The sequence below is a fragment of the Phoenix dactylifera genome, chromosome 5 (genome assembly GCF_051530095.1).
Source record: "Phoenix dactylifera cultivar Ajwa chromosome 5, Ajwa_hap1_PhDact_Kaust_v1.1, whole genome shotgun sequence".
Lineage (NCBI taxonomy): Eukaryota > Viridiplantae > Streptophyta > Magnoliopsida > Arecales > Arecaceae > Phoenix > Phoenix dactylifera.
Window position 1 is genome coordinate 11571289 of NC_143194.1, and position 119002 is coordinate 11690290.

At 39.4% G+C, this 119002-nt stretch overlaps 5 protein-coding genes across 9 annotated transcripts; 4 read left to right on the forward strand and 1 right to left on the reverse strand.

Moving 5' to 3' along the window:
• Positions 1-15959: 15959 nt before the first annotated feature.
• On the forward strand, positions 15960-41246 carry LOC103716586 (magnesium transporter MRS2-I). 2 transcript variants are annotated; one of them, XM_039128952.3, is made up of 11 exons: positions 15960-16627; positions 16743-16772; positions 17825-17972; positions 31828-31949; positions 34805-34879; positions 36072-36299; positions 36473-36517; positions 39927-39971; positions 40082-40111; positions 40352-40471; positions 40567-41246. In XM_039128952.3, the coding sequence occupies exons 1-11, from the start codon at positions 16361-16363 to the stop codon at positions 40651-40653; spliced, it is 1197 nt and encodes a 398-aa protein (XP_038984880.2). In that variant the 5' UTR covers positions 15960-16360; the 3' UTR covers positions 40654-41246. The 2 variants fall into 2 exon arrangements, with proteins under 2 accessions (XP_038984880.2, XP_038984881.2); XM_039128953.3 differs by lacking the exon at positions 16743-16772 and having other exon boundaries at positions 16060-16627.
• LOC120111575 (zinc finger BED domain-containing protein RICESLEEPER 2-like) lies at positions 24517-27606 on the reverse strand. Its single transcript, XM_088721640.2, has one exon. The coding sequence runs from the start codon at positions 27155-27157 to the stop codon at positions 25631-25633; it is 1527 nt and encodes a 508-aa protein (XP_088577766.2). The 5' UTR covers positions 27158-27606; the 3' UTR covers positions 24517-25630.
• Positions 41247-46281: 5035 nt separating the features above from the next.
• LOC103716580 (TATA-box-binding protein 2-like) lies at positions 46282-62117 on the forward strand. 4 transcript variants are annotated; one of them, XM_089930679.1, is made up of 10 exons: positions 46282-46774; positions 47822-47917; positions 48779-48866; positions 49140-49211; positions 60998-61048; positions 61164-61208; positions 61364-61456; positions 61566-61667; positions 61751-61826; positions 61926-62117. In XM_089930679.1, the coding sequence occupies exons 2-10, from the start codon at positions 47841-47843 to the stop codon at positions 61973-61975; spliced, it is 654 nt and encodes a 217-aa protein (XP_089786805.1). In that variant the 5' UTR covers positions 46282-46774; positions 47822-47840; the 3' UTR covers positions 61976-62117. The 4 variants fall into 4 exon arrangements, with proteins under 4 accessions (XP_089786805.1, XP_038984882.1, XP_038984883.1 ...); XM_039128954.3 differs by lacking the exon at positions 46282-46774 and adding an exon at positions 46785-47750; XM_039128955.3 differs by lacking the exon at positions 46282-46774 and adding an exon at positions 46785-47750 and having other exon boundaries at positions 47829-47917.
• Positions 62118-65059: 2942 nt separating this feature from the next.
• Positions 65060-69386, forward strand: LOC103716578 (exocyst complex component SEC15A-like). The gene is made up of 2 exons (XM_008804622.5): positions 65060-66014; positions 66715-69386. The coding sequence occupies exon 2, from the start codon at positions 66756-66758 to the stop codon at positions 69096-69098; it is 2343 nt and encodes a 780-aa protein (XP_008802844.3). The 5' UTR covers positions 65060-66014; positions 66715-66755; the 3' UTR covers positions 69099-69386.
• Positions 69387-83251: 13865 nt separating this feature from the next.
• Positions 83252-87753, forward strand: LOC149753459 (secreted RxLR effector protein 161-like). The gene is made up of 2 exons (XM_089923504.1): positions 83252-83774; positions 87668-87753. Exons 1-2 carry the CDS (start codon positions 83252-83254, stop codon positions 87751-87753), a joined length of 609 nt encoding a protein of 202 aa, XP_089779630.1.
• Positions 87754-119002: the final 31249 nt, after the last annotated feature.

The following is a 119002-nucleotide window of genomic DNA, read 5'->3' on the forward strand; positions in this document are numbered from 1 at the left end:
CCTCCCCTTCCTCTGTTTTCACATTCTACCATTACAGCAGTCAACATTGATAGCAGCGTGACAGTCACCACTTCCGGGATTAGTCCTACACTAACTTGGTATCAGAGCAAATCAGTTTTGCTTCTATTGCCAAAGCCCCGATCTAACAACAGTCTTCCTTTCCCTCGGTTCCCACCAACAACAAGAACAGGGCCCCTCCCTCTGTCAGTTCTGCTCACCAAAAAAGGGGTCTCTCGCTCTCTCGGTTCTCACAAGAAGGGACAGAGGGGAACAACCCCTGGCTCACCGGGCCTCTCTCGGTTCCTTCTTCTTTCCCTCTGTCAGCTTCACAAAAAAAAAAAGAAGAACGGAGAGATCTCTACGGCTGGTCTTCCCCGTCCACCTGTCATCATGCCCGACACCACCATCAATCGTGGTACCCTCGCCGTGTTCCACCTCCCCTGCTTCAACGCCGGCGGCCGCTTCGCCTTCCACAGAAAACCCCGCCGGTGTATGGCGGAGCAGCGCCAGATCCCCGAATTTCGGTTGGCGCACGAGCTCTACGGGATACCCCGACCACGGACACCGGAGTGTGCTGACGGGCCACGAGTGAATCCCACTGCCGGAAAGAAGAAGAGCGTTGCCGCTCTATTTTCAGCCCTGTCCCTCGGAACTATCGACGCACCCGCCGACCACTGCACATAGGAGAAATCCGGCCGCCACCACGTTCGGCCGCCGCCTGTCACCGCCGACCACGGAGCTGCAGCCGCGAACTCCATCGCCATGCCGTTCGGCCGTTCCGCAACCACCGCCGAAGCGACCGAATTGTCCTCCCGAATCGGTCGGGAGGTTGAAGAAGAAGCCAGGTAATGGGGAAGTCTTAAACCCGTTACCCACAACCCGGTAACCCGAGTCCAGCGAGTCATTAAAAAAAATATATTTGCACGTGACCTGCACGTGCTCAACTTCACGGTTATCGGAGCGGGTTGCAACCGAAAACCCAAGCCCGTTAACCCAAACCCGTTAAGGTTCAAAAAAAAAAAATCGTAGGATCACGTGACCTGCACGTGTCCCGGGAAAAAAAAAACTGCTTACCTCTGTCTCTGCCGAAGGGAAACCCTAGGGTTTCCACCGCCGCCTCCGCCGTGCCGCCGAGCATTCACCCGAGCTCCGATCGCCTATGTTGCCACCGTGGCCGCCTCCGCCATTTTGCCGAGCAGTCCACTCGAGCTCCGCCATTTCACCACCACCGCCTTGCAGCCCTCGCAATCACCGTTTGAGCGCCGCCGCCGAGCTCCGCCACCCTTCGCAGACCGCACCCTTTGGCCGTGCCCCATTTCACCCTCTTCGCCAAGCCGCGCCAACTGATCCCCTCCATCTGTGCCGCCGCATCCACAGCGCCATCACCGCCTTCGTCCGCCATCCGCCGCTTCGCCACCCGAGAGCACCGCCTAAAGTTCCCACCATCGTTTTCCTCGCCCCACCTCCCTTCGGCTGCCTCCTCCTCACCGCCGCCACCACTTCTCCTCCCATCCAGACCACCCCTCTCATGTATAAGGGAACTGATGATTGAATGAAAAAATCCTCGCCTCTTTCTTATTCTTCTTCTTCCTGCTCCTCCCTTTCTCTTCTTCCTGCGTCCCTATAACCTCTTCTTCCTTTTCCCTCTCTTATTCTTCCTTCTTCTCCTCTTTCTCCGCACTTGTGCTACATCAACTTGGTATCAGAGCCAGGTTGGTTTTGCCCCTGTTGCTAAAGCCACGATCCAGCCTCTTCTTCCCTCATTCACACCACGAACCCGTTTCCCCTCCTCAACCTTGTTCGCACCAGCCCGCACGCCTCCCTTCCCCATCACACCCGCGGCCGCTTTCACCCCCACTCACCGCCAACAGCGCCCAAAGAGCAGCCGCCTGTGACGCGATGCCGGAAGCCGCAGACTGTCGGAGTTGTGACCAGCCGCCGCCCACTACTGCCCTATGACAGCCTCGGACGCCCTCCACCCGATTCGGGACGAGGCCGCCCGCCGCTTGTCGCCGCCGATCACAGAGCCGCGGCCTCGAGCTTTGTCGCCGTCCCCTACGGCCGATCCGCAACCGCCGCCCGTCCCTTCTTTCCATGGCTACCGCAGCGAGGGTCGGGAAACCCTCCCGAAACGGTCGGGAGGTTGGGAACAGATTAACAGGTAAGTACCAAACCCGTTAACCCGAAACTCGGTAACCCGAGTCCACAAAAGGAAAAGTTCCCCGCACGTGACCGCACGTGCATGCAAAAAAAAAGAGTTAAAAAAAAGTACCAGTTTGTCTTCTCCCTCCCCGCGACTGCCCTGCTCCGCCGCCACCTTTGTCGTGCCGCTGAGCTTCCCCCCCCCCCCCCCCGCATCGCACCATCTCCGCTTCGCCACCGCCGCCGCCGTATAGCTCCGATCTCTTTCCGTGGCCTCCCCGTCGTGCACCACCTCCTTCGACCGTTCCCTTCCCGCGGCCGATCGCAGACGACCGAAGCCGATAGCTACCGAGTCCCGACGAGCTCCACCGTCGAGCCGCGCCGCCTCCTCCATCCTCCGCCTGTGCCGCCGCCAGATCTCACTCGAGCTTCAGACTCCACCCGAGCCCTATCAGCCAGGTTCCATCTACCCGTTCCCCTTCTCCCACTCCCGTGCCAGTCCACGGGCTGCGCCCACATCCGCGCACTGCAGGGACCAACAAGCCCACCGCAGCAACCCACTTGCGGCCAGCGCCCTTCAGTCCGCCCACTGCTTCAAAGTTCCATCCACGGACCGCCAAATTTTTGTGATCAAAACTAAGTTGAAGCCAATTGAAGGGTCCATCAGCTGCAACCGCGCACCGATTGTCGTCCCAGCCCACAAGCACACGATTTTGGTCGACTACTTCACAACAGATGATAGGTTTCTACTTTTTCTGGCTTGTTCATTTAATTATGTTCTGGTTCTCTTGCATGATAGCCATATTTTGAAAACTTATATTGCTGTCAAAATTCAGAACATTAAACCTTTTACTTCCAAACCCCTCCTATTACCCATTAAATCTTGATATTAAATTAGCACTCCCTAGCAACAGGACGTTTCTCAACATTATTCGCTCAAATTACTTTAGGATCAGAACAACTGAACTACTTGATTGCAATCTAATTTCTTAAATTGAATAATCTTAATCCTTAATTCTGAATAACCGAAGTAAAAATCAGCAACATTTAAACTTTAAGTTATTCTTGTGAAGACTTGTTGATCTCTGAAATCATAATAGATTGCATTAGTAGGTTGTCCTGCATCAAATCTGATCCTGCATCATACTTATAAGGGTTTCATTAGTGACACTGCATTTCACATCATCACCCAGTGTCATCATTGCAAGCCAACCTGTAGTGATATGGAGCACTATCTCAATCAACTTAAAATCTCTGTAGCTACCATGAATTCCGATATTTTGAGGTCTCTCCTAGAACAGATCATTGCCATGCGGGTTGGATACAAGGAATTCAAACAAGAGATCCGTGAGCTCATTCAAAATTTTAGGACCCCTACGCCGCCAACCCCTATTGCAGCCCAACCTAAAATCGGTTTGGTTGCACCACCTATAATCCTTCCCCATTTTCTTGGGCACCAAACCCAATGCTCAAGGTGTCAACAATTCGACCACATAGCATCCCAATGTTCCATTAGAACCTACCTGATTACTGAACCAGAAGTTAGGAGCTAAGAGGTCGAATATGTCGAAGAAGTCTATGAACCAAATATAGAAGACTATGAAGAAGACTTTGAAGACGAACCTACAAAATTAGACTTTGTCCAAAATGATTTCCAAAGGGAGACTATTGATCTAAGTACAACCAAGCCACTTCACATCACTACTATCGAAGAGGTAGTGAAAGATTTGAGAGCCAGTCACCTGAGTTGGCACTTGTAGCTAAAGATACCCATACAGAGTCCAACCTTGAACATTCCCCGATAGTAGTTTTTCTTCTAGAGGATTTTCATTTTGTAGTCCCTGATGATCTTCTGGATGCTCTTCCTCCGATGCATGATATCCAACACGCAATTGATATAGTTCCCGGGGCATCTTTGCCCAACCTTCGACAACATAAGCTCAACCCGATTGTATATGCTAGGATCTGGGATTTAATATTACCGACAGTTGAATTTGCATATAATAGTTCGGTTAACAAGTCCATAGGTATGAGTCCATTTGAAGTGATGCATGATTACAAACATGCATGATTACAAACCTAGGCAATCCATAGACTTGTTTTTCATGTCTCATAAGTATAGAGTCGTTGAGTCTGCACAATCAATTGCATCACATCCATATTCATTGCATCAAGAAATCAGCAATTGTAGTCACTTTAATAACTTAAAATATAAATTTCTTGCTGATTTACACAGACGTTATAAAGAGTTAAGTGAAAAAGATTACGTCATAATAAGAATTAGGTTTGAACGACTTTCTTCGGAAACGTTTAAAAAATTGCAAATTTGTAGTGCGGAACTGTTCAAAATCTTAAAGAAAATCATTACGAATGCATATGTTGTGAATCCTCCCGATGACTATGGGATTAGTGCGACATTTAATATTGAAGATTTAGTTCCATACAAAAAGACAATATTCATGCCTTCTGATCTCTTTATTGATATACCTGCCCATGTTGAACACCCTGACCTATTACCTGCTGTTGAGCCACCACCTTCCAAATTTCATGCACGTAGAGAACAAATAGAACATATATTGAATGAGCAGGTTATTTCAACCAGGAACAGTGGTTACCAACGTTACCTTGTTCGGTGGAAAGGTCGACCAAAGTCTGACATGACGTGAATTTTCAGAGCCCAGCTGCAGCGCCTTGACCCCGATCTTCTGGAGCAGTACGACAGCCGGCCAGATCTGCACTCGACGGGGTCAAGTTTTTTCCACTCAGAAGGAGTTGATGGGGACATCAGCTAGGCCACCATTTTATTTGCATATTTACTTTATTTTTATTTCTGGGCTTATTTGCATTTAGGGCTTATTTGTGTTATTTGTGGGCTTATTAGGATTTATTTCTGTGTAAGGAAATTTCTGCAAATTGTGTATTTAGGCCCTATATATAGGGAACTATTTTTGATGATTAGGGTTTAATGAAGAATTAAGAATTTCTTTCCCCACGTTTCCCTCTTCTCTCTTCTTCCTTCTCATTCTTCTTCCTCTCCTTTTCTCCCTCTTCTCTCTGCCGCTTTCCCTCCCTTCTTCTCTTCCTACTCTTCCTCCCCTTCCTCTGTTTTCACATTCTACCATTACAGCAGTCAACATTGAAATAGCAGCGTGACAGTCACCACTTCTGGGATTAGTCCTACACCACTCATATACTGTTTGGAGACATAAACGTGTGACTTCCATTGCTGATATCATATTCGAAAAATAGTTGCTGTGGCAGCATTTCCTTCACTTCATTGTTGTAATAGCATTCGGAACTTCAATCAGTTTATCTTTTTTCTTTTTTCCATTGTCATGGCTTCAAAAAAAACTAGTAGCCCTGTTTTCATGGCTATTTGTTCTTATGGTGCCGAAGCTCTTATTATTTCTATCTCCGAGGACACAAATTTCGATCAAATTTACAAGAAAATAGTGAAAAGGTGGAGACATCTGTCTGATACAATGGTAGAACTTAAATATTTTATCCCAAACAAGTCTAGAATACTTATTTCACTCCTGGGCGATAAGGATGTTCGGAATATGCATCAAATATACATCAACTTAAATGCGCCGGTGATTGAGTTGGTTGTTAGTCATATTCCATGCTTGATCAAAGCAGCCGATGTCGTAATTGATATGAGATAATGCAGAAGTTAATTGCATCTGTTTCTATTTTGGTAATCTTAGTTTAAATCTTTGTTGTATTGCATATTTCACTTGTTAGTTTGTTCATGTTAAGCACAAATTTAATAGTTAGTATGCTGATTTTTTGTTAAATTTATTGCAGGGATAGTGGCCCATCCCAAAATGTTGAGTGGAGCTGCCGATCAAAAAAAAATTCAAAGGATAGCTCAAGTAATTTCGGTCAAGTTGTTGAAGAAACAAGAGCTGCAATCGAAAAGCAACCTAGTCAAAGAAATTCTTTGGATGTTTGGAAAACCTCTATTGAGGATGTTGGTCAAGAGTCCAATGATGTGGAAACTCTTCACGATACGATTCTCAACTCCTGAATTGCAAATTGTAGAGATTTTGTATTTGTGAAGAACGATCGCCTACGACTGACCGTGGAATATGCATACGAAGGATGTGAATGGCGTATCCATGCTTCCTGACTTGGAAATCAAAAAAGTTTTGCAATTAAAAAAATGAATAGTCGGCATACATGTGGCAGAGGGTTGCAAATTTGGTCGCATCCTAAGGCTTCGAAACGTTGAGTTTCAAACATTGTTAAAGAAAAACTTCAAGATATGCCGTTATATAGGCCGACTAATATCGTAAAGGATATTCGTCGAGAATATAGTGTTAAATTGCCGTATTATCAAGCTTGGCATGAGAAGAAAGTGGCTATGAAGGACCTTTATGATTATAGATCAAAATCTTATGACCGGATATGCTGGTATTACGATGCCATTCTTGAGACCAACCCCGGCAGCATAGCGGATTATGAAACTATTGAAGGTCGATTCAGACGTCTATTCATTTCATTTCATGCTTCAGTAGTGGGTTTCATAAGAGGATGTAGACCTCTGATTTTTATGGATGGAATATATTTATAAAGCATAAGGATGGAGGAGTAGTACTTAGCGCGACTTCCAAATATACGAACGACGATATATTTCCTATTGCTTACGGTATGGTCGATACAGAGACTTATGACAATTGGGACTGGTTTTGTCAGAATTTGAAAGAAGCATGTTATAGTTGCAGTGAGGGGCGAAGTGAGCAAATCACATTTATGACTGATAGATATCTAGGAATTATTAAATCAGTGCCGAAGTACTTTCCTGGTAGTTATCACTCATATTATTTCCATCATGTGAAAGACAACTTTAAGAATCAGGTATGGATAGTCATATTTTTAATTTTCAACCCATAATTTATTTAACTAATTTAGGATGCTGTTGATCTCATCCTTTTATTATTGTTAATGCAGGTGCTTGTCCATTATTATGCAAGTGAGAGAAGAGGCTGCTCGATCTACTAAATGCTGCTGCCTATACTCCAAGGCCGAATGTTTTTCACAAATTAATTAGCAAGCTTACATTAGAAGCTCTAGGGAGTAGAACTTTTCTCCTGCATGCAAATCCGAAGCATTAGGCAAATGCAGTATTTCCAGATCCACGATGGGGTATTATGACATCTAACATGGCAGAGTGTTTCAACAGTTGGATCTTGGAGGCTCGCCATCCCTCCGTGCCTCAGATGGTTGACCATATCAGGCTTCAAATAATGACATTAATGCATGAACAGCGTAATCGGGATTACAATATTCAAACACATCTATGCCCAGATCCAGAGAAAGTATTGCATAGAAATGCAGAAGCCGGTCAGAGATTATTCGTATTTACGTCAAACATAATGATATATGACGTAAAGGATACCAACTACTCTTGCGAAGTTGACCTCCAAAATAGCAATTGCTCTTGCGGCGAGTGGCGAATATTCCGTATGCCATGTAAGCATGCATGTGTATGCATTGAGAAGGCTGGTAGATCACTGTACCACTTTACTGATAATTGTTTCCAAACTGAAATGTACAGAGCAACATATGCTAAAACTATTAGTCCAATTCTTGATATCGAGGAGCCCTATAGTGCCTCAGATGAGATTCATATTCTACCCCCAATCAGAAAGACTCGTCCAGGTAGGCCAAAAAAGAAGAGAAGACCTTCGCAAGGAGAGTTAGTACGTCATATAAAATATGGACATTGCGGAAAGCTTGGGCACAACAGAAGAACTTGTAATGTGGCCATCGACTAAATATTTTGGAGATTAGGTGTAATGAATGGAGATCTGAATTTTTTATTTTTGTCGTAGTCATGTGCTTCTTATTTTGTTGTGGAAGAATTTTGTACAAATAATTGATGTCAATGAATTGAATGGCATAGTTCTCTGGTTGCACCGACACACTCTTACTGTTGATGTTATTGGAGAAATATAAGACACAAACTTCAAAAAATTCAGATGATTGCGTATCTCTATACCGATTGGTAGTAAGCAACCCTTGGCATACCATGGCACACATTTACAATCCATGGCTCAGTATCAGGTTATGCAACTTGTCAGACATAAGTACTTCTCAGCATACAGTAATCCCTAGCACACCGTTTATTTTTAACTACATTTCTATTGCCTTTTTTATGGTCCTCCTCAAAAAAATGGATGATGAGGTCAGACGTAACCCTCCCCTTCCTATGCAGTTCTACCTCATCGCCCGTCGCACTTAAACCAAGAATTAATGCAAAATCGCTCCCTACAAAAGGAACTAAAACCTTACCAAACCAAAAACCCTCCTCCTCGTCATCCCAGAAGGGGAGCAAAGTGTCCAAGACAGGCCTACTCTGTTTAATATATGGAAGACCTAGCAAATGCCCAAAAGGTGTGCCGGTGATCCTAACCTTCTGCTCATGAGACATTAACGGGACTAGGGTGACAATAAAATTGACAAACTGGCTGAAGTAACACCTACCGTTGACCATATTTTTTGAGCCAACAGCAGGTGCTTTGCGTCTAGTCTGAATTGGAGCCATCAAAAATGTCTACAATACAAATATATTCAAGCACTAATTGTGAATAAAATCAACTCAAATATAGAAACATATAATTGAATAAAACATAGACGGGATAATGAATGATTTTAAAAAACTATAACAACGAACAGAAATGGAACCAAATAATCAGGCTTTTTGTAGACAAAAATCTCCATTTTGATATCACAGCGTCTCTTGTCTGATAATTTCTCAAATCCTAAACATTTGCACATTTTTAAAATAAATGCCCTACAATACTATATAACAGTTTCTTGTTAGGAAAAATAATTTGATAAAGAATGATGAAGGGTTTACAAACCGTCGAAGGACTGGCAATACGCCTCGAAGAGGGTTTGGGAAGCAATGTGGAACGAAGCGCTGTCGACCAACTATTCGGGTGAAGTCGCGAGCGTCAAGGAAGGCTTCTGGAGTGGGACTCGACAAAATGTCGTCGACTCAGAACTCTCAGTCGGAGACTTGCCAGAAAATAGAGTCGAGAGAGGAACGGATTAACAGGACAAGGGAGCAAGAGCGATTTGCCGGTGGAAACTTGTTTACGATCTTAGGGTTTGAAACAGGGGACTAAAAATCAACCAAAATCGGTGAGGAAGATGAAAAATTTCGTGGGGAGATAGGATTACAAAAAGGGAAAAATATGAAACCTTAACGATGAGAGCTATTTTCGTGTGAAGAGAAGAGTGAAAAATGGGAAGAGATGAAGCTGAATTGGTTAGAACTTCAGGGCTATTTTCGTCTAAAATGGAAAGCCAGAAATGGGATGGACCGGCTGTTACAAAAAGAGTCAACAGGGACTAAAACTTATAGTCTGGTCCAACACTGGACCGGCCATTAATTACCCCTATAATTTAAGGATTTATATTGTAAATTGCATCTACAATAACTAGTTTTATCATGAAATCAAACAAGTTATGGTTTATGATATAAAACTTTCTTCCATTTAATTCATAACAAGGACTTAAATTTCCTAATGATAATTCACATTAAGAACTTGCTTGCCTACAATCTTTAAGTTACACCAAATCATGTTGCATAACTTAATCCAAATTAAGCATTCATTGCTTCTCAACCCTTTGACAAAAGTCCACATTAAAGCGGGATCTTCTACTGAATGTACAGATGTCTATTCTATTGCTAAACTTGCAAAAGTAGTAAGCTTTGAAGCTAATTTATTTCAATTTGATCACAATATTAGAAATAATAAGCCAACATCCCTTTCTTTAATTTAATTGATGTGTTTTGTGTTACTACCACATTCAAACATGAAGAACCTTGAGTTTCGACTAGTTAAAATCTTATGAACATTTATTCTAATGATATTGCATCGCTTATCTTCTTTATTTTAATAAGTGTACAATTTTATGCATAATATCTAAAAGTTCTTCTATTTCAAACTTGAATTCTTGTTATATGTAATGATCCAAAAAACTATCCCAAAAGAGCTAGCTGGAAATTGTTATTTGGATTTCTTAGTCATTGATTATTGCACATAGTAATAGAGTAGACCTGGCCTGGCCTATGGCCCATATGGCAAGGGAATACTACAATGCAGGCCTTTTAGGGCTAAGCACAAGCCAATCATGTTGTTTGCAATTAATTTGTATTTAGATTCTATCATGAGTCTAGCAAGGATGTAGAGGCTTAAATGGTGAGACTGCATTAGGATCTGATTGGCCATGTGTTTAGTCCCATAGTTATTGTGCTCCAAAGAAATTTTAGATACTCGTTGTCCCAAAATGGTTGTGCTCTAGAGAAATCTTAGGTACTTGTGAAAGGCCAAGAAACCAAAATAATACTTTTAGCTTATCCTTTTCGCTGAGGTCTTAGGTCATTAATTAAGTCTAAGGATGAAGAACACAAGTTTATAAATTAAGCTCATTAATATGCAAAAGGAGTATCATCTTTCCTATATTCATACTTGTATTCCACAAGAGACTTAAGATATAAAAAAGAAAAAATCATGGATCATGCCATTTTTACATAAGATTCATCAAATTATGTGAGAGTCAGCCTCAAATATTTAAGCATTACCTTAAAAATATAATGAATACATAAAATTAAGCTTTTAATGTTAGATGGTTCACATTTGTATTAACAAAAATTGATCTAGTTTTGTAGTGATTTTATCTAGTATTGTCCTGATTATTTTAGATCCAATCAAATCTTTTTTAAATATTCAAACTTAACATAATAAGAAAATATATAAAACTACATGACCAATCTTGACCCAAAAAATCCAAGTGAAAATAGGTCAAGATTTTTCTTTATACTCTCTTAGATATAAGGTGTGCAAGACATGACTACATATACAAATTAGTCAAGTCATCTAACATAATCTACACACTATGTTAATTGATTTTGGAATGAGGACAAGTTAGATATAATTTTTATTCAAAACAGATTATGTCAGAGCATTTTTTTGGCAGATTGGACTTTTTTATCTTTGTTAACCTCTATGAGATTAAATAGTCCAGATCTAGCATAATTTTAGACCATCGTAAGATTATGTATTGTTTGTTTAGGATGGTTTCATCACATATTGAAATTTTAAAACTAGATATAATAGACCCAGCAACATAATAATGGTGAAGAAACTTGATATTAACCAACCTTTTTACTTATAAATTAAGAAGTATTTTTTTTCTTGTTTTCAAAATTATATAATTTTATTGAATAGAAAAATTTTCTAGTATCTAATATAGGTATTTATATATGGTTACCTATGCATGTTAAACAAAATGTGAAAATCCAAGATAGCTTTAAAGCAAAAAAAAAATTAATTTTCTATCCAAAAAAAGTAAAATAAAAAGTAAAATTATAACTTAATGTTTGCAAATACTAGCTAGCAACACATACCAAGCACATGTGATGTAGTAACACTAGCTAAAATAAACCTTCTTTATCATGAATTAGCATTACAATGACTATACCCTTCGAGTGAAGCATTCGATTATGGCCGCTCATCCTTAAAGGCCGGGTTGAGAAGGAAGAGAGAAGGGTTCCTCATTTTAGAAGGCTATATCAGCGGGAGCCTGTCAATGCCGAGGAGGCCCGCTACCGTGCGAGTGCTGTCGGTGGCTAATTTCTATTTTCCTAAACTTATGAATTAAAAATATTTGAAAATAATTGTACTTGTTGTTTGATCTATAAATAGTATACATAAGTACATTTGTCATGCCTCCGACCCGAGATCGCGAGCCGGGGGTCGTGACAACCGCTGTATACTCGTAGGGAACTCTTCCCACAAGTATATAAGGCATCTTATCGTGATATCAAAATTAGGCAGCCAAAATAATTCAACTAATAATATGCAATCTTTATTTCATTAACTAACACAACTTACAATGTCTTACAAATTTAACATTAGTCTATATGATTTAAATAACTCGGATCTAAGATACTTGCGCGACTGTTCTTCTAATTGCTTTCTCTCATATTGAAAATCTCAGTAGGCTAGTTCTCTAAATCTATAAAAAAAATTAAAAAATCGTATAATGCGCTAAACAGCCTAATAAGTAACGAATACCTTAACTACATAATTTATATAGTAATATAAATACAAATTACAATGAATCGATATAAATACATAATCAATTCTATTTCAAAACACAAATTTATCGAAATCTGTATCTTTCAAATATCCGTTTATATGATCATAAATCTAATTCGAAACAAATCATATTCAACTCAATAGTCTTTAACTACAACTACACTCATATCGTGTGGCTAGGCCAGAAATATAATCACATTTATATCCTGCGGAGTAGGCCAGAATACTACACTTATATCCTATGGAGTGGGCCAGAATACCGCACTTATACTATACGGAGCGGAACAGAATACCGCACTTATATCCTGCGGAGTAAGCCAAAATACGGCACTTACATCCTGCGGAGTGAACCTGAATACCACATTTATACCTTGCAGAGTAGGCCAGAATACCACACTTATACTCTGCCGAGTGGGCCAGAATACCACACTTATACCCTATGGTGGGGCTAGAATTGCCAATGTATAACCTCCAATTGGCAGGGTTCAAAACATAGTCACGCTGAGAGTTTCAAATCTGATGCACATTAAAATTCTTTTTGTAAAATAATAGATGTATCATAATTTAATCAAAATCTGCATATACGATGCAAGAACCGTAAATATAATAATAGTCCGAAAAAATATTACTCCAATTAATTCTAAAAATCCTTCTTAGAGCCTAATAAATACTGGGCTGATCAGAGCTGCATTCTCCTCCCTTGAAACACCCCCTTAGGGATCAGTCCATACCCTCCTCCTGCTGCGCCTCCCTACTGAATCCTCCTAGAATGGAAGAACTACTCCAAAACCCTTATGATGGCGTCCGGCTCCTCAGTCATTTGGCCACTCGCATTTTTGATTCTACTGATCATGTTCCTTTGCCTCCGGATGATGGTCGATTGGTGGAAGAATCTTGTGTTCCGATCCGCTGCTGCAATCCACTGGATCCTGGACTTATGCCTCTACAAAACCTTCTACTGTCTGAGAAGAGAATGGTGACTCGCCAGATGCCTCCTAAGCTCCCCCTGCTCCTCCTCAGTCAGGCCCCCTGCTATTCTTCAAGGGTCTGTAGTTGTGCAATGGTAGTCTCAGCCTCTTTAACTCTTCTGAAGATGTTGCCACCTTCCCTCGACTCCACCTACATAGACTACCTTGGCAATAGCTAGTTTCCGTGACATTCTGTACATGGGATCACCTTGCACATGCCGCTTCCACACCTCCTAAATCATATCCCACGAATGAGGATAGAATAACCATATCTTCTCAAAATAAAAGGACTGTGATGCACAACAGGGGTTGTGGTACTCATCAGGGTGGAGCTGTGGTTCAACGCAATTCAGAGCAGGTGACATATCCGAAACTCCAAGAACCGCTGCACCCAGCTCACTGTAGTGAGGCCCGATCAATTCTCTCCTAGACATGTGCTCCGCTGACTCTGTTGTTGCACCAGGTGAACTACAGACCAGAGAAGCCATAGTCAACCAATCAACTTCCTAGGAGGAAGTTTTGGAACTCCCTAACCTCAATTTTGTTAGAAAAGACCTTCCCACCATGCTTCTTCTTGGGACCGTCGATGTAATTGAAATCCTCTACCACCAAGGTTGGGTACCCTGCTACACCAAACTTGTCACCTCACCCCACAACAACCTCCTCTTCTTGTAATATGTATTGGCATAAACCTCAGACAGGACCCACGAAGGCTCTGCACCTTCAGAAATGACCAGAGTGACCAATTGATGACAATTGTGGAAAGTATTGAGGTTGCATGACCCTACTATCCACATAACTATAATGCCGCCGGACAGCCCCTGGGACTTCACTGCATAGAACCCGCAGGCCTGGACAAACATTAAAAGCAAGGAACATGCCAACTTTGAGAGTACTAAACAAACTAACCATTCTTTTTTTTTTTTTGAAATAATCAACCAAACAGAACTTAGCTTCGCCACTGCAAGTTCAAAGTAGTACGGTTTGTTCCGCTACAGCAATAAACTAATACAAAAATGATATATTTAAAAAAATTACGAAGCTGAAATCCCTCATAACCACATGACAATGGCTGTTGAGGATGAGCTAATGCCATTGCTTAATCATAAGTTAAATGTGGCTGGCGTCTTTTGACCTGGATGAAAGGGTTTAAAAATGTCTTCAGCTTAGACCAAGCAAATGCTAAATGATTTTATTTGCCCAAAGAAAAGACTATTCTAATGCTTGGGGCCATTGTCTTGCATTCATAAGCTGGAGGAAGCTTCCCAGGCTCGTTTCATTTCTACAGTACTTCCGGCTTGCTGCCGTTTATATGGTCCATTATGGGTTTGGAAAAGGCTATTATATATAATATTGATAATATAATGGGAATAATGGCCCTTATTCACCAACTATTTGTTCAACAAGATAATATATTTAGTTTTAAATTCAAAATTTTGTGCCTAGAAAATAGTTCTCCATTTGATCAATATTCATAATATTTTTTTCATTCACTTGATAAAGATCTGGACGTATAGAAGTATTATATATCTTTCCATTTTAACCATTATTTTCCTGGTACAATGACAAATAACAACAATTGTATATATTAAATACTTTCTAAAATTTAGACTTATATCCGATTAAATAATCGTTTAGTTTACATTAAAAATTTAAGTTATTTTTAAATGGAGAGGAGGATGTAGCTATTATGTCATTTAAAATTATTTTAGTTAATTTTAAATTTTTTTATAATATGATACTTGGATCCAATTAAAATTAACGGTTTGACGAACATTCTATTAAGTTATAGATTAAAATATCAAATAAAAATAAATATAATAAAAATTAGCAAAAAGAATTTAAATTATTTAGTAAATATATTTATATATAGTTTGCCTAGGGAAAGGAGGGGGGAGGGGAATTAATCCCACCTGCGTAGTAGTCCCCACTCGGCCTCCTTTCCACTAGAAAATATTCGATGCGAGTAGACAATATACTCATATTTTCTCCGACCCGTGGTTGCTCACATGTGAGTATGTCACCCCAGCGCCACCTTAGTGCCAGCTGGACCAAATAGTGGTCCCATCGAGCATGTCCAAGACAGGAAGCATCCGGTCTCTACATTTAATCGATGTCCGCGCGTTTCGAATCTGGACCGTGCTGGTGAAAACTAAGTTCCATTTTAACCGTGCTATCATCTTGGTGTATATAGTTTATCTCTATCCAACAATTTAAGTTGGGATGATGCAAGCATTTAAGTTAGTTTATTTTTAGCGACCTGCACGCGGTAGGTTTGCTATTTTTTTTTTTTTTTGCTAGCAAAAAAGGGGTAGGGGGGAGGAAGGGACAAGCCCACCCCCGCGTAGCAGCCCCCACTGGGCCCCCGCCCCGCCGGGAGAATGTTCGATGCGGGCAGAAATGGCCGTGTGTTGGGCACCCCGACCGGTTTTACTCATACCCTCCCCACCCGTAGGCCCGGCTCAGCTACTCCTCTGAGCTCTGGCTCGAGTCCCACGTATGAGTACGTCACACCCGGCACCACCCCGGCTACTAGCGGTTCAAGAGCGGTTCTACACCACAAGTCCAAGTAGTGGCCAAAGTAATGAGCTTCGGTCCACAATTTAATCGTCGCCGCAGCGATTCGAACTTGGAACCTTATGGTTAGAATTGCTGCCCAGTACCACTAGGCTACCACCTTGGTGGTAGGTAGGTTTGCTATTTGCTTAACAAAAATTGTCCATCATCTGACGAGATATTCTGATATTACAACATCAGATGATGTCGTGTTTTCACAAATGGATGGCCCGAAATTCTCGCATCAAAACTATCGTATGGTGAGGAGGAATACTGCACAGAATTTGATTCCCCCACAAAAGGTCGATCCCTCCCGCCGTCGCTAGGGACCGCTTCCACCCCACCCTCCATTTCTTTTCCGTAAACAGCAGCAAAAATCCCCATCCACGGCCTTCCGAGCCCCACCGGCCACTCCACACCATCTCATAATCAGCAAATAGAAAAAAGAATCCCCCAAATTTCTCTCCTTTTCGGACGTAGGGTTTCCAGCGATGTGACCCCCCGCCTCCTTCCCCTCCTCTCGGAGCCGCGCCGGCGAGAAGAAACCCTCGAAATTATAGGGCCGGAAGGGCGGATATGTTTGCTCCGGCCGTCGGGGAGATGGCTAGGGACGCGGCGGTCGCTGTGGCGGACGCACAGAGCGCGCTCAAGAAGAAGACGGCGGTGTCGAGGAGCTGGATCCTGTTGGATTGCACCGGGGAAGGGACGATTCTGGATGTCGACAAATATGCCATCATGCACCGGGTTCAGATCCATGCTCGGGATCTGAGGATCTTGGATCCTCTCCTCTCGTACCCTTCCACCATCTTGGGACGGGAGAGGGCCATTGTTCTCAATCTTGAGGTGATTCTTGTACTGAATTACGTTAATTGTTATTTAATTTTATATTTCTGGGGAATTCTTTTAGGTTTTTTGGGGTGCTAATTCGGTTCATTTGCCTTTATATTCGTGGAACCAGCACATCAAGGCAATAATCACAGCAGAAGAGGTATAAATTGAAGCTTATTTTTTTCCATTTATCAATGCAAATTTAATGTTTTGTTGACAAAAGAGCACTTTTCAAAAATCCTTTTTTTTTTTGAAAATTTGCATTTTAGTGGCTATAAATTAACTCTTTTCTTGAGTAAACGTTGCTCTGTAATGTAAAATTCTCTACTTATGGAGAAAAGGAAGTTCTTTAGTTCCAGGAGTCGTTATTTGATACTTACTATGCTAAACTTCACCTTTATAAATACAGAAAAGCATTAACTTGTTGCTACGGGATCCCGAAACCACCAGCCACCCCGACCTAATTCATGATGAGCCTGCCAACTTCTTGGTGAGATGCCTATGGGTAATAACAACCAACATGTCAAGATCCAAATTCGAATGGTTGAACTATTTACTGCACATACCAAGTCTAGACTGAACTACACCCGCCTCTTATGCTCTTGTTGATACCACTATGCTTTCTGAACCCTTTGCTAGTCAATGAGAGCCTATTTTTGTCTTGTTGAACCATGAAAATGGGTCTGTCCTTTTAGCGCTGATGGGATTACCACTATTTCTGGTCCAAAGTGGAGATTTTAGCATCTTTGTTTACTATTCTAGCCTTGTTCGCTTAATTGCTGCATCTTTTCTCGCTGGGCTCAACTGACCAAAGGATAGTAATTAACAGTAAACGGTTGCTTTTTCCAATAAATGTTGGTTATATTTCTTTATGCTATTTGTACAACTAGTTTATGGATGAGTTATCTTGGGGTAGTCAGCCTGGCTCTGAACCTCCGTGCCTATAACTTCGTTTCCCAAAAAATTTGTGCAGTGGAAGATCCTGAATTTGCAACTTTCTACACCAAAAATAGTAAAAATAAAAGAGCAAACAAGCTTAAACGTTAAGTAACAAACTTTATCCATTTAATATGAGGGACATTTTGAACCATATAGCTGGACATAAGAGAAAAGTTGACTTCTTTTTTTTTTCCTTCTTTTGGAAAAATTCAATACTCTTCTGTCTGATGACTTTTTACTGTAGAATTCTAAGTCTGATGTTTTTGGCATTAGGTGTTACTTAGGGATCCTATGGATGAAAATGTTATTCCAATAGTTGAGGAGCTTCGCAGGCGCTTACCTCCTGCAAATGTTCACCAAGTGCTTGGTGATGGGAGAGAGAACTTGAGTGGGCAACATGAGGAAGCTGCGGAGGAAGATGGTATGTTGTTCATGCTTCAATTCCTTGTCAGTTCTGAGTTTGTCAACTTGCATTGATTATAAATATTCCTCCTAGCACTTGCTTATCTGCAAAAATCCTCAACATTTTGCCTCCTCTGTTTCCCTCTCTTTTTTTCACCTCTTCATTAGAAAGCCAGCTAAATAGAAGGTATATGACTCATGATTGTACAGTTTAGTTCACACATGTTCTGTGCCTCATCAAAGACCTCTCCAGAAGATGAACAGGATTGTCAATCTATAGGATGACACAATAAGTTCAATGAATGTCACAATTGAATGTTCCATCACAATGTAATACACTATTTTAACTGCTTTTTGGGAGAACCAAGGCCAAAATATCAAATGTTACCTTGATCAAAGTGCAGCAGCCTATTGATCATTTGTTTTAATACTTTTAGGATAGGACGCAAATGAAAAGAAATGTTGGTACTTGTCATGAGATATAGGAACACACAAGTCTATAAAAGTCTATTTTTAGGTTAATTGTAGCAGGAAGATAGATGCTAGTAGGTGCAAACAAGTCAAGCTAGCTTAGTAGCAGGCTTCTTAGGCTCAGGTTGCCATATAGAATGTCTGATCAAGTTCAGCTTGGATTCAAATGGAGCTTAACAAAGATGTTCAAGCTCAGCTCGCATGAGATCTTTGCTGATCCGATCTTCTTATTTATTTTTGCAAGCCTTTGATGTTCAGGCTTAGCTTGTATCCAAGATTTAGGGTTTTTTTGAGCTAGGCCTGTTTCCTAGCTGAGCGGAGCCCAAACAAGCTGTTACCTAGTTGATCCTATGCTGTTCATGAACAGCTCTGACCATATGTGGTCCTGAGTGCTAGATAGGCAGTTCATATTGCATAAAGATTCGTAGGCTATTGCTGAAGTAAGAATTTTATTAAAAAAATGTGTTTATGTGTTTTTGAGTTTGTCCCTACTGGACTCCACAATGATAGCACCCTTCCTTCTCTTACATTTCATTTCTTCTGTTCCTCTGCCTTAACTATGATCTTGATACTAATTGATGTAACTCTACCTCTTTGTAGTATGCAATTGCATGATCATATTTCATGATTCTCTTCTTGCCTATGGCCTTCTGGGTTTAGTAAAGCACCTATTGAAGTTGCCTCAGCTAGGAATTCAAGGGTTGGTGCTAGTTGAGACTTCATCATTAAAAGTTTCCTTATCTATAAATACTTGATCCATATAGCTGACCCATTACAAGTGAGGATGACTTGTTTGTTCCGATTGTAATTTCCAAAACCAAAAGCCTTTTATGGTTTATTTTAGAAAGTCACAAGAAAGTTTAAGGAAATATATTATGCCTAATATTTTTAAGATCATTTCTATTGGAGATTTATAATTATAAGAAGTATCTGAAGTCATGGTGTTCTAGGTTAAGGGTTAAGTTTTGCCATGGTACAAACTGTAGAAAGGTTATGTATAGGTACCTTTTGGCAGCATTTTTTTTCTACTTTTAGAAATAGAAAACTATATTTTTTTCTTTTTTAAAAAATAAAAATATGCTTGATATGGTCAGTTATTTAAAAACAAACATGACATGGTGGAGACAGTACCATTGCAGCGGAGGCAATGATAGAGACAATGGTGTAGTGGGTGCTACAACGATTATGGTGGTAGTGGCAGCAATGGTTGTGGTGAGGACACGAATGATGTGGCAGAGGTGACGATGATGGTGGTGGTGTGGTGGAGGTGGCGATGGTAGCGATAGTATCCATGATGGTAGTGGTGGCGTGGCTATGGCAGTGGTAGCAGTGGGTAGAAATGGTGGCAATAATGATGGCAGTGGTAGTAGTAGTAGGGGAGGCAATGGTGGTAGTCATGGAGGCGGTATTGGTAGTGGCAGTAAAAACATGAGTATCTTGTTTTGGAAAATATTGAAATAAAAAATTTCTTACTTTCATTTTTTTTAGATATAATGAGAGTGACTTCTAAAAGTAGAAAAATAAAAACAATAGTACCAAACATATTTTTTTCTCAATTTCCATAATTTTATTTTTAAAAATAAAAAATAAGAAATAAAGATGATGCCGAATATGTCCTAAGTTGACTTGGACTCCTTTTATAATTAGGGGTTGTTCATTAAAACATGGTCTATGTAAATGATGAATTTGCAAGTTAATTTTGGGGGAAAAATCAATCAAGTTTTATTTCCTCATGTGTTTTACTCTTGTTCTTCTGTCTTAATATTCCTTGTGCTCATAGGGAAGGTCAAATAGTCATGGTATTGGTCATACTAATCCATTTGTTGACTATTTGTCCATCTCATGTAACCCATACTGTGAGGACCCATGTGCATGTATGTTTAGTCCTGCATAGGGTATGCTCTAGGGAGGTCTTGCCATTATGGATACTTAAGCAAGGCAGAGACCCCTATTAATAACATTTTGGCTGGCATTTTTGAGTGAGGTCCTAGGTTGTTAGAAATTATTTGACCTAGACCATGACCCATATGTAGCTGGGGAGACTGCGGCTTGGGTCCTTCCATGGTAACTACAAGCCAGTCATGATGTTTGTGATTAGGTCTTTCCTAGCAAGGATGCTAAGGCGTAAATGGCCTTGTATAAGGACTCATGCATGCATGTGTTTAATCTCACATTAGGTGTGTGTTGCGGAGGTCTTAGGTACTTGAGCCGGGCCAAGAACCCGAATGAATGACCTTCTAGCTAGCCTTTCCATGTTACATTAGTTGGGGAATTGTATCACTCAATGGTGATGTAGATGAAGAGGTATATCAAGCGTTGAGCTTTTAGGTTAGAAAGAGAAAACTGTTTGCTTTCAAAGGCTATGGTTTGAAAGGCTCATTAGTGCTGCCGCATAAATTGGATACATGCATTGGCAAGCTGGATTTTTGGTACTTATTAAGCATTTTAAGATCATAAATTCTACTTGTATATCCGGACAATATTGTGCTTACAATAGCATAATTTTTTTAAATCTTAAAGCTGCACAGTGGAAGATTTCTTGTCTAGAAGTTTAAAATCAATTGTTTTTGTTCCTTTAGATAATTGCTAACCATAGAAGCTGTCAAATCAAAGAAAAATAACAGTCATCTCCTATAGGAACGATGTGACGCTGGATATTCTATGAAAACATGATATTCATGACTTGACTACATGTGGAAGCTGCTACAACAAAAAAGTCAGTTTCGATGGAAGCGATTTTTCTTTCTATCTAGGGGAGAGCCACTTTAGGTGTTGTGCTTCCATGTTTGGTAAGATTGATACCTCCATGCCCAGGACATCTGATCTTAACATCTATTGTTAATTTTTAGTGAGTACTTGCACAAATTATTCTGGTTATGTTGAGAAATGTCCAAAAGCCTAGAAACTCAACTTGGATTAGATTTCTGTGTCTAATTGAAGACTTGGTTGAGTTTTGATGTAGTTCCCTTGCAATTCAGAGCATTTAAACAATATGAATTTGCTCCAAACCTGGATTAAGAATTGACTTCATCTGGTCAAATTGTTTCTTCTGCTACTTTTTATGATAAATTGCAAAAGAACTTGTGTTAGCTTGATCTATTATTCTTTGAAACAGTCTGTGGAACAGCAGAAATTTGTTGGAAGAAACAGAAAATTAAGTAGAAGAACAGTTTCTGCGGAACAGTACAAATTTGTTGAAAGAAACAGAAAGTTAAGTAGAAGAAGAACAAGGGGCCTGTGGCCTTGTTTTTCTTTTGAAATTCGCATACAACTGAAAAATCACCAGAAAACAGGCCTGAAACAGCTACCTTGCCTTCCTGATTAGATTTCCTCTACTTGGAAACAGATCAGCCAAAAAAAGTCCTAATAAGGCAATACAAATCCTAAATCTACTTCTTTTAAGTAAGATTTGTTATTCATGGTTATTGTAGCATCAGCGAACATTAATACCAGTACTATGGGTCATTGAGTCAACAAATAAAGTTTGAAATCTTCTAATCTGCCTTTGACTCAATAAACCTACTTTATGATTAAACAGTCAGAAATAACAAAAAGAACAATATAAACAAAGAATTAAATCTGAAGATGATTGTAATGATTTGCAGTCCATTAATGCATCAAGTCCCTGGCTAGTCTTGAATTTCAGGACTCAATAAACTAATATAGTAATAACAATACTTCTTAAATAATATATAACCCATTTCTGAAGCCAGTGTTCTGTAGCTCAGTAAAAACTCAGGATTGGACAAAAGTTTCATGGTTCAAATCAACATTTACTTGTCCACAAAGCCATCCGACTTATCTTCTACCATACCCACATTTTCATCCCATTAAAATCTGATACGAATCTACCATTTTACCACTTGTGCACATGTATGCATGTATTTTATGCATGCATGCATGCATCTATGAATATGTATATGTATGTATGCATGTATGCATGCAGAAATTGATTTGGCAGGTTTAGTCACTACCATGGCCAGTGTTGGGATGCAACTCATCATGAAACCTGCTAATTGGGTGCATCTTCTTCCTAATGAGTGGGTTGTGGAGGAATATGAGACGGTTATGCAACATGAATGGCAGGCAGTGATAGGTAACTGTAATGGTGTGGGAGGCAAAGGTGCTTATGAAGGATGGTGGGGATGGACTTATTCATAGTGAATTCATTTGGCAAGTTTAGTCGCCACTATGGCTAGTGTTTGCACACAGTATTGTGGAGCCTGCTGGTTGTGTGCACTTCCCTAGTGAGTAGGTTGTGGATAATGATAGGTAACTGCAATGGTGTGGGTGGCAAAGAAGTTTATGAATGATGATGGGGTGGACCTCTTCATAGTGGATTGCTGACATGGCAAATGGAGGGTGGGAATAAGCCAAGGGAGGTGGCAGCAGTGTCTACAGGGTTGTAATGAATGATAGTGGAGAGGGTGGTTGGGGGGGGTGTGACTGGTGATGTTTGTATGGCTGCCAATAAGAGGGGGCTGAAGATTTTGCATTTTCGAGGTATATAAGTGACTTGGTGGTCAGCATCGTGGTAGTAGTGTATGACAAAACAGGATAGCTAATATAGCAATCAGGATTAATATTCCCTTCCTAATTAGTCTTCAGGGTTGGTGTTATCAACACCTTGTTTCTTTTTTTAATTGATACAGCTATTTTAGATCACTAGAATCAATAATTGATATATTTAATATGTAATTAATTAAAACTTAATCAGCCATTTTATCATAACATGACCTAACTGAGTTGGAGGATTCAGTTTAACCCGAATAAAAATCCAAGTTCTTGATTCAGCCAATGCATAAGTTGGGAATCAGGAAGTGTTAGCCAAACACTGAATCGATTTGAAATTCAATCAATTTGAGTTGACTCAGCCATTCCAAATTCTGATTTGGTAGGAGCTTATTGCATTAAGGTACTAAAGCCATGCTCGCACATGGTGTTCTATTTGCTAAGCATTGTGGTTTTTAAATAGATCCCCATAAAAATGAATATTGTCGTGGACTTTATGATTAAAAAGTCTAGGTTGGGTTACTTCACATCCGCTTCAGGGAATCTTTTCTAGCGGAGGACCTAATCACCTTAATACAGCCAAATCAGGTGTTAAAATGGAGAACCTATGGACTTGCAATCGAAATGTGACTGTGGGCCTACATATTGTCTCCACCACCTTCTTCACCTTGTAGATTATAGTAATGTCCGTTAGTGCAGGTCCGTGTAGCGTGCAGCACATGAACCATAAAATATGTGGCCTCCTGATCATCAACATATCCCCAACAGCCTTGTACTAGGTCCATTATCGGCAACCACGTGCATGACATGCTTCTCCACTATCTGATCAGTTACCTTCTCCATCAAGCTCAGGATGTACAGGGTGTTGTGCACCTTGTCGGAAGTATCAACTAACTTATAAAAGGATGTCTTTTTGCCACAATATATCAAAAAATTAATAATGCTTTGCCTATTGGGTTCTATATGGCCATCATGCATTAATGTCACATTGTGAGAGTCCTACTTGATATGGTACGAGGCGATCCATCTCTCTAGCTCTTCTTTGTTACTATCAAGCATCTCATATAGATATCTTTTGGCCCAAGATGATGAATACTTTGATCGGTTTTCTATATCGAGTTAATAGCATAATAGTAGCAGCTATTGTCTACGGCATTTGTAGGTATTTGGCTATAGTTCTTCACTAAAGCTGATCATGAGCTAGGCTTGGGCACTAAAATTGTCAAATTTTACATTGGCCGGCCCGAAGCTCGATTAAAAATGAATAGAGTTTAGGCCTGAGGCTCGGTCCATGATCAACTCTACTCTTCACTAGTCTTTTTTCCTATCCTTGATGAGTATAGAATCAATCTTTGCTATTTTGAGTCTTTAGTGGGAAAGATACATGAATCTAAGTCATGAATGGTAGTCCTTGCTGGTATATATTTGGGCTTATTTCTCGTCTTGGTAGTAAAAGTCCCAAATATAGATCCTATTTGGTTGCCACCCTTGCTAACTTCCTCTCTCATCGATTGGCTCCTCTTATAGCCTGGATCTGTTTTGACGGATTGGGAATCAGAACCCTCCTCGTACTTAGGGTTGGAAGTGGGCCGGACCGGGCCGGGCCACACCCCTACACAAGCCCGGCCCGAAATTTTTTTCCGGGCTTCGGGCCGGGCCGAGGTCCGAACAATTTTACAGGAACGAGGCCTGAGCCCGGTCCGAGCCCGGCCCAAGCCCAACGGGCCGGCCCGATTGGTTTTTACTTTCTAGTTGATGTTGGTGGAACACTTGAACATGGATATGGGTTATCTAATGTATGTACATTTTCCAAGTTCAGTTAAGGTCTTCAAGAAAGTGTAGACATTGTACATCTCAGCACAAGCATAAATAATGTGTGGAGGCGTGCATACACATGCTTCGACAAATATGTAGTAGTATTGTAGTAAGGAGCCCGTACCTTTGGATTGCATTGCTGACCAGGACAAAAGTATTGATCAATAAGTATGGGGACCTCCACTGAGGTAAAGTTAATACGCTCAAATGACAGATCACCTGCACGGCTGCATAGAGGACAATTTCACAGAGGTGTATGTGCAAATACAAGTACATGAAAACATACAAGCAAAAATGTCGACAAACAAACAACCTACTCAACTTAAATCAAATATGAGATGGACCAAGTAGGCAATCAGACAGATCATTAACAAAATAGCATCTGATGGTTTGAAGACAACTTGAAAAAAATTCATTCCATGCAACCAACTGCAACGATACAACTGCAACCAAACAAAAGGATTCCATCAAAAACAGGAGGATAAAAAAAAATCATCGGCCTGAAGTCGTTGTTCCCTGCACAATAATATATTCATCATATCCATGTAATAGAGAAACCCCCTGAAGTCGGCTTCAGGCCTGCAGTTCAAAAACATACAACTCTCATAAAATTTTGCAACAAATAACCATGATCCACATGAAAATACTCCATCAACAAACATACTTGATACTTGATACTTTAGGTATGAACTAGATCTGATGAGGGTATTGTCATTCAGTTCTCCCAAATTGCCCACTCCAGGAGTCCAGGGTGTCGTCATCTACATTCAACGTTACAGAACTCGAGCAATTTGCAACTGTTAACACACAAATCAATCATAAATGTTTAAATTATAAGTACAATAAGCAAATAAAAAATATTAGATAAATTTAAAAGATTTATATACCTTCATCATATTGTTCACGAAGCCAATCTTGGGTACAAACTAAGGCTTTTACGGTAGAAGGGCTCAAAGAGCTTCGATACTGATCCACAACTCTACCACCAGTGCTGAATGCCGACTCAGATGAAACAGTGGAGACTGGAATAGCTAGAACATCTCGAGCTATTCTTGATAGTATAGGATAGACTGTTGCATTGCTCTTCCACCAAGCCAAGATGTCAAACTCCTTATTCTCCAAATCAGGAAGCACATCATCATCCAAATAACTATCCAACTCGGATCTTTTAGAGCGTTTTGAAGAACTCTGACTTCTAAATTGAGCAAAATTCATACCAATTTTTTTTTTGGAAGAAACTGAACTTATATCACCTTGTCCACCAAAATTAGATGTTCGCTCACTTGAACTCATAGAGGGCTGCATTCTTGTTGCATCTACATACTCATTATACAATTTAAAAAGACAAGCACGAATATCATCAATCTTTTTCTTGCACTCCTCCAACTCAAATGCCTTTTGATAACAAAACTCTACAAATATCAACTTTGATCTGGAATCCAAAATAGAAACAATTACCAACAAATTATTGCACTGAGACCAATATTTGTTAAACTTCTTTAGCATCTCATTTGTTAATTGCTTCACTGTTTCATCAGTATCGATACTTTCATCCATCAACAAAGCCCTAATTCCCCAAACTTCTTTTAGGTATAAATTGGATGTGGGATACTTACAACCAGAAAATACTTTAGTGGAATCAAGAAAGGCTTCTAAAAATTTAAGAATTATAGAAGCCTTTTTCCGTTCATCATTGGTGGGGCATACACATGAATGCTCAGTTGCATATCTAATAAGAGCATCTTTATAACCAAGTGCATCATGCAACATTTCATAAGTAGAATTCCATCTTGTAGGAACATCTAAAGTGAGTCCTTTTCTAGCAGGAAGTCTCATATGTTGTACAATTTCATTAAATGCTTGCATTCGAGATGGAGATGCAGAAACATATCTAGCAATTTCTCTTATACATTCAATAGCTTCATGAATGATTTTCATTTCATCTTGAACCATAATATTTAATATATGTGCACAACATCTAATATGACTGTACTCCTCACTAAACAACATTGAATAACAAAAGTGATCTCGGAGCTTTCTCATTACAGCATCATTTGTGCTGCAATTATCCAAAGTAATAGCACATATTTTACAATCCAATTCCCATTCAACATGACATTTTCTTACAGCATCTTCAATTGCAAAGCTGGTGTGAGGGTATGGGAGTTTCTTGAAACTAATAATCTTCTTATGTAGAACAAAATCAGAATCAATATAATGTGCTGTGAAAGAAATGTAACCAATTTTCTGATTAGATGTCCAAATATCAGTAGTGAAACTAACCCGAGAACTTAGGTTCTTGAATACATCCTGCAATTTTTTCCTCTCTTCCTGATATAAAGCCATACAATCATGTTTTACAATCTTACGACCCATAATTTTGAATAATGGCTGAAGAGATCTCATAAAATCCAGAAAAACAGTGTGCTCAACAATACGAAATGGAAGCTCAGCACATATGATAAATTTTGCAAGAATTTTTCTACTCTCTTCTTGATTGAATTTGAAAGCCTTTATCGGATCTTTTGAACTTGGTAGTAAGAGCAACTGATTAGTCGGATTCTTTTGATACTTCTTGCAAACTTTTTCTAGATGGCGTTTTAGATGACTCGTTCCTCCTTTAGTGCTCCCACTTAAAACTTTTTTACAATATTTGCACTTAGCTATTGACCCTTCAGAATTTTTTTCCTCAATAAAGTGATTCCATACCCAAGATCTTTTTCTAGAATTCTTGTCACAATCATTTTCAACAGTATCTTCATTTCCATCATCCTCATCCTTTAAATCTTCAACAATCTCATTTCACCCATTTTAGAATGAGGCATTAGTAAAAATAATCTGCCCAAATAGAAAAATAAAAATCTTCAATCAGCCAATATAGAGAGGTACTGCAAAATGTAGAGGAAGCCAACTCAAATGTAAAACATACATAAGTGCATTTGTGCAGCCAATATTGAAGATAATACTTTGACAATGCAAGGAATACCAAAACTAACAAACAGCAATAGGAATACCAAAACTAAATAGCCTGGAGCAGTCCAAACATTGTAGGGGCAAGAACTTCAAGGCAGTCTCTGTTTACAAGTTCATCATATCATCATATGTTACATTTCAATGCAGTCAAAACAGAAAAGTATATTAAATTAATTGAATCCAAAACTGAAGAGTTTCAGTTTTGGTTTTGAATTTTTCAGCTGAGTTCATTCTTCAATAGGCAGTAAATCCTGGTGCCCATTACAAATATCAATAGCTAGTTCATAAATCATGATCACTAACATATAAAAAAGTGGAACTCATCTCATCATAACTGTTACTTGTAACACTTGGAATCACTGTTCCATCATAACACATTTTTCTTCCATGCGCTCAGCTTACTCTTCAAAGACTTGTTTTTCCTGAAATTCACCAAGAACCACCACGAAAATCATTACAGAAAGCCAAAAGCTGGACTTTTAATTTTCTTCCCATGAGGAATCAAATGTTTAAAGTTTAAACTTCAAATTGCAATCTAGCCACAATTGCAACTATTGTAACAATTCTCTTCAGCAGGCATCATAATTAAAAGCATGAAAACTTCCAATTGCTATAACATAACAAAGATGATCAACTTGCCAGTTCAACTAAAAATTTACTAACTCATTTGAAAATTGAACCCATAAATAAATAAACAAATAAATAATAACAAAGCACTATAGTCTATAACCACTTATGCAGCAATCTATAGCCATCATATGCATCAACATTCAACAAACAGAGCCGGGTAAGAGGGAGAGAGAGAGAGAAGAGAGAAAGATAGAGAGAGAGAGTGGGGGTGGGGGGAAAGGGGGTGTATGAGGCGTTGGCGGGAGAGAAGAGCGCACGCCGGAGCAGGAGGTGGGAGGTTGGGCATCGGTGACGGTGAGGGGCGAGAAATCCGCTAATCATCCCAGGAAAACATCAAAATCAGAAGTAGGGACCCTAACCTGAGAGCCGCCGACGACGAGCGGAGAAACCCTAGCACTCGACGAGCCGCCGCCGACGAGCCTCCCCCGCTCTCGTCTCGCCTCTGCACTCGACGAGCCGATGACGACGAGCCTCCACGCCTCCACCGGACCCTAGACAATGACGACGACGAGCCTCCACGCCTCCACCGGACCCTAGATGACGACGACGACGGTCGACGAGCCTCTGGCCCTCTGCAAATCGCGATTCGGCAAGACGGCAACCTTGATAAAATCCCCAAATCTCGTAAGCCCTAAACCGGTTACCAACTTTAAGTCTTTAACTTACCCAAATGCAATTCGGGTCGTGATTTTGGGCTTGGTTCGGGCTGGCATTGGGCTCGGGCTTGGTCCGGGCCCGGGCCGGGCCAATGGGAAACCCGAGCCCGGCCCGAAATAAAATTGGGCTTAAGTTTGCAGCCCGAGCCCGGCCCGAAATTCATTGGGTCTAGCCCATAGCCCGGCCCGCACGCGGCCTGACCCGATGGGCTTCGGGCCGGCCCGATCCCACTTCCAGCCCTACTCGTACTATGAGGGCCCAAACTATGCCTTGTGTCTTGCAACCTCCTCCCTTTGCTCTTAATCATTCAAATTGTCCTGTATAGCAACTTGAATCTGGGCTTCCAGCATGCCATTTGGATCTGACACTTTATAGTTTATAGTCTCGCAGATTCTTGGGGTGATGCGATGGTAGTTCAGTTATCCGATGATCAATCTTTGCTTATTTCTTTACCCTTTTCTTGCCCTCCCTAAAGTCATAAAAGCAAGGTCCGCCATCTTGGTACCGGACTCCGTACCGGTGCCACACTAACACAGTGTCGGTACGGTATGGTACGGAATATTTTTGGCGTACCGACACTCGGTACGCCATCTGTATCGAGTATTGGTACCGAACTAGTACGATGCGATACGCCCGCATTGTCCAGTTCGGACCGGTACGATATACCTTGTATAAAAGTATTTCTTTATCAACTGTTTGATCTTTTATAGACATTTTACATATAGTCATATCAAGGTAGGAACCAGTCAAATGCTGTTTCAATCTCGTTACCTCATCTCCCGTCTACTCTATATCATACCACTTGCACCTCCAATACTACTAGGTTAAGATTAAGACCATGCTCCCAATTGATGTTGATATCCTTATCCTTTTTTCTAAATTCATTTTTGCGAGTTTGACAAACACATTATAAACAATCTCATTCATTACCATATTTTCATGATTTATCATTGAATTAATAATTATTTAATTTATTGAATATTTAAAAATTAGATAATTTACATTCTAATTGAAAAAATGGTGGAATACTTCTAAATTATATAGATAGAATACAAATTCTTCATGTTATATAATCCTTAAATATTTTTAGTTATTTTTAAATAAAAATAATTTTAAATTTTAAATAGTTATTAAAAATTAATTTTAATTTGGACTAATAGAGAACCTACCAAGGTTACTATATACATTTTTTATCCCATGGCTAAATCTTAGTCACAACTTATTTTTAAAATTTATTTAAATTTGATTTTAGGTTTGGGAGTCATAACTATGCCCAAATTTAAATAAACTACTATTAAAATAAGATAGCAAGTAACATGCACACCCCCAAATATGCTATCATTTTTAAATTTTTTCAATATTATTTTATTCATTATTATTTTAAAACCTAAATATATTTTTAATTTAAAACACTATATGATGAATAAAAAATTATGATTTTTTGTTTTCTCTTAGATCTACAACATATCATGAAATTATGCCGAGATACAAAATTTTGACATGATTTGCCTTTGCTTGATTTTACCATTTTTGGCTTATTTTAATCATAAAAACGTGAAAAAGGGGAAGAATGAGGATGACGGAGGGGATTATTCCTGATTTGGCTTAGATTTGGGCTCAAAACTCTCTTCCTTAATTTTCTTCGCAAATGCCACCCTTCTCTTCATGATTTTTGAAGAAAAGAGTGGAGAATGGCATCCTAGGGCTCCCTTCTCTTTTGGTAAGGAGATGCCTTGAATTGACTTGAAGCAAGTCATACCGAGGGAACTAGTCAATTCTACTCGATTTAAAGCAGTTTGGGTTGGTTCAAACCGAGTCCTAACTTAACATGCCAAAGCGATCCAATTTCACTCTGATTCAATTAAGTATGCTGCCAACTAGGCTGTTAGAGTCGGTTTGATAGATGTTGGGGTTAATTGAATGCAATCAACTCCATTTGCTTGACCAAACTTGGCGGTTTTCCTCTTGACTTCTGTGGGGACAATGCAAAGCTCGAGGTTGCATTTTTTTACATTTGCCAGAAAGAAGTGGGAAGCAATGCTATTCTTATAGTGAAATCAAAGGTCTATTAATTACATGCTATGTGAAGAAAAGAAACTCCTACATATCTACACATTAGCTTCAAAGTTGCATTTTGTTTTTCTTCTCTATTGATCTTAAATTAGAATATTGTGTCAGACTAAAGTTTTATCATAATAATCTGTAATCATAACTCAAAAACTCATCTATGCCATAAAAGGACCTCATTAGTCCTAACAATTCATTTCTTAATCTAATCCTGTCATTTCTATAAATTCTGCAATTTTATATTGAAAAGGAAATATATTGTAGATCCAACCACCAAAGTCTGATAATTTTCTGAACATTATTGAAATCTCCCTAGTGGAACACTTATAAGCGTTCTGTTAACAATACTTCCTGTTGAGACTTGTGCTTCTAGATTTCCACTTATGTGACCTGATAGCTAAGTTGAGGTTGCATTTGGCTGTTGTCATTCAAAATTAGCCATGATACTTGATAGAATTATGAGTAAGCAAAGAGCCGATGAGTTATTCATAAAATTCTATTAGGATGGATAAGGCTTGTTAATTGTGGCTACTGTTTATGCTTGGAAATTTGTATGAGTGTAAAATCTGATTAATCTGCAGTATGAATTTCTATTCCTGAAATAGTTTTTTACTCTACAGTTTAGGTACATTTTCTAAAGAATTGAATATCTTATAAAATAAAAAATGCTAGTCCACTTCTGATTCCTTTCTCTAGATATACTACTTTTTGCTTAAGCTCTTATTTGTTCTAATTTTAATGCAATATAGGGTCTCCATTTGAATTTCGGGCCCTCGAAGTTGCTTTAGAAGCAATTTGCAGCTTTCTCGATGCACGTACCACGGAACTTGAGAGTGCTGCTTACCCGGCATTAGATGAACTGACTTCCAAGGTGAGCAAAAACTTGCATCTATGTGGTCCATCCTTTTATGTTTTTAAACAAATATATCAGTAAGCTACCAATCCTGATACTCATGAGGGTTCACTTTTTCTAAGCCACATATCCTCATACAGTCTGTTTGTTTGTTTTGGACAATTATGCCATGGAGGCTAAAATGGAGTAGTTTGTTTTGCATATAGTGATATAAGAAATTGCTTTCAGGCAGGGTCGGCGGAACCATTCCGAATTTGGCGAGAAGGCCATCTTGAGCCGTACCGGTGGCTCACGGGTACGGTTCTGGCAACGGAAACGAAATCCATTGCCAGAGCCAGAGCCAGAGAAGGAAAAGAAAAAAGAGAGTGAGCAAGGAAGAGAGGGAGGGGGAAGAGAGCGGGACGCCAACGGAGGGTCAGTGAAGGCATAGTCCCACATATATTATGATTACATGAAAACTATTAAAAGTAATTACATGTTAATGACTGACCTTGTTGATGGCATGTTGCATGAACATGGACATGAGATTTGAAATCATATTAGCCAGAGTGCCTCATTTGACATGAATAAAGGAGAGAAAGGGGGGGGCTGGCAGGGGCAAGAGCGAGCGAGCGGGGCAGAGAGAGAGAGAGAGAGAGAGAGAGATGAGGATAGGGAAAAATGAAGTTTCATTAAAATATGTGATTAATTTAAAAAAAAAATATAGAGTCGAAAAATCGAAAGATCATATGAATGAAGCTGTTTTATCTTTTGTATAATTGGAAATTACTTCTTTTGCTGATAAACACTCTTGTTAATAACTGATTCATATTAGCATAATGTTATCACTCTTGATCTCAATCAACTTAGCAGTAGTGAGCTGTTTGACATGAATGATGCAAGGTGTGACACTTGTTGATTGATAATATTGCATTCTTTTTTTTTTGGTTATGAGCTAACTTATTACCAATCTATTTATAACTGTGTGATGATGTCACTCTCTATTTTTAAAGTTTTAGTATAGTACTTATTTGATTTCTATGTTGAAAGGTGTTAAATCTAGTGGTGCAATCTATAATCGATTACTATAGGTATACATTGATTTCATAATAATCAATTATGGTGCGATTGATTAGACACTTCAGCAAATACTCATCATTCTAAAAGACCATCATAGAGGTATGTGAACGCAAAACAGAACATGATAGATATCTTATTAATGAAGCCTAATAATGAAATACTAGTGCAGCAAACTGAAAATAACTACAACAGAACAATAAAAAAAATATTGCCAGTAATCTCGGATTTCAAGGATGTGATAGATGGCAACGATAGTAATGATGATGGGTGGAGATAATGATTGATGAACGAAGAAACGTGGGTTGGGCAAAAGATGGTGATAGAACTAGTCGGATAATTACCTCTGCGAGTTTGGTCCCTCCAATCCAATGAGAATCTTCAGACCGTGCTCCACCAAGATATCGAGATGAAGGACGACAGGTTAAGAAGGTGGCTCCAAGAAAAAATAGGTCAAGAAGTAGGATGAAAGTGGAAGAAAAAGAGTCTCTCAGGGTTCGCGTGAATAGTGTTTTTTTTCTGTGCTATTTTCTGCAGATTTTTGCGTATTTTTGCAGATTTATGTTGTATATTTTTTTTTTCTTTTCTAACTTTCCTTTTCTCTTTTTTCATACATTCAACATGCACAATTCTATTTTCAAGACTATCATCCATCCTCCTCCGTTCCTAGAGATGAGTGATGGCTGTGGGCATTGAAGAAAGGCCAAGGCTCAAGTCATTAAGTGTGGTGGCTTGGGGTTGGGTTAGGCTTCCTATTACATCTAGGTGGACCTTTTTTGCTTGGCAGTCCTAGTACATGACTCGACTGACAATCCAAGCCTAAACATGGCTTTGGATGAAAAGCACAGAAACAACAAAAAATAAAAATTATATACAAGATAGAGCTTTGAGACTACATCATCTAGTTAATTGATAATGCTTTTTTAGACCTTAAAAAACTGGAGAAACATATCAATCATGAATTATGAAATTGTTGATGTGCTATATATCTTATCATTTTTTGTTAAACTAAGGACATTGGCAGGTTGCATGTCATATATCAAATGCTTTCACAAGAAAAGGAAAAAAAGAGAAATGGTTACTATTATGCCTTTCCAATGATATTGTTGTGAAAATATGTGTCCACACTCCTGAATTTTCTTAACTGTAGATAATTATATCATATTGCACAAAGTTCTTATAATTCCTAGATCCTTAACCAAGTCTTTTGAATAAGAAAAGGCTTCTTCAACGTCATCATGGTGGGTATCATTCAAGAGCTGTATCAGTTGTCTGATACATAAACAAATCCTTGACAATGTTTCTTGTAGTGTTCTTTAGCTGGATGCAAGTCCAGGTAACACTGGTCTATGCAGCATACTTTCCTAATAGGATATCTGAAACCTCCTGAGATATAATAATCGTTTAATGAATTTAGTCCAAAAAGTTTAATTTATGATATCTCAAGCAGCATTTATCACTATGTACCACTGGTTTGCAGTAGCAACCAATAATTATCAAGGAAATTGAGAATCTATGTGGTTTATCAACTGAACATAATGCCTGCAAGTTTTTTATTGTATCTTAATCTGTGTATTCCTATTTATATACTTCCTTTAATATATGACACCTCAGTATAATTTGGGGTCAACCATTTGTTTGTGGGACACTTTGTAATAAAGAAAGAAAAAACATTCTAATTTGCAGACTCAATTTTTCTTCTCTTTGCCTTGTTTGATCCAGATTTTCATTCATTCTCTATCTATTGCTTACTTTCCCAATTAAATGCTATTTCTTCTCTTGGGGAATTGATTATCATTTGCAAACATAATTTGCAGATTAGTAGCCGTAACTTGGACAGAGTTCGGAAGCTGAAGAGTGCAATGACTAGATTGACTGCTCGGGTTCAAAAGGTGTATATTCCACTTTAGCATGTTTGTTCCTCCTGACTTTCACTAGTAACTGCTTCTTGGTATTCTTCTATAGATGAAGAAACAGTTTTTGCTACATCTGTTTGTGGTCGTATAAATATCTACATCATACAACTTTGTTGATGTCTCTAGAGGAGAGGATTTGGGTTGCCTTATCATTGCTTATCTATATTATTACTAGAATAATGCAGCAGTACTCTACCCATCTGTCATTTCTCAGCAGCATTGTCTAATAAACCAATCCCAATGCTCATGAGGTCTTTTGTCTACTGAGGAATGTTGATAAGGCAACATGCATTTCTAGCTCCCATCACTTGGACAAAAAATTTCTGCTAGGTGATTTATCATATCAACAGTGCTAACCAACTATATCTTACTGATTGTTGATCTGCGATTTGTTTTTTTTTCTGGTAAACATGCTTGTCCCACCAATGAATTCATCCAGGAGATCAGAACAAGAAGGTGCAAAACTTATCTAAAATCCCAAGGCTAAAATTTTATTCAAACTAGCAACTACTATCAAAATATAGGAAGTCTTTAAATCTATGCATTTAACACAAGCAATTTTATCAAGTCTCGATCAAAATTCCGCCTAACCAGCATTGACGTCCATAATTCAAGATGAGTTTCAGAGTAGACGAGATATTAAGCCATTTGAAATTCAAATTCAGAAAGGAAAGCTCCAAACTCTTGAACTTGGGCTTCAAAATAATTTTATTCGATTTGACTTTCATGGCCTGTCCTTGAATGGGCTCGTGGCAACTTGTAATTGGTTTAGGATATTCACTTAGAAGTCAATACTGATAGGAGCTATGATAATGAGGATCCATCTATCTAGCTGACTCTAAGAAGGCTTGGATAAGTGTTTAAGTTGTACTCACACATCCACATGTATCTATATGCACCTACATATGTGTATTCTGTTGAGCGGAGCCATACATGTGATTTTCAAAATTTGAGCTATATGAGTTTAGCAACTTGATCTTTGCTTCTTTCCTTGGAAATAAATCTTATGAAGAAGTCCTCAAGCATAATATTTCTTTAATTATATTACACAATGGCTGACCGGTGCTCATTATGATGCTTATGTATATTTTCCTTAGTAAAATTGCATGAGTTCTATCTTCATCGCTTCTTTCTGTTGCTTTATCACCAAGTTTGCTGCCGTTGCCAGGTAAGAGATGAGCTTGAACAATTACTGGATGATGATGATGATATGGCAGATCTTTACCTGTCAAGAAAATTGGCTGGAGCATCCTCCCCTGTCAGTGGTTCTGGTGCTCCCTGCTGGTTTCCTGGTTCACCAACAATAGGGTCAAAGATATCTAGAGCAAGCAGGGCAAGTGCAGCAACAATACATGGAAATGACAATGATGTTGAGGAGCTGGAAATGTTACTAGAGGTCATGAAAACAGTTTTCTAAATCATGCCTGTCCTGAAAACAAAATGAGAGAATGCAAACATGAATGGAAAATCCTGCTTGTCATAAAACAAAACGAGAGAATGCAAACATGAATGGAAATTCCTGCTTGTCATAAGATCTTTTTCTAAATATTACTTCTCTATATTATGCAGGCATACTTCATGCAAATTGATGGCACGTTGAACAGATTGACCACAGTAAGTAATTAATTGAAATATGTGATTTTTATTCAAGTGTTTCTTAATCTGAAATAATTTGTTCCTCAATTGCTTCAAAGTCCATATGGTAAACTCGATATGTATCCACCAATACGTTGTGCTCTCCATGGTAGCACCTCTTCATGATTGATATAATTGGTGTAAATATACATTATGTCTTTCCTGAATGCTGTTGTTGCATTGGTGCTAAACACTAGACTATTGGACTATCAAACAATATACTTAAGGGTTTTTTGCATAGATATCCTTGCAAATATGGATTATTTGTAAGCTCTTATTATGGACCAATTATCTTTTCATGCTTTAGTGGTGCTAATATGAGCAATCCACAGTAAGCTACATGAAGATTTCTCAGGTTGTTTCCGGCCTTTAAATGGTTTAATTGAGTTGGATGATCGCTAAGTTATTAAGATAATGTAACCTATGAACCAATTTTCTGTCATTTAGTGGTGCCAGTATTGATATGCGATCTTGGAAATGAATTGAGTGGGTGTTCAAGGCATTAAGTGAATGTCACTTGATGTGTAACTCTGATGGCAACATTGACATATCATGGACGTAGGCCTTTTTTATTCTGAGAATCATTTTATACAATTGTTGTTTTGGTAGGAGACATATTACACAAAGAAATCATGTGAATTGATGCATCTTTAGCTGAAATTTTATCAATATTTCTTAAAAGAAATAATTCTGTTTCTGTTTTGAATATGCTCGCTACTTTTAGCTTAGATGGTTTACATATAACAGCATGTGATTAAGCTCTGTAATTAATTATGAGCGTGTCATTTCTCATAGTATTTTACTATGAGATGCTGTATATGAAGAAGAAAAGGAGAAGATAAAATACAGAAGAAAATTCTAACAAATGTGATAAGGCTTGGAAGTCGAATATGTGGAGAAGGGGTTGGAGGAGGATAATAAACTACAACAAATGGTAGCTATTAAGGCTGTGTTTGGTTGAGGAATAAAGAAGAGAAAAAGGCTTTGAATCCACTTTTTCAATCTCTTTATAGCCAAACATTCATTTGAGCGTATAGTTTAAACTACATTTTTAGAAGGGCATAATGGGATTTTACAAAAAATGGTACATCATAAATGCTCTTGCTTTTCTTCTCCTAATCCATTTATTGCACTTAAACCAGGAATAACCTATTTCTACGAAATGGTGGAACAATTTTGCCCTCCCTTTTCCCCTCAAAGTTACTCTATTTAACCCAACTACTCCAGATTTTCCATACACCTTCCAAATGCAGCCTAAGATTCTAAAACTGTGGCAAGTGGGAGGATAGTGTTGATCGCTGGAATCATTAAAAAGGCACCTGCAGAACTTTTCTATCAAAGAGGAAGGTACTGGATATTTGATGAGCTCTTAACAAGACATACTAGATTACAGGCTTTGGTAGTAATAATGGAAACTACCACAAACTTATATATATATATATATATATATATATATATATATATATATAAAATACATTTGTATATATGTATATATTATATATATAGATAAATTTATATGTATGTGTCTGTGTGTATATATATTGTGTATATGTATATGTATATTGTATATATGTTATATATGTATATGTGTGTATGTTTGTATATACATACATACATATATATATATATATGTATGTATGTATGTATATATATATATGTATGTATGTATGTGTGTATATATATATATATGTATGTATGTATGTGTGTATATATATATATATGTATGTATGTATGTATGTATGTGTGTATATATATATATATGTATGTATGTATGTGTGTGTATATATATATATATGTATGTATGTATGTATGTATGTATCTATATATGTATGTATGTATGTATTATATTTTCTTCTTGGTACCCACAAAATTACTGGAGGTAATTTGGAAGCGGCTCCTTAACTATGTTAGCATGATGGAGTTCGTGAGTTCTGTAAAGGTGCAAGGTTCTAAACCCTGGTTTCTGCATCTTAGTTTCTGCAGTTCCAGCAGCCTCTGTTTGAGTTACATATTTTCGGCTAGAAATTAAAGTATCTTTTCTGTAAAAGAAAAAAGGATCAGCATGCTAGAATGAAAAGAAAACCTACTTACAGGCACACATATTAGACCCTTGAATTATATTGTGTTATATGAGTTTGTTAAGTATGAAGGATCTTTGGACTGGAATTATAAATTAGTCAAATGACATTAAATCTAAAGATGTTAGATATGCGAGCTTCACATAAGTTTAAGTGCTCATTAACATGACAGTCTAAATGTCAATATAATTATGTGAGTATGTGAGGTATAAATTGTAAGTCATGTTAGAAACAAGGAAAAAAAATTGAAAACTGCACCTTTTCCGTGAAACTTGCCAGTCTTTACCTTTAAACTTTGATAGTTTCGTGATATTTCTGCATGATTTGCACAAAGAGATGGTCTACAAAATCTAGTGGAAAAGAATTAGGGAATATACTTCGTACTTCTTCGATTTTTTAACTAGACTGTTTGAAGAGATCTGAGCTTCCATATTACAGAACCTGGCTCTGCTCTTGCAATCCACTGTTTACAAGTTGCAATCTAGTCCATGGAGCTCTCTTCTCTTTCCACTTAAAAATCTCGCATAAGAGCCAAAAAAAATCTAATTCTAAAACCCTGAAGAAATTTGTTTTTTTCTCGAACTTCTAGCAGTCAAATAACCACATCCCTTCAATTTCCTAGACATCTGCATTCTCTGAGTTTAGAGTGGCATTTTGTTTGAAGTGAAGCTGGAATTGATGAGGGTTGCTTCCATGAAACTTTTTGTTATTCCTTTTACAGGTTCATGTTTGTTCTTTCTCCCTTTGTTCATGCTGTTACGTAATCTTTTTCAGTATATATTTTCCCTCTCGAGTGGTGAAGGCACAAAAGCAGTCTCATGTCGTCTTTTGTCAAAATTCTGTCAAGTATTTTACAAGGAAAAGCATGCCCAACACATCCCAATCATTTCGTTATGTTTACATATCCTTCATCATTTCCGCATGTCAGCACCTTCTATATTCTTCAATTTTTATTTTTCAAGTAATAGGCTGAGCACATATGGGCAGAAGAAATAAACAAGATCACGACTGCATTGATAAGTCTGGTCCATCTAATCAAAGTCGGTTCTAGAGATCTATCTACATAGTTGAAGTCAGTTTTACTGATCTTGAGCCACCAGTTTCCTCTTCCTTTTCTAGGCCAAATTTATAAGTTCACTTCTTTTTTAATTTTAAGATACAGCATCATGGTGCACGCCCTGGTCATAAGCATCTTTCCTAACCCATGGTTAGATCTCCATGAGCTGTTGTTTGAGGAGGGAATAAGCTTCATGCATTTCTTTTTTTTTGACTACAGAATTTCTGGTAATTGCTCTTAATTTTCTTTTCAGCTGCGTGAATATATAGATGACACAGAGGACTACATCAATATCCAGGTACTATCTTATTCCTAGCATGCATGAGATGATATCAATAGTCATTAGGACTTGTGACTTATAAAAATAAATGCATGTTCTGAGTCCGCTATAAATTCTTGTGGTTGCAGCTTGACAACCATCGAAATCAATTGATTCAGGTGATGTTTTGAATTTTTCTTTATTCTCATCTACTATAGATTGCAATAAATAATAGAGCGTCTGAATTATACCAGTCGTCAATTCTTATATTGTTCTACTCTTATGTTTTCTCCCCTCTGATTTCTTTGTTTAGTCTTTAATCAATTGGCTGGTTTTAATTTCTTATAATGTTTTTTTTTCCTATACTGTAATTCTAATTGTTTTAATATTATTAATTCTTCTCTTGTATAATGTGGCAGCTGGAGTTGTTTTTAAGTTCAGGCACCGTTTGCCTCTCACTTTATGCACTTGTTGGCGGGATATTTGGAATGAATATCCCATACTCATGGAATGATAGCCATGGATACTTATTCAAATGGGTAAGCATCTAACGATCAGCGAAAAAGAAGGCATGTTTGATGGTGTACATCTATTGCCAATATCTGGCTCACCTTCCTTTTGGATTGCTCAACAGGTGGTCATCATATCAGGACTAGCATGTGCCATTCTTTTCATCGTAATTGTTGCTTATGCTCGCCACAAGGGTCTTGTTGGATCCTGATCATTGCAGAGTTACACGCAGTTAAAGGAGCTAAAATGTCAACCCTCTTCTCCAAACAATCAAGAAGGTAGACACCTGGTATCTCATGCCAAGGTTTATTTACCATCCATTGTAATGACCTGCTCGCCTTGCTGGACCAATCCATCATTATACCACATTCAGAAACATCACCTTTCTGTTGCCTTCTTCATAATTTTACCCACATTCACTAGCCTGTATAATGAGAGTTCCAAGTTTCTGTTGGATTAGCGGATCCAAAGTTGGGGACGGGATTTAGCACTCTTGACCGAAAGCTCCAATTTCCAGTTTTCATGGTCTCAAATCCCTAAACGCAAACTTTACAACTGTTGTTGTATTATTCATTCATAAACATGTCGATTTATGAATTTTCCTTGTCAGATAATTTATTTCAGGATGCCGGTTAAGGCAGCAAATATATATGTTGTATGAATAATTTCAGATATTTTACAGCTAACTGATCAAAGACATGTTAGCAAAATATTTGTGTTTTTTTTTTCTTTGCTACGGTATATTTTTCATTGCTACTGTAAGACAGAATAAAAGAAAAGCTCATGGAAGTGTTTGCTTCTTAACTGCTTCTGGGTTATGCAATATTTTAGTATCAGGACCATATATTGCATTCTTTCCATCTTAAATTTTTCCAAATACTAGATAGCTGTTTTGATACAATATTACATGTTTATATGAAAACATTCTCATGTGCCCAAGTAAGCACATCTAAGATGTGTTTTTTTTTTTTGGGGGGGGGGGGGGGGGGGGGGGGGGAGGGAATCAAAAAAAAAAAAAAAAACTAAATTGTTGTATCAATAGTTATATATATCTATATTCTGTTGTTTCAATGAAAAAGCCTACTGGTAAATAACGTATATATGTGCATGAGAAGGATAATGTAATGCGCATTAAGTATGGAAGTTAAAAAGAAAAATTAAGATTTATGAATATGACTTCATTTTAAGGTTGTGTGCTGCATGTGCCGAATATGAATGCTTAAGAGTGGTTTTTAATTTGATGTACTTCTATGATATTTTTAGATTTTATTAATGTTTTAAGTTGGCTTATACATTCTGCGAAAGAGATTAGCTAGATAAAATGTAATATTAAAAAGAGAAGTATATAGTAAAGTAAAATAATTATATAACACTAACCTGAGATTTGTATGCAATGTGACTGCAAAAAGATGTTATTAGAATCTCCAGTGCTAAATACATGAGAAATGAGAGAATCTGAGATATTGAAAGGGGATTGAAGAAGTGGTGAGACAGGATTTCTTGAACCGTAATGTTGAACCATGGGTGAGGCGATAACAAAGAAGGGTTGGATAGAGTCCTCTGACTGTAGAGAGAGAAAAAGGGGGGTGGGGAGAGAGGATTCTATAACGGTCATCCCCTGGCATTGGCTCTTGGAATGGAGTATATCTCGTATTATCATTTCGAAAAGAGCCCAGGTTCTCCAAGTAATCCACCCCTTTATTTCAGGAATTTTAGCCAAAGAGTAGGCATCGTTGGATTGATGCTATAGAACTGGGTTTACCATTCCAATATAGAAATTTTCACTTAGCAAATCATATCCATATCATTTTTTAAGCAGAATAGATATCTTTTACATCTCATCTTACTTTTCACTCTTTATATCTCTATTCCAATCTAATTATTTCCGATTTTGAGATAATTCCAAATCTATCTTCAATTTTCAGAACTCAGTGGGATTTTTCCATCGTTGTAGGCATTAAAGAGAAGGAAATTTTTTGGTGGAATCAATCTGCAATTTGTAGAAATTAGTGCTATTTGAAAATATTTTTAATCATGTTGTCTATTAAAATGAAAAAATAAGCCAGGTAGATATCTCTCAATAATGAAAGATTTCAAAAATAGTTTGAAAAGATTTATAAACTAAACTAGATGATTCGGGTTGCTAAAAAGGAAGGAAAATTTTTTCCCACCTTCAGAAGTCTTCTGATAGTTTTCAAATTGGTCTCAAGTTTCCAAAATCAATGATAGCTGTAAATTATTTTTGAAACTAAACAAAATTAATCCAAGCTACATTAAAAAATGGAGAGATACGTTTTCATTCCCTCAATTTTTATTTCTATATATGATCTTAGGAGAGGCAAATTTCTCTAACTATAGATATATGTTGAATATCATAATTTCAAAAGATTCTTCTAAAATATTTTATTTATATAATATTTTATAAATTTATATATATTGTATTTTTTTTTATCAAATGTGCAATGCACATGCTTTATTGCTAGTAATTAATAAGAGCAAGTGCATCAATATTCCCTCCTTAATTTTGAATCATTAGTATCAATTATGCACATCCGTTCTAGCATTTTATTTGTTGATGAGATCACCTATAGAACAATTACTTTATCTCTTAATTACTTCACAAAATTGTGCAAATATCAATATCAAGCAGCGTACTTCTTACTCAGTAATGAAATCAAACTATTCATGGAATATTGTTTTCCCTTGATCTTGAAAGAAATGATGTCTGCTATAGAAAATAAGTTTAAGGGTGACTAAAACATTAGATCTTTAGGCATAGGGTGTTTTGGCAGATTCACCCCCGAAATCTTCTATATTTGCATATTAATACCTTTATTTTTCCTAAAATCTCCTCTCTTAGTGTATCTTTTTTTTTTATATAAACTCTTGTTTTCTCAAAATAAAAATTTTACTGAGGATTGCCCATGCTTAATCCTAGAGTTTTTCTGAATTTAGAAGTTACTACTTAGTAGGTTTTTATACCAAGGCTCAAACCAATCAAGTCCGTAGTGCCTACCAATTTTGCCGCTCTGCAGCTAGTCCATAAGCAAGGGTTGTAGGTCCATTATCATTCGGCTCTAGTTTGAAAAGACCGAATGAAGTCACTTCAACTCTTGGATTAGAGATGCTAATGAGATGGAAGTCAAAGTGGGGGACCTCTCTACCGCACCTGTTTTTTCTAGATTTTCCAGTGACTCAGTGACTCTTTCCCCTTTCCTTTGCTTGGTCCATCACTCATTCCTGCCCTAGACCTTAGAAGCTGTTTACTCCTTTTTTTGATCCATGGATGCACTTGCACCTACCTTAGTTTGCCCAACCCTAGTTAGAGCTAAGTAGAGTTCGAAAAAGTCTAGAGCACCCTTAGAGAAAGACCAAACCCTTGTCTCTAACATCTAAATATTGGATCCTTTTAACACCGACCACTAAATGCTTCCTCTCTTTAAGAATTTTGATTTTCATTGTCACCTACGAATTTTTCGTGCTTTATTTAGCTCCCATTTTTTTTTTTTTTGCTGAAAACGGGTGCTTCATACAGTGCATGCACGAATACACCCAATAAGATCAAAATACAACAACTCGCGGAGTGCCAATGGCAGCTCCCCTTCCCTCGACCAAAGGACGTACCCCGAGTGGTGGGCCACGTAGGCAACCATCCAATCGGTCGCCCCATTAGCCTTCCTAAATACATACTTAGCTTGGATGGCCCCCCCATCTCTCATCGTCATCACTATGTCGCGGATCAAGGGGTGGTCTGTGCTCTCACCCCTCGACCCCCTCTGAATCCATCCGATGATAGTGGCCGAGTCGCCCTCTAGAATAATCGAGCTGGCCCGCAGCACCACCCGCGCCTGTCGAAGATCCGCCCAGGCTGCACGCAGCTCTGCTCCCAGAACCGATGTATCAAACAACTGGCAGCCACCTACGGCCACTACCCTGGAGTGCAAGCCCCGTATGACAAAGCCTGCACAGCCCCGCGTACCGCCATCCAGCACCGACCCATCGAAGTTGACCTTGAGGAAGCTCAGGGGTGGGGGCTCCCAGGTGAAAAACACCATCTGAGGAGCTGCCGGAGCAAGGGGGAATCCCAGGTGTCCCGGGCTGTTAAAGGTCTATCTGAAGAAAGGATGGGCCTGATCTCCGTGGCCTGTGCTCGAGCAAGCTCTGCAGCAAACCTCGGTGACACCCTGCGCTTGCCGAGAGTACGAGCATTCCTTGCCAGCCAGATCTGATGTGTTGTGCAAGTTGCTCTGATGCCCTCCTCACGAGTCCGCGAGCTAGCTAGCCACTGCCATATCACCCTAAGAAACTATAGCCGCGCACTTCAGGCCCCCTGCAGGATTCCTGTCCACTGCTATGTCGACCTCGCCCATATACACTGAAAAAGTACGTGGTCCACCGACTCCTCAGCTCCACACGTCCCGCACTCTGCGGGGACCTCCCAGCCACGCCTACTCAGCACTGCTCTCGTCGGAAGGCGGTCCCATAACACCTTCTGTAACAACCCAGGACCTCACCCAAAATGGCTAGCCGGAAGGTATTGTTTGGGTTCCTTGATCCTGTGTGAGTACCCAAGATCTACCCAGCGAATAACTGATGTGGGACTAAACACACGCCCGCACGGGTCCTCACATACTCCCCCCGTTCAAGCCCTGACGTCCTCGTCAAGCTTAGGGTTCAATCCATTCAAATCTAATCACAAACACCACGATCGGTCCATGGTCAACCCCAATGGATCCGTACTGCAGTGTCCCCTAGTCCACATAAGTTATGGGCCGGATCCGCTATGATATCAATTGTAACAATCCAGGACTCACCCAAAATGGCTAGCCGGAAGGTATTGTTTGGGTTCCTTGATCCTGTATAAGTACCCAAAATCTACCCAGCGAATAATCGATGTGGGACTAAACACACGCCCGCACGGGTCCTCACACATTTCATAAGAAGAGAGCTGCCTTCGGGTGAAGTCCGGACCTCCAGATCCAAGTGCAATCCGGCCCCCACTCGTGCTCCGGCTGAATAACACGGGAAAGATCTCCCAGTCTAACGCTGGCCCGGCTCGAGGTGCCCCATAGCCTGACATTTGGCCCCCCACATCCTGGTAACGGAAGGGACTGAATCCTCACAGCTAAGTGTACCCCGAACAACAGCCGGAGTTTGGCCTCGTCCCACTCTGCCAATGTATATCTTCCCACTAAGACTACAAGAAACTTTGGAATGCTCTAGAAGCTAAGTATGAAATGGATGATATCGGTTTAGACCTGTTCATTGTATCTAAGTTCCAAAAGTATATTATGGTGGATTCTAAACCTATTCCATGTCTTCCAAAATCTTCTTTGCAAAACTGAAATGACTAGATACATATTTTTAAAGAGCTATAAGATTCAACTCTTCACTGACTCTTTCCTCATCCCGGCTGAACATCTCGCGAGAGCTAACACATAATAAACGTGATTTAACCCTGATCGAAGTTATTAGTCCCATTAGCATAAAGAAAGAAGACTGACTTAAGCTAAAGCACAAAATAGGAGTATGGACTTATGATCAACTTGATCAAGCCCTAATGGATATACTTAACTCAATTTTATTCAGGTCTTATGTACCCAAAAATTTTTGGATGGAAAGCCTTCCTATCAACTTATCACATTCCGAATAGGGTACCTCTCAAAGGTAGCCCCAGTACCTGCAAAAATATCCAAACAGGCTTCCATGGTTACATGCACATCATACATGCCCCTAACATTATTGTGGGCCCGCACCATATATTTATGCCGTTTGGAATAATATCATCCGATGCTCCTCTTTTTTTGGTGAAAAATAGGTGGGGAGGGGGAGGGACCAGCCCACCCGCGTAACAGCCTCATTACTGGACCCCCCTTCCACTAGGAAATATTCGATACAGGTCGCAGATTTTGCATACCTTCCCTGACCTGTGGGCTCACCCCACTGGGTTCATCGCCTCACGTGTGGGTACGTCATTCTAGCACCACCTTGATACAAATAGAAGGAAAGCATAACCGCCAACAAGTCGTTCCATGGCCTCTTACTTCGTCCTCCATTTATCTTGGACCGCCTAACTATTTAATTAATAATAAAACATTACCATACGGAGCCCCTTCTCCTCTTCTTATTAATAAAAAACTCATGAATCCGTGCGCTCTAGTTAAGGCGGCAATCCTCCTAATCCTTGTGATACCATGCCTCCTAGGTGTGAATCCCAACTCAATGGTTCTATAAATAACCTTCGGCCCGTCGGTATCAAAACCTCATAAATCTCTCCCATCCGATTCCAGCTCTCTCTCTGTCTTTATCGAAGCTATTGCAAAAAGAAAAAGGTAGTCCTTGGACCCTTCTCACATCGGCTCTCAGGTACCCTATATAATAAGCGAAGAACCCTAGAAGAAAACGAGTTCAAGAACACCCCCCCATACTCAATAAAATCTACCCTACTTCTATATAAAAAGAGGAATTTGGAGGGAAAAGAATCCTTGAAAATCCTGGCACCACGGAACCTATATAAGAGTTTGAGATAGAAAAGTAGATTTTGATGGGTTTTTATCTTTTCATCTTTGTATGCAAACCTTTAGCTGGGGTTTCTTGGATCCGGATTGCGTTTTTTTCCGTGGTTTTCTTCTTATTTTTTAATATGGATTTTGATGGATATCCAAGAAAAAAAAAGGAATGGTTTTGGAAAAGGAGGTGTTTCAATTAAAAGATGATGATAGATATAAATTTCGATCTTGATGGGAGAGTTAATGATGGGTTTTAATTATGTGGATTGCTTTTCTCCGTTGTGTTACTCTTTTCTTGACGTGGATTTCGATGAATATTGGAGCTAAAAAAAGATGGGTTCTGGAAAAAGATTGGATCTTTCATTCTTCCCCTTGCTTTTTGTTAAAAGATAATGATGAATGTTAATTGATTCTTTTCCCTGCTTACAATCTTTAATTGGTTTTATTGATTTTTTCCTCTGTTTTCTTGATATAGATCGGTTGACGGAATTCAAGTTTGTTCCTTACTTTAAAAAAAAATAAGATTGAGCGATTGGATTTGGATTTATTTCTTCTTACGTGTTAGATCTTTAATTGGAATTTGCTCAGTACTTTTTCTTTTTTCTTACCTTGGTTATTTTCTTTCCCTTTTTATCATTGGTTTATAAGTAGAAGATCGATCGATGGGTTTTTTTTTCAAACATATAAAACTTTGGTGTCTGTAGATGGTTTCGGCTGTATTTGTTTTATATCATGGAATCAGCTTTTGTGGTTAGCTTTTCCCGGAGGGAATAATATCAGTTCTCATGCAGATAGGCAGGTGTGGAGTTAGTTCTTGCGTCCTTGCTGTTGAATGATATGAGTTTTGATCTTTGGCTTTGTACTTGCCAGCGAACAGGTGTGGTTACATATGGCACAGTATAATTTGGAAGGATGCCAATCGGTGGATCTTGCAGAGCACCCTTCAGGCATTGTTCCCACCCTTCAGTGAGTCCTTCTGTTAATGCCACAATGTTCTATGAGAACAATAATCCTCAAATTATCAAAGTCACTTGAATTTTTTTCTTGATTTCTTCATTTTCTACCTAAATGATTTTTCACTTATTTTCGGGTAGTCATAATGATCAAGAATTATTCAAAGGCTGATGAATTTGATGATATATTCTCAAATTATACGTGATTGCAGCACCCTCTCTTGAAAGAAAATATACATGACCATGACCTATTCAGTGAACACTGATATAATACAAATTAATGGTTCTAGTTGGTGCTGTTGGTGCTTGTCTTTGTGCTGCTTTTTATGGCTGTCACCTCTATAATTCTTATTATTTTATGAATATATACATACATATCATTTGCATCCTGTCTCTATTATTTTAAAAGAAAGTAATTATCCAAGTATTTTCCAAGCTTTTAGTGAATTTACTGTACTAAATCTTGAAATTGTAATCTTTTTGCTGGGCAAATTGTTTCCAAACATCAACTTCGAGTCATGCTCTGTTTCTTTGAATACCCTTTTTTGAGGGTGGGCTATGTAAATTATGGTTTAATAAACACCTTTAAGAATGTTGGTTCTGTGGAATCATATGCAGAACTTTGTTAAGTTAGGTTCAATATAGTTACTTGGTTTGAAGAAATTTTTTTCTGTAATGTTAATTCTGCTTCAAATTGAAATTTATTTTGTCTACACAGTCTGGAGTGCTGCATGAATTCAACTGAAACTTAAACTGATGTTGAGAGTATACTCAGTTCTGGAAAGCTGGAATTGGAATTTTTGACAAGCATGAAAATACATTATTTTTTATTCATTTTTTGTGGCAATATATGAATCCTGGTTTGTTCTGCTAGGAATATTGTATCAACAGTCAACCTGGGTTGTAAGCTGGACTTGAAGATCATAGCTCTACAAGCCCGTAATGCAGAGTATAATCCTAAGGTATAAAGAAGTAGTCACTTATATTCTTTTTATATATCCTAATATAGTTTTAATCAACCTGTAATCTTTTATATTCCCTTTTGAGAGAAGGGAGGGAGACTCTCTTGCACTATAGTTACCTAGGTCTCAATCCTTTGGTATGTACCACCCAAGAATCAAACCCTCTAGTTGCTAAGAAGAAGGGTATGACCACTGGGTCAAGCCCCAATACCAATTTAATCAACTTGTTGTTTTATATTTAATATACCAGTGAACCCTTTTTTTTTGTTTTAGCGATTTGCTGCTGTTATCATGAGAATAAGAGAGCCGAAAACAACGGCCCTGATATTTGCTTCTGGTAAAATGGTGAGTATAAAGGTGGTTGTCCTTCTATTTCACATTGTACTGTAAATATCACATTACATATTGACACGCAAGAGGACTGTAATCCCATTAAAAGAATTATTCTTTTAGCTAGTTTAGCTTATTCTTGCATTCAAACTATTCTTTTTAATTAGGTATATCATAATGCAATCCCTGTCATATTTGAACTGTCAGAAGAGATGTTTTTAAGATGCATCTTATCATCACCACATTCTTTTCTTTTTTTTGATCAAGTGCATGTCCTTGTGTAATTTATGAAAGCTGCTCTCCATCTTACATATGCATTCTCTCCTTCCATGACGCCTTGCCCATAACTGCCAATGCCTGCATCCCTTTTTCAACCATTCCCTGCCTCCATTGCTTCTCCACAAGTATTGCAAGTAGGCTGGCATTTAACCTTGGCCTGGCCTAGTTTTGCACATGTGGTCTCATAAGTTGAAATAGAGTACCAAACCGTAGCATGCCTCCTCAACCGTAATTTATGTCTGACTAGTGAAAGTAGACCAAATTTGAAGAAAGACTTAGGACAGTTCAAAAATTGGGTGTGATGCAGACCTTACCTTTATGTTGGACCATCCAGATCTTTTGAATAATCAGGTGCAGTGCAGATTTCAGACTTGAAACCAATTTCATTTTTCTTAGCTTTTTTGCTATTTAAAATTGCGATGGAGACACCATCATATGGGTTCAAATTCAGGGTTTTTCCCATGCGGTGAGGGATGCCAACTAGCTGAGCTAAGTGCAGTTGGCTAATCAGTTTGAGTACTTAGCTCGCCCTTGTAATAAAGATGAGGTTGGTGTCTAAGAAAGGGAGGGGGCGATGATGGCTGGGGAGTTGGTATGTGGCAGCTCATCATTGAGATTGGACATCTGATGCATGGTGGCAGATAATGTGCACAATTTGTATAAATTTATGCACGTGATAATTAGCTGCTGTTGTGAGAATATAGAGTTCTAAAGACATTTGACAGAGGATGAGGCTATGGGAAAGTGGACAGATGCAGTTTTGTATATACGTTAGCTGGAGCTGTCTTTTACGTAGGAAATGGAGACCCACTGGGATTACAAGGGAGTAATTATATTACTTAAGCTTGGTGTACTTGTTAAAACAGATGATGTTTTAACTTCTTGTGAATTCCTCCAACCTTTTCAATATTTTGCATACACAATGATTTTATCAATATTTTGTATATGCGAGTAAATATTAACCGGATCATTGTTCACAGGAAAAGCATAATCAGATCGTAAGAAGAATAAGCAATCATGCGACAGTGAAAAACCTTTAAGATCTCAATCTTCTGTCCTCATCGATTTTTAAGCTACATTACATTATCAATTCATTTACTATTAGATAGTACAGTGTCAACAGTATGGATCTTGGTTTGATTAATATTTGAATTATCAAGTATCCTAATCATTTGCTGTTTCCTGAGAGTCTCAGCCCTTTTCTTTTATTTTGGAATTTGATAGGATTACACTGCCTCTTTGTCTGGGGTTGCTGCGCTGTCATTTGAGGATCAAATTATGTTATGTTGCCATTTTGTTCCTCTTGAAGTTCAATAGGCATGGTTCATTTAAATTCACTTCAAAGATGATGGGTAGAAGAGGATATAATTTAAAGGCATTTCTTCCTATCTCCAACTTAGCTTCGTTAGTTTAGTCTATATACTTAAACAATCTCTATATCTCTCTTTTCCCCTACTTATTTTGGACCTTTTAACCTTTTTCAAATTTCTTTTATTACATTTCCACAACCATCACAACTACCACTAATTGCTCCAATGGTAATGGATAGAAGTATTGCCACCACTGCTGCATTATTCTTCATCACCAACCATCATCAACTACCACGATGATGGCCATATGGTTTTGGTGCTTAGATGATGATTGTACTCAAAGTGCAAAGGAACAAAATTTTTGGCTGGGCACTTAACTATTGATCCTCTTCTAGCATTGATGTTAAAAAGAATCATGATATATGTAAGGATGGATTAGAGAAAGAGTACTTAGTTGCAAATTGGCATTTGGGATAGAGGAAAGAAGGATTTCTACCACTTATGATGGCTTCTATGATATATTAGGATCTAAAGAAAGCAAGAGAAAATTTATTGTCAGCGAAGGAAAACCCATGCTGAACCGACCGGTTTAGGGCGTGCCGAATCGGACTACTCAACTATCGTCATGGTTTAGACCATCCATTCAGTTCGATATGCCCTCCCCACAAAATCCTGCTGTTCCAATTGATTCCTCGTCTTCTCCCAGTGCTCATGTCCTCATCTCTCCCCCGCACTTGAGACCTTCGCCTCCCCCATGCTTGGACCTCGATGGTGAAAGGTGTCAAAGGTATGTGTCCTCCCCCCTTCACCTTCTCTCTTTCTCACGCGAGATTAGGGTTATGGTTTCAAGCCCCCCACCCCCGATGATTAGGGCTTTCGAACCCTCTCTCTCCTTCTTCCTCTTCCCCTCCCTTTCCCTCTCTCTCTCTCCCTTCCTTTCCCTCTCCCTCCCCTCGCCTCCCCTCTCTCTCTCTTCCTCTCATTCTCCCTCTCCCTCTCTCTCTCTCTCCCCTGCTCTTCGTTTTGGAATAGGGGAGAGTGGTTTCAAACCTTTTTTTTTTCAAATTTTGAATTGAAGCCGACACTTCTTTGCCATCTTCAGTTCAAAATCTGAAAAAAGGAAATAAATAAACAGGCTGAAATGCCCCTGGCATCGTATGGTACGAGTAACTAGCATGAGCCCTAGTACCGGTTATGGGAACCTTGATTGTCATAGTAGCATGTGGGGAAGATACTAGAAAATATATGTACGATACAATTTTGTTCAATGATGGAGAGTGAATAAAATGTCAACATGATGTATGGAGTTACGAGTCTACCCTATATTTGGAAGAATGTCATTATGGAAGAATTAGGGTGGTTCTTGTTCGATTATTTGGTTCAAGTAAATAATATCCTTAAAGAAGACTCTCCAAGTGTAAGGCATGAGGGCCATGTGAAATTCCGTTTGTGTACTGAAAATTATGGGACAATCTAGCTTAATTGTATTTCGAAATTGTAAACTTGGCTTGGAAATATTGAAACAAAAAGTCCCTTTCCTATTCATCTTCACAACTTATATGATTGTCCTTTGTGATAAGAGCTAATCGCTGACAATAGTCACGTTGATAGGCAGCATTTTTTTCCTCCTTAATGAGCTTGCAGTCTCATAGTTAATGAATAAAAAAGGCTGTACTCTCCTTAATGACAATAGTTATGTAAGTTTGTCATGCCATTATCAGTCATTTCCAAAATCAATGCTTTTGTCTATTTTGAGATCTCACATAATCAGCAAGAAAGGCTGTACACAACGTTTTAGAAGATAATGGATAATATTGTTTTCACACAAAGATTTAGGTATTGGTTTTGTTACATTATCTTGTGGCTGTTCAAGATCATTGGACACTGTTGTTTTAAGCCAAGATAACTTCTTTTTGAAGTAATCAGACTGTATGTTGTAGTACCTACTGATTGGTTGTGATTTGTTAGTTTGTAAAACTGCATCTTTATGCAAAACCTTTGTGGTGGCACTCCCTTGACCATTGCTCCTATTAAATGCTCACTACCAGTTTTAAAACAATTCTTATCATGGAGATCTCATCTTTTTGATTGTTAATCAGTATGGGCAATGATAGTGAAATTGATGATGTTCCATTATTTTGGGACTTTCGGTTCCATACATAAGCTCTTGTAAACATAGCACATGTTGAAATTGACTTGGTAAAAATCTTTATATTATGGTCCAACTCTGTTCACATTTTTCTGATATTTAATAAATAAGCCAAATGTCCGATCAAGAAATGATTTTTGGTTTCTTATAGTAGATGACTAGTTGGTAATAGACAATGTACTGTTCGAGATGTGCTTATGAACTATTATGAGAACTATAACAAAGGCATAACTTATTTGGATTGGAAGAACTAGTGAAGATTATATGTGTATTATATTATTTATTGAGGTATAATCGTGAGAAAGGTGTAATCATACCAGAATCAGGGCACTAGATCCCATGAAGGATATTGTGAAAATAAACTGCTGCATAATGGAATATGCAAGTTAAAGCAAGGGAACAGTATTAATACTTTCACGAATTCTATCCAAAGATACCTTTAAGTGTGGCATGTTTTATTCTGCATATTAATTTCAAGATTTGCTCAGTTTCTATTTGGCCTCAAAACCCTTTATAAACCTTTTTTCCTGAATCATGTATGTCATAATATGAAGAAATGAATGATGTTGTTATAAGGCAAATAATTGTTTCATCACTCAATATTCTGTCCTTGTTAGTATTTTTCTGTTTTATTCACTGTTTTAGGCAATGGTTATATCAGGCTTTGTGATGATTGCTGATATGGAGTTGAGTGTGATTCAGTGGAAGTTCATGGGGACCAAAATGGATTCACTGTACTCTGACTAATCAGAGTAATAAATGTTAAATTGTTGTTTTTAAACTTGCATTTGCTTGATAGGCTTGCTTTTTTTCCAAGGACTTGGTACAGCTATGTTTTTCCTGGTCTTTGCCAATGACTTATGTTGTTGCCTTGAGGGTCTGTTTGGGAAGTTCCACCAGATCTGGTGGGATCAGCAGGGAAGAGAGCAAGGGGGCAGAGAGAAGGAGGGAGCAAAAGCAGGAGAGGGAGAGCCTGGAAGTCGGTAGGGAAGATTTCCGAGGAGCTTTTTTTTATATTAAAAAAAAAGACCTTTTGAGGGTTTTTTTTTTTTTTTATCCGGCAGGTATCAGGCCATGCAAGTTCACTCTCTTTCCTGCTGATCCAGCAGGAACTTTCCAAACAGGCCTTCTATAGCATACTTTTTCCCCAAAAATTATAAACCATTAATCTTGAAGTGTTCTTCTATTATTATTGCTCATATGGGCATGGTGTATGTTGATCTAGTAAATAGTGAGTATCACTCAATCAAGTCAACTGAGTTAGTAACTTCAGAAGGTTGAAGTGCACTTATTTTTGTCTTCATAACATGCTTGTACAAAATAGCCATTTAACATGGGTTGCCTTTTTTTTTTTTGGTGCAACAGCGTCTCACTACATTCGGCCGTGAGTACGCCCAGAATAGTCACAGTACAGAACACGCTTTAGTGCCAATGGCACGTGCTCCAAGACCGCCCATGGGATGGCCTCGGAGTGTTGTGCTGCAAAAGAGGCGACCTAGTCTGCCGCATTGTTCGCCTTCCGAAACACATGCAAAACTTGGAAAGAATCAAACTTCTCCATAAGATGGCAAATAACAAAGACTAGGGGGTGCAAATCTGTCCTGGCATGCCCGCTTCGGATCCAGTCGATCACTATAACCGAATTGCCCTCAAGAAAAACCCACCGTGCACCCAGGTGCACTCTGGCATGGACGAGGCTCTCCTATGCTGCACGCAGCTTCGCCACTACGATAGACTCATCAAAAATGCGCCGTTCTCTAGCTGCAATCAGCCTGGAGTCTTGGTCTCTGATCACAAAATCCATGCCGCATCTGCTGCTGTCCTCTGAGATGCTGTCGTCGAAATTCACCTTGAGAAAACCAAGGGATGGGAGCTACCATCGGTATCATCGCATACCTCGGCGGTGTAGGAGCTAAAGAGGAACCCCAGATGTCCCTGTCATCTCCAGGTGAGCTCTTAGCTGCAGCGCTCACTAGCTCGGCTACATGTGCGGAGGCTCTGTCCACCACTGATTGGGTAGAAACCCCTGCCCTCGAAGATTCTCGCGTTCCTGTCCAGCCATATATGATATGCCACATATGCCCATACCACTCCCCTCTCCGTCATATCAGGCCTCCAAGCTGAGTCTCTCAACTGGTTCAGAAATATCTCCGGAGAAGCAAAGCTCTACTAGTGGGCCAAGGCAAGGCCCCAAACCTGAAGCGCTTGCGGGCAAGTAAACAACATGTGGTTGATGGTCTCCTCCTCCAGGCATCTCTCACAGTCAGTAGGTATGTGGATTCCCCTCCGAGCCAAGAACCCTCTGGTAGGTAGAATACCCCATACCACCCTCCACAGGAAAAGGGCCACCCATGGATGGACTCGTAACCGCCAGATCCAACAGCCCTCCAGCTGACGGGTGGGCTCTAGGTCCACTATAGCCTGGAGATCACTAATTGTAACTCCTGCCCTCTCTGTCGGGCTCCATACTCTCCTATCCGCCGTCCCCTCTAAGGGTAGGGGTGTAGCGAGTATCCTCTCAGCTAGGGCGTTGCCGAGGAGAAGGTGATTCTGATCAGCATCCCATCTGCTCTCTTCCGAAACTAGAAGATCACACACTCTCTACCGACTGTCGCAGCTAGGTTAAACATGGTAGGCCATCCGGATAGCGGCAGTCCGGCCATCCATCTGTCCTCGACAACATCCATGCTGCAACCATCCCCCACTGCCCACGAGATTAAGGGGAGCACCTGTGGGGCTCGTGCACACATCTCGCGCCAAATGTAAGAGCACTGATGCCCTGGTCTAAATGAATCACCGGCACTCTGCTCCCCATACTTGGCTCCATCAGCCTGCTCCATAACCCATCCAGCTCCAGAATGAATCTAACCACATGCCTAGCTGCCAATGCCTCCCGCCTGGTGAGGAAGGAGTGGATGCCCAGACCCCCACTACTCGTCGGCTGACAGAGAACCTCCCAAGCAAGCAAATGGATGCCACCTCCGCATGCTCGCCCACCCCAGATAAATCTCTAAAGCAGTTGCTCCAATGGCCTCAGTAGAGCAATTGAAACAATGGTGTTTGAGAGCAAGTATAAGGGTATAGAACTTAGCACTGACCTGACCAAGGTGACCTTGCCCATCATGGAGAGAGTGCTTGCCTGCCACCCCTCCAAACACTGCCGAAACGTCATCTCCACCCCCGAGCAATGAATTTTGCATAGTTGCTAGCCGATGATGGAAATCTCCAGCTACCGCATGTTGCTATCCTACTCACTAATCCTCAAGATCTCCGAGATGATACCTTTCACCTGAGCTTCGATCTTCGAACTATATCATATGGCTGATTTAGCCAAGTTGACCCGCTGCCGAATGCACTGCAATACTCCATAATTATCCTTCGGAGTGCCTGTGCCGACCTCCTACTCGCACTAGCCATCAGAAAGCAATCGTTAGCAAACAACAAGTGGAAGATCTGGAATGTACCTGCCCTTGGCCTGTAAGGCTCCAACCCATGGGTCTCAGCAGCACTACGGAGAGCTCTGGTTAGAGCGTCTGAACATAGGATGAACAGCAGAGGAGACAGCGGGCATCCCTACCGCAGACCCACTGAGGACTCAAAGAATCGCGTAGGCAAACCATTCACCTAAATGGCATAGGAGGGTGCTCGGATACAACTCATGACCCATCTAGTCCACTGATGATGAAAACCAAAAATCTTTACAGAGAGTGCTAGAAAGTGTCAGTCCATTCTGTCGTATGCTCTCTTATGTCCAACTTGATGCCCATTAGTCTCCGCCTACATGAGGCCTGCCTGAGATCACACAAACTCTTGGGCAATCAGTACATTATCAGAGATGCTCTGTCCTCCGATAAATGCCCTCTGCTCAGGGCTAACCAGCTTAGCCAGTACACCTCCGACTCTCCTCACTAGGATCTTGGCTATGATCTTGTAGAGGATGGTGCAGAGACTAATGGAGCGATAGTGACTCGGCTCCATGGCATCCTGCCTTTTTGGAATCGGGGTAATAAAGGTTCGTTTCTACTCACTAGGCATGGTGGCCGAGTTGAAACACTGAATGACGGCCTCAATCACATCCTGTCTGAGTATGTGCCAGTACCTCCAGAAAAAGAAGGAAAAACCCATCCGACCCTAGGGCTTTGTCCTCAGCCATGGACCAGAGGCTCTTCTGAATCTCTGTTGCTGTCATCGGCCTAATTAGCTCAGTGTTCTCCTCATCTGTGACCCTCCTCGATGGGACAGGTTGGGCGGGCAGCCCTCCGTCCCTGGTCTACTCTGTCCATCTGGACCTGAAGAACTCCAAGACCCTCCTGACCGAGTCTGGATCATTAGTCATCTGACCACTGCTTTCCCTGATGTTGTAGACTCTGTTCCTCTGTCGGTGGATGATAGTGGTCTGATGGAAGAATCTGGTGTTGCGATCTCCCTCCAAAATCCACTGAACCCTCGACTTTTGTCTCCAGAAGGTCTCCTGCTGCCGGAGAAGGAAGTGGTGCATAGTAAGCTGTGCTCGGAGCTCCCCCTGCTCACCCTCAAACAAGCCACTGTTCTGCTCTTCTCTGTCCTGAATTGCTGCAATAGATGCTTCAGCCACTTCAATCTTTCTAAAGATGTTCCCCACCTTAACTCTATTCCACCTCCTTAGGCACCATTTGGTCATCTCCAGCCTGCGTGACACCCTGTATATGGCAATCCCGCATACCAGCATATGCCATGCCTCCCTGACCACCTTCCAGGAGTGTGGATATGAGAGCCAAAATTTTTCAAACCGAAATGGGCCATGTGTTTGAATAGTGGGGGAGGTGCTTACCAACACAGAGCAATAATTCGACGCAATCCGTGGCAGATGGCGTACCTTGAAGTTCGGCCAACACTGAATCCACCCGGTCGTGGCGAACACCCGGTCAAGCCCCTCCCAAATCGTAGCACAGCCCAGCCTGTTGTTGCACCATGTGAATCTTGGTCTTGAGAAACCCAAATCCACTAATCCATTCCCCCTGATGAAGTCCTGAAACTCTCTCACCTCCAATTTGTTAGTAAATGGCTCGCTCCCCTCTTTTTCAGAGGGTTGTCAATACAATTAAAATCACCGGCCACCAGTGTTTCGTAGCCATGATGAATCAAGCAGCTTACCTCCTCCCATAATATCCTTCTCTCACGGAAGTCTGTTCTAGCATATAGTGCAGAGAACACCCAGGGTTGCTCGTTTTCCTCAGATAAAACCATCACTATATTCTGGTTGGATTCATCAAATACATAATCTTACAGCTGTCCAATTGCCATGTCACAATAATACCGCCTGACAACCTCCGAGATTCAACTGCATGAAAACCCCAAGATCTAGGTAGCCTCCTTGCTTGCTATAGGCCTCTACCCAAGAGTCTGGTCTTTAGGAGTATACAGATGGTTGGCTCATGCATGTGCACTAGCCTCTCAAAAGCCGGGCTAAATGACGGTTTTTCTGCACCCCGAGAATTCCATGGAAGGATCTTCATATCAAGTGATTTGAGAGGAAAATGCTACCCTCCCCTAGCTTGGACCCCTCCACATTTGAAGAGCCTTCCCAACCATGGATAGCCCTCTTCAGTTTGTCCACTATGTGCTTGTGAGCATCATCTGTGGGTGTCAAACTTGCAGTCCCGGCGCCTACCTCCGAGATTCAACTGCATGAAAACCCCAAGATCTAGGTAGCCTCCTTCTTGCTTGCTGTAGGCCTCTACCCAAGAGTCTGGTTTTTAGGAGTACACATATGGTTGGCTCATGCATGTGCACTAGCCTCTCAAAAGCCAGGCTAAATGATGGTTTTTCTGTACCCGGGCAATGCCATAGAAGGATCTTCATATCAAGTGATTTGAGAGGGAAACGCTACCCTCCCCTAGCTTGAACCCCTCCACATTTGAAGAGCCTTCCCAGCCATGGATAACCCTCTTCAGTTTGTCCACTATGTGCTTGTGAGCATCCTCTATGGGTGTCAAACTTGTAGTCCCGATGCCTACCTCCTCCTATTCCCCTGCATTGTAAGTTACCTTTCTGTCAACATCCTTGCTAGTCACCCTCTTCTCCCCCACCATCCTCTGTGTCTGCCGCCTCCCCCTCTTAGCTTGGTCACCATGCGGCCATCGCAAGGAGCCAGCCCCCTGATCACCTAGGCCCTTCCCACACCCTTCTACAATTGTTGTCTCCACCCCCTGCTGGCCACTGGAAGCCTTGCCGTCGGCCTCGGCTACACCCTGGAAGAATACTGTTGCCCGACTTTTTCGGGGGTCGCCCCTGCCATCACCGGTTCGCCTTCCTTGAGCAAAGTGCCCTTACCTTCGGGCACTCCCTGCAAGTCCTCTGGCACCGGCTGTTCCTTCATCGCCGGTGTAGAGGTGGAAGAAGACTCGGGGATGGGCTTGGTGGAGTTTGTTGGACACTGCTGCTGGGTGACCGAGGAGGCTTGGTCTGTCTTAGGTAAGCGGTTCTCGGATGCGGATGCGGATTCCCGCCCACCTGCCCGGTTCAGGCCCGCAAATCCGGTCCTGTCGAGGCTTTTCAATGGGCTTTGGGCCCGTTTAGACAGGCCGGGTTCACTGAGGACCAGTGGCTGGTCCGGGCTCGGTAAGGCGTCCGTGGGTCGGCTCAGCACCGGGTTCACTAATGGCCCCTTGCTGGTCCAAAGTATTCAGGGTTTCCACTGCTCGGTTCGATTGGTCCCGCGTAGACCCAAGTCCATCCACACTAAGTTGGATCGGCTCTAACTCAATAGCAAATAGCGGGTCAAAGGAACTTACCTCGACTGGGAAGCTCGAGTCGTCGCCGAGATCGTCCATCACCAATGCTTTTTTTCGGTCCGGCACGGCCACATTCTTCCGCTCGTCGACCCTCGTTGATAGCTCAACCGGGCTCGGCCTGGTTGACGAAGTTTTGGGGCCTTAGTTGTTGACAGGTCGACTCTGGCCCCAACTCAATGGTCATCTTCTTCCTCATCTCCGAGCCGGACGGCTTCGGTTTGCGGGTCCGGCTGGTAACTAGCCATGGCCCATTGGCCGGCTGATTGTTTTGGTCGGGGTAGGCATCGACCAGACTCATTGATGTCCCCCTCTCTCGGGGAGCTGGAGGCAAGGGGCCACAATTCTCCCTGCCATGGCTGAGACATCCACACTTGTAGCAGACTCCCGGCAGGTTTTCGTAGGTGAAGCCCTGCCAGTCTCCGATTTGCCTTGGAGGTAGATCCCAGGCTTCAAGGGTTTTAGGGCATTTATTTTTATTTTAACCCTAGCAAACCCTACCCGCCGCCTGCCGTCCATTGTCGCATCCATTGCCCGAGGGCGTCCGGCCACTTTGGTGATGTCGAAAATCGACTCCTTATCCCAAAACTCGAGTGGGAGAATCGGCATTCGCACCCATGTCACGACCCTATTAACCTCGTGGATGTCGGGCACAAAACTGGGGCACCACCTATCCATGGCGCTACCAGCCAAGGGCCACTCCAAAGCACCGTGTCCCTCTCCTCCTTCTTGAAGCAGATGGCCAGATGCCCTCCGCCAGTGGGAAGCCTTCGACATCGTAGCCAATCCGAGCCCTAATCTGGATTTTCTTCACAATCCGGTCAATCAGGATAGGGCGACCGAGGCTTCGGGCTAGAAGAGTCGTCGCCGACCAGGCTCTCCGGGCCCTGTTGATCCTCTCCGGTGGCAACTCCAAGACCTCCGTGAAGACACTCTTGTTTGCTAGAGTTTCGCTTGAGAGATCTCGTACGAGGTCCACTGGGGTCGCCACGGGGGTGCCTGGGCCACCGGCGACCACAGAGGCTTCTCAGTCGCCGCATGTTGCTGCCGAGCACCATTCCCCCCATCCGCTTTGGCCTCCGCCAGCCTATTCTCCTGCCGATTCTCTGCCGCTCCGCTACTGACCACCATCGGTACCAACCCGATGGCGTAACATGGGCTGCTTGATCTTCACTATTTTTGCGACTCATACATATGGCAGCCCCGTGAAAAATATATTCTTGCTTTTCATTTGAATATTCTGCTTTATCTCTTTACCATATGCTTAAGGTTACTGTAATAATTGTCATTCAGGTTTGTACAGGAGCTAAGAGTGAAGAGCAATCAAAACTAGCTGCAAGAAAGGCAAGCCATTCCTAACTTTAATTATGTGGTAGCCTTGACTGTGAACATAATCAATTTGCTAATGTTCAGTTTGGATGATGTTATTTTGATCTAACATGATGTCTCTTCTTTGCAGTATGCTCGTGTTGTTCAGAAGGTTGGCTTTCAAGCACAGTTCATGGTAAATAAGAGAACAAAGTGATGAATGTCCTCTTTTAAGAGCGTGGACATGCATTCTTGTGTGTTAACATGCATACTCTGCTTTCAAATTGTTGTCTTATAATATCATCAAAACATCTCTGGCGATGTTGAAGTGGTCTTTTTGTTCTCAATTAGGACTTTAAAGTTCAGAATGTTGTTGCCTCGTGTGACGTCAAATTTCCAATAAGGCTAGAACGTCTTGCATTACATCATAACGCATTCTGCAGTGTAAGTTTCTTTGCAATACTCTAGGCTCTATTCACAATTTCAATAGGTTTCTACAATTATGATCTGGTGTTATTTTTCTTTGATTATAGATTTGTATTGGTCCTAATAGTTTGAACCAGAGATCTTTCCTGGCCTGATCTACCGAATGAAGGACCCCAAGATTGTGCTTCTCATATTTGTGTCGGGAAAGATAGTTCTCACAGGAGCCAAGGTATTTAAGTGCCTATTATCAAGTTCGGTCTTTGATATCTTCAAATTGGTTGATGTTTTGGTGGTGGTGTTTTGTGTGGTCAGTCAAGGGATCAAATAAAGAGAGGTTTTGAGCAGATATATCCAGTGGTCTTGGAATACAGAAAAGTCCCACAAATAGGTATTGCCTTGGGCTCATGCATTTGTTGCTCATGTTTGAATGACAAAGTTTTACTTTGTATTACTGTTGGTCTTTTACTCCAATGAATTCTCTGAGCAGGCAACGAAGGTAAGGACTCTAGAGATCCAGTGCCACGGCAATTGACTTGAAGCAGTTGTTTCTGGCTTTTGATCATACTAAGAGCTGACTGTTCTCTGACTTCTGCCATTTTGTCAAGGGGATTGTGAATATGTTGGAAGAAAATTACTGGGTGCAGAATTTAATCGATCATCAATCATATGATTTCTGCCAGATTTCACTTCAGTTTTTGGTTCCTTTTTTCTCATTCTGTATGCTGTACGATACCACTGGGTTAGTGCCGTAATGTTTTTTTCTGGGTACCTTTAAATGAGAATGTTTAGTGGCATTGGCCAAACTTAAGGTTATTTCTTGAGGATGTCATGGCCCCAAGAGCTTTTGGCGTTTGTGCCTTGATACTTTTTAGTCCCTTTAAAGAGAGGCTCAAAGAGAAAAGGAAAAAAAAAAAAAAGAAAAAGAAAAAAAGAAAGGAAAGACGGGCGTTTAAGCGGCTGATGTAATAGTTTAAAAGATGAACCATGGTGGAGTCGAGCTTTGAGCTGCATATTGTGGGGACTGATCAAGCTTGAGCTAAGCTTAGTTGTGTCCAATCTTGGTATGAATTATTTAGCCTAGCCTGAATTTTTATGCAAAACCTGAGGTATGAAGTGTGAGCTGGCTATTGTTTGGATTTTTGTTTATTTTTTCAGCTGAGCCCCAAGTTTAGTTTAATCACGTAGTAACACAAGCCTGAGCTGTTCATGATGTTTTGGTACACGATATGAACTTGGGCATTTCAAGTGCATGTTTGCAAATTGGTATCTTTGCAATGAAGGCAGCTGCATGAAATTCGCCAATGCGAGACCAATAATAGTTGTGAGTTTAGATTTCCCAGGAGGACCCAACTAAATCCGAAAGTGTCGTAGGAGCCTACCAAAATTTGCATCTCATGTTTTACCTTATTAATTGGTGGGAGATCCATGCTTACTCATACAAAATTTGCAAAACTAGAGATTTAGAGTTAGATTCTTGGATCGTTTATCTTCAAAAATCTGGATCTAAGTAATTATAGTGCAAGTTGGTCTCCCTTTTTCTTATCTCAAAAAGAATCTTAAAATGTTAGTATTTTATTATTAGTTAATATTCTTATATATAAATGTTATAATTATGTAAGATTGTAAATAAGCTAACTCGTAATCTACAATTGATTTGGTTTGTAATGGTTTTATATATGAAAAAATACATAATATAATGCGATTATGAAAATCTTGATTAATGTTTTTCATTGATGAATTAAAATATTATTACAATTAGTATCACATAGTAAGAGACCTCTTGACCTATTTATAGTGGTTGCTATTTTAGACCTTTAATATATTCCAAAGTTAGTAACTTTCAAATGAATGGATATGATTTTTCATTTTTTAATTGCATTACGATAGAAAGATATTTTAATTTCTTTATCTTTTCTGAAAATTAATGAAGGAATGAATATATACTTACATCTTATAATCTCACATGTTTGAGGTTGGCATCTATGACACATTTTCAAACTCCTATAAATAATTATGATTTATGATCTTACAAAACAATAACATAATATTTTATTATTTTGACAAACATATACACAATTAGGCACATGCACATCTATTATTTTATCATAAATAAAAGAATTGATGTATAGGATATAGTTATTAAGGCCGAAGTGATTATAGCAAGCTCAAATAAACCAAACTTTGTAAAGCTTCACTAACATAACAGGGAACATTGGGTTTAATGTGAACTAAAATGGAACCATGTTATGCATACATTTAATAATATTTTAATTCAAATTTTATTAATAGTTTTAGGAGTATTGATATAATTAATCAATATTCCTACTTTATCAATATTAGTAATATTTTGTTATTGTCAATTAACCTACTACAAATATTCTGTTTATATAGAAGAATATCAAATGCAAGCAAAATTAAAAATAGTTGATTATTTACATGAAGATGTACTTTACAAGTCCACAAATTAATTCATAATTAGGCGTAAAAATGCTTATTGAATTAATTGAAACTTATTCCCATTTAATGCTTTTATATATTCACCTTGTTTCACAAATTCTAGAACATTAATATTTTTATCATTCAAAGATGCATAAACTAACTTTATTTACAAATTATTTAGTTTATATTTGAATAACAATAAGATTGTTATTTTTTAAATAAATAATTATTTTTAATGTTTTACATGTGCAATGCACGTGACTCTTTACTAGGAGGGGGAAATTATTGTTTAACGCCCCATCCTGCGTGGCACCAAAATTCTTGTGGGTGTACAATTTGGTGCATCAAGAGTTGAACTTTTGCAGCACAGCGGAAGATCCACTTGGCAGGGAGAAGAGTCTCATGGAAACGGGCGAATGGTTCCACTCGCACGACCTTAGGAGAGGTACGAATTAATGTTTCGGCCTTACGTAACCACCAAAAGAGACCCAAAACATATGACCAAATCCCCTTCTCCAATGTCAAGAGACAACATGGGCCGGCTCAACCCCTTTGAATCATGAGTCGATCTGATAAAAAATGGATCAACCCCAGCTTGCAATAGTGACCTATGGAGTTGGTTTCAGTTGGCATGTCTCCAACACAAAATGTCTAAGGGACATGAAAACCGCATGAAAATAGCATTTGAATCACGGACTTGTTCGACTGCTACGGAGAACATTTGTCAAGTTTAAGCTCATCGGATGAAGCGGTGACATCGATTTGCTTCATCTAATTATCTTTTGAATGTTCTTGCTGTCAATTTTTTGTATTTTCGTTGATTCATACTTTCTAAGCTGTACTTTGTTTTCATTTAAATTTTCATGAATGAAGTAATTGGTTCGCTCTTTCATTTAGAGGTCAAGTTTAAATAACACCTGTACCATTCTTGATCAAGATTTAGTTTATCAATCACAAAACCAGATCTAACTAGATATATTTAGATCTCTTCAAATGCCGAGCAGCCTACATAACCCTAGAGTATTTCGAACAAACTTGTGTCTGGCTTTTAAGCCCGACGGGCTGGACTAGGCCTAAATTTGAGCTTGTCGATTACACGGGTCAGGCTCAGGTTCACATCAACCCAGCTCGAGCCCTCTTCTTTTATTTTGATTACAAGGAGGGCCCAAGCCCTAGCCACCATTGCTTCTTTTCCTCCACTCCTCGCCTCCTCTTGTCTCCCCACCGGTTTGCCCCTTACCTCCTCTTGTCTTATCACCACCAGCCCCTGCAATCCAATCTCTTCTTCCTTGACACTAACACCACTGCTGGGCCGTTGGGCCTTGGCACCGATTGGTGAGATTCAAGCTCGAGCGGAACCTGCCAAGCCATCCCTACTACAGTGACATCACCGAATCTGAGCTTTTTTTTTTTTTTTTGTAAGTGTGAATCTAATCCCTTCTTCCTCGAAATCAATGTCGCCGAATCCAAGCTGGGTTTTAGGGTTTCGAGGTGGGAATCCCATCCAATGTCAGTGATGCGAAAGAAGGGCTTCCTTGCAGGATCGAACTCGATCCTTTTCGGTGACCAGGTTGCCGTAGCCTCTGGCTTCTTCGCATCTACTAATTCTTCTGTCCTCCTCTTCATGATGAAATTATCCTTAGCTCATCGCTCCCACTCCCAACCGTGCAGCCAACTTGGTCCAAAAAGCCCAAGGCCCAACTCGAACTATGAGGCTACCGGGCTCGAGTCTGGAAAGTAGGATTTGACTAATGTTGCTGCTGCTGAGCCTGATCAAACTCTGGCGCAGCCCACCTGATAAACAGGCGTAGGTACATGTATCAAACCTGACCGCTCTATTTCCATTCCACTCTCGTTCTTTTTGGGCTCTCTTGTGGGTGCCCAAGAGGGGAGAGGAAGCGGTCTAAAAAAATCCGTTAACGGGTATCGCTAAAACCGGAGGAATAAACGAGACGACAACTGAGAGGCTACAGAATATATTAATTTTTTAACGAAAAAAGAACAAAGGAGAGGGAGGCATGAACAGGGCCTAAAAGAGGCTCTTTTCTCCATCTTTATCGACCTAAACAAGAAGAGCAAGATTCCCTTTCTTCCTCCTCTTCTTCGCCCACTCTCTGGAGCTCTCCGCGTTCACTCTGTGAGTAAAAAATATCTTTTTTATGCTTTTTTTAATCTTTTTAATGGATCAAAAGAGATTTCTTTTGATATTATGTTCGAGTGTTCTTAGTGTGTTTTTTTGTTGATAGAACTGTTTGGGTTTTGCTGCGGATTCATTGCATTTCCTTTCAACTTATACCTAGACCAACCAGTGGCGGATTTTCCTTCGGATTTTTTTTTTCTTTTTCCTTATAAATTTTCTCGAAAGAAACCCATTTGGGTTTAATCATATATTTCAAGAAAGATATTTTATTCGCTTATAAGTGGAGTTGATATTTCTTAACTTGTGCATGAAGCATCATAAATTTGAGGAAAAAAACGAATTTCTTGGTGCCGTAGGTCTTATTTTGGGCGCCTTTATAGGTCCGTTCTGTGTTTTACTTCTTCTTGATATGTTGGTTTGCTTAGAGGACAGAAAAAGTTTGAGTCTTGGGGGAGAATCGTGTCAAGGGAAAGTTTTCTATGTTAATAAGGGTGTATACTGATTAGTTGTATGAAAGCTCTCATGGACCCATCATTTCTTTGTTGCTTGTTGTTTGTTGTGTGTATAAAAAAAAATTCAATATGATACTGAATAGGAAACAACCTATAAATATCATTCTTTTATGAAAAAACTTAGATACTTTTCTGTTTACTAGATTTTTCTTTCTTTTAAATGCTTTATATTTGTTCTCTTTTAGAGTTTAATCAGAATACGAGTGTTGCTCCCAAGAAGAAAACTATGGCAGAAAATGGGGATAAAGGAATTGATACAGGCTTGGTTACTGCAATCACAAATGGCGAGGATTTGGGTCCCGTTGTTAGGCATGCTTTTGAGTCTGGGAAGCCTGAGGCACTCTTGCACCAACTCAGGACCATTGTGAAGAAGAAGGAAGTTGAGATCGAGGAGTTGTGCAGGCTTCACTATGAGGAATTCATTCTTGCTGTCGATGAGCTGCGTGGTGTTTTGGTTGACGCTGATGAGTTGAAAAGCATGCTATCCAGTGAGAATTTTCAGCTTCAAGAAGTGGCAAGTTCACTTTTGCTGAAGCTTGATGAGCTCCTTGAACTCTACTCAATCAAGAAAAATGTCACAGAGGCCTTGCAGACATTGAAGGTCTGTGTGCAGGTCTCAGATCTATGCATGACATGCAACCGACACATAACAGAAGGCCGGTTTTACCCTGCACTGAAGACTTTGGGCTTGATCGAGAAGGGGACCTTGCAAAATATTCCAGTCAAGGCTTTTCGGAAGGTTATCGAGAAGCAAATACCTGCAATAAAGCTACATATTGAGAAGAAAGTTTGTAGTGAATTCAATGATTGGCTCGTGCATATTAGGAGCATGGCAAAGGAGATTGGGCAGTTGGCTATAGGACAGGCTGCCTCAGCCCGTCAAAAAGAGGAGGAGATGCGTGCTCGCCAAAGAGAAGCAGAACAGCAGAGCCGTTCAGGAGTTGGTGATTGTGTGTACACCTTAGATGTCGAGCATATTGATGAAGATTCAGTGCTAGAATTCGATCTTACCCCCGTGTATCGAGCACATCACATCCACACTTGCCTTGGTATTGAGGAGAAGTTCCGTGATTACTACTACAAGAACCGGCTGATGCAGCTGAATTTGGATTTGCAGATTTCATCAGCACAGCCCTTTCTTGAATCCCATCAACCTTTCTTTGCACAGATTGCTGGATTTTTCATTGTAGAGGATCGGGTTCTACGGACAGCTGGGGGATTGTTGTCAGAGAGCCAGGTCGAGACAATATGGGATACAGCTATTGCCAACATGACATCTGTTCTAGAGGATCAATTCTCTCACATGGATGCTGCAAGTCACCTCCTACTTATCAAAGAGTTTGTCACTCTGCTGGGTGCAACACTTACACGGTATGGATATAGAGTAACACCTTTGATAGAGGTTCTGGATAACAGCAGAGACAAATACCATGAGCTTCTTCTCAATGAATGCCGGAAGCAAATTGCTGACATCCTTGCTCATGACACTTTTGAACAGATGGTGATGAAGAAGGAGTATGAATACAAAATGAATGTCTTGTCATTCCATATTCAGTCTTCAGAGAGCATGCCAGCTTTTCCATATGTAGCAAGCTTCTCTTCATCTGTTCCTGATGCTTGTCGTATTGTGCGCTCCTTCATTGAGGACTCAGTCAGCTTCTTATCATATGGAGGTCACATGAAGTTCTTCGATGTTGTAAAAAAGTATCTGGACAAGCTCTTGATTGATGTGTTGAATAGTGCTTTGCTGAACATTATCCATGGTGGTACCTTAGTTGCATCTCAAGCAATGCAAATTGTGGCCAATGTAGATGTTCTTGTGCATGCTTGTGATTTTTTTCTCTTGCATGCTGCCCAACTCTGTGGTGTCCCAGTACGTGTGGTTGAAAGGCCTCATGCTGGTTTGACTGCTAAGACTGTTCTAAAGGCCTCACAGAATGTTGCCTATAATGCACTGCTGAACTTGGTGAACTCCAAGTTGGATGAGTTTATGGCACTCATGAACAATGTCAATTGGACAACTGATGATGCACCACAACATGCAAATGATTATATTAATGAGGTCCTTATCTACCTTGACAGCATAGTGTCTACCGCTCAGCAGATTTTGTCTTTAGAGTCTGTGTACAAGATTGAAGTGGGCGCACTAAGTCACATCTCTGACTCTATTGTGACAGCTTTTCTTAGCGAGAATGTGAAAAGGTTCACTGTTAGTGCTGTGATGGGCATAGACAATGATCTGAAGTTGTTAGAATCATTCGCAGATGAGAGGTTTGAAAGCACAAGCTTGAGCGAGTTGAAGAAAGAAACCAGTTTTAGAGATTGTTTGGTAGAAGCCAGGCAATTGGTCAACCTTCTACTAAGCAATCAGCCAGAGAACTTCATGAATCCTGTAATAAGGCAGAAAAACTATGGTGCTTTGGACTACAAAAAGGTGGCCACTATTTGTGAAAAATTCAAGGATTCACCAGATAGACTATTCGGGAGCCTCTCAAACCGCAATGCAAAGCAAAATGCTAGGAAGAAGTCAATGGACATGTTAAAAAGAAGGCTGAAAGATTTCAGCTGAAATTGATTATGCTACTTATTCGCTGCAGCACCTTGACTAGTTTGCTTACTGGATTCCATGTAGCTCCATGGCTGCTTCTTATTTATGCTAAGATTTATCTGAAGTGCAAATCATTCTTACTTCATGGCCTGGAAAGGATAGATGTCAACTAGTGGCGATGGAGCGTATAATTTTTAAATTGCTGAGTCTCTATGTTAATATGGTCATTTGGCATATCCTTGGGCATTCATGTCTATTTAAAGAACCATGATTTATGATCAAATGGATGTCCTTTTTGTTTTAGCTGCATATTTACTGACCAGTTGAAATTGTTTTACTGAAATTATAAATGTTCAAGTGGGTAGATGGAAAATAGTGAATAATTCTTTTCTTGGTTATTGTCATCCATTAGTGCAAAAAAATTGTGAATTACTCTGTTGGTTTGGATAGTTACATGATGCAATTCTGGGAAGGGCAACCCATGCATTTCTTATCACAATTTATTTATGCTAGTTGTGGGTTTGAATCCTTGGTGTATGGTTAATTCAGGAAGTGTGGGAGAAAAAACCATGAAGAAATTTCTTCTTTATAGCTTTTCTTCCTTTCTTCAAGTCAACTTTCTCACTATCCAGTGAATTCTTTAACTGATAAAGTCTTACAATTTCGATGCAATTAACACTTTTGAATTTTGGCTACGAACTGGAAATGTGAACATCAGTTTGGCAAGCCTCTAAGGTAGAGAAGGGAATAATATTTTTCCTATATCTTGCTTTTACATTCTGCAACTTATGTTGTTCTATTTTCAAATTGACTCTGTTTCCCTTATCTTTTCTTGACAGTAGAGGTTTGCTGCTGATTAGTGAGATGGTAGAACCAAACAAAAGACGCCGTAGTCTGCTACCAGTAAGAATGAAACTTGATTCTCTGAGGGTTGCCTTGTAAGTAATTAGTTGGTCCATGATATTAGATTAGATAATACTTCATCTGTCTATATAGTAATAAAACTGACTGCTCCAAATCTAAGGTATTTAGTAGATAATTATTTTGCTCTTGAAGTTTCTAAAAAACACAATTCTTGTTAAGTTATTTGTGTTCTTTAGGAACATCATGGTAGGACCGTAGGTAATTTAGTTCTGATGTCCATGCCCATCAACTTCAATAAATAACAAAATTCAGCAGTTTGATGCTAGTGCTTCCTGATAACCTATGCTATTCTGCATGCTTTATCACATGACCATTAAGTGTAGATGAAAAGCTTTATATTAAACCTTTGGAAAGCAAATCCTTTGGTTCTTCTCCATATCAATTGTCTTTTTAACTAAAATTGATTTCAACTATTCATACTTTAAAAAATTTCATGGAGATCATGATTAAGTGTTGGATGCCCGGTCGTTGATGCACTTGATTATTAATTTTTGGAGCTATGGAAATCATATGACTCACCATCTGAAGTCCATATCATGTATCACATCTCTCTCTCTCTAACTTACAAGCCTGGCTAGATTCAGACCATGTTGTCAGGACTTCAGCCGCAAATAGCCACCAGTCCACTTGCTGCCCCCTGAGGGCGCTTCAACCCTCCTCGACGCCACGTCGTTTTATTTTGTCGCAACAACGCTAAAAGGAAACAATAAAAAAACCCTCACACTTCCTTTTTATACTCCCTCTCTTTTATGTCCTCGTCGATTCCGACCTCCCCCTGCTCCTCCTCCTCCACTCCCTGAGACCAATTCGCGCTCCCAATCCTACCCAAAACCCCTTCCTTCCCCTGCTCTGCGCTCTTCTCAACGTTCCACCCCCCGCTTCCCACCATAAAAAATCCCACCTTTCCTCCTCTCCTCTCCTCCGGCCTGCTCGCACTCTCCTCCTCTCCACTGCCTCGTGGTTAATGTGCGCCCTTGACGCCCCCAGACTGCATCCTCCGGCGAGATGATGCGAGACAGTCGTCCAATGGGTGCAAAAGATGGCAAGTGCTGCTTCTGAGACAGGATCCTCTTCAACAGGTGTTCTCAAAGTCAGGCGGGACCTCCTGGAGGCCTGCATGACGTGCCAAATCTGCTACAAGCTTGTCATGGATGCCACCGCTATCTCTGAATGCCTCCATATTTGTGAGTCTCCCACCTCTCTCCCCTGCTTCTCCGATCATGAGCTGTCTTGTTTTTCAAATCTATTTTCTTTTTTTTGATCCTATTGATCGGTGTTTTTGGGGATTTTAGGATGTCAGATTGTTGTTGTTTTGAGTTTGTGATCTCATTTCTCTCATATTGGTGGATTCTACTATTTTTTTCAATTGTTCTTCAGTTTTGTTCGATTCAAGGCTTCATTTTCTCGACCAAAATTGGATAAAAAAAGCTGTTTTTTTTTTTGATGATATATTGTTCCATAACACTTCTGCATAAGCTTACGTGATCACATGCATCGATTTTTTGTTTCTATTCTTCAGTTGGGTTGTATTTGATCTGTCAAGCTGCTACATTTAGGCTTTGAGATTTATCGTGAGTTTTTGGTGGGAAAGGAAAAAAAGAAGTTCCATTCATATGTTGGTTGACAGTTTTTAAAATACATTATCTCAGATGATTTTTTTTTCTGACATAACATTGACTGCAGGATTTCGTTTGACTAGCTTTCTTTTCTCTGTATCAAATATAGATCTGATTATCTCAAGCTTACAGTCATTTTCCATCCCAAATATAGATCAGTATTGTATTTTTTTGATCAGATGATTTTGTTCTATAACCAGCCTCTATAAGTGGTGTCATCGTTGATGAATTTTAGCAAAGATTCAGTAGTTGGTGATCTTCTAAGTGATTTTCGAACATCTGTAGATCTTGAATTATTTGTTGTTTACCAAGAGGGTCTTTCTATGCATTTTGTCACAATGTTCTAATTTTTTTTTCACTTCAAATTAAATAGTTTAAATCAAATCAAATGCCAATTAATATCAATATTTAAACTTCAGTTTTATCTTCTTGTTGAGCTTGGTTAGCATTGCCAATTCATTTGTATCACTGTTCCATTTCAAGAAGTTCTTACAAAGAACATTAGACCAAATATCACAATTGGCTTTGTTATCTTGGTTTTCCTTTGTTCATTATGGATATAAATTGCTAAATATTATAATCAATCTCTCTCTATCACTCTCTGTTTTGTTTTTAATATTAACTTGATGCCATCCTTCAAGAAATTTCTATTACACATTAACAGAAAAATTTTCCTTAAATACGTATGTATATATGTTGTATGCATGTATGTATATGACTCCTTTTATTTCTGTCCTTCAAGCAGTTTGTAGAAAGTGTATATTTGAGAAGCTTACTAATGAGGAGGTAGCTCGTTGCCCCGTATGTAATATTGATCTTGGTTGCAATCCGTTCGCAAAGCTCAGGTAAACCTTTTATCTATTGGCTTGTTGGTGTACTGGCAATTTATGTCATCCTTGTAATGTTAATTGGTGCAGTTACATCCTTTTGTTATTTCGGCTTTCTTCTTTTGCATTAAGCAATGAACTATTGATGTCATTGTCGTTCTACAGGATAAAGTTAATCTAGTTACTTCCCATTAGGCTTTGGTTAATTTGATGATCTGATTATATGAGCTTCATAATGTGAGCTTTGGAGATTAAACTTCTTCTGTAATATTACTGCCATTGCTCTGATGAGTGTTTTGTATACTTTCTTAACTTCTGAGAGTGAAGCAGCGCAAGATCCTCTTCCTCAGGCTCAGCTCAGTTAGAAAAGGGGCCAAGCTCAAACAATTTTGAGTGCTTGGCTTGTTTACCTCAGCATAAACTGCTTGCAGAAGTACAGAAAGTTCATCTAAAGCTTACATGAACTGAGCTTGAACAACTTGTGCTTGGCTCCAGCTCAAACTGAGCTTGAGAACCCTAGAATATACTGAGCCGAGACTGAGCAGCCTGACAGCTCACTCGGCCCCTTTGCACCCCGAAGATAGGAAATGGAATCTAGTACCATGAAAATATTTGATTTCCAAACAAGAAGTAGAATGCCTGCAAAGGAGAATAATAGAACTTAGCTGCCAAAATAGATAAATTAAGTATGGAAGCTCTTAGGAAGCAGTGTGGGTTCGTGATTGCAGGATCCCGAAGCAGGTGTATTAACCTAAGTAGAAGATTCTGTTTACTGTGTTAGAATTTCTACAAATAATGATCACCTGCTTTTCTTCTCCATCAAATAATCTCCAATATAGACTAGAGTGCTGCAAGAATGAAAGTAGTTAGATTCATGATATCATAAGTTACTACAAAATTTGTATCCTTAGATTATCAGATTTTGATCGTCATTCTATTTTTTATTTTTTAATATGGTTAACTACGAGAGATTTGCCTATTTGCTAGCGGATCAAAACATTAATTGAAACCAAAGCAAATTCTATTTCAGCATATTATTTGTAATACTATGATCATAGTTGGAGCAGAAATTCTTTTGATGATCCGGTGGATCAATTCATTAGTCTTGCAGTTGGTCAAGCCAAAGACTGAGTCGACTAAGCAACTGTGTAAGGAGTGGATGATCAATAATTCACAGCAAAAGTGGATATATTCAAATAGATGTTGCTAGACAATAGCACAAAAAACAAGAGACCATCAATGGAACATAGCATAATAAAATATTCGATTAAGACAAACAACAAAACGACTTACTTGTTCTGAGCAAATAAATCATCTTGGCCACCAAATAAATGTTTGGAAAAAGGATTTAGATGATGAATAAGAAATCTATAGTTTTTCCAACTTCTGAGAGAGAGGAGGGGGTAATTCAAGGGGGACAACAAGTTCAGTCATGTTGTGATAGCATAAGGGTCTTGGCCAATAGAGGTTTCCTTTTTCTAGTTTTTTAATAATAAGAGTTTCCTTTCATATACATATATTTTAGAGAGAGAGAGGGGGGGAGAGGGAGGCCTTTTTTATATATTTATTTAAAAAGATAGAAAGAGGGAGAGAGAGAAGCGATTAAGATACGAGAGATTACAAGGAAGATTTTGTGAAAGCTTTTTTGATTGCAGTGTTATTAGTTAGTATGCTTCCAATTAAAAGCAGCCACCATTGGATAAAGATGAGAGAGAGAGAGAGAGAGAGAGAGAGAGAGAGAGAGAGTAGAAAGAAGGGGCCGTAAGTCTAGGAGGTCCACTTGTATTGATCATAAGGGATCGTAAAGAACTCCAAAAATTTAGGGCTGCCATGGTCCCTTATTGCTATGTGATTCCGAATGGAGGTTGCAAGAGTTGTTACAGAATTCACCTTGCTTTATATGTTTCAATCATGGGAAGATCATAAATATGTTATTGTGGCTGTGGGAAAATATGATATCATCAAGGATCAAACTAAAAGTACATTAACTCAGACGATTTTTTTTTTCCGACATAACAATGTCTACAGGATTTCATGTTGTTCATTGGCCATACTCTAAAGGGGCAAAGAGATGGAACTGAAAAGAGCAAACAAAACCAACAGTTGGTGATGGAAATGTTGGCAAAATGAATTGTAAGGCTAAGGATAGCATATTGGAGGATTCAAATGACAAAGGGAAGGTTTTAACCGAGACCGAGTTAAGTCAGGCTAATTTGGGCTTACTATCATGCTGCTGATCACCAAATCCTTTAAGGAGACCAAAAAATTCAAAATACAATCAATAGAAGATTTAGAAGGTCCAGTAAACCCTTTCATAAGTGGTTGAGGTGGAACAATGGCTGGAAAGAGAAGGAAGAACCGCAAAGATTGCTTGTAGGCAATATAAACCAGCATTCCTAGAGGACTTCACATCATTTTTTCTAGGAGAGCTTCAAATCCTTCTATATTGTCAATTTACCAACAAATGAAGTTCTACAGAGGACCCCTTCAAGGGCTTTAGTGGGGTTTTAGTGACATTCCATCCCAACTAGTAGTGAGGTCAATGATTGTCATGGTGTTGGGATCCAATCCATTGATTGGAAAGTTGACAGGTGACACCAATCTACTACTGTAGGTCTTTAAAGTCTTCAACAAAGGTCCCTATAAATCTAAAGAAAATAATTTTTAGTCAATATGTAACCAACATCAAACACAGTTTGAATGATGCATAATTTTGAGTTTAACAATAATGTACATTATAATTGCTACTTTATGTTTGGTTCATACATAGCATTTATATTTAGCCCTTGAATAAAGTTAGGAATGTGCTTTGCACATAGTTAGGCATGTTTCTGTACGCAACAAACCCTGTTCATTATACACATGAATAGGTTAGCGATTGAACATAAAATGGCCATCAAAATAGTCCACATATAGAATTTTCAATCCCGAGGGATTAAACATAAAATGGCAGTCAATCTAAGGAGTGGACCTCAATGATTTCTATACATGATCTGTATACATTCTTGCAATGAATGACAAAACCTATCCTTTCATGTTAAAGTTTCAATAGAACCAATATACTTTGACCGAGAACAAACCTAACCATATATACTTGCTTGAGTTGCTTCAATATTTGTTTTGTTGCTTGCTATCATATTATTGTGATTTATTTATTTATTTAAGTACATAGGCTATATATTACCAATTAATGTTTTTTCTTTCTTTTTCTTTAGTTAAAACAGGGGATCCATCATCAACATAAGCCTTGAGGGCCTAGGGCATCTAAATAGCCCTTGTTATGGTACTTCAAAAGATTACTGCATGTGATCAGATACATATTTTAGAAAAAATAAATGTAACATTCCTTAGCTGCATGTGATCAGATAGCTAGACCTCGATATATGTGAAAAAAATCCTTAAATTATGTATATTTCTGTGTCATATCAACAATTAAAGAAAGAATTTAAATGAGAACACTCCTGAAAAGCTTAAAAATGGCTGCATATAATGAAGTTTTGAAGAAATGGTTTTCAAGAAGTAAATAATATGTATCTGTGTTCAATATGCAAGGTATTAGAATACTTAAATTTCACTTACATGCGATACTAACTAAAATCTAAAGTTGTCGAAACTACACAATGAAACTTATATACTCTAAAATGTGGCCTTATATTCTCATAATCATGATATGTTTAATTTGTATCTTTACTTTCTTTTTTAGAAAACTGAATATGAAATGCAAAAAACCATACATGAACTTGCATGCACAAGCCTTGCATTATTTTGTGTGATAATAGTGGAACGTTTGTGAAAAGATGCAGTTTTAAGTTCCATGCTACTAGATTTTGCGAACAAAGTAGAATAGTACATTCGACTTATCAAGCATTAGATTTGATCTGCTATAGATGCCAAATTTAGTGCATACATATATGTAATTTTGACTAACCTGTAATCCCATCGTGCTCAGTGTGTAAATGTTTCTGTCTGATTGACTGAACTCTCTTGTAACAGGTGGAGATCATGTGCCAAGGACAAACAATGAGCCCAGTGATGACCCTGCAAAATGTAGTCGATTTGTGGTTCCAAACTCTATCATCAAATATAATCCAGGCACCGGTTGGATCTTCAGGCAAGGACCTTGTCATTGTATTAGCTTATCGCTGCAAGGTTCCAGCCTCTTGACTGTGTTATTCTTTCAAATCTCCAAGAACTTCAGTGTCTTTAAGTGCCCCTTACAATTGGGCCCTTGAGCTTCCTAGTTGGTCCGCTTACGCCATTGCTGAGCTGCTGTATGTGCAAACCTTGGTCAATTACAGTCTGTATTTGTGCCATTTTGTAACTGTTAATTTATGTTTACAAATTATCATGTCCAATCATTAGACCATATCTTCATTTGTCATTGTATATGCTCACCAATATGAGCTATTGTTGTTACCCCCAGCAGGGAATTTATAGATCTATTAAGTGATGAATTTGATACTGTTAAGTTTTCTCATAGGTGCCATCTGTAGTCCATGGCTTGAAGTTTCATTTGAAACCATAGATCTAGAAAAAAGAAGCGTCAGTTCTAGTTGCAACCAATCCAAAGCTCCAACTTGAGTCCTTGCATTGTCTAGTTATTTCAACATTTTGCATATCTTCCCTTTTTTAACTTGATCAAGTAAAAACTTCTTCCCTTTTCTCTAAAATAAAATTAAAACTTGCAAGTTCTTCAGACGATTCAAAAGCATTACGATGTTAGATTTCAGAATAGATTGCTGACACGGGTTGGCTATGTTAGGGATTAAATTACATTGTCACTTCTACAATCTATTCTTAGATCGTCAATGACCTGGCACCCTATAAATATGATTTTTGGTTTTCTTTTTCTATAGAATGTTGAATGGATGGATTGCCTCCAATCATTTTAGAGAAGTGAGGCATGAATTATCCATATCAAATACTTGGAAAAGACCTTCCGAGGTTTGAACGTGGGACCTGCTCCATTTGGAAGGGAGGTGAAACCACGAGGTGAATGACATTTGCACTCTATGTGACTCTGAACATTAATTTTTGAAAAATATATTTTTAATTGTGACAGTGCAAAAGTACCAAATTGGTATGGGACGGCATGCAGATGGACAAGTGGGACCTTGGTCTCTCATGTAATTTTAGATGCTTGATTTTTTTATTTTTTGCTGAAACATTTTAGATGCTTGATTGTGCATGATAATTGAGCAGGCAAGGACTAGGTGTTCGTTCATTCGAGATGCTTGATATATAATACGTGATCGCTGGATATTTTTGATAGGAGGTAGAAGCTTTTGCCAAGCTGCTGAAGGCTGTCTTTATAGACAGATGTAGATGGAAGAAGACAAGGGCTAGTTCAAGGGAGCGCATCCCTTTTGAGTCAAATTTCTAGCTTAACAAGTTGAAGATTGTATACCATGTGGTGAGAATAATGGGCTGAAGCCGGCAATCCCAATCGACTTGAGCCCAAGGCCCATTAAGAGCCACAATAGAGGATCACCATCGCGATCCTCTACTCTGGCTTCTTTAGGCATGAGGGGAGCCGAGCTGGGTGCCGTAGCCATGCCATGGCAGCCCCGTTGCCGTTTTGCGATAGCCATGCGGCCGCTTGAGCGGTGGGCGACCACGCTTAACTATTGAGCCTCTCCTCCCTCCTCCTTCTCCTCCATCTCCAGCGATCGGCACCACCCCAGCTTTCCCTTCCCTCTCCTCCTCTCTATTCTTCTTCTTCTTTGTTTAGTTTTCTTCCAATTTTCCCCCATATTACTAATTATATATATATATATATATATATATATATATATATATATATATATATATATATATATATATATATATATATATATATATATATATATATATATATATATATATATATATATATATATATATATATATATATGATGATGATGATGAAGAACACCATTTTGGGCTGTTATTGGGTCGTGCTCACCCAATTTGGGCCCACTTCATTCATTTTTGGTCGTGTTGGGTCCTGTCCATCATGGGCGAGTTCAGGCCCTGTTCACTCTGTTGGGCTGCGTCCATTGTGGGCCGAGTTCGGGCCCTGTTCACTTTGTTAGGCAATATCTATCGTGGGCCGAGTTTGGGCCCTGTTTATTTTATTGGGCTACGCCCATTGTGGGCCGAGTTCAGGCTCTGTTCACATTGTTGGGCCATGTCCATTATGGGTCGTATTCATTTTGGGCTCTGTTCATCCGGTCATATTGCTTTTGGGCCTTGATGGGCCCTATTCATCCATTGTGGCCCTGTTCATCCATTATGGGCCGAGTCCATTCATTTTGGGCCAAGAGAATATATATATATATATATATATATATATATATATATATATATATATATATTCATTTTGGGCCAAGAGAATATATATATATATATATATAATAGTCCCTAACTCCTTTTAATTGAGTGGGCTTATACTTTCCCTAATGGTCAACCTAAATCACTCGGATCGAACCCGTGATCAGGATCAAACCAAGATTTGAGCCGAGATTCTCTCTCTACACCTCTTTCTCCCTCTAGACAAGCTAGGTGATCCTAGTGTAAGCCCTGTTCATCTTGTTGTTCGGATTCAAGTTGGCCTAGATTGGAAACCCCAAACTGTCCCGGTACTCGAGTGGTAGATCGATCCAATATTTAGTGCCAGCTAGATTTGGCCACTTTTGATTTTCACCTAATCGTTGACTCCTCGCATGAACCGACCTGAGCAGTTGGGCACAATCACCTAACCAAACTGATCTGGAGGGCATGAGCTCGTTCTTCAGTAGTATTTAATTTTAATTTTTAAAATCATGTTAAAATTAATAATATTTTAATGAAATTAAATAGATGCACCTAACCTGTTTGTCTGAAGTGGAATTTAAAGTGAAAAGAGGTAAGTAATCTAATGCTTCAAAGTATATTTTTTAAAATTTTTGATAAAATTAATAATTAGTTGATTAAATTTTGATATTTATTTTGTGCTTAGTTACGTAGGTCACGCATGTTAATAATAATTTTAAAATTATGTTATATGCTATGAAATCTAAATAATGTTACTGAGCAAGTTATGATAAATTTATTTTGTATGTATATATTCTAAGCATGGCTATGACCTGGCCCCCCGATAGAGATTATTCGTTGGCTTTATCAACTTGTAATTTGTGAAAAATTGGTTCCAACATTGCACCACCGGTGATTAAAATATTGGTATGTGGACATCATTGCCACCGGCGGTTAATAATAGTGGTTTATGATACTTTGTGCATTCTGACCCATGACATTGGGTTATGTGGCCATAGCCTATTGATATTGGGATTTTAGTATCAGTTTTATAAAAAGGATACTAAATTTCGAAAGAAAAATATATTTGTTAACCCCATAGTTTCAACGGTTTACTATTTGATTTTGATGATAACAAACAAATGAATTTAGTTCATTATTATGATTATAGCAAATGAATAAAAATTAGAAATTGAGATTTTTTTTTGAAGGCAGATACTAGAATTATGAACATGTATTAGTATTTTTGGCATAACTTTTTATTAAAATATAATATTAATACAATTTTTGTTGATCTAGAAAGAAGACTTATTTATCTAAAATTTATATTCATTTGAACGTTAGCTATGAGTAATGAGGTCTGCAATCTATCTATCCATAGCCATAATTTATACTGACATATGTTTACTCCTTTAGCTGTAACTTTTTAACCAAATGCCCTTTTGAGATGATTCTTATCAGGTTGGAAAGATAACTTAAAGGGCTACAATTTTGTCTTATCCACTAAGTCAAATGCAGCCTTTTGATTTGTTAAAAAGGTGCTGCAAAGCAGAGAATCAAATCTGACCCGAAACTACCTATATTAAATGTGTTGAAAAAAGGTTTCCAAAGCTTCAACTTGTTTTAAATGGAAAAATAGTTTCTAAAGCCTATAAAAAGAGGTTCATACCTCATATTGCAGCAAAAAGAGAGTTCCATAGAGTTTGAAAGGCTTGAAGAGAAACCAAGAGAGTATTGTGCTTACAAGTAAAAAGCCTTTTTTATTGAAAAATTGAGGGTAGTACTTTCATTCTTGTTATTTTGATTAGGTATTGTAAAAGAGTTGTTGAGCTCTTGTTAGAGGATTGCTTGAAAAGATCATACTCTAGATAAACAAGGGAGTGTTTGAGAGAGTAGATTAACCAAGAGTTAGCTCGGATATCACCAAGTGTAAAGGCTGCTTGTACCCAAAAGACAAGCATTTTGTAAAGCTTTGGATAAGCATAGTGGATTAAATCTCAGAAAGGAGCTCTGAGGAGTGGATGTAGGCTTACAAGAAGACCGAACCACTATAATCTTTGCGTAATACTTTTCTTCCCTTCACTCTTTACTTTTTCACACTTAGTTGTATATTTGTTATTATTACTTGTTATACTAGTTGCATCTAGTTTATTTCATTAGATTTAAAAATTTGAGGGGATTTGATTTTATTTTTGCAAAAAATTTATGAACGCAATTTACCCCCCCTCTTAGCTTACGTAATTGGGCCAACAATTGGTAATAGAGCAAGGGCTCTATTTATAGGCTTAACTGTCTTAGAGTAGATCATGGCAATTATAGTAGAAATCTCTCTTGTCGAAGGCCAATCGATCAATAGGCCACCTTTATTTAGTAGTTTAAACTATAACTATTGGAATGCTAGGATGAGAACATATGTCCAAGCTGTAGATTATGAATTATGGAAGGTCATTGTAAATGTGCCTAAAATACCAACTAAGGTTGTAGAGGAAAAAGTGGTTACCAACTCCGAAAATGAATGGGATAAAATTGATGTGAAACATATTCAAATGAATGCTAAATCCATGAACTTGTTGTATTATGCATTAGATCCTAATGAGTTCAATAGAATTTCTACATGTGAAATGGCTAAAAAAATATGGGACAGATTAGAAGTAACTCATGAAGGTACTAATCAAGTTAAAGAGTCAAAAATTAGCATGCTTGTGCATAATTATGAACTCTTTAAGATGAATGCCGAAGAATCTATTTCCAACATATTTACTAGGTTTACCAATATTACTAATGCTTTGAAATCTCTTGGTAAATTTTATACTAATGTTGAAATGGTGAGAAAGATTCTTAGGTCTTTGCTAAAAAGTTGGAAGCCAAAAGTCACCACAATACAAGAGGCAAAAGATCTTACAAAACTTAGCTTGGATGAGCTTTTGGGTTCTCTCATAACCCATGAGCTATCCATGAAGTCGGAGGAGGATGATAGCAAAAGAAAGAAAGGCTTAGCTCTTCAATCATCCATCACTGACGAATCAAGCGAAGAAGATGAGGATCTTGCTTTGCTTACAAAAATTTTTTAAAAGATTTCTAAGTAAAAGAAAGCAAGGGGTAAAAAGATTTCAAAAGCGAGATGCGGCCAAAGATGAAATTATATGTTACTAATGTAAGAAGCCAGGCCATATCAAATATAATTGTCCTCAATTAAAAAAATCAAGTAAGAAGGACAAGAAGAAAGCCATGGTAGCAACATGGGGTGAAAGTGATTCAAGCATCTCCGATGAAGAAAATGATAATGAGCTTGCTAATCTTTGCTTCATGGTAAAATAAGATAATGAGATATATTTGAAATCTCAAAGCAAGGAGGATAGATGGTTGGCATATGACCGGAGATGAATCAAAATTCACAACACTAGCACCCAAAGATGGAGGATACGTTACATTTGGAGACAATAGTAAAGAAAAAATTATTGGTATTAGTGGTATCGGTAAAAGTCCTCCTATATTAATGATGTTTTACTTGTTGAAGGTTTAAAGCATAATCTTTTAAGTATTAGTCAACTATGTGATATAGGAAATAAAGTTATGTTTGAGTATACTCATTGCACTATAGAAAGTATCAAAGATAATAAGACTTTATTTGTTGCATATAGATATGAAAATGTTTACATTGTTGATCTTAAACAAGGATATCTTTTAAATCTAAGAATATTGTTTCTACCTCTAGACCTTTACAATTATTGCATATGGATTTATTTGGTCCTACAAGGACTCTTAGTCTTAGTGGGAAATAATATGCATTTGTCATTGTTGAAGATTTTTCTAGATTAACTTGGGCTCTTTTTCTTGCCCATAAAGATGAATCTTTCCATACAAGAATAGCTTAATCAATTTGAAAGAAATCAAGTTTGGACATTAGTACCTAGACCTAATGATCATTTCGTAATTGGTACTAAATGATTTTTCAAAACAAAGTGGATAAATCCGGTATAGTAATTAGAAAGAAAGCTAGATTAGTAGCCCAAGGTTTCAACTAAGAAGAAGATATTGATTTTGATGAAACTTTTGCACCAGTAGCTAAACTTAAAGCAATTAGAATGTTACTTGCATTTGCATATTTTAAAGATTTCAAGTTATATCAAATGGTAACAACCTTCCGGTTTTCAAGCTTATGAATTTTCAAATCATATTTTTAAACTTTCAAAAGCTTTGTATGGTTTAAAATAAGCACATAGAGCATGGTATGAAAGATTAAGTAAATTTCTTATTGATAATGATTTTATAAGAGAAAAACTAGATACTACTCTTTTTTATAAAATTAAAATATCATGACATGCTCATTGTTCAAGTTTATGTTGATGATATTATATTCGGTGCTACTAATGAAAGCTTGTGCAAAGATTTTGCTAAGTGTATGCAAGGTGAATTTGAGATGAGCATGATGGAAGAGATAAACTACTTCTTTAGACTCTAAATCAAGCAACTAAAGGAAAGTATTTTTAATAACCAATCCAAGTACATAAAGAATTTGCTTAAAAGGTTTCGAATGGAACATGCAAAACCAATTAGAACCTTAATGAGTCCATCAACCAAGCTAGACAAAGATGAAAATGGTAAGCCGATAGATGACAGAAAATATGGAGGTATGATTAGTTCTTTACTCTATTTAACTGCTAGTAGACCGGATATTATGTTTAGTGTTTGTATGTGTGCTAGATCTCAATCATGTCCAAAAGAATCTCATATGATTGTTGTGAAACGTATTTTTCGATATTTATTGGATACTCGAAACTTAGGATTATGGTATCCTAAAAATGTTTCTTTTGATCTTATTGGTTTCTCCGATGCGGATTTTGCAGGTTGTAAAATTGATCGAAAAAGTACTAGTGATTCTTGTCAATTTCTTAAACATTCTCTAGTATTTTGGTTTAGTAAAAAGCAAAATTCGGTAGCTTTATCTATGATCGAAGCCGAATATATTTTCACCGGTAATTGTTGTGCTCAAATTTTATGGATAAAACAACAATTAAAAGATTTTGGATTTTATTTCTCTTATGTTCCTATTAAATGTGATAATACTAGTGCAATTAATTTAACTAAAAATTCTATTCAACATTTTAGAACCAAGCCTATTGAAATTAGACATCATTTTATAAGAAATCATGTTTAAAGAGGGGATATTGAACTTGAATTTATTAGTACCGATTATCAATTTGCGGATATTTTTACAAAACCTCTTGGCGAAGAAAGATTTTATTATATTAGAAGAGAACTTGGTGTGTGTAATCCTTTTGAAAAATGATATTTTTTTTATATGCTATGCATATAGATATGGGGAGATATTGTGCATAACTTTGAATCTTATCAATCTTTCTATATCTTGATAAATTAGAATTCATGTTGTTCTCTTCTCATGTACTAAAATGCAATTATTTAGGGTAAGAATAAATATTATCAAATAAGATTGGTTGATTTACTTTGATAGCACATCTATATTTTCTTAGATTTGATATTTCTTTTTGCTGATGCCAAAAGGGGGAGAAGATATATGATTAACACCAAGAGATGCTATTTAATATATATATATATATATATATATATATATATATATATATATATATATATATATATATATATATATATATATATATATATATATAAGTTCGCATCTATTGTTTGTCATCATCAAAAAGGGGGAGATTGTTAACCCCATAGTTTCAACGATTTACTATTTGATTTTGATGATAATAAACAAATGAATTTAGTTCATTATTATGATTATAACAAATGAATGAAAATTAGAAATTGAGATTTCTTTTGAAGGCAGATGCTGGAATTCTGAACGTGTGTTACTATTTTTGGCATAACTTTTTATTATAATATAATATTAATAAAATTATTTTTTATATGGAACGAAGACTTATTTATTTAAAACTTTTACACTCAATATATTTTCAAATTTGGACGTTAGCTATAAGTAATGGTGTCTACAATTTATCTATCCATAGCTGTAATTTAGGCTGATATATGTTTACTCTTTTAGCAATAATGTTTCAACCAAATGTCCTTTTGAGATGATTCTTATCCGGTTGGAAATATCATGTGAAGGGCTACAACTTTTATATTCAATATATTTTCAAATTTGAAATTTATCTATGAGTAATAGGGTCTGCAATCTATCTATCTATAGCTGTAATTCAGGGTGACATATATTTACTCTTTTAGCTGTAACATTTCAACCAAATCTGCTTTTGAGATGATTCTTATCAAGTTGGAAGGATTATCTAAAGGGCTACAACTTTGTCTCTAGCTACTAAGTCAAATTTAGCCTTTTGATTTATCAAAAAGGTGCTTCAATGCAGAAAATCAAATCTAACCTGAATCTGCCTTCATTAAATGTGTTGAAAAAGGATTTCCAAAGCTTCAAATTATTTCAAACGGAAAAATGGCTTCTCAAGCCTATACAAAGAGGTTCATACCTCATATTGCAGCAAAAAGAGAGTTTTATAGAGTTTGAAAGGATTGAGGAGAAATCAAAAGTATTTTGTGCTTACAAGTAAAAAGCCTTTCTTGTTGAGAAATTGAGTATAGTGCTTTCAGTCTTATTATTTTGATTAAGTATTGTAAGAGAGTTGTTGAGCTCTTGTTAGCTTGAGTGATAAAGAGGATTGCTTGGGAGGATCGTACTCTAAATAAATAAGAAAGTGTTTGAGGAAGTAGATCAACCAAGGATTAGCTCGGATATCATCAAGTATAAAGGTTGCTTGCATCCGGAAGACAAGTATTTTGTAAATCTCTAGATAAGCATAGTGGATTAAATTTTGGGAAGGAGTCTTAGAAAGTGGATGTAGGCTCACAAGAAGACCGAAGCACTATAAATCGTCGCATAACACTTTTCTTCCCTTCACTCTTTACTTTTTCATACTTAGTTGTCTATTTGTGATTATTACTTGCTATACTTGTTGCATATAGTTTATTTCATTAGATTTAGAAACTTGAAGGGATTTGATTTTATTTCTGCAAAAATTTTATAAACCCAATTTACCCCCCCGCCCCCTCTTGGGTTGCCTAGTTGGGCCAACAATATTTATTGATGATTTATTTTTTAGTTATTATTTTTATTTTAATTAAATATTTGGCATGCTTTGACCTCACTCTGGGGTATTATGTTGCTTACTGGGCTAGTATAGCTCATTACTATATTTTTCTGTTTTTCAAATCCAGATGCATAGACACGTGATCGCTCGGGACTTGGAAGTGCGCTAGATTTTCTGAAGATTCTTTCAGCTATTGGCATTTTAGTTAGACTAGTTGGAGTATTTAATTTGATTTATGTTATTAGTTAGCACATATTACATTGAAACTTTGTAAGATTGCTTTGAATAAATTATTGATTAAATATAATTTTAAGATTTTATATTGCTTTGATATGATCTGTAGCCTTGCATACCTATATGGTCCGACGTACAAGCATGCAGCGTCTGTCACGCTCTGAATTTGGGGCGTGACAGATTTGGTGGTATTAGAGCATAGGTTTTAGGATTCTTAGGATTCGTCGGTAAGGCTGAGAGATGGGTAGGAACTAGACAAGGTGACAATGTTAATTACTTTTGTTAATAATCTTGTGTTATTTTATTTGGATGATTTTATAATGTTTGCTTTATTTCATTGAATTAGAATATCGTCTCGTCGTGCCCATAGGCTGAATGAGATTGTTGGGGGCTCTCAAGGTAGAGTCCCTACTAACTAAGCAGCTAAAACATTTCAAAGTTCGAGGCCCCAGATTGTGGCCTCCAAAATTCACTGGGAAGGAGGGGCTAGTCAAGCAATTGTGAAGCAACCAATCCTAAGTCAGTCAACAGTGGCTCTAGGAAGTATCACTGGAAATCAAACTCGGGTGTTCGAATTGTTTGAAGAGGTCGTTGGGTTGGTATGTCAACAAAGGCAACAACCTTAACAATCAATTTAGTAGGATGTTTGTTCTTCTGAACAAAGGAGTATAATGGAATTCAAGAAAATGGCCCCTTCGGCCTTTAAAGGTACCACTAATGCTCAATAAGCCGAAGCTAGAATTGATGAGATGGAGAAAGCTTTTAAGGCAATGGAGCGCACTAATAAAGAAAAGGTCAGATTTGCCATTTACATGCTTCAGGACAGAGCTCATTATGGTGGAAGTTTGTGGAGCGCACATCGGCACACGAGCATTAGCCAATTACCTGGCAGAGGTTTCGCACTACCTTCTACTCCAAATATTTTTCTTCTACCTGACAGAGTTTGTCAGACTGCCTCGGTTTGTTTCCACCCTCGTTATGGATGCAGAGTCCAGGACGAGGTGATTCAAAGAAGGGTTGAAGCATCACTTACATCGGGGTTTGGCCATAGTGCACTCAGCAAACTATGATGATCTGTGGGCTAAGAATATGGAGATTATCTGAAAGGAAACTCAGTATACTAGGGGTGAGGAACAAAAGAAGAGGAGCAGGGACTTCGACACCTGCAGTGGACAAAATTTTGTTAGGTCTGCAAAATCTCCTAAAAAATCTTGACATTCAGAGAAGCAAGAATTTTATGGGAAGACTACTCAGCATCAACAAAGTCTAAATTTGAAGCATGTGGAGGTATTCATAAGACTGAACACTCTTGACGGTTATCCGACACCTGCTTGAAATGTGCCCAGTAGGGTCATAAGATAGCAGAGTGCCCTCGTAATTAGTACGAATCTCAATTAGTTCAGAGGCCTCAAGCTACAAGGACCCTGTAGGTGCATGGTTCTCCTGCTCTGGCTTAGTTAGCTCATCCTTTTTCTCCCATGCAACAAAAGGGGGGAGGCCGCACACACAAGGCCGTGTTTATACACTTACTCAATAGATGCTTAGTTATCCAACATTGTGGCATCATATATACTACCAATCTATTTATGCCCATGTGTTATTTGATTCTGATGCTCCACATTCTTTTGTAGCATTTGCATTTGTGCAAAAGCATAACCTGCCTCGTGTGCCTTTAGAGTTTGATTTGCATGTTAGCACCCTTGCTAGGGTGGGGTGATCGCTAATCAGATCTACAAGTCTTATTCAGTTCATATAGTAGGTAGAGAATTGATTGCTGATTTGATAGTCATTGACATATATGATTTTGACATAATTTTGGGTATAGACTGGTTAGCATTACATTTTGCTACCATTAACTATAATGAAAAATGGGTTGTTGCCCAGATAGACAACCCAAGAGGGGGGGGTGAATTGGGTTTTAAAATAATTTAGCTATTTAACACGTTGTGAATGACTAATTAAAACTATTGCAAGTTGTTTAATTAATTGCTATGTGCTGTGAGTGATATGAGAGGAAGAAGAAGAGAGACAATCAATCACAAACACCAAGTTTTATAGTGGTTCGGAGCTAACCCTTGCTCCTACGTCCACTCCCCAAGTCTCACTTGGGAATTCACTATAACCCCCTTGGATTACAGCCGGTTGTTTTCCAAGCTCACAACCAAACTTGTTGTTTTACGAGCTCACAACGAACTCGGTCGGTTTTCCCAGGCTCACCGACTAGAACCACCCCGATTGTTTTCTCGGGATCACAATCGAACCCTTACACACGTTGGTTTTACACTCGGCTCACCAACCAACCTCAATACCCTTGATTCAATCCTCCGATTGAACCAAGCAGATACAAGTTGTAAATAAAATAGACAAACAGAAAACTAAGCTTCTCAAAAGTAGATGGAAAACAATATAATCTGAAAAGAGTTTAGAAGCCCTCAAACGCTTTTAAGTTGGTGAAGAGGAATGGCTTCTTAAACTTCTGGTCTCCTCTTGAATGTGTAGTCGACTTGAATGCAGAAGGAGGATTCTTTAATTGCTGGGAAGATGTAGGTGGATGCAGTTAATGCAGCTCTTCCCTCTTTTTTCGTTGAAGAACAGGTTGCAGAGATTGAATGCTTGAATACTTGGAGTGGAATGGTTGTTCTCTGCTTTGCTACAGTCTTCTGTGGCTATTTAAACCAACCCTCACGGAAACTAGCCGTTAGACACCTTTTTCTGTCCGTTCTGCACACTCTGCACAGCCTGACAATGTGTCCGTTGGTGGGTTGGAGTCGACTCGCGCGATCAGGAGTCGACTCGTCTGTAGCGGGAGTCGACTCATACTTTTCCGGAGTCGACTCGGCAACTGTTCCAGATTTGAATTAAAGTTGCCTTTGCGATTGGGAGTCGACTCGTCTTGACCCAGAGTCGACTCGCCAACTTCTGGAGCTGACTTGGCTTTCTCGGAGTCGGCTCATCCCATGGAGTCCGTGGATTTATTTTTGAATTTGGTCCACTCGAGTCGACTCGTCAATCCTGGGAGTCGACTCGGCGCTCAGAGCCCGAACTCCCTATCTTCTGTCTTTTTGGCTCGTCCAGTCTTGGAGTCGACTCGAACTTCCTCGGAGTCGACTCGGCTCTCAGTTTCCGAAACTTGGTCTTCTGCCTTTTTGATGTGAAGCTGCCTTGGAGTCGACTCTAGCTGTCTGGGAGTCGACTCGAATCTCAGAGGCAGTAACTTGGTCTTCTGTCTTCTTTGTGGTCGCAGAGTCTCGGAGTCGACTCGCGTATTGCGGGAGTCGACTCGAATCTCAGAGTCCGAAAAATACTTTCTGTCTTTTTTTCTTGTGTTCCTCTGAGAGTCGACTCTCACTTTCTTTGGAGTCGACTTGCCAACCATCGGAGTCGACTCACGTTCCACTGGAGTCGACTCGAATCTCAGACCCGAAAACTGCTCTCTGACTTTTCTGCCTGTGACTCCTTGGAGTCGACTCATACTTCTCCGGAGTCGACTCGGTAAACATTGGAGTCGACTCGCGCACTTCGGGAGTCGACTCGCTGACAGGTTTTGAATTGAAGCTTTCTGTTCGTCTGTCTGTTCTCAGTCGGAGTCGACTCGTACCGATCCGGAGTCGACTCGAGCCCATGCCAGTGAACTTGATACGCTTGGAGTCGACTCGTGATACTCTGGAGTCGACTCGAGTCTCAGACTTTGGTTCAAGCTGACTTCTTAACTTATCCAAAATACTATGAACCAAGTCTAGAGACACTTAGAGAAGATTTTCACTGAAAACACTTAATTGAATTCATTAGTAAACAAGAAATATACTCAAATGCTTTGAGCTCATCAAAATCAAATAGGGTTTTAATCAATCACTCCACAATCTCCCCCTTTTTGATGATGACAAAACATTGAGTATATGTAAAGTGAATTGCACAATAAACAATGAAATAAAATCCATAAATGAATTCAAATGTCTGGTAATTCAATTTATCCAAGCTTGAAAGGAGTGAAACAGTAAATTTCGGAGTTAAAGCTCCCCCTTTTATTTGGAATTATATAAGCCTTCATATTATGCAATCAATTGTTTGGCTTATATATCTTTAATGATTTAGCTTTGTTAAAATTTCAGATTCTCCCCCTCAACATATGCATTCTACTTTGTTTTGATTCTTTGAATTTCCTTTTAATGCTTTGAAGTTTTTGAACTGAAATTTTGGTTTTTAGAGAGAAAATCTGTCAATTTGTTCTTGAGTAGGATTCAGCTAATCTCCGAATATCTCTTGAATAGATTCTGGAGATTACTCCATTAGGAGCCCCAAAAGAGAGATAATGAGCCTCGAGGTACCGAATCCACTTAGAACAAATTTGTGTGTTTTAAGAGTTTATCTTTTTATTGATTTCCATTGATTCCTTTTACATATTTTATGCATATTTCTCCCCTTTTTACATATTTTATACATATTTGTCCCCCTTTTTGTCATCATATCAAAAAGGAGGTAATCAGAACACACAATCAAACATAGATCAAAAGGCACAGTATTGAAGAAAAATGCGGCTACTCATTGTATTAATTTGTATGTAAGTACATTTCAGAATACAATAAGTAAAGCAAAACAATACATGTCAAAACAAAACACAAAGAGTAGCTATGGTCTCCTCGAGGATGTAGCTCCTCCTCTCGAGGATGTATCTCCTCCTCTCGAGGATGCGGCTCCTCCTCTCGAGGATGTGGCTCCTCCTCTCGAGGATGTGTCTCCTCGAGGCATGCGCTCCACGAGTGACTGGACCGCATTGGTGACGTTCTCGAGCTGGCGAATGATGGCCTGGATGGCCCTGCTCTGTGTCGTATCCAGCTCGAGCACCGACTTCTGCAGTCCGTCCAGCTTGTCGATGAGCACATTCGACAAGCGCTCGGCCCCCGCGGTAGTGGTGGACATGTCACGGCCGATGTCATCCCGCATCTGTCGAGTGGTGCTCGTGACCTCACCCATGCTATGGAACTGGGCCTGCATCAAGGTCCTCATGTTGTATATCTCTTGCCGCACCTCAGCCGTCATGTCAGTCACGGCTGTCAGGGAAGGAACCAACGCGGAAGATGTGGGCGCAGGAGAGGGAGTAGGCATCGAACCTCGGAGCTCCCGAAGCAACTCATCCATCAGATCTCGGACTATCTCCTGCCGCAGCTCCCGGAGCTGCTCAGGATCAATGCGGACCTCCATGGGTGGTGGAGCCGAGGAGGAGGGTCCGGCGGAAGTGGTAGGAGCAGAAGTGGGTGGAAAGTCTGGTACGTCAGGAAAGTCAGAATCGGGCTCAGGACTGGGAGAAGGTCTGGTGGTCTGTGTGGTGATGGATGACTTCCTAACCCAAATCCCCTCTCTCTTCCGAAACCCCATCCTGTGTAGGGTCCCTGCACGCGTGCGATCAGTCCATCGCAATGCGCGAAAGGGTTCCCCCTCAGGGATAGGAATCTCGTACTCCCTAAATAATAGTGTGAAAACCATGCCGTAGGGTAGGGTGAGCCTAGGTCTGTCTAGTGGCTCACACATGTATCGATATATGAGTTTGGGGAAGTTGATTGGGGTGTCATGAAGCATATAGAACATGAGAGCTAGGTCTCTCTCAGATACAAAGTCAAATCTCCCGGTCTTAGGGAAGATGGACCTAGACAATATACTCAAGAGGATCCGCATCTCAATCGGTAGTGAGCTAGCGGATACCTCGTCTATGGGTGACTGGGGTGGATGCCCTAGAACGGCCGTAAGGGCCTCAACCCTGTCCTCAGGGTGTGTGGGAGCCACCCCTACTAGTGGAAGGTGGAGGATGTGGGCAATAAGATCCTCCGTAACGAACAGAGGAACACCGGCTACTGTACCCTCGATACCCCCATCTCCCCGATGGACGGTACCGTAGAACTCTCTAATGAGCCCTGGATATGTGGGGAGATCTAAGGTGAGGAAGTACTCTAAGCCCTGGGCCCTGAGTCTATCACCTATAGTGAACCCTTCCCAGGAGATATAGTCGAAATCGACATATCTCCCGGTGGTGACGGCCTTCCCGGCTAATGGCCTCGCGGGAATCGCCCTAGGCGGGGAACGAGCCGGAGGTTGTGGCCTCGCGGGATCGTGCCGAGCCTTGGAGCGCCGCTCGGGACCGGCCTCGGGTCGGGACCTCTTTCGGACTACGGTCTTACGCGGCATAATGACCTAAAATGGGAGGAAAACCTAATGAACGGTGAAGAATCTGAAAGTGAATCCTAGGTTCTTCGGTGTTAAGCATGCTGATTTTTTTTTTTTTTTTAAAAAAACCATGGCTGAACCTGATCGGGTTGCCTACGTACCCCTTCATAAGGGGGATCAAGCCATACGTAGTTCTTTTTAAGTTTTAAAACGCAGCGGAAAAATCGAATCAAACAATTTAATTCATGCATGCTTACAAGATCAAATCTAGAAATCAGCACCTTAAGAACACATAGGATTATGCCGGAATCGTTTAAACAATTATGCTAAAACTTTTATGCATGATTAACTATCAGATCTGAAACTTAAGAACTCTATTCCAATTAATCTCCGAATATCCATCGAATGGATTCTGGAGATATCTCCGTGAGGAGCACCAAAAGAGGGTAAAACCTCGGGGAATTGGACCTAGACCTTGACACCATAATAAATGATTAATGCTAGATTAATACCTTTTATGATGGATGAAAGTTGTGAATCTGATTCTTGACTTCGCAGCCACGCACACGAATGGCCTCTATGAGAAGTACACGCGAAGTCCTGAAGGATCTTCTTCCGCAACAGTGCTAGCAGCTGCAGAACACTTGAAAGCTGAAATCTGCCCGCCGGGATTCAATCAACTCTTGATCAATCGTCTTGAAGCAGATAGAGATGAGGTTTGTAAGGAAAGTAAAGGACTCAGATCTGATCTTGAATCTTCTAGATATTCACCCTGAAAATCCTATCTAAAATGGAGAAGAAGAGGAGGAGGAGGCAGGTGAGGAAGAAGGCTGCAATGGATGTGTTTTTGGTGCCCATGTTTGACCCCTTTTAATGGCCTCCGAATTTTCATTCAAAATTCGAAATTTATTTTCAGAAAACCTCTTTTAGTTGGCACATGCAAAGGAATAGGAACAACCCAAATCAGATCTCAACCAAATCTGATTTAAATTCAAATTTTAAACACATGTGCAAGAGGGAAGGAATTTGAAATCCATGCGGCAAGGTAAAACACTTCATAATTTCGAAATCACCTCTTGAAATTCGAAATTAATCCATTCAAAAACTCATACGCCACCTTGGCTGATGGTTTGAGTGATTAAAATCATTTAACACATTGCTTAATGTTTGAATTTAAATTCAAATAACAAACAATGTCGCCATGTGTCAAGCAATGGGTCCATGTGCCATGCAATAATTTTGGTTTATTTAAAATTCATGAAATCCAATTCCATGTCACCAATAATTGCCACATCATCTGAGCCTAATCCTCTTGGGTTGCACCTAATCAAATTTGGTCAAACCCAAATTAAAACAAAGCAATTTGGTTGAACCCAATCTAATCAGGTCAGACCCTGATTGAGCTCAAATTGAATACAATTCAATTTTGGCTCATGCAAACTCAATCAAATTGAATTAATTACTTTGTGTTGGACCTAATCCAATTAGGTCAATCCCCAATTAAGAACAAATTAATTTAAAATTAATTTGATCAGCTTAAGTCCTTTTTGGTTCTAACCTAATCCAATCAGGTCAAAATCCTGATTGAGCCCAAACTTGAATCCAATTCAATTTGGCTCATCCTTAGCACAATTACTCAATCAAATTGAGTTTATTAGTAATTTAATTACTAATTAATCCTTCAATAATTACTTTAATTATTTTATAAGATAATTTGCCAATCAAATTGACCAAATTATCCCTGAATGATTCTTAATCATTCATCAGCTTTCTTGATCAATCAGGAATCTTCTATGCGTGTGACCTCATAGGTTCGAACCTAAGCCGGTAGTATAGGAACAATTTCCTACACTAATTGATGTGACCATCTAGCAATGGTACCCAACGTCCGGATAGGCCGAATATATGCGAAGCAAATATTCTGGAACCCTGAACTATGGTTACTGTATAATTCAATCCCTTTGACTCCTAATGCCAGGATGACTTAGAGCTCACTGTCAACCCTATAATTAGTACATCCATTATATGATTAACTTTAGATATCCCGTGACTCCTCACTGGGATTACCCTGGCCAAGGTTTTGCTAAATTAATCACAAGACATTATCTCCTGTTTTCAGGAGGGGTCAATTCCATCTTGACTCACAACTGACTACGCAAGTACTTGACTGCACCCAGTGACCTTCCGTCACTGAATTAGAAATTCAGATAGTCCGGTACCAAAGTACAGTGAGTTGCTTCTAGTCACAGGTTGCGGTCTCAGGTCAGAGGGCCAAACTTATACCCATATCCACTCGGAACATCTCTCGACAGTAGAGCATTCCGGAATTGGTCACGTTCAGTGAAATGTACTCCTACACTTCACCTGTGTGGCATACCAGTGTCTCCACACTCCTTGGTTAAGAGGACAACCAACGTATATGTCACATAACGACCTAATCTCGATAATGCTGTCGTCCTAGTAACAACATATCATTTGGTCGCGAACAAGTTTAAGGACTCAAAGATAAATCCTCCTTTATCATAACATAAGTCCTAAGGACTTCATCATATAAGAGTTCATTTGAAGATGAAATGATGAATAATGCCAAATAACACTTTATTAATTTGTCAATTCATTTACAAAATTCAATCATCAATATGCTGACGATTGACATTTAGGATACAAATCCCAACAACTCCCACTTAGCCTAATGCCAATCGGCACAGTATCTAATACCCATCTTCGACTTGTGTTCGTCGAACTCTTTGATGCCGAGGACTTTGGTAAATGGGTCAGCCAGATTTTCTTTTGTGTCGATCTTCTGAAGATCAATATCACCTCGTTCGACGATCTCTCGAACCAAGTGGTAGCGACGTAGAATATGTTTGGTCCGCTGATGTGCTTTGGGTTCTCTTGCTTGAGCTATGGCTCCAGTATTGTCACAAAATACAGGTACTGGACCATCAATTGAGGGTGTCACTCCAAGCTCGGTGATGAACTTTCGCAACCATACAGCTTCCTTGGCGGCATCAGATGCTGCGATATATTCTGCTTCACATGTAGAATCTGCCACTGTATGCTGCTTGGAACTCTTCCAGCAGATGGCCCCACCCTTAAGAGTGAAGATATATCCCGACACGCTCTTGCTATCATCTTGATCTGACTGAAAACTTGAATCGGTATATCCTTCAAGTTTTAAGTCAGAATCACCGTAGACAAGCCACTGATCTTTAGTATTTCTCAAATACTTAAGGATGGTTTTGACAACCTTCCAGTGGTTGCTACCTGGATCAGACTGGTATCTACTCACTACTCCTAGTGAGTATGCCACGTCTGGTCTAGTACATGTCATGGCATACATTATAGATCCCACTGCCGAAGCATATGGAATTCTATCCATACTCTCTCTTTCTTGAGAGGTTGTCGGACAATCCCTTTTAGAGAGGTTAATTCCATGGCCCATTGGAAGATAGCCTTTCTTGGAATTAATCATACTGAACCTTTTCAGTATAGTATCAATGTATGTGGATTGGGATAATCCAAGCAATCTTCTAGATCTATCTCTATAGATCTTCATCCCTAGGATGTAAGATGCTTCTCCCAAATCCTTCATGGCAAATTGAGATGATAGCCAAACCTTTATTCCTTGTAATGCAGGAATGTCATTCCCGATTAAAAGAATGTCATCCACATACAAAACAAGAAATATAATAACTGAACCATTTGCCCATTTATAAATGCAAGGTTCCTCTTCATTCTTAATGAAGCCATATGATTTGATCACCTTATCAAATCGTATGTTCCAACTCCGTGAAGCTTGCTTTAATCCATAAATGGATTTTTGAAGCTTGCACACCTTAGACTCATCTGCAGATATAAAACCTTCAGGCTGCATCATATACACCTCTTCTTCTAAATCTCCATTTAGAAAAGCAGTTTTAACATCCATCTGCCAGATCTCATAATCTAAGTGTGCTGCTATCGCAAGCATAATCCGAATGGATTTGAGCATTGCCACAGGAGAAAACGTCTCGTCATAGTCAATACCATAACGTTGACGATATCCCTTGGCAACCAGACGGGCTTTATAGGTCTCTACTTTTCCGTCTGCGCCCCGTTTCCTTTTGAATATCCACTTACACCCTATGGGTTTAATTCCTTCGGGTAGGTCAACTAATGTCCAAACATCATTGACCTTCATGGATTCCATTTCGGATTGCATGGCTCCAAGCCATTTATCAGAGTCATACCTCTGCATTGCATCCATATATGTGATCGGATCCTCATCGTTTTCATCAAGTTCGATAGGATCCCCATCCCGGACCAAGAAACCGTAGTATCTGTCCGGCTGACGTGGTACTCTACCCGATCGCCTTAATGGTACATCTAATATGGGTTCTGGATCTGATCTAATCAAATCCGACTCAACTGGTTCAGTAGATGGTGTCGGATCTTCTACATGTTGAACTTCTCTAAGCTCAACATTAGAGCTATTTGTTCCTTCACCAAGGAATTCCTTTTCTAAGAAAATTGCTCTATTGCTTACGAACAACTTTTGTTCTTCAGCAAAGTAGAAGTAATATCCTTTAGTTTCTTTAGGGTAACCAACAAAGAAACATTTGTCAGACTTGGGTTCAAGTTTGTCTGTCTTCAAACGTTTGACGTACGCCGGACACCCCCAAATCCTAAGGTGAGAGAGCATCGGCTTACGTCCAGTCCACATCTCATGTGGTGTTTTATTTACAGACTTACTTGGAACCTTATTTAGAATATAGCAGGCTGACTCAAGAGCATATCCCCAAAAGGATATGGGCAGATTAGCAAACCCCATCATGGATCGAACCATGTCTAACAGAGTTCGATTTCTCCTTTCTGACACACCATTATATTGTGGTGTACCAGGAGGAGTCCATTGAGAGAGAATCCCATTTTCTCCTAGATATGTCAAAAATTCACTGGAGAGGTATTCACCTCCTCGATCTGATCGAAGAGTTTTAATACACTTTCCAGTTTGTTTTTCTACTTCATTACGATATAATTTGAACATTTCAAATGATTCAGATTTATGTCTCATTAAATAGACATAACCATACCTAGAAAGGTCGTCTGTAAACGTAATGAAATATGAATACCCACCTCTAGCATCTGTGCTCATTGGCCCACATACATCAGAATGTACAAGGGTCAATAAATCACTGGCTCGTTCACCTTTTCCGGTAAAAGGTGATTTGGTCATTTTACCAAGAAGACATGATTCACAGGTTGTCAATGATTCACAATCATTAAAATCAAGGATTCCCTCTTTACTTAACCTGTTCATCCTGTTCTTGTTAATATGACCTAGCCTATGATGCCAAAGGTAGACATCCGTGATATTATCTATTCTAGGGCGCTTATTGGATTTATACATTACATGAACAGGCTGTGACAAAATGTAAATGCCATTACTCAGAATTCCATTCATTACAACAACACCATTCCAAATGACATTGCAATAATCCTTTTTTATTGATATTTCATAACCATTTTTGGCCAAAAGGCCTACAGAAATGATATTCAATAGAAAACTTGGACAATAGTGACAATCACTAAGGACATTTACATGAGAGCTGAATTTAAGTTTAAGAATTCCTAAAGCTAGAACTGGAACTGGTCTTCCATCTCCAACATTCAGGAACCTTTCTCCTTCTTCAAATCTCTTACTGACTTGTAGCCCCTGCAACAAATTGCAAATATTAAAAGGACTACCGGTATCCAATACCCAGGTCGAATTATCACAAATAGAAAAATTGCAAGGTGTTATCATATAAGTACCTTGATTGGCAACTAATTGCCCATTTTTCTTAGGCCGGTTCGGATCGAGGGATGCAATGTAAAGAGGACAGTTCCTCTTCCAATGTCCTTGCTTCTTGCAGAAGAAGCACTCCGCCTTTCTCTGATCAGCCTTTTTATTCTTTTTCTGACTAGGCTGAGCATGGTGCACCTGTTTCTTTTGGATTTTATTTTTCTTTTTTCCTTTCTTAAAGGAGCGACCCTTGGATGAACCTCCCACTAAGTTCACCGTCTTCTTAAGAAGTTGGTGATCATTCTCAAACGTTTGTAGTAACCCCAACAATTGGTGATAATTCACTACAGGTTTCGTCATACGAAAATGAGTGAGAAAAGGACGGTATGATCCAGGCAATGAGTTTAGTATGGCATCCTTCCCCAATTGATCATGAAGGGGAAAGCCAAGAGAGCTTAGACGCTCGATCAACTCAATCATGTACAGTACATGATCAGTTATCGAGGTCCCATCTTTCATTCGGGCGCTGAAGATGGCACAACTAGTTTTGTGCCTCTCAACGTCGTCAGGAACGCCGAATGATTCATTCAACACTTGAATGATATCTTCCGGCTGCGTATTCTCAAAACGCCTACTAAACTCATCACTCATTGCTGCCAACATGATGCATCGAACAGTGATCCGGTCACTGAGCCACTTCTGATAAGTGTCTCTGGCCGATCTTGATGCATTAGCAGCGGGCTGCTCAGGTGCTTGATCCGTTATCACATAAAGGATCCTCTCATGCTCTAGTACTATTTTCAGTTTCCTATGCCAATTATTGAAATTTGGACCAGTCAACTTGTCATTGTCCAACAATGAGCGAAGTGACAAATTAGTGGCCATTTCTGCATAAAAAGAAAATTTGGCTATTAGTATATGAATTGACTAAACTCAATAGACTTGGACTTTAGTCTAAAGGTATTCCCACTATTTTATACAAATTGGTAGCCTCTACCTCTAATTCGAAAAATTACTCCTAATTCTTTAGTGGGCACTAGAACCCAATAGATCACATATAGGCCCGAGTGTGGCTCGGCCAACCCATATGCACCTATTGGTAGGTTCTTAACCAATTGCTTCACCAAGCAACTTCTAGTGATGATTTTGCCCTAGGTTTTCCGGCAGGCGTGTGGCGCCTCCACCGAATACCCTAGTCAGGTCCAACCATTAAATGATAGGGTTAAATCTAATCAACTAATAGACGACCAAGCCCGAGTGTGGCTCGGCTCACCTGATCGCCTATTGAAGGTACACTTAACTCATCATATATTGAATGACAATTCCAATGCTTGATAAGTACCAGGCGTGTCGCGCCTCCAATAATTATCAAAACATTGGACCCATTATCACCCAACTTAATGGGAGACTATGACCTAGTTATCTCCATAACCATTTCATTTTAAGGACCTAATAATTTTAGAGGATTTCATAATTAGGATAGATGAGAAGATCCGGTTAGTCTAATTTCTCCCACTGACTTCACCAAATCAGATTAGACTCAAACCGGTTAAGGAGACACCTAAATCAGTCAAACTGATTTTCCTTATAGGCATGGGCTAACTCGAATCATTAAGTGATCCAATCAAAATGTGATTGACCATGTCGGCCAGGTAAGTGAGATCGGTGGAAGGGATATGCCATTAACTCGGCAAAGACGAATCAGTGCGAGTAGCTCCCAATTAAAAACCACCGGTCAAAACTGCCAAACTTACCTTAGACACCGACTGGTTAATCAATTTCGATTTGATTACTCAAATGACTCGGGCTACACCTCTGAGCCTAAATCAAGTTCCATCTTGGTCTAATCAAAGACATGGACTTGATCCATCTACAACTATTGTAAATTGATCTAGAATTTTCTTGACCTAATCTAGTTACTACTTAATTAGATTTGATCAATTAATTCTATTTCTCCATGTATGATTCTAACCTTAGGTCTAACCCAATCCTAAGAATTTGATTCAAGCTAACCCATATGCCCAAAGAATTATGCAATGTCAATTAATTGAGTTACAATTCTATTTCATAACACTTAATTCTCAATTAAGTTTAGACTTATGAAAGTTTTGATCATTGCATATTTCTTTTTAATTACATATTAATTACAATCTTTCAGTTCTTAAAACATATTTTCAGATCTGAGTTTTTGTAATTAATCACATGTAATCAGATTTAATTCATGTTTAAGTCATTATGTTTTATGTTCATGCATCACATATACATAACAACATGAATTAATACAAACAACATACATCTTATGTATTTTTTTTTCTCACTTTTATTTTCAGATCTGATTTGTTCATTAAAATCAGAGATCATATGAATCATAAACTTTATTTAGATCTAATCTAAACAATATTATGATTTTAGATTTATTCATGTTACTAATCCTAACACAAACATGCATCATATGCTTCCAAAATTTCAGATCTACTTAATCATGCATAATCAGCAATTAAATCAATCATAAAAAGTACTTTAGATCTAATCCAAACATGTTAATGATTTCAGATTTAATTGCAAGAATTAAAACATAAAAGTTTAAACATAAACCTGGCTCTGATACCACTGAAAGTGAATCCTAGGTTCTTCGGTGTTAAGCATGCTGATTTTTTTTTTTTTTTTAAAAAAACCATGGCTGAACCTGATCGGGTTGCCTACGTACCCCTTCATAAGGGGGATCAAGCCATACGTAGTTCTTTTTAAGTTTTAAAACGCAGCGGAAAAATCGAATCAAACAATTTAATTCATGCATGCTTACAAGATCAAATCTAGAAATCAGCACCTTAAGAACACATAGGATTATGCCGGAATCGTTTAAACAATTATGCTAAAACTTTTATGCATGATTAACTATCAGATCTGAAACTTAAGAACTCTATTCCAATTAATCTCCGAATATCCATCGAATGGATTCTGGAGATATCTCCGTGAGGAGCACCAAAAGAGGGTAAAACCTCGGGGAATTGGACCTAGACCTTGACACCATAATAAATGATTAATGCTAGATTAATACCTTTTATGATGGATGAAAGTTGTGAATCTGATTCTTGACTTCGCAGCCACGCACACGAATGGCCTCTATGAGAAGTACACGCGAAGTCCTGAAGGATCTTCTTCCGCAACAGTGCTAGCAGCTGCAGAACACTTGAAAGCTGAAATCTGCCCGCCGGGATTCAATCAACTCTTGATCAATCGTCTTGAAGCAGATAGAGATGAGGTTTGTAAGGAAAGTAAAGGACTCAGATCTGATCTTGAATCTTCTAGATATTCACCCTGAAAATCCTATCTAAAATGGAGAAGAAGAGGAGGAGGAGGCAGGTGAGGAAGAAGGCTGCAATGGATGTGTTTTTGGTGCCCATGTTTGACCCCTTTTAATGGCCTCCGAATTTTCATTCAAAATTCGAAATTTATTTTCAGAAAACCTCTTTTAGTTGGCACATGCAAAGGAATAGGAACAACCCAAATCAGATCTCAACCAAATCTGATTTAAATTCAAATTTTAAACACATGTGCAAGAGGGAAGGAATTTGAAATCCATGCGGCAAGGTAAAACACTTCATAATTTCGAAATCACCTCTTGAAATTCGAAATTAATCCATTCAAAAACTCATACGCCACCTTGGCTGATGGTTTGAGTGATTAAAATCATTTAACACATTGCTTAATGTTTGAATTTAAATTCAAATAACAAACAATGTCGCCATGTGTCAAGCAATGGGTCCATGTGCCATGCAATAATTTTGGTTTATTTAAAATTCATGAAATCCAATTCCATGTCACCAATAATTGCCACATCATCTGAGCCTAATCCTCTTGGGTTGCACCTAATCAAATTTGGTCAAACCCAAATTAAAACAAAGCAATTTGGTTGAACCCAATCTAATCAGGTCAGACCCTGATTGAGCTCAAATTGAATACAATTCAATTTTGGCTCATGCAAACTCAATCAAATTGAATTAATTACTTTGTGTTGGACCTAATCCAATTAGGTCAATCCCCAATTAAGAACAAATTAATTTAAAATTAATTTGATCAGCTTAAGTCCTTTTTGGTTCTAACCTAATCCAATCAGGTCAAAATCCTGATTGAGCCCAAACTTGAATCCAATTCAATTTGGCTCATCCTTAGCACAATTACTCAATCAAATTGAGTTTATTAGTAATTTAATTACTAATTAATCCTTCAATAATTACTTTAATTATTTTATAAGATAATTTGCCAATCAAATTGACCAAATTATCCCTGAATGATTCTTAATCATTCATCAGCTTTCTTGATCAATCAGGAATCTTCTATGCGTGTGACCTCATAGGTTCGAACCTAAGCCGGTAGTATAGGAACAATTTCCTACACTAATTGATGTGACCATCTAGCAATGGTACCCAACGTCCGGATAGGCCGAATATATGCGAAGCAAATATTCTGGAACCCTGAACTATGGTTACTGTATAATTCAATCCCTTTGACTCCTAATGCCAGGATGACTTAGAGCTCACTGTCAACCCTATAATTAGTACATCCATTATATGATTAACTTTAGATATCCCGTGACTCCTCACTGGGATTACCCTGGCCAAGGTTTTGCTAAATTAATCACAAGACATTATCTCCTGTTTTCAGGAGGGGTCAATTCCATCTTGACTCACAACTGACTACGCAAGTACTTGACTGCACCCAGTGACCTTCCGTCACTGAATTAGAAATTCAGATAGTCCGGTACCAAAGTACAGTGAGTTGCTTCTAGTCACAGGTTGCGGTCTCAGGTCAGAGGGCCAAACTTATACCCATATCCACTCGGAACATCTCTCGACAGTAGAGCATTCCGGAATTGGTCACGTTCAGTGAAATGTACTCCTACACTTCACCTGTGTGGCATACCAGTGTCTCCACACTCCTTGGTTAAGAGGACAACCAACGTATATGTCACATAACGACCTAATCTCGATAATGCTGTCGTCCTAGTAACAACATATCATTTGGTCGCGAACAAGTTTAAGGACTCAAAGATAAATCCTCCTTTATCATAACATAAGTCCTAAGGACTTCATCATATAAGAGTTCATTTGAAGATGAAATGATGAATAATGCCAAATAACACTTTATTAATTTGTCAATTCATTTACAAAATTCAATCATCAATATGCTGACGATTGACATTTAGGATACAAATCCCAACAGAATCGACGGGAAAGTCTTGGGGACGACCGGGGACGACCTAGAAAGGGAGGAAAACCCTAGGGGACGGTGAATGGTCGACGGAAAAAGCCTTGGGGACGACCTAGGAGTCGGCTCTAGGGCTTGTGAACAGTGGCGGCTTGAGAAAGAAGTGTTTTCGAAACGACAAAGTTAGGGTTAAAAAGTCGGATCCCGACTGCGAGTCGACTCCACTGAGTCGTGAGTCGACTCGACCTCGAGTCGACTCCAGAATATGCGCGAGTCGACTCTCCTTATGCGCCTGTAGACCTCGAGTCGACTCCCGACTATATGTGAGTCGACTCCCCCTCAGCTGCCATCTCTGCGAGTCGACTCCCGCAAATGCGCGAGTCGACTCCCCCTTAGGAGCCGACTCTGAAACTTACTCGAGTCGTCTCTAACTTTGGCACGCACCTAAAAATCATGTTATGTTCGTGCCGAATGAGGGAAAATCACTAAATTATAATCTGATTTGATGATCATTGAAAAGAAACTCTATTTTAACCACAATCTAATCATCAAAATCAACGAATCTAGTGGAAACTACCACTAGGATGGATCAATCACTCCTAATCCCCTCCTAAGCACACTAAACCTCTCTTCACTTAGGAGTTTTGTAAAAATGTCTGCTAATTGATCATCAGTACAAACAAATTATAGTGTCACATCACCATTCAGTACATGATCTCTTATGAAGTGATGTTTTATCTCAATGTGTTTAGTTCTTGAATGCTGAATTGGATTTTTAGTTAGATTAATGGCACTTGTATTATCACAGTTAATAGGTATTTTATCTTGTTTAATGCCATAATCTTCTAATTATTGTTTGATCCACAAGATTTGAGCACAACAACTCCCGGCTGCAACATATTCAGCTTCAGCAGTAGATAATGCAATCGAGTTTTGTTTCTTGCTAAACCATGAGATAAGGTTTTCTCCTAGAAATTGACAAGACCCGCTGGTACTTTTTCTATCAAGCTTACATCCAGCGAAGTCTGAATCTGTGTATCCTATTAAGTTTAGGCTAGATTCTTTAGAGTACCATAATCCTATATTCTTAGTTCCTATTAAGTATTTAAAAATTCTCTTAACTGCAACTAGATGTGATTCTTTAGGATTAGCCTGATATCTAGCACACATGCAAACGTTAAACATAATATCAGGTCTACTTGCAGTAAGATACAATAAGGATCCTATCATACCTCTATGCAGTTTCTGATCTACAGATTTACCTGATTCATCTTGGTCTAATTTGCATGATGAGCTCATGGGGGTGCTGATTGACTTGTTTCCCTCCATATCAAACTTCTTGAGCATCTCCTTGATATATTTGGCTTTATTGATGAAGATGCCTCCTTCAGACTGTTTGATTTGAAGCCCGAGGAAGTAGTTCAGCTCTCCCATCATGCTCATCTCAAATTCACTCTGCATCAAATCAGCAAATTCTTCGCAGAGGCGATTGTTAGTAGCACCGAAAATAATATCATCAACATAAATCTGTACTAGTAGCATATCTTGGTTTTTCTTTTTCAGAAATAGTGTTGTATCTACATTACCCCTAGAGAACTCATGTTCTAGTAGGAATTTGCTAAGCCTCTCATACCATGCTCTAGGTGCTTGTTTTAAACCATAAAGTGCTTTGTTCAGTTTATATACATGATTAGGGTATTGATGATTTTCAAAACCAGGAGGTTGTTCTACATATACCTCCTCATTAATATACCCATTTAAAAATGCACTTTTTACATCCATTTGAAATAGTTTGAAGTCCTTAGAGCATGCATACGCTAATAATAATCTAATGGCCTCAAGTCTAGCTACTGGAGCAAAGGTTTCATCAAAATCTATACCTTCTTCTTGATTATAACCCTTTGCTATTAGTCTAGCCTTATTCCTTATAACAATTCCATTTTCATCAAGTTTATTTTTATAAATCCATTTAGTACCTATAATTGGATATTCAGAAGGTCTCTCTACTAGATTCCATACCTTATTTCTAGTAAATTGGTTTAATTCTTCTTGCATTGCATTTATCCAATTTACATCATTTTCGGCTTCTTCTCTATGTTTGGGCTCAAAGTGTGAGACAAAAGCTAGATGGTTATTTAAATTTCTAAGGGATGCTCTAGTCCTAACCGGTTGAGATGGATCATCTAGAATTAGTTCCTTAGGATGCCCGTGAGCATGCCTCCAAGCTTTAGTTAGCCCATGATCCACAATAGCCTCTTGGCTTGATGATGCTCCTTCACTCAACTTTTGATTATCATCTTGTAATGCCATTTCATCTATCTTTTCTTCAAGAATTTCAACATCATCATCAAAATTAACTTTCTTACTAGAGGAAAAATCACTGGAGTCATCAAATACAACATGTATAGATTCTTCTATAACTAACGTTCTTTTATTAAAGACTCTATAGGCTTTACTAGTTGTAGAGTAACCTAAGAATATTCCCTCATCAGATTTAGAGTCAAATTTACCTAGATTATCTTTTCCATTATTATGAACAAAACACCTACATCCAAAAACATGAAAGTAATTAACTTTTGGTTTTCTGTTTTTCCAAAGTTCATAAGGTGTTTTCTTTATAATGGGTCTTAATAAAACTCTATTTAATATATGACAAGAAGTATTAATGGCTTCTCCCCAAAAGTACTTAGGGAGGTTACTTTCACATAACATAGTTCTAGCCATTTCCTCTAGAGTTCTATTTTTCCTTTCCACAACTCCATTTTGTTGTGGTGTCCTAGGTGCAGAAAAATTATGGGTTATCCCCTTTTTACTACAAAACTCATCAAATGACTGATTTTCGAATTCGGGACCATGGTCACTTCTAATAGCTATTACTGAGGTATCTCTAGCATTGGTTACTTCTTTATGGAATTTCTTAAAAACAGAAAATGCTTGATCCTTATGTGCTAGGAACATGACCCATGTGTACCTAGAATAATCATCTACAATAACTAGACCATATTTATTTCCACCTAGGCTTGTTGTTCTAGTTGGTCCGAATAGGTCCATGTGTAATAATTCTAGAGGTCTAGAGGTAGAGACACATTTTATGGATTTAAATGAGTTTCTAGATTGTTTGCCAAATTGACATGCTTCACATATTTTATTCTTTTCAAATTTTAATTTTGGCAAACCTATCACGGAATCTCTTTTAACTAGTTTAGTTATTGTGTCCATGCTTGCATGACCTAACTTACGGTGCCATAACCAACTAGCATCATTATCCTTAGTTTCATTAACAACTAAACATTGGTTATGTTTGGCAAGATCTTCAAGGTCTACAACATACACATTCCCATGTCTAATTCCTTTAAAAACTAAACTATTGTCATTTGGGTTTGTTATAATGCATAGTGATGGTTTAAACATAACATCATACCCTTTATCACATAATTGACTAATGCTTAATAGGTTATGCTTAAGACCATCAACATATCTAACATTATCAATAAAAGTAGAAGGGGTAATTTGAACTTTACCAATACCAATGATGTGACCTTGGTTGTTGTCTCCAAAAGTCACAGCACCTCCCTTCTTAGCTTCAAGGGTGAAAAATTGATCCTTGTCACCCGTCATGTGTCTTGAGCAGCCACTATCCAAGTACCAACAATTTTTGTTGACCTTGGCTGCAAGACACTCCTACACAAGCAAATCATGTAATCTTAGGTACCCAAGTTTTCTTGGGTCCTTCATGGTTAGTCATGTTGGTTCCTTTTGGAACCCATACCCTTTTAATTTTTTCTTTTGTTTTTCCTTTTCTATAATTACACACATTTGCCTTATGTCCTAATTTTTCACAACAGAAACAGGTTATTTTCTTAGTTTTACTTTCTCCTGCTTTAACAAAGAAGTTACTAAGAAGTTTTTGCTTATTTTTAGGTTTATATCCTAAACCTGCTCTATTGAATACTGCACGTTGACTATTAAGTATCATATTTAATTTTTCAGAACTATACGTAAATTTCTCAACCAAAGGTTTGTACTTTTCAAGTTCTTTAGTTAGAGTTTGTTTTTCGGTTTTTAGAATGTTTAAATCCTTTATGAGTTTCTCGTTTAAGTTTTGTTTATTGTTTTTAAGTTCTGAAATTTTTTTAGTTAATTTTTCATTATCTTTACTCAAGGTATTAGTCTTTTGAGTTAAGAGTTGATTGCTTGTCTTAAGTTCTAAATTTTCTTTGATAAGAACATCTTTATCCTTAACTAATGAATCATACTTACGGATATAAGTTTGGTTAGTTACTTTTAGTTCTTTGTTTTTAGCATTTATAGCCTTATATTCAATCATTAGTTCATTAAAAGCATCATAAAGCTCATCAAAAGTAAAATCTAAAGGCGATTCGGACGTTACCTCATTTTCATTGGCCATGAAGCAGAAATTGGCCTTTTTCTCTTGTTCCTCATCCGATGAAGAGGATGATGAGTCAGAGTCGGATAGTGTTGTGACAAGAGCCTTCTTCTTCTTGTACTTGTTGCCCTTCTTCAGTAAAGGGCACTCAGCTCTTATGTGACCCGGCTTCTTGCACTCGTAACACCCAATCCCCTCATTTTCCCTTTCCTTACCTTTGTCCTTGCGGTAGGAATTTGAGGGGCCTCTCCTTTGATGATAGGACTTCTTGTGGTTGATGAATTTTCTGAATTTGCGCACAAGAAGTGCCTCACCATCATCTTCCTCATGTTCTTCTTCTTCACTGCTGCTACTGCAAGATAAGTCCTTGTTAGATGAAGTAGATTTTAGAGCTATTACCTTTTTCTTATGGGAGGACTCTTCCTCGTTGTGTTGTTTCATGGTTAGCTCGTGCGTCATTAGGGATCCAAGAAGCTCCTCAAGTGGTAACTTGTTCAAGTCCTTGGCTTCTTGGATTGCCGTCACTTTAGCTTCCCATGACCTTGGTAGACACCGAAGGATTTTTCTGACAAGCTCACTGTTAGTATAGTTCTTGCCAAGGCTTTTTAGGCCATTGACAATATCAGTAAACCTAGTGAACATGCATGTGATTGTTTCATTAGAATCCATTTTAAATAGTTCATATTTATGAACCAAAATATTTATTTTGGATTCTTTGACTTGATTCGTGCCCTCATGGGTCACTTCAAGTCTGTCCCAAATCTCTTTTGCAGAATTGCAAGTTGAGACTCTATTGAATTCATTTCTATCTAAGGCACAATAAAGCACATTCATAGCTTTAGAATTTAGTTGTGCCTTTCTCATGTCATGTTCATCCCAATTCTTTTCTAGTTTGGGTACAGTGACACCCTCTACATATATGGATGGGATGTATGGGCCATTTACTATAATGGTCCACATCTCATAGTCTTGGGCTTGGATGAATATTCTCATCCTAGCCTTCCAATATGAGTAGTCGGATCCATTAAAGAATGGGGGTCTTTGGGTGGACTGACCCTCAAGTGAGAAGATCCAAATGGAGTTGTCATTTCGATCTTTTACTCTTGGGTGGAAGAGTTTAGGCTCCGATACCACTTGTTGCCCAGATAGACAACCCAAGAGGGGGGGGGGGTGAATTGGGTTTTAAAATAATTTAGCTATTTAACACGTTGTGAATGACTAATTAAAACTATTGCAAGTTGTTTAATTAATTGCTATGTGCTGTGAGTGATATGAGAGGAAGAAGAAGAGAGACAATCAATCACAAACACCAAGTTTTATAGTGGTTCGGAGCTAACCCTTGCTCCTACGTCCACTCCCCAAGTCTCACTTGGGAATTCACTATAACCCCCTTGGATTACAGCCGGTTGTTTTCCAAGCTCATAACCAAACTTGTTGTTTTACGAGCTCACAACGAACTCGGTCGGTTTTCCCAGGCTCACCGACTAGAACCACCCGATTGTTTTTCCGGGATCACAATCGAACCCTTACACACGTTGGTTTTACACTCGGCTCACCAACCAACCTCAATACCCTTGATTCAATCCCCCGATTGAACCAAGCAGATACAAGTTGTAAATAAAATAGACAAATAGAAAACTAAGCTTCTCAAAAGCAGATGGAAAACAATATAATCTGAAAAGAGTTTAGAAGCCCTCAAACGCTTTTAAGTTGGGGAAGAGGAATGGCTTCTTAAACTTCTGGTCTCCTCTTGAATGTGTAGTCGACTTGAATGCAGGAGGAGGATTCTTTAATTGCTGGGAAGATGTAGGTGGATGCAGTTAATGCAGCTCTTCCCTCTTTTTTCGTTGAAGAACAGGTTGCAGAGATTGAATGCTTGAATACTTGGAGTGGAATGGTTGTTCTCTGCTTTGCTACAGTCTTCTGTGGCTATTTAAACCAACCCCCACGGAAACTAGCCGTTAGACACCTTTTTCTGCCCGTTCTGCACACTCTGCACAGCCTGACAATGTGTCCGTTGGTGGGTTGGAGTCGACTCGCGCGATCAGGAGTCGACTCGTCTGTAGCGGGAGTCGACTCATACTTTTTCGGAGTCGACTCGGCAACTGTTCCAGATTTGAATTAAAGTTGCCTTCGCGATTGGGAGTCGACTCATCTTGACCCAGAGTCGACTCGCCAACTTCTGGAGCTGACTTGGCTTTCTCGGAGTCGGCTCATCCCATGGAGTCCGTGGATTTATTTTTGAATTTGGTCCACTCGAGTCGACTCGTCAATCCTGGGAGTCGACTCGGCGCTCAGAGCCCGAACTCCCTATCTTCTGTCTTTTTGGCTCGTCCAGTCTTGGAGTCGACTCGAACTTCCTCGGAGTCGACTCGGCTCTCAGTTTCCGAAACTTGGTCTTCTGCCTTTTTGATGTGAAGCTGCCTTGGAGTCGACTCTAGCTGTCTGGGAGTCGACTCGAATCTCAGAGGCAGTAACTTGGTCTTCTGTCTTCTTTGTGGTCGCAGAGTCTCGGAGTCGACTCGCGTATTGCGGGAGTCGATGTTTGATGTATGCCCTAGAAGCCAATTTGGCTGACACATTGTTGATTCTAGGGACATAATTTTGTACTTGACTATTTATTATTGAATAAATAAAAGGCATCTTTTTCATTCATATTGTTTATGTATCTATGAATCGTCCAAGAAATTAATAAGATGATGATACATATTCTCAAGAGTTGAGAATTTGAGCCATGTATCATTGGTGATTAACTTCTAAATGCTCCTGATCAATGGATCATCACGAGGACGGTGATCGATCCGATCAGTGCACAGATCACTTTCCTTCTGGATGGACGAGACTTGAGTCCACAGTGTAGGGACACTGAAGTGATAGTGCAGGTGCTTGTTAGAGAACAAGGGTACTGAGCGTGACCAAGACAAGAAGTCACTTGGATGTCTATCCACTCGTCAGTGACTTACTTGATGTTGCAGTAGTGTGACTGGTCCTTTGACCTGCGGTGCTTCGGCTACTCACAGTGAGGTTATTGTAGTTTGACTGCACACATACATGGTCTCTAGCCATATGGGTCCATGCAGTGTAGATTGGCTGCAGTAGGTTCACTGTAGGAGTAGGGTATGCACCTATAAGGAATCTATCGACCTTGATAGAAGAGGAGTGATCCTATGTGATTTGTTAGACTGAGTTCTAAGACCTTGGCCAGGGCAGTAAAGTGGAGAAAGAGTTTTCCACTATCGAACTCAAGTCGAATAAATCTTGACATATGACAGACGATGGGGTTTGACGAGTTGTCCATGACCTCCGTCCTGTAGGGATCCACGATAGTAGGACTGTATCACATGTTAACTGCACCTAGAGGTTCATCATTCCATTCTGCTGGGTAGCCACTATATGCTGCTAGGTGTCACTGGTGGATGGTGGGACTCATAGGGATTATCTTGATGATCGATAAACCCTAATGAGTTGAGTTGGAATCGTTCCAACCCATTGAAAGGAGTTTTCAATGATATAGTGATAGAGATCACAATATATCTCACTACCAGTCAGAATAGAACCTATGGGGTCACACACACTAGAAGTATTGACCGATCCGATGGTTGAAATCGTGATTAGGAATCACAAGAAATCAATTTGATTGATAAGAAGTTGAAGAAGGAAAAGGAATTAATTAATTGGACTTGAAACAAGAATCCTACTTCGGGTAGGATACCTAGAGTTCTAATTGGATTAGGACTGGCATTCCTATTTGGAATAGGATTCCTCAATCCTAATGAGATTAGGAGTTTTGAATTAAAATTGGATTCCTACTTGGAGTAGGATTCCTAGAAATCCTAATTGGATTAGGACTTCGGATTCAAATAGAGTCCTAATTGGATTAGGACTAAAATTAAACAAATCCTAATTGGATTAGGATTCCTTAAGTCCTAATTAATTATTAATCTAATGAATCAACATGACTCCTAATTGGATTAGGATTGAAGAGTTCAATTGAGTCATGATCCATTCAAGTCCTAATTAGATTGGGACTAGCATAGATTGAACCCAAATTGGCTAATCCTAATTAGATTAGGATGAAACCATGAGAGAGGCACCTAATCCTCTTTGGAAGAGGATTAGGTTAACCAACTAAGAGGGGCATCAGCCCCTCTCCAATTGCTTGGGGCGACAAGAAGAGAGGAGCTAGGGCCGGCGCCCCCTTCTTTCTTTGGAAAGTTATCTAGGGCTCCAACTTTGGAGGAGCCCTTGATAGCTATAAGAAGCACCATGAGGCCGGCGCCCTAAGCATTGGAGCCCTCTTCCCTTGTGCCGTGGCCACCCTCTTCCTCCCTCTTAGTTGCAGCCGCAAGCAAGAAAGAAGGAACCTCCAAGTGTTGGCGGCCTCCTCCTCTTCCTTTTCTTCATCCAGCGCAAGCAACAGAAAGAAGGCTGTGCAGGGGTTCATCTACTTCCTCTTCTTCATCCTTCTTCTTCCTCCTCTCAAGCACTTTCAAGAGTTGAAAGAAAGAGAAGAGATCAGCCATCAAAGGAGTCTTTGCAAGGGAGCTAGCACCCCGGGAAGACAAGAAAGCTTTGATCGGTTCTCTACTTCGTGTGGATACCCGTAGAGGCCGGACGTTTGAACGGCTTCAAGCGAACCCTCTTCCTAAAACCACGAATTCAGATTGGCGGTGATCATCTACCCGCGCAAGGTGAAGATTTGATCTTCCTAGTAGTTTTAAAAGTTTTAATTCTTACCTAATTACGAAAGGTCTCGAAACAACGTTCATGCGATGAACGTCGAACTCGCGCATGCCGATTCCGCTGCCATCTGAAAATTTTTGAAGTATCAGCGGCATGGGCAGGTTCCCAACAGTGGTATCAGAGCCTAGGCTTCGTAGATTAAGGTAAGAATTAAATATCTAAAGGCTTATTAGATCTGAAAATTGATTGATCATGTATGCTGAAAAATTCTGCATGCAGATTTTTCAGGGGTGCTGATTTTTTACATGTTGATTTTTATGTGATAAAAAGATGATTCTAATTGCATTGTTAATGGGATTACAAAGTTTAGAATCATGATTATCATGATCAGCGACCTATGTCATGATATAATCAGTTAGTTTTCAGATCTGAAAATTATAATTGTTGCATACGGTGATGATCATAGGATTCAAACCCTTTTGGTATCAAATGTAATGACCTGCGATGTGATCTGCGATGTCATGTAATTTTTCAGATGCTTGCATGCATCTTATTTGATGTTTTGAGAGGCCTGCGTGCCTCCTAAAAGGAGATGTAATTTATTTTTATTTTTATTTTACATCTGGTTGTATTTCTGTGATGTGATGTACATCAACGATCAAGCTGAAGCAAAGGCATGAGATGAAAGGTGATCTGAGTGGTTGATGGCGATGGGATCAAGAGTTGATCAAGGATCGAATCAAGGAAGCTTGGAATCAATTCAAGAGTTGAAGACCACTTGATCGATTGATGTGCATGTGCTTGTAATACGACCTAATTAGAATCCATGATCATCACCTAGTTAAAGTTTAGCTTTAATTATTGCCGCGATTATAACTGCCTGCAATGCGCCGTTTGCATGTGATGTGAATGAGAGTCGGGTAGATAGGTCTACATGTGATGTAGCAAACCCAATTGAGACCTAAATCAAAACCTCCTCAATCAAGTCGAGAGTGAACCGACATGAGCAAGTCATATTAGATTAATTGATCTAATTGGTGTCTAGGAAAGCATGAAAGGTGGTTACTTAATTAGGACCTTACTCTCTGAGTAAGGGGAGCCTCCCACCTGCTTACCTGGCCAATTGTTCGATTACCTCTTATGAAGGGCTCAAGTTGCAAACACTAAGACCTGATTAACCAATATTAAGTCAATAGGTCTTCCACTGTAGTAGAGCTGCTAAGGCCTTTCTGATGTTGACTTGTCTCGGCTGGACATAGTGGTCAAGTTGCATTGGGGGGCTGGACCTCTCTATAGACATGAGATGTTGTAGGGTAAAGGTGGGGTTGGGCACCAATAACTGTTAGGTGAGGACCCAATGACGACTTTATTCCTACGGTTATACAGTGGGTCTGACTTAACTAAGAAATGGGACCAATAACTGTTAGGTGAGGTCTTCATGGCTTAGAGACCAAGTTACACTGCACCATGCTTGAGAAGCATTGTACAAGAGTTGTACACTCATCCATCTATGTGTCACCAATAACTGTTAGGTGAGGTGGCATGTAAATCGGTGGGACCGCAGTACCCACTAGAAACCCTAGTCGTGTGGAATTTCCGTTTTCCTACCAGGGGAGTGTGAGGAATTCGAGAAAATAGTGGGAGTCATATTTGTTCTAAAAGACCTTAGGACAGATTAGGATCAAGTACAAAAGTCTAACTAGAATCTTTACTCTCTGCAGATACAATGTCGGCTTCAAACCCTTTGACCCGTATTCTTGAGACCAACCGACTGACCGGAACCAATTACAAGGACTGGCTTAGAAATCTCAAAATAGTTTTGGACTGTGAGAAGATAGGCTACATACTCGATTCAGATATCCCCACATTACCAGCACGTCCCACTGATGTTCAGCGTGAGATGCATAAAAAGTGGTTGGACGATGACATTAGAGTAAAATGCTATATGATGGCATCTATGTCTAATGAACTCCAATGCCAGCATGAAAATATAAAGACTGCTAGGGACATACTGGCATACCTGCAAGAGTTGTATGGTGAGCAAAGTCGCACAGCTCGTTTTGAAGTGTCCAAGAGGCTTTTCAAAGCGAAGATGCGCGAGGGGCAGTCTGTCCATGATCACGGTCTGACCATGATCAAGGACCTAGAGGAGCTTGAGAAGCTCGGTATGGACATGCACAAGGAATTGCAAGTGGATTTGATCCTACAGTCACTTCCTGATTCATTTGGTCAGTTTATAGTAAACTACCACATGAATAAGATTGAATGCACTAAGACTGAACTAATCAACATGTTGGTAACTGCTGAGGGAGCCTTGAAAGGTTCAAGGGGCAATGTCCTTGCTGCTGAGTTGACTTCTGGTTCCAAGAGAAAGTCTACTTGGAAGAAAAAGAAGCCTGCAAAGAAGCAGAAGAAAGACAAGAAGCCAAAGAAGGAAGTTCAAAAGAAAAAGGCTAACGACAAAGGAAAATATTTCCACTGCAATGTCGAAGGCCACTGGAAGAGAAACTGTCCTTCATACCTCGAGAGCCTGAAGAACAAGAAAGGTGACACACCTTCAGAAGGTATAGACTTGCTCATTATTGAAACTAATCTAACGGTTTCTTCTACTTCTAGTTGGGTTATAGATTCTGGTTCTAGTGCTCATTTGTGCACTACCATGCAGGGTCTAAAGGAAAGTAGAAGGCTGGCGGAAGGTGCGGTAACCCTTCGGGTTGACAACGGGGCAAAAGTTGCTGCTGTGACTGTGGGCACCTACCATCTGCGACTACCGTCTGGATTTAGTTTAATACTTAGAGACTGTTATTATGTACCTGTTGCTAGCAGAAATTTGATTTCTGTTTCATGTCTAGCACAGGAAGGTCATGTTTTTACATTTGACAAAGACTGCTGTTCTATTTATTTAAGAAATAAAATAGTCGCACGTGGTTTCATGATTGACAGTCTCTATCATTTACATATGGATGTATCTGTGAATGTTACCGAGCAAGATGTGAGTGCCAAAGGATCCAAAAGATCCAGAGATGAGATAAACCAAAGATATTTGTGGCACCTCAGACTTGGCCATATTGGAGAAGATAGGATGAACAAAATGGATAAAGATGGGCTCTTAGGCTCATTGACTTCCGAGTCATATCCAGTTTGCGAGTCCTGTCTTCAAGGAAAGATGGCTAGACTGCCCTTTGTAGGACATGGGGAGAGGACCACCGAAATACTTACCCTAGTACATACAGATGTATGTGGCCCATTCGATGTGCTAGCCAGGGGACGTTATTCATACTTCATTACCTTTACCGATGATTATTCACGGTATGGGTATGTGTATCTTATGAGACACAAGTCTGAATCCTTTGAAAAGTTCAAAGAGTTCAAGAATGAAGTAGAAAAACAAACTGGAAAACCTCTTAAGACTCTTTGATCAGATCGAGGAGGAGAATACCTTAGTGGGGAATTTCGGGACTATCTCAAAGAAAACGGCATAGTCTCACAATGGACACCTCCGGGTACACCTCAACTCAACGGGGTGTCAGAGAGGAGAAATCGGACCCTGTTGGACATGGTCAGGTCCATGATGAGCTTCACTGATTTACCTATGTTTCTTTGGGGAGATGCCTTACAGCGATTTATTTATTGAATAGAGTTCCCTCTAAATCCGTTCCTACCACACCGTATGAGATATGGCATGGTAAGAAACCAAGTCTGGGTCATCTCAAGATTTGGGGGTGTCCGGCCCACGTCAAGCGACTACAGGCGGACAAGTTAGAGGCTAGGACCATAAGTACTCGTTTTATAGGATATCCTAAAGAGTCATTAGGATACAATTTTTACGTCTCAGAGGATCACAATGTGTTTGTGAGCCGTCATGCCATCTTCTTGGAAAAACAGTTTATCCTTGATAGAGGCAGTGGGAGGAAAATTGAGCTTGAAGAGAAAGTCTTTGAAAAGCAACGAGTCATGGATCCTATAGAACCTATTCATAAGGAGCCAGTACACGATGTCCCTCAACCATCTCGTAGATCTAGTAGGGTCTCCCATCCTCCCGATAGATACTTAGGTATACTAGAAGAGGATACCGAGGAAATGTTCCTAGTGGGAGATAGGGATCACATACAGGATCCCAAAACCTACAACGAGGCGATATCTGATATCGATTCCGAGAAATGGCTGAAAGCTATGAAGTCAGAGATAGACTCCATGCATTCCAACCAAGTCTGGACCTTAGTAGATCCACCAGAAGGTATTGTATCTATTGGATGCAAATGGATCTACAAAAGGAAGATAGGTTCGGATGGAGAGGTAGAGACCTATAAGGCAAGGCTTGTGGCGAAAGGGTATAGTCAGCGTGAAGGTATTGACTATCAGGAGACCTTTTCACCTGTAGCCATGCTAAAATCCATCCGGACATTGCTTGCCATTGCAGCATTTCATGACTATGAAATCTGGCAGATGGATGTGAAAACTGCTTTCCTGAATGGATATCTTGATGAAGATATCTATATGGAACAGCCTTTGGGTTTCACTTCCAGTGATGGAGATCACAAGGTCTGCAAGCTGCAAAGGTCCATCTATGGACTAAAGCAAGCCTCTCGGAGTTGGAACACTCGTTTTGATGATGCAATCAAAACGTTTGATTTCATCAAAAATGAAGAGGAACCATGTGTTTATAAAAAGGTTAGTGGGAGTGCTGTCGTTTTTCTCGTACTGTACGTAGATGACATTCTCCTGATTGGGAATGATATTCCCATGCTAACCTCGGTCAAGGTCTGGTTGTCAAAAGAATTCTCCATGAAAGACCTTGGAGAAGCATCCTATATTTTGGGAATAAAGGTCTATAGAGATAGATCTAAAAGGATGCTTGGCCTTTCACAGAAGATGTACATAGAGGAGGTGCTGAAGAGGTTCAGCATGGAAAACTCCAAGAAGGGTCTCTTACCCCTAAGGCATGGAATTCATCTCTCCAAGAAGATGTGCCCCAACACATCTGAAGAGATTCAACACATGAGGAAGATTCTCTATGCATCGGCAATAGGAAGCCTCATGTATGCCATGCTGTGTGCACAACCTGATATAGCTCTTGCTGTGAGTGTCACAAGCAGATATCAGTCGGATCCAGGCAAGGAACACTGGACAGCTGTGAAGAATATTCTTAAGTACTTGAGAAGAACTAAAGATTTATTCTTGGTTTTTGGAGGATCATCAGAGTTAAAGGTAGAAGGGTACACAGATTCAGACTTCATGACTGATGTCGATGACAGGAAGTCAACATCTGGATACGTGTTCTTGTGCAATGGTGGTACGGTGAATTGGAAGAGTTCTAAACAACCGATCATTGCTGATTCTACTATGGAAGCCGAATACATCGCCGCCTCTGAAGCTGCTAAGGAAGGCTTCTGGTTCAAGAAATTCATTGCAGAGCTGGATGTGATGACATCAGATGCCATAACACTCTACTGCGATAACAATGGCGCCATAGCCCTTGCTAAGGAGCCAAGGTCTCATCAGAAGTCTAAGCATATAGAGCGGCGCTTTCACCTCATACGCGACTATGTGGAGAAGAAATATGTAGAGGTGCAGAGAGTAGACTCCGCGGATAACGTGGTAGACCCGTTCACTAAGCAGCTGAGTCAGCAAAAGACTGAAGCCCACCTTGAGAAGATGGGCCTAAGATATATGACCAATTGGCTTTAGTGCAAGTGGGAGATTGTTAGATGTATGCCCTAGAAGCCAATTTGGCTGACACATTGTTGATTCTAGGGACATAATTTTGTACTTGACTATTTATTATTGAATAAATAAAAGGCATCTTTTTCATTCATATTGTTTATGTGTCTATGAATCGTCCAAGAAATTAATAAGATGATGATACATATTCTCAAGAGTTGAGAATTTGAGCCATGTATCATTGGTGATTAATTTCTAAATGCTCCTGATCAATGGATCATCACGAGGACGGTGATCGATCCGATCAGTGCACAGATCACTTTCCTTCTGGATGGACGAGACTTGAGTCCACAGTGTAGGAACACTGAAGTGATAGTGCAGGTGCTTGTTAGAGAACAAGGGTACTGAGCGTGACCAAGACAAGAAGTCACTTGGATGTCTATCCACTCGTCAGTGACTTACTTGATGTTGCAGTAGTGTGACTGGTCCTTTGACCTGCGGTGCTTCGGCTACTCACAGTGAGGTTATTGTAGTTTGACTGCACACATACATGGTCTCTAGCCATATGGGTCCATGCAGTGTAGATTGGCTGCAGTAGGTTCACTGTAGGAGTAGGGTATGCACCTATAAGGAATCTATCGACCTTGATAGAAGAGGAGTGATCCTATGTGATTTGTTAGACTGAGTTCTAAGACCTTGGCCAGGGCAGTAAAGTGGAGAAAGAGTTTTCCACTATCGAACTCAAGTCGAATAAATCTTGACATATGACAGACGATGGGGTTTGACGAGTTGTCCATGACCTCCGTCCTGTAGGGATCCACGATAGTAGGACTGTATCACATGTTAACTGCACCTAGAGGTTCATCATTCCATTCTGCTGGGTAGCCACTACATGCTGCTAGGTGTCACTGGTGGATGGTGGGACTCATAGGGATTATCTTGATGATCGATAAACCCTAATGAGTTGAGTTGGAATCGTTCCAACCCATTGAAAGGAGTTTTCAATGATATAGTGATAGAGATCACAATATATCTCACTACCAGTCAGAATAGAACCTATGGGGTCACACACACTAGAAGTATTGACCGATCCGATGGTTGAAA

Excerpts from the sequence above, each read along its gene's own strand:
- LOC103716578 (XM_008804622.5), top strand. The coding sequence starts at position 66,756 with ATGGCAGAAAATGGGGATAAAGGAATTGATACAGGCTTGGTTACTGCA.
- LOC149753459 (XM_089923504.1), top strand. The coding sequence starts at position 83,252 with ATGGAACATGCAAAACCAATTAGAACCTTAATGAGTCCATCAACCAAG. Across the intron at positions 83,775-87,667 it reads CTCTTATGTTCCTATTAAAT|CATTTGCATTTGTGCAAAAG; the intron begins GTGATAATACTA and ends ATTCTTTTGTAG.
- LOC103716586 (XM_039128952.3), top strand. The coding sequence starts at position 16,361 with ATGTTTGCTCCGGCCGTCGGGGAGATGGCTAGGGACGCGGCGGTCGCT. Across the intron at positions 16,773-17,824 it reads CAATAATCACAGCAGAAGAG|GTGTTACTTAGGGATCCTAT; the intron begins GTATAAATTGAA and ends TTTTGGCATTAG. Across the intron at positions 40,112-40,351 it reads ATCGAAATCAATTGATTCAG|CTGGAGTTGTTTTTAAGTTC; the intron begins GTGATGTTTTGA and ends ATAATGTGGCAG.
- LOC103716580 (XM_039128954.3), top strand. Across the intron at positions 61,049-61,163 it reads CAAAACTAGCTGCAAGAAAG|TATGCTCGTGTTGTTCAGAA; the intron begins GCAAGCCATTCC and ends TCTTCTTTGCAG. Across the intron at positions 61,827-61,925 it reads CAGAAAAGTCCCACAAATAG|GCAACGAAGGTAAGGACTCT; the intron begins GTATTGCCTTGG and ends TTCTCTGAGCAG.
- LOC120111575 (XM_088721640.2), bottom strand. The coding sequence starts at position 27,157 with ATGAGATCTCTTCAGCCATTATTCAAAATTATGGGTCGTAAGATTGTA.